Source organism: Oryctolagus cuniculus, chromosome 12 (genome assembly GCF_051225735.1).
Source record: "Oryctolagus cuniculus isolate XC-2025 breed Fujian yellow rabbit chromosome 12, ASM5122573v1, whole genome shotgun sequence".
NCBI classification, from domain to species: Eukaryota; Metazoa; Chordata; class Mammalia; order Lagomorpha; family Leporidae; genus Oryctolagus; species Oryctolagus cuniculus.
Window position 1 is genome coordinate 52419481 of NC_142878.1, and position 126782 is coordinate 52546262.

At 46.7% G+C, this 126782-nt stretch overlaps 2 protein-coding genes and 1 gene segment (V, D, J or C); 1 reads left to right on the forward strand and 2 right to left on the reverse strand.

Annotated features, from left to right (window-relative positions):
- The window catches only part of ABHD4 (abhydrolase domain containing 4, N-acyl phospholipase B), a 13218-nt gene extending 6353 nt beyond the window's left edge, over positions 1–6865 (reverse strand). The window contains exons 1-4 of one of the 2 annotated variants that reach the window (XM_002718059.6): positions 6737–6865; positions 3509–3597; positions 1473–1845; positions 1172–1326 (exon numbers count right to left, since the gene is read on the reverse strand). In XM_002718059.6, coding sequence (XP_002718105.2) covers positions 1172–1326; positions 1473–1845; positions 3509–3597; positions 6737–6798 — 679 coding nt within the window. In that variant the 5' untranslated portion in view covers positions 6799–6865. Of the gene's footprint in view, positions 1–1171; positions 1327–1472; positions 1846–3508; positions 3598–6625 lie in introns of both variants that reach the window. The other variant, XM_008269342.4, reaches the window with a different exon arrangement.
- A 9381-nt stretch (positions 6866–16246) lies between these two features.
- DAD1 (defender against cell death 1) lies at positions 16247–45174 on the forward strand. Of its 2 annotated transcripts, XM_002718058.6 has the most exons (3): positions 16247–16498; positions 32904–33078; positions 44935–45174. In XM_002718058.6, exons 1-2 carry the CDS (start codon positions 16288–16290, stop codon positions 33032–33034), a joined length of 342 nt encoding a protein of 113 aa, XP_002718104.5. In that variant the 5' UTR covers positions 16247–16287; the 3' UTR covers positions 33035–33078; positions 44935–45174. The 2 variants fall into 2 exon arrangements, with proteins under 2 accessions (XP_002718104.5, XP_089166072.1); XM_089309946.1 differs by lacking the exon at positions 32904–33078.
- Positions 45175–56157: 10983 nt separating this feature from the next.
- LOC103351170 (T cell receptor alpha chain constant-like) lies at positions 56158–115803 on the reverse strand. The segment is given in 5 exon segments: positions 56158–56702; positions 57273–57380; positions 58222–58266; positions 59700–59963; positions 115675–115803. Coding segments are annotated over 3 exon segments (348 nt in total).
- Positions 115804–126782: the final 10979 nt, after the last annotated feature.

The window sequence follows — 126782 nt, forward strand, 5'->3', positions numbered from 1 at the left end:
AAATGGTCATTTCTCCCCCTCTATCTGGAGCCATTCTGTGTTACTAGAGGGATCTAGAGAGATAACTCTTATTTAGCCATTTACTCAGAATAATAATAGACTGTAGAACATTACTATAAACACATAAGCTATCAGTGTAGGATGGGAGTCACTACTCTTCTCCAAGAAAGGATTCTGCTCTTTTAATTTACTGGAGTAAAAATTCCCCCAAGGGAAGGGTGTAGATGGTGTGAAGTCAGAAGGTCAGAAGCTACTGATAATATTTGCGATGGCTGGCTATCCCTCTCTGCCTCCTTCCTTTTTACCTACAGAATTTGCTGATGGCTAGTAAGTGCTAGGAGACCCAGAGCAGATAAGATGCGGTGCTTTCCTGGAGCAGGGCATAGTTCAGGTAGGCTTGCCTGCCACTGTGGCTCTGGTTCTGGGCCCTCCCAGTTGCAGATACTGGGTGAGTCATAGGGATGGGAACCAGTCATGGTTTCTGAGCTGGAATTACCAATAATAGACTGTCATGAAAACTCACACATGAAGCAGAGCAAGAGTCAGCTCTCAGTCTCTTCCTCTCTCTGGAGGTCCCAGGGCATGGGGATACCTGTTCTGTTCCACTCATTCCTTGCATAGGACAGCTTTTCCCATGCAGATGAAGGAGTAAAAAGAATCTTTTAGGGGCCAGCATTGTGGTGTAGCAGGTTAAGAGGCCGCCTACAGCTCCGGCATCCCATATGGCTGCAGATTCTTGGCTGCTCCACTTCTGATCCAGCTCTCTGCTGTGGCCTGAGAAAAGCAGCGGAAGATGGCCCAAGTGCTTGGGCCCCTGCCACCATGTAGGAGACCCAGATGAGGCTCCTGGCTCCTGGCTTCTGCCTGGCTCAGCCCCAGCCGTAGCTTTTGTGGCCATCTGGGGAATGAACCAACACATGGAAGATCTTTCTGTCCCTCCATTTTTCTCTGTAACTCTGCTTTTCAAATCAATAAATCTTTTCTTTTTTTAACAAAATAATTTTCTAAAACCTCAAAGAGATCTGGTCCAGAGTATTAGCTTCAATAGCGATGTGAAGCCCATTCACACTTTTTATGAATAAGTGGGGATGGTGGGAATCCAGAGGCAGTGGGGCTTGGTTGAATGGGACAGCCTTGGTTTAAACAGATCCTTCATCTGTAGGCTACTCACCCCAGGGCCCAGCTACTCGAAGAACAGCCAGTGGATTGGAACGCCCCAGAACAGAGGCCACAGCCTTGACCCAGGTTGGAGGTGTGCGGATCTCACTGGGGTTGGTTGGTCGAAGGGGAAAGCCCCACGGGTCCACCAGGATGAGGTGTTTGACTCTACATTGAAAGAGGAAAGAGGAAAAGACACATTGTATTCACCTGGAGGTAAGGCAGTCCTTCAGTTGAGTGGGAAGGAGAGAACTACCGGAAATGAATACTGGAAAGGAGGGAAGTCACAGGGGAGCAGGGTGGCCGCTGAGTACCTTTCAGGATATTTGATCGAGTAGGAGGTGGCCAGGAACCCTCCCAAACTGTGCCCCAGGAGGATCATGCTGGGGATCCCCATGGTCTCCCGCCACGTCTCTATTGAGGTCACAAATTCATCTTCGGCCCCCTCTGGGTCCCTGGGGAATGTTGGCCTCGAGCTTCTCCCAAAGCCAAGTAGATCGAAGGTGTGCAGAGTGCGCCGGGCACTCAGCGAATCCATGTTGAGGATCCAGAGGCCCACGCCGCCCCCAAAGCCATGCACCATCACCAGTGGGGTGCGGTCCTTCTGCTCAGGGCTCACAGTCACCGTCCAGATCTTGTTCTGGTTTGGGAGGGATACATATCGGGCCAGGAACTTGTTCTGGAGACCTAGGGTGGGGAGAATCCCAGGGTGAATCACAAGACTGCTTCCTGACACTGTTGCTGTTTTCTGATTTCTCTGCATTCCCAAGTCCTCACCACCTTCCTCAGCTCTTTGTCTCTACAGCCCTCTGACCGCTGGCATTAGGCAAGCTCCTCTGAGTGCCCTTCTTGTCTGGGCCTCGGTGTTGATCCCCATCCCGTCTTCAGCCTGCTCAGTCTTAGCAAGACTAAGTCAGGTTGGCAAGAATCCCCTCACCCTATATATCTAATCAAGTTCCTCTTCTCCCACCTTTGCTGTATACGTCCTTGATCTTCTTTCAGCAAGAATCTCTGTTTGGGTTGGTTAAGCAAGATCTTCCCTTGTACACAGTGTCTCCTCTTAGTAATTTTCCATCCACTGATCCCCTCAACTGATCCTTGCTTATAAATCCACACCTGTCCCCGCTGTATTTGGAACGAAGTCCGATCGCTGTCCCTTATAGTAATAGTCTTGAATAGTCCTTACTGATTCAATAAGTGTTGGAGTCACTTTTTCTCCTCCATCCCTTTTGCATCTGTGTCTTGGGGCTTGACAGATGAACAGAATTGTGGTCTAACCAGGTGGAGGAGGTAATGGGTGCAGATTGAGCCTTGGGTTTATTTATCTTAGACAGTGAGGTGGGGCAATGCTTGCTGTGGTTGACAAAAATCAAAATCACATGACAGAGCTGTCTGAATGAGGGAGCCTGGAGCCTGGACTTAGGCTTGAAAGCTGTGACTGCTCTGCAGCTGCACTTACTCAGGCCCATAGAGAGTGGGTAGCCAGGGCTGGGGCAGTGGGAGTGGGAAAGATTGTAGGGGAAGTATGGGAGGTGTTGCTGTTCAGGGTTGCACTGTCCCAGCGTAGCACTGCCCATGAGAGCTGGCCTGTGTGAACCACTGGCAATCAGATAGATGGGTGGAACACAGGAAATCTAATATGAGGAGATGCAGGATTGCTGGTCCCCAGAGAGGAAAGTGACAAATTTAAGAAGTATTTGTGTGTTTAGGAAAGGGAGAAGCAGAGGAATGTGGGAGAAGGAATGAGAAGGAAACATCATATATGTTTGTGTGTGCTATGTGTTACACACTTTGATATGTATAGCATTTGAGACAGAGCTAGCATAGGATGAGAAAGATGCCGAGGGACCACCATCACAGAATATGGTGTCCTGGGGTCAGCATTGTGGCATAGTGGGCTATGCTGCTGCCTGTGATGTGGGCATTCCATACAGGCACCAGTTCATGTCCCATCTGCTCCACTTCTGATCCAGCCCCCTGCTAATCTACCTGGGAAGGCAGCAGAGGATGACCTAGGTACTTGGGCCCCTGCCACCCACATGGGAGACCCAGAGGAAGCTCCTGGCTCCTGGCTTCAGTCTGTCCCAGCCCTGGCTGTTGCAGCCATTTGGGGGAGTGAACCAGAGGATGGAAAATTTGTCTCTTTCCCTCTCTGACTGTAACTCTGCCTTTCAAATAAATAAAATCTTAAAAAAAAAAAAAAGAATATGGTGTCCAGTTGTCCAGTGCGAATCCCCTCCTCCTACCCCAAACACTGTTAGTTGGCAGTCAGTGTACCCAACTCTGGGAAGGCCCTGCATCTTTCTTGAGCCTCCCAAAGAGGGTGGGACAAGCAGTCCCTTTTACTTACACTGGAGGATCCTGGCTTCCACATTCTTCAGCTGAGACATGGAAGTTGGGCGCCAAGTGGGCAGCCAGCTGCTCAGCCAGCCTTGAGGCCTGGGACAAGGAGACACAGAGATGCTCATTGGCGACAGTGGAAGGGCAACACTGATGCTCAGCCTCACTAGCGGTTATGAAAGCATTATCAGGATACAGGGTGTTTCCCAACCTCAGGAGTCCTGCCCACATGGCAGCTGACAATGCCCTGGCTGCCTGAGAGTCTGTTCCTCTTCTCTGGTGGATGGCTGTTACAACAACGCATCCCCGTTTCAACAGATATTCAGAACAGCATGTACAACACTTCACAGTTTACAAAGTTCTCTCACATGTACTATCTCACTGAGATCACAACTCCCCTTTATTACTGGTTCTCATAAAAGGAGATGATAAGGGGCACAGAAGCAACTTTGAATCACTGTTTGTTATCGTTAGCCGTTCCCTGGACTAGCTGTCCTTCTGGTGTGGGACAGACACAGTCTCCCACCACCTGCCCTCCTCCAAGCCTCAACTGAACTCTCGGATAACCAGTCAGTCCAGTTCTGAACATGGAGATGGGCGGACAGGGAGCAGAAAGACCTAGGTTCAAGGCCTGCTGTGGTTCACTGACAAGACACAGGCTGCCTCTGGCTTTGTGTTCCACATTGTAAAATGAGCAGAAAACCTGCCTATGTCCTTGGCTCCCATGGCACACAGTAAAACAGGTAAGACAACTGGTGCTTTCTCTTCCATACCCAGGGACTTTAAGTCATTGCATGGAAGAGGTTAAAAGCTCCAGCTTTTGGTGAAACACACACACACAGCCCTCTGTATATGAATCGCTTTACTATCACTGATAAGCAGGATGGCTCTGGCCCATTACACAACCTGTCTTTGCGTGTGTAGACACGTAAGGGACCTCATGAGGTACCTGGCACAAGTTAGATGGTTAATAAATGATAGATTTTATACAAATTCCTCTCGCATTCCATGTGGAATTTCTCTTTTCTTGACCTCTGCCTGGGACACCAAGAGCCATGGAAGGGGCATTCTGTATGGGAGCGAGAGGGACCATTACCAAGCCCCTGGCACACACTGAAAGCCCCACACATCATTTGAAGCACAGAATTTTGGATTAGGATAGTTGCTTAGGAATCATCTAGTCCAGCCTCTTTATTTTACCAATGTCCAGAGAGATCAGACAGCAAGTTAGAAAAAGAATGGGAATTAGCACCCAGATTTCAACTCCACATTTCTCAGGACCCTTATGCTGGACCTTGAAGCCTTGGCTCTTCAAAACCATTCACGTATACTCACGCTACATAACCACATTTTCATCCTTGGCTCTGTTTTCTGAAGGCAGGCTGTAATCTTAGCACTGCCACTCACCAGCAATGTGACTCTGGGCACAGTATTTGGCTTCTCTGTGTCAGAGTTTCCTTATCTTTAATGGGAAGTAATAACAGTGTACACCTTGTAAAACAGTTCCAAGGATTAAATGAGTCAATGTATCTAGAGCACATAGAATAATGCCTAGAACAAGATAAACTTCTAATAAATGTTCTTTCCCTCCTAGCTACATAATAAGCTGTCTGCATTCCCAGTGTTTTCCATGTAGCAACCCTTAATGGATGTCTGAAGTTTGAAAGAAAAAATGGGGTCACAGCTGAGCATGGTCCCTGGATGGCTTTAGCCAGAGCAGAGCTGAGGGTCTCAATGAGTCTTATTCTACAGAGACTCAGAGCTCTGTCAGTACTCTGCTGGAATTCTTTATAGGCTTATCGCAGGAGGACCTAGACCACAGAATTTTGCCAGTCTTAAAGAGAGACAAACTGTCTCCACATCATAGATTCCAATAAAAGTCAGATCCCACCTCTGGACCCCACATTGCCCTGTAGCTGCCCAAAGCAGAGCTAAGAAGAAACTCTCCCCCCTGGCTTCCTGGCTGCTCAGCACACATTCCCTGATTGTGTGTGTGTGTGTGTAGGGGGGCTTACAACTTTACCTGCCTTCTTCACCAGAAATATTAAAAATAAAGCACTGGAAACAGTACTTGGCACACTGAATCTATTCAACACTATCAGGAGGTAAAGGGTGGGGTGGGAAAGTGAGACAATGAGCAGAGAAATCACTTCCTTGAGCTTAGCCTGGCCAGGTGGTCTCTGACATCCACATGCGGGTGAAGCCAAAGGTGCTGAGAGAGAATCTAGATCCCTGTGGCCTAGGGCAAGTCTCCTAGTTTGTGTGGGACTGGCTTCTTCCCTTGTAAAGATGAGCTAAATTACTCACTGCATCTCTTCCAGTTCTCCTATTGTGCTTCCTGAAGTCATTCTAGGCATTGTCAATTCCCTCTTGGTAGAGTTATCTTGGAAAGCAGCAGTCTCCTGGGCAGCCCTTCAAGCCCAGGAAGCGATTTATTATTGCCATAGATTTCATTAGTTTTGTAGGCTGCCAGTTCCACAGGTCTGGAAAGGAGACTATTGGACCCAGGGAAGGCCGCATTCTGGTGACACCAAAGCTTGCCTGGGAGCTGAGTCATTCTCCTGGAAGCAACTTTTCCTGGCCCCGTCAGACGGTGACCTGCTAAGTCGCACCACCTACAGGTGGTAGCTATCCCAAGCCTGGTGCCCTTGAGACGGTGGTAACAAACCCCGGTAACTCCAGTTCTGAGATGCTGTTAAGAGGACCGAAAGCACTGTCAGCCAGGCTCGCCAGCAGCTCGGCGTTTGAACGGGCGAGAGCAGAGGGCACTTGCAAGCCCGTTAGTGCACATCAACCTCAGCGCCGTGGAGAGCTCTCCCTCTTCTTCCCACGCCTTCTCCTTGCCAGGCGGAGAGGCTCTGTCTACACCCACGGTTACCGAATCGGGCAAGTCTAGACCAGCGCACCAGGGCTGCTACCCCCGCACCCGCATCCCACGAGCTTGCTTTTAGGGGTGTCTCACACATTGCCACTGATGCTGCCCCCCGCCCCGCCACGCGCTAGGGGAGCCAGAGGGCCAGTTGCGAAGACGACCCGGCTGCACGCAAACTCATCCACCATCACCCGGCAGGCTCCGGGCAGAAGCAAAGCAAGCCAACGCCACCGCCAGCCCTCCCCGGAGGCCGACCTGAGAAAGACAAGGCGGGAAGGTGTCTAAAGCTGTTCCTCAGCCACAGTCCCGGGATCGTGGCCCAGAAAGAGAGAGAGAGACAGAGAGAAAGGGACGGGATTAACTCACTGCTGCTCCAGATCATCAGCCATAGTAAACAAGCCCTGCTGGGTCGAGCCGAGCCAGCCCATCCCTCCGCCTGACGCTGCACCAGCTGACCTAGGCGGGCTTGGCTCACAAAGGGGGCGTGGCCGCGCGGCGCCGGCGAGGGGCGGGGCCCCGGGGCTAGCTGGCCGATGGCTCGAAAGTAAGCCTGGTCACAGGTCTGGGGGACAGTGAGGGAGCCAGGTAGTAGTAAACACACACACACACACACACACACACACACACACACAGAGTGGCGTCCCCAGCCGGCGCTCCCTTCTTTCATAGTGACAAGGAAGATGGCCTTCAGCCTGGCGGGTGAGACCCCAAACTCCAACTTCAGAGCCACTGCCACTCCTGACTCCAGCTTACCGCTAATGCGTGCCCCGGGAGGCAGCAGGTGCTGGCTCAGGTGGCTGGGTCGCCTCCACCCTCGTGGGAGACCGGGATCGAGTTCCCAGCTCCTTGCTTCAGCCTAGCACAACCTCGGCCTGACCTGGCGGGTGCAGGAGCGGATGGGAACTCTCTCTGTCGAGTTTGTCTCTCAACAGCAACAGAGAGTGTTAGAGCTGAACTGTCCCTGCACGCTCACACACTCCCCTTTGGGCTTCCTTTGATAGCTCCCTCCCGCTGAAGCCCACCTCGGTATTCCTTCTCCTCAGATGCTGAAGCTGCTCACAGAGCCAGCACGGACGGTGGAAAGCTCCTGCAAAGGACCTGTGGGCCTGTTTCTCAAGGAAGAGTGCCAGACTGGAGAATAAAGAACAGGATGCCTACTTGCTTTTGAACTGATAAACAAGTAATGTCTTTTAGAATAGGTATGTGCTGTGCAATGTTTGGGACCTAACTAGGCTCCCCACGTTTTATCTGTGACCCTAAACTTAGGTGACATTGGAGAGAGCATTCCTTTGCTCTGGGGATGGACCTGGCCCCAGCTGACTTTCCAGGGAGAAAAGCAGCTCAATGCGCAGGGTCTCCCTCAATTCTGAGGATTCCTCACCTGAGCCAAGGAAGGGCATTTGAAGGACTAACCTATAAAGGCTTCTGCTTTAGGTGTGTGGTGTGGGGCCATGGAAGGTGAGGTGACTGGCTTAGCTCTGGTGTCCCCAGCGCCCTTTAGTCATGCTCAGGAGGGACGCCAAATCTCCAGGTTGACTGCAGAATTTACATGAATGGTAGGCACAGCCTGGTGTCCCTGGAGCTGTCAGATTTCAGAGGATCCCCTTGGTTATGTTCAAGTCAGACTCGGGGGTGGTGGTGGCTAGGGTGGGAGGATGCTGGTGCGGAGAGGTTTACCACGCCTTTTCATTAGCCTTCCTGCAGGGCTCAGCAGATTCTGAGTTTTCTTCTTGTAACACGGTTGTTAAACTGAAGTTAGCAGAACTTAAAGTTTGAGAGAACTGGCAATTATGCAATTTTGGGGCCAAGGAATTTGCAAGATGTGTGGGCCAAACTAGTACAGACAGCAAAGGATTCATCTCATTCATTGGACAAAGAACAGTGGTCCTAAACTTCAGCGTGCATTCAAATCCTCTGAAGGGCTTGGTAAATATTCAGATTCCCTTTCCCCGCCCTCTGAAATTCTAATTCAGGTGGTTTGGCTTGACACTAGAAAGCTGCATTTTTAAGGGAGCATTCAGATGCTGGTGCCTGATGAGACTTAGTTAACTAGAAGCATAGATTCTAGGATCAGAGCCTGGGTTATGGTCCACTGCATGCCATTGGGCAGGTTACTTAGTATGTTTTCATTTCCTCCTTTGGCTGCCTTCTTATTGTGAGAACTAACCAAGATAATTCAAATAAATACTTAGTATACTTGTTTATGCTATTATGTTACTTATTGTTACCATTATTCAAATCCAAGTATTATGTTAGGAACTAACAACACAATTATCAGAAAGTAAGAAATACCCTGCTCTAGTGGTGAACATAAACTTTCTACCTGCTGCTGGGTTGTTCTTGATTTTGTAGAGCTGGAAACTTTGTAGTCAGAGCTCAGCTCAAACTTCCTCTCTTCTGAGGCCTTTCTTGACCACAGGCTCTCACAGGGACTCCCATCACTCTATCACATTATCCTATTTTTAGTTTCCTCATAACACCATGATCTGAAATTCCATTGCATATTTGTTTACTCACCTATAATCAGTTTCACTCCACTATAGACTGTTCCATTGGGAAATTACTCTGGTCCTCTGTCTTGTTCCCAGCATCCAGAAGAGGGTGTGACGCAGAGGAGGGGCTCAGCACTTGTAGGATAAATGCATGGATGGAAACTCTAGTGAGGAGGCAGAAGCATGAACAATTATCTATAAAATAACATGAGCGGGATGGGAATTTGGCACAGAAATTCAGATACTGCTTGGGATACCGGCATATATTGGAGTGCATGGGTTTGAATCCTGGCTCCACTTTTGATTTCAGTTTCTTGTTAATGTGCACCCTGGGAGGCAGCAGGTGATGGCTCAAGTACATCATATATAACCTTAACTAGCTACCCACATGGTAAACTCAGATTGAGTTCCAGGCTCCTGGTTTTGGTTTGGCCCAGCCCCAGCTCTTGTAAACATTTGGGTAGAGAATTAGCAGATGTAGAGTTTCTGTCTCCTTTCAAATTAATAAAAGTAAATTTTAAAAAAAGTGCTGCATCCTAGATTGTACCATATAGGAAATTCCAGGTTGAATTGCTTTGATACAGGACCACAAAATATTATAAAATTCTGAAAGCCGAAAAGATGCAGATGTTTTTGAGGTAAGGATGGAGTTGATACTAGATCTCTCTAGACCCTATCTCAGGAGGCAGTGCAAAGAAATGTTTGCATTTTGTTTCTGTGTGTTCCAAACTGGCTGTAAAGCAGAGGTTGCAGAAAACTTGAATGTATGAAAAATGCTTTTTATTTATTTTTTTAAAAATTTAAAAATTTATTTCTTGTGGCGCCGGCACACCAGGTTCTAGTCCCGGTCGGGGCACTGGATTCTGTCCCGGTTGCCCCTCTTCCAGGCCAGCTCTCTGCTGTGGCCAGGGAGTACAGTGGAGGATGGCTCAAGTGCTTGGGCCCTGCACCCCATGGGAGACCAGGATAAGTACCTGGCTCCTGCCATCGGATCAGCGCGGTGCGCCGGCCGCAGCGCGCTGGCCGCGGCGGCCATTGGAGGGTGAACCAACGGCAAAGGAAGACCTTTCTCTCTGTCTCTCTCTCTCACTGTCCACTCTGCCTGTCAAAAATAAAAAATAAAAAAAAAATTAAAAATTTATTTGAAAAGCAGAGTGATGGGAGAGAGTGAGAATGAGATCTTCCCTTTGCTGGGCCAGTCTCCAAATGCTTGCAACAGTCAGGGTTGGGTTAGGCCAAAGCCAGGAGACAGGAACTCTCGGCAGGGTGACAGGAATCCAAGTACATCAACTGTTGCATTCCCGGCACATTAACAGTAAGCTGGATCTGAAATGGAGGCGGACTCAATCCCAGGCACTCAGATATGGGATACAGGTGTCTCAGGCAGCAGCTTACTGCACCACAACACCTGCCCCAGAAAATGCCTTTTATAACCGTAGTTAATAGATTCCTTATGGTATCCCCAGAGTTGGGACACTGCAGGATTGGGCTGGATCTGCTAATATTACACAGAGTGGAAAGGATTTTCATTGCCCACTCTAAGCGGCCTTAGAGTGAAATGTAAGGTGATTTACTGGTGGGGTAAAATGTAAGGCGCTTGCTTCTCCTCATTTTGAGGACAAGCCATAAACGCGCAAGTAGAAAGAATAAATTCCCCTTCTGCTTCCAACGCTTGTCATTTTATGTCTGATTAAAGTGGTCATGGTCTTTGTGAATGGAAGCTAATTTGACAAACCCTCTTTTCTGTGCCTTTAAGTCACCGTTAACTAATTCAAAAGTAGGTGGAGCTATAAACGGATAGCTCAGGCCTGGCAGGAACAGATGCTTGTTTGGTTTCAAACGAGTGTCACTGCCTCGAGTGGACTGTGAACAGGTGTGACTCAGACTCAACCCAGATACTGAGCAGAATAGCTCTCCAGTCTCCTGTCCACGGACAACCACGTGTGGCTACGTAGATTTAAGTGAATAAAAATCAAATAACATTTTCTTAGCCACAGTAACTGTATTGCCAGTGCTCAATAGACATATGTGGCTAGTGGCTACCATCTGGACAGGCCAGAGACATTTTTAACTGCAGAGAAAACCCCACTGGACAGAATTGATTCAGCACTGATGGTTTCAGCTCCGTCGTAGGGAGTGTTCTATTATTGGAAAGGACAACATGGGGGATTTCCTTATGTGTGCCAGGGAGGAGACAGGACTAAGGCACTCACTGGATTCTCAGAGAACTAGGAGAGAGGGAAATCGGACACAGGAGCCTGCAAAGTTGTTTCACTCCATCAGGGACTGGAAGGATGAAGGGACATTGGCTCGTTGAGGATATCTGCCTCTTTCCTAGGACTTGATCAGGAACATGATATTTTAGAAATCTGACTTTTTTCTGTTGCAATAATTTCTCTTAAAAATTTTGCTTTTGAAAATAATAATGTGGGGGCTGGTGCTGTGACACAGCGGGTTAATGCCCTGGCCTGAAGCGCTGGCATCCCATATGGGTGCCAGTTCTAGTCTGTTGCTCCTCTGCTGTGGCCTGGGAAAGCAGTGGAAGATGGCCCAAGTCCTTGGGCCCCTGCACCCATGTGGGAGACCCAGAAGAAGCTCCTGGCTCCTGGCTTTGGATCGGCACAGCTCCAGCTGTTGTGGCCATTTGGGGAGTGAACCATTGGATGGAAGACCTCTTTCTCTCTCTCTGCCTCTCTCTGTTAACTCGGACTTTCAAATAAATAAATAAATCTTCTAAAAATAAAGAAAATAACAATGTGTTTTATTTGTTCTATTAGAGAACAAGGAAAGGGGGGATGGGTCATACTGGGGCCCAAGTTAGAAAGGTGGGGCTGGCACGTGGCACAGAGGATTAAGTTTCTGCTTGCCATGCCAGCATCCCATATGGGTGCCAGTTCGAGTCCCAGCTGCTCCACTTCTGATCCAGGTCACTGCTAATACACCCAGGAAAGCAGTAGAAGACGGTCTAATGCATGGCCTACAGCGCTGTGGCATAGCAGATAAAATCTCTGCCTGCAGTGCCGGTATCCCATATGGGCACCAGTTTGAGTCCTGGCTGCTCCAGTTCTGATCCAGCTCTCTGCTCTTGCCTGGGAAAGCAGTAAAAGATGGCCCAAGTATTTGGGCCCTTGCACCCTTGTGGGAGACCTGGAAGAAGTTCCTGGCTCAGCTTTGGATTGGCTCAGGCTCTTGTGGCCATTTGGAGAGTGAACCAGTGGATGGAAGACCTCTCTATCTGCCTCTGCCTTTCAGATAAATAAATAAATCTTTTTTTTTTTTTTTAATAAGATGGTATAAGTGCTTGGGTCCCTGTAACCCACATGAGAGACCTGGTTGGAGTTCTGAGCTCCTGACTTTCGCCTGACCTGGCCCTGGCTGTTGCAAGCATTTGGGGGTAAACCAACAGATGGAAGATTCTCATTCTCCCTCTCCTTCTTTCTCTCTCTCTGTCACTCTGCTTTTCAATAAATAAATAAATAATTTTTTAAAAAGATGCTGGTTAAGACTCCTGCATCCATTATCAGAGTGCCTGAGTTCCATACCCAGCTCCAGCTCCTCACTATAGCTTCTGATTAATGCAGACCCTGGGAGACAACAGTGGTGTCTGGAGTAATTGAGTTTCTGCCACTCAGGTGGGAGACCTGGGTTGAGAGACTTGGGTAGGACCACTCCTACAGTTTTGGGCATCTGGAGAATTAAACAGCTGATGCATGTAATCTTTCTTTCTCTCTCTCATCTGTCTCTCAAATGAATTAAATTTTTAAAAAGGTGGAGCTGTTACATGTAATAGTAGTAGTAGAGTGAAGCAAAAATGGGAATTGTAAGGCAAAGGTGAAAATATAAGGGGAAGGAATTGGAAAAGAGATTCCTGTGGATATTTTCTTTAGAAGAGCTTTTCTTTGTTAAAATAAAATTTATTATTTTTATTTATTTGAAAGAATTACAGGGACACACACACACACACACAGAGATATCTTCCATTAGGGTCCTCGCCCCAAATGGCAGCAACAGCTGGGGCTGGGCTAGGCTGAAGCCAGGAGTCTGGAACTCCATCTGGGTCTCCTGTGTGGTGGCAGGGGTCCTGCTGCTTTCCCAGGTGTATTAGCAGGGAGCTGGATTGAAAGAAGAGTAGCTGGGACCCGAACCAGTACTCCAATATAGGATGCTGGCATTGTGGGCATTAACCCACTGCACTACAAAGCTGCCCCCTAGAAAAGCTTTTCTACTCAAACTTGGGAAGATTTGTGTAGAGAGACTAGATGTAAAATCATGGATTTTGGCCTTGAAGGGAGACTTCCTGCTCCCCTGCTGTCCCCCTGTTTTATGAAGTTGAGTGTTTTAGCAGTAGAACTCCTATGGCTACTCAGACTTTAGCCTCAACGTATAAATCTGATTTGCCCCCTGAGGGCCATCTGAGTTTCAATCCCTGTAGTGTCCTCTTTTGCATGCCCAAAATATCGGGCTTTGTAGTTTGGCCAATCGCTTACTTATTCAAGAAATAAGGGAAGCAGACATAGTTCATTCTTAGAATAATGATAGTTAATAAGAGCAAACATTTATTGAACTAAAAAAATAAAAGGAAAACTATGTCCCAAGCACTATACTGATTTGTTAATGTTTAACATTATCTCATTTAACCCTCACAACATACAGTGATCCAGGTATTGTTATTTCCATGTTACAGAAAAGGAAAATGAGACTGCCAGATGAAGTAACCTGTCTCAGGTTAGGCAACTGGTAAACAGTAGAATCATGCTTCAAACTTAGGTTGGTTTGACCCTAGAGCTTGCACTCTTAGCTACTGCTTTGGGTATGAGTTTTTTTGTTTTTAAAGATTTATTTATTTATTTGAAAGTTATGGAGAGGCGGGGCGGGGGGAGAGCTCTTTCATCCACTGGTTCACTCCCCAGATGGCCTCAATGGCTGGAGTTGTGCCAATCCGAAGCCAGGAGCCAAGAGCTTCTTCTGTATTTCCCATGTGGGTGTAGGGCCCCAAGGACTTGGGCCATCTTCTACTGCTTTCCCAGGCCACAGCAAAGAGCTGGATTGGAAGAGGAGCAGCTGGGATTCAAACCAGCGTCCACATGGGATGCCAGCACTGCAGGCTGCAGCTTTACCCCCACTACACCACAGTGCCGGCCCTTGGGTATGAGTTTTAAAATTTATTAATATTCAGATTTATTGTAACTGAAACACTAGTATTAGCAATTTCCTGTTGATAGATAAACTGAGTCGTCAACAAGACTTTTTTTTTTTTCTGTTTTAAGTAGTAAAAGCTTTAGCTCATTATATTGGTGACTCTGTAGGTCTCACAAAAGATGCATCCAGTAAGTGAATTTGATGTTTTTCATCTCTCTGCTTTCCTCCTGCGGGAGTTCCTGTGGAGACGTTGATGATGATAGCTGACAAGGATCAAAGCAGACAAAACATAAGGGAGAAACTGCTGGAAGGAGCCTGGCTGATGGGGTAGAAGCCCCTTGAGGAATCCACTCCTGAATGATTAAAGAGCGTCAGCCTGGCTGTAGAGTTTGAAGTTGAATACTGGCCAGGAAGCTGCCCTCCAACCTGCTGAAGAGGAAGGGAGAAGCGTTCAGTTTTTTTGGGACATCCGTACTCTCCTGCCGTTATTATGTGGAAATAGGAACCAGTCTGCTTATCCATTGGTTTCTTTCTTTCTTAGTAACATTACAGGACTTAGGCTGAATTAAAGTTCATGTGGCAGTGTAAATATCCATGGGTGTGAATATTAACTGTTCTCTTCACTTCAATTATAAAGCTTTCTGGTGGGGATGGCACTATGGTGCAGTGGGTAAAGCAGCCCCCTTCAGTGCCAGCATCCCATATGGCCGCTGGTTCGAGTCCCAGCTGCTCCATTTCTGAGCTCAGATCCAACTCCCTGCTAATGTGCCTGGGAAAGCAGCAGAAGATTGCCCAAATCCTTGGGCCCCTGTATCTAAGTGGGAGACCCCATTTCCAGCCGTTGTGACCATTTGGAGAATGGACCATCAGGTGGAAGATCTCTGTCTGCCTCTCTGTAACTCTGCCTTTCAAATAAATAAATAAATCTTAAAAAAAAAAAAAAGCTTCCTGAGGATATCGATTATCTCCCTTCTTTCTAGATCTGCAGCAAGGCTTTGATCACCACTGATAATACATTTGTTCATGCTGATAGTTTCCGATATAAACGCAGATAAAAAGTGAAAAGGAAGGTCGTTCACGTGTTGTTTTGGAATTTCCTTGCGTACCTAGCACGGTTCGGTTACTAAGAAATTGAAAATAAATACCTGGTTATGTGCGTGAAGACTTACAAACTGAAAGATGAGAGTCCCATCTAGAAGATCAGATTCATGTGAAATTAAAAGGGCAACTAAAGCCAGAAAGCAGCGCCCCTCCCCAACTAAAACGCTAAAAGTAGTTAATCGCACTCAAAATACAAAACCTCAAACCTTCTTATAAGAGTCTCTGCCAAATGAGCTGGGAAGGGTAGGCTTGAACTAGGCAAGCTGCAGCGGCCTTTCGGGACTGACACTCTGGAATATTACAGCCGGTTCGTGATGCCAGTTTAGGGAGGACAGCGCAAGATCTGATCGTGTGCTTCACGTACCATCTTCTGGTCTCCCTCCCTTCGCCAGCTCTTTTAAGGTAGTGACTGTTTCTGATTCACCTGTGGGCTGTACCACTTAGCACAACTTTGGGCACCAAAGGGACGCCCGGTAAACATCTGCTGAATGAATGAACAGCTTGGGGCTGAGTTCTACCGCAGGGTCAGACCCCGAGTTCCAGTTCAGAACCCTGTCGAGGTCAAGCTCCCTCCATACACTCCCCTCAGGCACTGCGTCTACACAGGTGCTTGAGCAGTCGTTGGCCGCGGTGGTTGTCATAGCAGAAAAACTGGCTTATTCTCATGATCTCTGTGATAGGCAAATTGTGTAACAGAATTAGAGCTGGTATCGAACCCTCGGAGCGCCAGGAATTGCGTCACTGTAGATCCAAGCAGTTAATCTGTGAGGATGCAGGAGGACCAAAGAGATCCGGAACCCTCATTTTAGCCACACTGTCCGCGGTAAAACCTTTCCCCCTCTTCCGTCCACAGACTTGTTGCTAGAGCAACTATGGGCGTTACCAATCGGACGGCGGAAATACGGCAAAAAAAAAAAAAAAAAAAAAAAGTACACGTCTCCAGCCCGTCGACGGAGCCATTGCGCACACGCAGTAACTTTTTCTGGTTGTAGTTCGCATTCTGTTGGCGCAATCTGCGCCTGCGCGGTAGTAGTTACGCCCCTTAGCCTGCCTCCACGCCTGCGCAAATCCATTCACCGGTGGGGGCGGAACTGGGCCACGGCGATGCGCATGCGCAAACAGGACATCCGTTGTGGTTGCTTCCGGGAATTGAGGAGCGCGGGCCCGAGTACCTGTGGTGTAGTCATGTCGGCGTCGGTAGTGTCGGTAATTTCGCGTTTCTTGGAAGAGTACTTGAGCTCTACGCCGCAGCGCCTGAAGTTGCTGGACGCCTATCTCCTGTACATACTTCTGACCGGGGCGCTGCAGTTCGGTTATTGTCTCCTCGTGGGGACCTTCCCCTTCAACTCTTTCCTGTCGGGCTTCATCTCTTGTGTGGGGAGCTTCATCCTGGCGGGTAATGATTCCGTTAGTAATCGTGATAGTAATGTGCAGCTTAGGTGCGCTGCTTTTGACCGCAGTACTCTGTTTTATTTCGGACCCCTATCCTAGGTGGAGGATTGGGGAGAGCCGGGATTGTCCGCTCGCTCTGAGGGGGGAAGGTGAGGCTCAGAAAGGGTGTCAGGTGTCTGGAACCAAACAGCTGGAATGAAGTATCTGAAGAAACCAGTTCACGCTGCTGGGCGTTGGGGATCCACCTCACTTTCCGTTGGTCCAGGAGACTTTAGCACAACTTTAAAGTTAGTAGAGTTTTACTTAATTATTTGAAAGGCAGAATAAGAGAGAGAGAGAGAGAGAGAGAGAGAGAGAGAGAGAGAGAGAGAGAGAGAATGAATATGAGAATCTTCCATCCACTGGTTCGCTCTCCAAATGGCTGCAATGGCCAAGGCTGGGCCAGGCTGAAGTCAGGAGTCAGGAGCCAGGTGCTTCTTCAATTGTCTCCCAAGTGCTTGGGCCATCTTCCACTGCTTTCCCAGGCACATCAGCAGGGAGCTGGATCAGAAGTGGAGCAGCCGGGTCTCCAACCAGCGCCGGCATCGGCTACGCCAGAACACTGGCCCCGAGGTAGACTTTTAAAAAGAAAAACCCAACTCTGAATCATCGCTGTCACCTTGGCCTAAACGTTAGTAACTTCGAGTGAAACATTTCAAGGAAAGTGCGTGGAATATATAGGTGCTTTGTTAAATCATAGTTTACTCAGTTTTGGCTTTTAGCTGCTTCTCCTTGTTTCTTGTGGCTAGAGATGCTATTTCACTATCCTGAACTCAAACTTTATTTATGGAATTCTACTTTAGCTTTATCTTTCCTTCTGATTCGCAACATTTGGTAACCATGTAGATGGCCACATTTAAAGGAGGCTTTCTGTGTATTTTTGCTGAAATCTCACCTTTCTTGCCCAAGAAGGTTCAGTGGATACCAACTACAGTTTGGCCTAGGGAAAGTTAGCCAGTCCAGTTTATAAGTGGCCTTCCGTGGGCCTTCCAGTCAGTGGTATTGCCATCTGCTTGACTTTGAAAACATGCCGATTTATGTTTGCAGCGTGATTATCAGTGAGTTCACCAGTTTGTTTTTTCTTTTAAGATTTTATTTTATTTATTTGAGAGATAGAGTTACAGACAGAGAGAGGGAGAGACAAAGAGAAAGGTCTTCCATCCACTGGTTTACTCCGCAAATGGCCACAACTGGGCCTGTCTGATGCCAGGAACCAGAGGCTTCTTCTGAGTCTCCCATGTGGGTGCAAGGACGCAAACACTTAGGCCATCTTCTACTGCTTTCCCAGGCCACAGCCGAGCAGCTGGGACACAAACCAATGTACATTTGGGATGCTGGTGCCACAGGTAGATTCTTAGCCTACTGTGCCTTAGCGCTGCCACATCAGTTGTATTTTGAGTTGATTACAAAGTATTATGGTAAATGTTCTGGGTAGTACATCAGGTATATGACTGTATTCCTTGTCTTCAAAGAATTTATAGTCTAGTTGTGGTACAGACAAAATATGGCATTAGAATTGCCTGGAGACTTCACTTATAGTTGGGGCCTCCTAAAAGTTATAGATCTAAAAATCTCTACATTGACATAGCCAGTTTAGATATACCAGAGGTACTTAGATTTTTCAATTTGATCATCATCATCTTTGAGTTTTGTCCTGGGTGATCAAGACCTAGTTCTCTGTGGCTGCATCCTGGCCTTCAAGATGTGTTCCATCATCTGGTAGACCAATACACTACCTTCTGTGCTCTGCGTGCCCACCCAGTATTATTCATGACTTACAATTTTATTAGCCAGCCTGGAGAGGGAACCTTGATGAGAGCCTCTGACTGGTTTTGTTTGATGCTTTTTGTCTTCAGATCTGGAAGAGTAGAAGAACATGGGATCTGACAGGTGGTTTTAAAAAAAGAAGCATTCTCTGCCCAGGTCACCTTGGCTTCAAAAAATCCTCTTGGGTTAAGAATGACTTCAGTGCTATATGGATGAGTGTGATTTGCTGAAGAGTAGGCATGGACTAGAGTTAATAGATTGTTAATGTAATGAATCCAGAGGTTTTTATTATTGTTATTATTATTACTTTATTTGAAAGAGAGAGGTAGAGACAGAGAGGTCTTCCATCCACTGGTCCACTCCCCAATTGGCCGCAACGGCCAGAGCTGCGCTGATCCGAAGCCAGAAGACTGGAGCTTCTCCCAGGTTCGTGGTGCAGGGGCCCAAGAACTAAGGCCATCATCTACTGCTTTCCCAGGCCATAGCAGAGAGTGGGATTGGAAGTGGAGCAGCTGGGACTAGGACTGGCGCCCATATGGGATGCTGGCGCTTCAGGCCAAGGTGTTAACCTACTCCGCCACAGTGCCGGCCCCAAGCCAGAGGTTATTGAGGGCTCGACATTTGCTTATGCCAAGGCCTATGTTTAGCATGTTGTGTCTAAAATTGAGTTGGCCGTCTCTTTCCTTCACTCCAGTGAGAACTGGATGGCTTAATATTGAAGAAAATACCTAGTGAGAGGGAATGTTCATGTGGGGCTGATGGAGGGGGTGGAATCTGTTAGATCTAACAGATTACAGGGCCAGAGAAACGAAAGTGGCTTCAGAAAAAAGAATTCATGTCAGTTCATTGTTGTTACCCAGGGGTATCATTTGCATTTTTTTTTAAGATTTATTTAATTTTTAATTTGAAAGGCAGAGTGACAGGGACAAAGAGAGGTCTTTTCCATCTGCTAGTTTACTTTTCAAATGGCTGCAACAGCCAGGTCTTGGCCAGGCCAAAGTGAAGAGTCAGGAACTCCATTCTGGTTTTCCTTGAGTGGCAGGGGCCTAAGTACTGGGACCATCTTCTACTGACTTCCACGGCATGTTAGCAGGGAGCTGGATCAGGAATGGAGCAGGGGCCGGCACTGTGACACAGCAGGTTAAAGCCCCAGCCTGCAGTGCCGGCATCTCATATGGGTACCGGTTTGAGTCTTGGCTGTTCCACTTCCAGTCCAGCTCTCTGCTATGGCTTGGGAAAGCAGTAGAGGATGGCCAAGTGCTTGGGCCCCTGCACCTGCATGGAAAACCTGGAAGAAGCTCCTGGCTCCTGGCTTTGGAGTAGCTCAGCTCAGCTTTGGGCATTGCGGTCATTTGGGGAGTGAACCAGCAGATGGAAGGACTCTCTGACTCTATTTCTCTCTCTAACTCTTTTTTTTTTTTTTTTTTTTTTTTTTGACAGGCAGAGTGGACAGTGAGAAAGACAGAGAGAAAGGTCTTCCTTTTGCTGTTGGTTCACCCAACGGCACTGCGGCCTGCGCACTGCGCTGATCTGAAGGCAGGAGCCAGGTGCTTCTCCTGGTCTCCCATGGGGTGCAGGGCCCAAGTTCTTGGGCCATCCTCCACTGTACTCCCGGGCCACAGCAGAGAGCTGGCCTGGAAGAGGGGCAACCGGGACAGAATCCGGCGCCCCGACCGGGACTAGAACCTGGTGTGCCGGCACCGCTAGGTGGAGGATTAGCCTATTGAGCCATGGCGCTGGCCTCTCTAACTCTTTCAAATAAATAAAATTAAAACAAAAAAAAAATGAAGCAGCTGGGAGGCTTGCTTTGTTTTGCTACAATGCTGGCTCCTAATTTGTATTTTTTTTTTTTTTTTGACATATTGACTTTACTAACTCCTACTTTCTCTGCCATTTGTTAACCCAGATAAAACTGGAGATTGGTTTTTGTGGGAAATTTGAAATTCACGTGCTTGGCCTTTTTCTGGCAAAGGAAGCTTTATACCTATTTATGGTGCTGACATTTCTGTGGTATGTTCCTGCTGGAAGAGAATGGAGGAGGCCAGTTTGGGGGAGAAAGGATACTGTAGGGCATTATGTTGGAGGATTAGGTGGTGTTTAATGTTAGAGCTTTGAGTGCCAGGTCAAGGAAGTTGGGATGTAGGTAATAGGAAGAATCTGAGTTTATTATCAATTTTGAATAAAGGAGTAACTTAAAATTGGTGTTAGCATATAGGATGGATTGGAGAAGAAAGTTCCTTTATTTCTTTTTTGGCTATGTTCTTCCACTTCCTTTGCATCTGATAATTTTTCCTATCCTCTTTGGAAATTGATCTGCATATTTTAAACCAGTTTAAAATATTGCATCCCTTGGCGCTAGCATTGTGGTGCAGTGGTTAAGCCCTGGCCTGAAGTGCCAGCATCCCATATGGGTGCCGGATCAAGACCCGGCTGCTCTGCTTCCGATCCAGCTCTCTGCTATGGCCTGGGAAAGCAGTAAAAGATGGCCCAAGTCCTTGGGTCCCTGTACCCACATGGGAAGACCTGGAGGAAGCTCCTGGCTCCTATCTTAGGATCGGCGCAGCTCTGGCTGTTGCAGCCAATTGAGGAGTGAACCTGCGGATGGAAGACCTCTCTCTCTCTCTGTCTCTCCTCTCTCTGTGTAACTCTGACTTTCAAATAAAATGAATAAATCTTTAAAAAAAATTAAAATGCAGGGCCAGTTCTGTGGCTCACTTGGCTAATCCTCCACCTGTGGCACCAGCATCCCATATGGGCGCCAGGTTCTAGTCCCGGTTGCTCCTCTTCCAGTCCAGATCTCTGCTGTGGCTCAGGAGGGCAGTGGAGGATGGCCCAAGTGATTGGGCCCTGCACCCGCATGGGAGACCAGGAGGAAGTACCTGGTTCCTGGCTTTGTATTGGTGCAGCGCTGGCCGTGGTGGTGACTTGGGGAGTGAACCAATGGAAGAAAGACCTTTCTGTCTCTCTCACTAACTCTACCTGTCAAATTAAAAAAAAAAAATGCTGCATCCCTTTTATTTATTTATTTTTTTGACAGGCAGAGTTAGACAGTGAGAGAGAGAGAGAGAAAGGTCTTCCTTCTGTTGGCTCACCCCCCAAATGGCCGCTATGGCCGGCGTGCTGCGCCGATCTGAAGCCAGGAACCAGGTGCTTCCTCCTGGTCTCCCATGCAGATGCAGGGCCCAAACACTTGGGCCATCCTCCACTGTACTCCCAGGCCACGGAAGAGAGCTGGACTGGAAGAGGAGCAACCGGGACAGAATCCGGCGCCCCGACTGGGACTAGAACCGAGTGTGCCGGCGCCACAGGTGGAGGATTAGCCAAGTGACCTGCGGCGCTGGCCAAAATGCTGCATCCCTTTAAAAAGGCTGCTCTTGGTCCTGGTGGTATGAAAATGGGAGACGTAGCCACATTTATTATGTTACCGTGACAACATTACTGAGTCTGAATGTAAAGAGTTTTTTTAGCTCACACTTCTGGAGGTTCAAGGGCATGGCACCAGCCTCTGGTGCAGGCCTTGTGGTGGACAGCATTACAGTGGTGGGAGCTAGTGTAACCTGAAGCCAGAGAGGCTAGGCAGTGGTCAGACTTGTTTGATAACAACCCTCCTATGAGAACTAACTCAGGGTCCCTCAAGAATTACTTTATCCTGGGGCTAGTACTGTGGCGTAGTGGGCTAAATCTCCACCTGCACTGCCGGCATCCCATGCAGGCACTTGGGTTTGTGTCCTGGCCCTTCCTCTTCTGATCCAGCTCTCTGCTAATGCACCTGGGAAGCAGTGGAAGATGGCCCAAATGCTTGGGCCCTTGCACCCACATGGGAGACCTTGAAGAAGCTCTTGGCTCCTGGCTTTGGATCTGCCCAGCTGTGTCCACTGTGGCCAGTTGAGGAGTGAGCCAGTAGATGGAAGACCTTTCTCTCTCTATCCCTCTGTGTAACTACCTCAAATAAAATAATAATAATAAAAAGAATTTACCCTGTTGGAGGGCATGGCCCCAGTGACCTGAGAAAATCCCATTAGGTCTCACCTCTTAAAGTTCTCACCACCTCCTGGTACCACCATCCTAGGGACCAAGCTTCCAACACCTGCACTCTTGGAGACAAACCACATCCAAAACATAATACCATGGTTTCTAGAAGGAACCAAAAGTGTAAAATTGCCATTGCGAGATCTTTGTTTTGGATTAGCAAAGTTTAGTATAGTAGGCTTTAAAAGACCTCAGAGGCAGAATAATTTTCTTCTTCCAGACAAATTTCCGATATCCTCAGCTGCTGTTTACGTTATGTTTGGCTATCCCTAGAGGAGGACATCTGTCTTTTTAGTGTAGCATTCCATTGTTGGCAGCCCTTCTGGTTTCCTTTTCTACCTAACTGAAATCTCTGCTCATTTGAAATGGGAAACAGTAATACTATTCTTAAAATAGCCTTTGGTCTTGAAACCAGTTTTTTAAGTCATTTTACAACTTCTCTTGTATCATCTATGTGAAAAAATTCTGACTTTGAAAATTTAAAAAAAATTTTTTCATTTATTTGAAAGACAAAGAGACTGACAGATACATAGATGGAGATAAATCTTATACCCACTGGTTCATTCCCCAAATGCCTACAACAGCTAGGACTGGGCCAGGCCAAAGCTGGGAGCTTGGAACTCACTCCGGATCTCATGTGGTGGCAGAGACCCAAGCACTTGGGCCATCATTTACTGCCTTCCAGGGTACATATTAGCAGGAAGCTGAATCAGGAGTGGAGTCAGAACTTAAACCCAGGCAGTTTAATCTGGGGTGCAGGCGCCTAACCTGACGTCTTAACTGCTGTGTCACATGCCTGCTTCAGTTTCTACTTTTTAAGTTTTGTTCTGTAGATTACAAATCTAACAGCAGTTTGAATTTGAAAGAGAAAAATCTGAGTAGTTTTCTAACTCACGGGAGCAATTGGGCTGTGTGGACTGGTATGCAGCATCTCCTTTGGAATTATCCATCAATTTTGTGCATCCTAAATCCTAATAGTAACTCCAGCTATGGCTTTCTAAAAGAGTAGAAGTTCGCCTGATAGTCCTGTTTCTAAATAACTTTCATATCCATTGTTACCTCTTTTTCTTTTTTTTTTTGACAGAGTGGACAGTGAGAGAGAGAGACAGAGAGAAAGGTCTTCCATTGCCGTTGGTTCACCCTCCAATGGCCACCGCGGCCGGCGCACTGCACCGGCACACTGCGCTGATCCGATGGCAGGAGCCAGGTACTTATCCTGGTCTCCCATGGGGTGCAGGGCCCAAGCACTTGGGCCATCCTCCACTGCCCTCCTGGGCCACAGCAGAGAGCTGGCCTGGAAGAGGGGCAACCGGGACAGAATCCGGCACCCCGACCGGGACTAGAACCTGGTGTGCCGGCGCCGCTAGGCGGAGGATTAGCCTAGTGAGCCGTGGCGCCGGCCTCCCATTGTTACCTCTTAATCCTCTTGGGCTTCAATATCTCTTGTCTAGACTACTGTAATCATCCTTGCTATCTCTGGTGCCTTTGCTTTTAGTTTGTCTTTCCCTGTTTGCAAATCTAATTGGGTTATTCCCCACATAAAATTTGTGGTTCCTAAAGTTAAATTCTTTTTGTGGCAAACAAGTTCTTGCATGATCTGACCTCATCTCTGTCTCCATCTACATCTCTTGCCTCTGCCTTCCCTACTTTTTTGCTCCAGTGTAATTGAGCTACTTCCTGAACACATCCCCTAAACATTGTGATGTTTGAAGCTGTTTACCTTTGCTTGGGTGACTTTAAAATTCCTTCACTTTAAAAAAAAAAAAACAACTTTTATTTATTATTTATTTAGAAGGCAGAATGACAGAGAGAGAGAGAGAGACAGAGGTGGAGGTGGATGAGCTCTCTGTCTCCTAGTTCACGCTCCTAAAGACCACCACTGCTGGGGCTAGGCCAGGCCAAAGCTGGGAACTTAGAACTCCATCCACATCTCCCACATGGCTGGCAAGGATCCAAGTACTTGGGCTGTCTCCCTGTGCTTTCCCAGGCATATTAGTTGGGAGCTAGATAAGAAGCAGAGCAGTGGGACTGGCATTGTGGTGTAGCAGGTAAAGCTGCTGCTTGTGATTCCAGCATCCCATATGGGTGCCAATTTGTGTCCCAGCGGCTCCACTTCTGATCCAGCTGCCTGGAAAAGGCAGAGGATGGTCCAAGTGCTTAGGCTCCTGTTATCTATGTGGAGACCTGGAAGAAGCTCCTGGCTTTGGCCTGGGGCAGCCCTGGCTGTTGTGGCCAGCTGGGGAGTGAACCAGTAGATAGACGGTATCTCTCTCTCTTTTCTGTCTCTCTCTCGCTCTGTCTTCCCCCACCCCCCTTTCTCTCTGACTTTCAAATAAACTAAGAAAAAAAAAAGGCGAAGCAGTGGGGCTCTAAACCAGCACTCCGGTATGGGATGTTGTCCCACACGATGACTTCATCTGCTGTGCCACAATGCAGGCCCCATTCCTTCACTCCCTAGATCTCAGCACTAGTGCTACTTTTTCGGGAACCCTTCCCTGGCTCTCCCAGCAGATTTAACTCTTTCTCCTATGCTTCTGTTTTGCCATGTGTGTGTATGTGAGAGAGAGCGAGAGAGAGAGAGAGAGTGAGCATGTGCAAGCCCAGTTTTGTACTGTATTGTATTTTCTTTCATGAGTCTCTGGTAGGTGAGCCCTTGCAGGTAAGAGCTGACTTTGACCTTTCATTTCATATGGTAAACTGGGAGCATGCATATAGTAATTTAAGGAATGCTGAGCAAAAATGTGCCACCTCCTTTGCTGAGGTGCTAGGGATTTACCTGTGAAGCACATAGACACCATCCCTGCTGTCACAGGGTTTATAATCTGGTGGGAGATACAGACAAGTAAACGTGGGTATTGTGCTAATGGAGGATTATTGGTAAGAACAGGAACAGAATGGACATCTAACGCTGCCTAGTGGTCCTGCAGTATGCTTCCCTAACAGGTTTCACTTTCCCAAAATGTTTCATAATATCGCTTTTCTGTATTTCCTTTGTTCTCAGTTGATGATTTTTATTTATATATTTATTTTTACTAAAAAATAGACAGGAACCCTTCCTCTTGCTACCAGTGAATCATAGCAACCCACCTGCTTCTGTGCTCACACTCTGACTTACCCCACCATGGTCATGCTATGTCTCTTCTGTTGAAGGCCTGTTCCTTTACTTGTGCAGGTGATCCAGTCTTGTTGGATCTCAAGGACTCAGCTTTTGTAGTGTTAGCCCTCCATTCTGCATCATTAGTTTCTCTTTACTGAATCATTTCCATCATACAAATATGTTCTAAAGATACTCAACAAAAATTCCATTTGACCCCCCAGATATATTTCCAGCTACTCTCCTGTTTCTTCTCCATCGTCACAAAAATTCTTGAAAGAATTGTTGCTGTTTCTCTTTTCTTGCGTCCGTTCTTTCCCTGACCTATTCTTTGTGGTGTTCTGTCCTGACTTCACTGACGCTGCTCTGACTGTATTTGCCATACCTGCTGGTGGTCTGCTCCACCTTGCCTGACTGCTCAGCAGCCTTCATTTTCACGCGGTTTGCTTCTCGTCAGATACTTTGATCCAAAAGCTTTTATGACACCATCCTGCGTATTCCTCTCACCTCAGTGGTTTTTCCTTCCTACATTTTGTGACACTAAACTGGCTTGAGGGCGTGGTTCAAGATCCCTTCACTTTATTTCTTTGCTTAGCTGTGTCTTCACTTCCATTTGTACTAGCATTCTCTGCAGCTCTTTGACTCCTTAGTAACTCTTTTTTTTTTTTTTTTTTTGACAGGCAGAGTGGACAGTGAGAGAGACAGAGAGAAAGGTCTTCCTTTTGCCGTTGGTTTACCCTCCAATGGCCACCGCGGCCGGTGTGCTGCGGCCGGCGCACCACACCGCGGCCGGCGCACCGCGCTAATCCGATGGCAGGAGCCAGGTGCTTCTCCTGGTTTCCCATGGGGTGCAGGGTCCAGGCACTTGGGCCATCCTCCACTGCACTCCTGGGCCACAGCAGAGAACTGGCCTGGAAGAGGGGCAACCGGGACAGAATCCAGCGCCCCGACCGGGACTAGAACCCGGTGTGCCGGCGCCGCAAGGGGGATAATTAGCCTAGTGAGCAGCGGTGCCGGCCAGTAACTCATCTTTTTCTTTAACTCTACAAACCATTCTTCATGTTGCAGTTCTAGCAGCCTTTAAAAGTGCATATTTTTACTCATCTGCTCAAACTCTTGAAATATTGTTTCATAGCACTTAGAACCAAGTGCAGACTCTTCTCTGAGTCTTACAGAGCCTTACAGAATTTGGCCTTTGTCTACTTCCCCTTGATCATTATAGGCTGAGTGGTCTGACCTTGGTCTTTCTAGAACATTTCAAGATCATTCTTACTATCTAGAACACTCTATCCCCAGATCTTTCTATAGCTGCTTCATGACATTTCAAGTATTGGTCTTAAGTAGTGTCTTTCTAAGGAGGCTTTCTGTGATCATTAAATAAAAAATAGCTTCCCAGTAACTCTTTTTTAATCCTATCTTATTTTCTTCATAGCACTCATCACTACCTGATACTTCCTTGTTTATTTGTTTATGTGTTATATTTCTCTCCAGAGGTTTGTAAGTTTCTTGGGATCCAGCCTCCTTGTCTTGTTCTGTGCCATTCTTACGGCATCTGAATGAAGCATGGTACATAGCAGATGTTCAATAAATATTTTGCTCAAGGAATGAAAATATAAGGAGATAGAGTCAGAATTGCTGAACAGACTGCTTCAGGAGGCTGTAGATTTCCATCTTTAGACATGCTCAAGAAGATCCTGAAGGACCAGTGGTGGAGAAGCTTTTTTTTTTTTTTTTTTTTTTTTGACAGGCAGAGTTAGACAGTGAGAGAGACAGAGAGAAAGGTCTTCCTTTTTCTGTTGGTTCATCCCCCAAATGGCCACTATGGCCAGCCTGTTGAGGCCAGTGCGCTGCGCCCATTCGAAGCCAGGAGCCAGGTGCTTCCTCCTGATCTCCCATGTGGGTGCAGGGCCCAGGGGCCTGAGCTGTCCTCCACTGCCTTCCTGGGCCACAGCAGAACTGGCCTGGAAGAGGAGCAACCGGGACAGAATCCGGCGCCCCAACTGGGACTAGAACCTGGTGTGCCGGCGCCGCTAGGCGGAGGATTAGATTAGTGAGCTGTGGTGCCGGCTGCTTTTTTTTTTTTTTTTTTTTAATTTATTAGAAGGTAGAGTGTCAATGAAAGAGGGAGGGAGGAGGAGGGGAAGAGAGAAATCAGAAATCACACACACACACAAAACAGAGAGAGAGATATAGAGATCTTGCCATCTGCTGATTCACTTATTCCCTAAATGCCCACAACTGGGCCTGGGCCAGGTGGAAGCCAGGAGCTAGGAACTCAGTCAGGGTCTCCCAGGTGGGTGGCAGGAACCCAAGTACTCGGGTCATCCTCTGCTGCCTCCTAGGTGTGTTATTAGGAAGCTGGATCAGAAGGATGATGTAAACAGCACTCTGATACTGGTGTGAGTATCTCAAGCAGGGCCTTAACCCTTGTGCCCACTCACCCCTAGCACGAGCTTTAGAGCAGGTGTTTACCTTTTTTGTTCCTTGGTGCATATGAGGGATAGGATACTCTTATTAGTGATGAAGACTCTGGAAGTCTTGTCGTTCTCCTGGGGATGGTGTAACCAGATTCTGTAAGTGATGACTATACTTTGGAAAATGTCCCAGGTGATTCACACATTCTCATCTTACATACCCACCGTTTGCCATCTCTTGGTCCTGTTAATCGTGTTAATCATCAAATGTTGTTGGTGTTTATAACCCTGGAGGCCTTTTCTATCTTTGTGGCCTCTGATTATTTTTTTTTTTTAATGCAAATTCTGGTACAAGAAGTCTGAGGTGGGATCTTGAACTCTGCATTTCTCTTTAACAAGATTTGTTCATTTATTTGAAAGAAAGAAAGAGAGCGACTGAGCGAGAGAGCTTCTGTCCACTGGTTTACTCCTCAAATGGCTGCAAGGACCAAGGCTGGGCCAAGACAAAGCCAGGAGCCAGGAGGTTCTTCCAGGTCTCACATGTGGAAAGTGGAGGCCCAAGCATTTGAGCCATCCTCCACTGACTTCCCAGGCACATTTGCAGGGAGCTAGATGGGAAGCAGAGCAGGCAGGACCTGAATTGGTACTTCCATATGGGTGCTAGTGTTCTAGGTAGCAGCTTAACTTACTACACCACAATACCGGCTCCAAGGTCTCTGTTTCTTAACATTGTCATACAAATAACTTGGCTTACAATGATCATAATCATGATAACAGCACTTCATTACTGTGTTCATTTTTTTTTTTTAAGATTTATTTATTTACTTGAAAAAGTTACACAGAGAGAGGAGAGGCAGAGAGAGAGAGAGGTCTTCCATCGGCTGGTTCACTCCCCAGTAGGCTCACAGAGCTGCACCAATCTGAAGCCAGGAGCCAGGAGCTTCTTCCGGGTCTTCCACGTGGGTGTAGGGGACCAAGGACTTGGACTGTGTTCTACTGGTTTTTCAGGCCATAGCAGAGAGCTGGATCAGAAATGGAGCAGCTGAGGGGCCAGTGCGTGGCTCACTTGGTTAATCCTCTGCCTGTGGCGCTGGCATCCCATATGGGCACCGGTTCTAGTTGCGGCTGCTCCTCTTCCAGTCCAGCTCTCTGCTGTAGCCTGGGAGGGCAGTGGAGGATGGCCCAAGCGCTTGGGCCCCTGCATCCGCATGGGAGACCAGGGAGAAGCACCTGGTTCCTGGCTTCATATTGGCGCAGCGCTGGCCGTGGTGGCCATTTGGGGAGTGAACCAATGGAAGGAAGACCTTTCTCTCTGTCTCTCTCTCACACTGTCTATGACTCTACCTGTCAAATTAAAAAAAAAAAAGAAAAAAAGAAGTGGAGCAGCTGGGACTCAAACTCGTGCCCATAAGCGATGTGGGCACTGTAGGCAGCGGCTCTGCCTGCTACTCCACAGTGCTGGCCCCTGTATTAACCTTTGCAGAGTTTTTCTTTTGTCCCCTCATATTACTCCCAGTGCTCTCCCATATCCTCTACCCCATAACCACTGCTAATGATTTGGTATCTTTTTCTTCAGATTTTTTTCTAGATTCTACCTTAAAAAATGACCAAATAATTAACATATTTTAAAAATATGTTACATGTAAATAACATTTTTGAAAGAAACATGGGAGGTCTTCAAAAAGTTCATGGAAAATGGAATTAAAAGCACACATTTTGCATGAGTTTTGTTTTAGTACCCTCATATGGAATGAAATAATTGTTTTGATTTTTTTTTCACTGCATATCTTGATAACTTTGCTGCCAGTGAATAGAGAATTCATCTTATTTTGAACAACTGCATGGGATTTCACTGTGGGTCTGTAGTGTAATGTAACTAATCCCCTAGATGACATTGGGCTGCTCTCATCTTTTTAACTTTATTTAACTTTACAAGCATTGCTGTTGGAATGTCTTTGTTCTGTAAGAAACATCCCTTAGTTAGAAGGTGAAAATACTTGAAATATTAATAGGTATTGCCACTTGCTCTCCCAAACGGAGGAACCAATCTGTACTTCCCGCAGCAGGATTTTAATTGGTTGCCCTTGCTTCAGTCAGTGTCCTTCAGATTTTGAAGCGTCTGAGGTGCCTGCGAAGATCAGTGGTGCTTCCATAGTGTTTACATGTTTTAAGTGAATGAAAGCTGTTGCCATGGTGATAGACTCTGGAGAACTAGTCTGATAGTTTTCTGACCTTTGGATTAGATTTCAGTTCGTTGCCTTTTCTTTGTCAGTGATGGGATGAATGCTAGCCTGAAGCAAATTTGTTTTTTTTAAAGTAGCGTAATAATTTATCACAGGCAGAAAGATATTTTGGAAGTGTATACTCCTGGAGCTTCCTTTTCATGTCACTGGTGATTTTTGCTAATGTACCGTGTTAGAATCTAAGCGTATAGAATGGGGTAGTGAGAGCTCTCTGAAGAGTTAACGGCACAGGTCTCTTGACTTTCTTGAGACAAACAAGCAGCTACTAGAACTTTGAGTTCAAAGACAGCTTATCTACAGCTATGAGGGACTCACAGATGAACATACCATATTTACAATCCTTGCCATCCATTGTTATGCACATTTCCACTAGAAAATAGAAATTCACCTTTGCAAGTTTTTAAAAGCCTATTTTATTTGGAAGGCAGAGAGACAAAAAGAGACAGAGAGGGAACAATCTTCTGTGTACAGGTTCACTCCTTAAATACCTGAAATAGCGAGGGTTGGCCTAGGCTGAAGCTAGGACTCTAGAACTTAACATGGGTCTCACATGGGTAGCCAGGGCTCACGTACTTGAGCCATCACCTGCTGTCTCCTAGGGCGCACTTTAGAGGTAGCTAATCAGAAGCAGAGCAGGGACTTGAATAGGCACTCTGATATGGGATGCAGGTGTCCCAACTGCTTACTTCAGCCACTGAGCCAAACATCTGTCCTGAAACTCACATTTTAACAACTTTTTGTTCAGCTCAGTCCTTTTGTTGCTGCTTCAACTGCATTTCCATTTAGGTATAATGAAAAAATCTTTAACTGGGGCTGGTGCTGTGGCGTAGCAGGTTAAGCCTCTGCGTGGGGCACCAGTTCGAGTCCCAGCTGTTCTTCCAATCCAGCTCTCTGCTAATGGCCTAGGAAATCAGAAGAAGATGGCCCAAGTGGTTGGGCCCCTGCACTCACATGGGGGACCCAGAAGAAGCTTCTGGCTTTGGATGGGCCCAGCTCCAGCTGTTGTGGCCATTTGAGGATTGAACTAGTGGATGGAAGAAGGCCTCTCTCTCTGTCTCTCCCTCCCTCTGTCTGTAACTCTGCCTCCTAAATAGATAAATAACTCTTCAAAACAAAACAAAGCAAAACAAAACAACAAACCCTTTAACTTGGGAGATAAGAGGATTCTGAGGGGTTTTTGGTTATATATGTTTTTTTAAATTTTTTTATTTTTTTGACAGGCAGAGTGGACAGAGAGAGAGAGACAGAGAGAAAGGTCTTCCTTTACTGTTGGTTCACCCTCCAATGGCCGGCGCACCGCACTGATCCGAAGCCAGGAGCCAGGTGCTTCTCCTGGTCTCCCATGTGGGTGTAGGACCCAAGCACTTGGGCCATCCTCCACTGCATTCCCAGGCCACTGCAGAGAGCTGGACTGGAAGAGGGGCAACCGGGACAGAATCCGGTGCCCCGACCGGGACTAGAACCCAGGGTGCTGGCGCCGCAGGCGGAGGATTAGTCTATTGAGCTGTGGTGCCGGCCAGTTATATATGTTTTAATCTGAGTGAGTGTCTGGTTTTTAGTGTAACTCTAAGTCTTTTTTTTTTTCCTTTAACAAGCAGTTAATACAAAAATGAAGTGTACAACTTCATGAATTTTTATATTCATCCATTTAACCACCACCGAGATGAAGATATAAAGCATTACTGGAGCCAGCACTGTTGCATAGTGGGTAAACCTGCAGTGCTGGCATCCCATACGGGTGCCGGTTTGAGTCCTGGCTGCTCCACTTCCAATCCAGCTGCCTGCCAATGTGCCTGGGAAAGCAGCGGAAGATGGCCTAAGCGCTTGGGCTCCTGCACCCACATGGGAGCCCTGGAAGAAGCTCCTGGCTCCTGGCTTCAGATCAGCTCATCTCTGGCCATTGTGGTCATTTGGGGAGTGAGCTAGCAGATGGGAGACTCTCTCTCTCTCTCTCTCTCTCTCTCTCTCTCTGCCTCTGCCTCTCTCTCTAACTCTGCCTTTCAAATAAATAAAGCTTTTTTTTTTTTTTTTTTTTTAAGATATAAAGCCTTATCAGCACCTGGAAAGTCTGCATGCATCTTCCCAGTCACCCCTCCCTTCATGAAAGAGAAAAAGCACTGCTGACTTGAATGACCATAGATTTGTTTTGCTTAGTTTTAAGCTTAACATATAGGGAATCATGCAGCATGCACTTTTTGTGTTTGAATTGTGTTGCCTAACCTATTTGAGATTCATACCTGTTGTGTATAGTGGAAGTTCTTTTTTATTGCTGTATAATACTATGTTTGCATATGCCATACTTTATCCATTTTACTGTTGATAGACACCTAGGTTTTTCTAGTTTGGAGTTACGGGTATTTTTCCTATACATTCATTTGCAAAAGATTTATGTATATATTATTTGAAAGGCAGATTGACAAGGAGAAGGGGAGAGAGGGAAAGATCAGTTTTCCATCTGCTGGTTCACTCTTCAAATGGCTGCCCCAGCCTTTTGGGCCAAGCCGAACCAGGAGCCTGGAATTCCATCCAGGTCTTCCAAGTGGGTGGCAGGGACCCAAGTACTTGGGCCATCATCCACTGCTTTCCAAGGTGCATTAGCTGAAGTAGCCGGGACTTGAACAGGCACTCTGATTTGGGATTCGAGGGTCACAGCAGTGGTTTAACCCATTGTGCCACAATGCCTGTCCTATACATACATTTTAATACACATGGCAGTCATTTCAGTTAGTGTGAAATTGTTGTGTCATAGGGTTGAGTGTGCTATTTGTAGTCATAATTGTGTTATACCTCTAGGTAACCACATTTGTGTTTTTCTCCATGTAGTTTGCCTGAGAATACAGATCAACCCACAGAACAAAGCGGATTTCCAAGGCATCTCCCCAGAGCGAGCCTTTGCTGATTTTCTCTTTGCCAGCACCATCCTGCACCTTGTGGTCATGAACTTTGTTGGCTGAATCATTCTCATTCAATTACCTGAGGAGTAGGAGACGGGAATTATGTAAGTGAAGATCATAATAACCATTGTCCCATTGTGTTGATTTTAGGAAGAGAAATTAAATGGGTTGGTTCTGATCTCTGTTGGCAGTGCTCCCATAGTGCTGATAAAGACATTTGCAGAATTTTCCATTGGTCTGTAAAGTATGCATTAATAGCATCGTGATTCATTAGTACTGCCGCTCTTGGTCATTGCCTTCTCACTGTTAGGCAAATCATTAAGATAATAGAAAATGAATGTTTGCCTATAGCTAATACATTAATTTCTACACCAGTAGCTCCACGAACATAGCTCATAACTGGAAGAGATTTGAATTGTAGGTTTTGCTTTTAGATTTGCTCTTAGTTTTTTCTGATTTTGATCTGTGACTTTAACTGATGGGTCCTTGTCTTCATTGTACCTGGTACTCATTTATACCTGGCCATCTGGTGTACATTAAATGAAAGACTGTGGTCATTAGTTATGTGTCCTGAAGTAGAAATATATGAGGAAATTGGATTCACTGGGGAACATACTTTAAAATGTAAGAAGGGATGCTGTTTGTTTCATTTATCCTTTCCCCTTTTTTTGGCACTGGAACTGTTCTTTTCCAAACAAACTCTTATGTGGAATTCTGGTATAAAAAGCAAAAGTAAAGCTGGAGTTGTTTTGATTGACAGAAATGGACTAGCCTTCTCTGCTTGGCCTTGCCTTCATGTGTGATGTTCTTCCCCTCCCTCCTAAGCATAATCCTAAAACTCTAATAAGTACATGGGGTTTTCTAAACTGTCAGTCAACACTGTTACGTTATATATAAGGAAACATGGGCCCTGAGCACCCCAGGGTCTTCTCTGACCATGTAGTTAAGTGGTTGTAGACTAGTGCCTTTTTCCAGGAGTGCTCTTAGCTCAGTGTTCTTTCCAGTACCCTAGTGAACTTAGTGATGAACATGTGCACTGTTTTCTTTGCCCTTGCACTACAGAAATTTAATGTTGTTGTTACTGAGTAGTAGAGAAAAGACAACCTTAGGAAATACCATCATACTTGGGAGGTGCATATTCCAGGATCAGCCTCTTCTGTCCTTACTTGGAAAGCTCTCAGTTCTGTACTAAGCTGCAGAACTCTTAACACAAGAGAGCAGTCATGTGCAGAATACGTGCAGTAATGTGGCAGCGACTTCATTTTCTGGCATACATAATTAGTTACTTATAAGGATCCATAAGTCTTTTCCTTTGTATTGCCTGAAAAACACTTCTGTTAGTTTAGGTAAGGTTTCGTTTTTGGTAGTGATACGTTGACAGATGGTTTATTTCAGTGAAAACACTTGAGAACCATTTTATTCTGTTCTGATACAACTTAATTTCTTGGAGACCTGATTAAGATGAGTTTTTCCCCATCCCTGCCTCCACGTAGCCCTCCCTCGTTCTCAGCTTGCCATTTAATGCCTTGTTTTTAGAATACAGAGAAAAGTGGCCAGTGCCGCAGCTCACTAGGCTAATCCTCCACCTTGCGGCGCCGGCACACCGGGTTCTAGTCCCGGTCGGGGCGCCGGATTCTGTCCCGGTTGCCCCTCTTCCAGGCCAGCTCTCTGCTGTGGCCAGGGAGTGCAGTGGAGGATGGCCCAAGTCCTTGGGCCCTGCACCCCATGGGAGACCAGGAAAAGCACCTGGCTCCTGGCTCCTGCCATCGGATCAGCGCGGTGCGCCGGCCGCAGTGCGCCGGCCGCGGCGGCCATTGGAGGGTGAACCAACGGCAAAGGAAGACCTTTCTCTCTGTCTCTCTCTCTCACTGTCCACTCTGCCTGTCAAAAAAAAAAAAAAAAAAAAAAAAAAAATAAATAAATAAATAAAAAGAATACAGAGAAAAGTGAAATGTGGCTCTTGCTTTCAAGAAGTGAACAGTCTAGTAGAGCAGAGGCATGGAGGGCTAAGAGTTAAAACACAATATAGTTAGAGCCTCACTAAGGATCTGTGAGAGTCCAAGAAAGTGGCGACGATGCCATCTGTAGCAGGGCCAGCAGGTGAGTTATCTGAACAGTAGACAACAGCTCTTACCAAGTGCCAGTTAACTGTTACCAGTGGATAAGCTCGTGCAGCTGGGAGACTGACCCACACTGACTTTCTTTTTTAAAGATTTATTTATGTATTTGAAAGAAGTACAGAGAGAGAGAGAGAAATCTTCCATTTTTTTGCTGGTTCATTCCCCAGATGGTCGCAGTGGCCAGGGCTGGGCCTGGCTGAAGCAAGGACCTTCTTCTGGGTCTCCCATGTGGGTGCAGGGGCCCAAGCACTTGGGCCATCTTCCACTGCTTTCCCAGGTGCATTAGCAGAGAGCTGAATTGGAAGTGGAGCAGCTGGGGCTCAAACCAGCACCCATAAGGGATGCCGGCACTGCAGACTGCAGCTTAAACTGCTATACCACAGGCCGGCCACAGCATTGACTTTCTTATTAGAATACCATGAGTGGCTCTTGGGCCCTCTGGTAGAGGGTGCTGGAGAGGTTGTAAGTCTGGTTGCCTTACCTCAGGTTCCTGAAGTTCTTTTTGTGTCACTGAGTCATGGTGTATATTTAGGAATGGGACAGAGCAAACATTTCATGGATGTTCTCTAGGCTCAGGGAGATACCAAATCATGGGAAATTATGTCCCAGAGCTGTCGTGATTGGAGGAAGACTGCTGCAGAGAGCTTACTATTTCAAAATTATGACAAAAACAGAGACAAAAAAGCAGGCTCAGCAGGAACTGTGTACTGCAGACCATATTAACAACCCAAGGCCACCTGTTCAGCTGGGAATTATGGTACAGCAAAATCTTCCAATCTCAGTTGGGGTGTTAAATCATTCTATAGAGAGTATGCTCACACAAAAGTCATCCTCTCTAGGGATTGCCCGGAGTACTTGCCACAGAGATCCTTCATCTGACGTACACTACACTGTGCCCCTGCCAGTTTGGTAAATACACATTTATTTACCCCTTTTATGTGCTTCTAACTCAGCTCTATGTGTAGTGTGCCAAAACACTTTTCAAATAGTTTCCAGGTGAGCTCACAATATTTATAACAGCTCAGAAGGTAAGATTAAACAGATTGAACAGTCTCCATATTTTCCAACTGAAAGTTGGGCATAAAAAAATAGACATCTATAGTGTAACTGGTCTTGCCTGAATTTGAGGGTGACATTTAAAACAAGCAGCTACTCTGAAAAAGGCAGATCAAAATGGCATGGAGTTAAAAAATATATTCTCAGTTATCAGACATGGAGTGCTCACTATGTGTCATGTGTTTAAGTGCTTCTTGTTCCACATCCAACTCAAAATAACCTCACGAGGATAGGTTGCTCTTCCCATTTACATACAAGGAACTGAGTTCAGAGAGCCTTGCTAGAAAACTTAGCATTAATAAGACTCTTAATCTAGCCTGATTTCCAAAAGTAATTTTGTTGTAAATATATTATTTACTTTTGTGAGAGACAGAACTCTCATCTACCAGTCACTCCTCAAATGCTGGCAAAGGCTTGTGATGGGTGGGGGAGCTGGAGCCAGGAGCTGGGGATTTAACTTGGGTCTCCCATGAGAGTGGCAGGTACCCAGTCACTTGCTATCACCTGCTGCCTCCCAAGGTCTGCATTATCAAGAAGCTGGAGTCAGGACCCAGAACTGGGGAACTGAACTCAGGTACTTTGATGTGGGAGGTTGGCATCTTAACTGCTAGGCTAAATGTTGATCTCACAACTATTTTTATACTTCATTTTTGTTCAAGTTGCTTTATCATATAGTGTTTGTCAACTGCAGAGTTAAAGAAGCAAATTTAAAAAGAACCACAGTTTTGTTATCACTGTCTTCACCTTAATACTTACTTTTTTCATGGCCCAGGTGCTTGGGCCCTGCACCCCATGGGAGACCAGGAAAAGCACCTGGCTCCTGGCTCCTGCCATCGGATCAGCGCGGTGCGCTGGCCGCAGCGGCCATTGGAGGGTGAACCAACGGCAAAGGAAGACCTTTCTCTCTGTCTCTCTCTCTCTCACTGTCCACTCTGCCTGTCAAAAAAAAAAAAAAAAAAAGTTAATACTTACTTTTTTCACTTTTTTTTTTTAAGATTTATTTATTTATTTGCAAATCAGAGTTACACAGAGAGAGGAGAGGCAGAGAGAGAGAGAGAGAGAGAAAGAGAAAGAGAGAAAGAGAAAGTCTTCCATCCAATGGTTCACTTCCCAATTGGCTGCAACGGCTGGCGCTGTGCTGATCAGAAGCCAGGAGCCAAGAGCTTCTTCCGGGTCTCCCACGTGGGTGCAGGGCCCAAAGACTTGGGCCATCTTCTGCTGTCTTCCCAGGCCACAACAGAGAGCTGGATCAGTAGTGGAGCAGCCAGGACTCGAACTGGCACCCGTATGGGATGCTGGCTCTTCAGGCCAGGGCATTAACCCACTGAGCCACAGCACTGGCCCCCCTTTCTTCACTTTTATTATGATGGTTTCTAAAAGGCAGAAAAAAATACCAGTGTAAATGTGGCAGACACCCTTGTATTCACCACCTGGAATTAGCAGATTTTGAACAGATTAAACATGATAGGTTCAGCTATGTTCCCTTTGGATACCCTCTCCAGACCTAGTTCCTTTCCTGTCCTGTAAGACTTCATGGCAGTTTTGTTTACCCAGAACTAATAAAATAGCTAGATCTGTTAATATAAGTGTGTTTTCCAAACTTGAGACTACGGTATCCTGAACACATGGTCACAGATAGCAGTTTGGGACACCGTATAGTATAGTTAGCTACCCAATCTGATGACAGTACTGGATATAGGTCCAGGTGGTTAAGAAATGCTCCTTTTTTGTATTATAAAGATATAAAAGTAAAAACTCTTCTGATGAGCCTCTGAGCCCCAAGAATCTGGGCACACCTGAAGTGATGATCAGTGTTTGGCATGTGGCGGCAACCAAGTTTTGAAAGAATGTATGGTATGGAAGCTCAGCAGATTTACTTAAAATTTTGCATACTTTCTGTTGTCATTTATGTATTTTTTTTGTGTTGCTTTGTGAAATTCTTTAAAAAAATTTTTTTTCCATATTTGTTTATTTTGAAAGTAGAGTTAAAGACAGGGAGAGAGAGATCTTGCATCTGCTGGTTCACTCTCCAGATGGCCACAGCTGCCAGCACTGGACTAGGCTGAAGCCAGGAGCCAGGCATTTCATCTGGGTCTCCCATGTGGGTGCAGGGGCCCAAATACTTAGCCATCTTCTGCCGCCTTCCCCATGCCATTAGTGGGGAGCTGGATCAGAAGTGGAACAGCTGGGACATGAACTGGTGCCCATGTTGGATGCTGGCATTACAGGTGGCAGCTTTACCTGCTACACCACAGCCTGGCCCCAGTGACATTCTTTTAAAAAAATGTCAGCCTAGGGGTGGATGTCTGGCACAGCAGTTAAGATGCTGCTTAGGATGCCTGCTTTGTGTCGGAGTGCCTGAGTTTGAGTCTTGGCTGCGCTCCTGATTCCAGCTTCCTGCTAATGCACACCTGGGAGGCAGTGGAAGGTGGCTCAAGTACTTGAGTCTGTCTTACCCAGATTGAGATCCAGGCTTCTGGCTCTTGCCTGGCCTAGCTCCAGCTATGTGGATGTTTGGGGGAGTGAATCAGTGGATGTAAGATATCTCTTCCATCTCTCTTTCTCCCTCCTTCCCTCTCTCTCTTTCTGTCTCTCTCTCTCTCTCTCTCTGCCTTTGTGGAAAAAAGAAAGCCGGTCTCAGGTAGTTCTGAAGGAAATGAGGAAAAGAGGGACAGAACTACATTGGGTTACAGTTTGGGAATTCAGGTTCTGATGACCTGAGCTCTGGATCTGAGGAAGAGATAAACTGGGACAAACCCAGGTGGGTAATATGTGCAGCTCCTGGGGAGAGTGTGCCAAAAGCCTGTGCTAAAACCTTGTTAGTGCTGCTTTGTTTTTATAGTGGAGACCATTCTCCCACAGGTCTTAAAAATTCATAGTGTTTAATCTTAGCTGGAGCAAGGGGGCTGCAGGGTAGAACATTTTTAACCCTCACAGGCAGTGCTGTTTACAAACATGCAATTGTGTTGGCTTTTCGAATTCATCAGTTAAAATATAGTAATCTGGAGAATTACCTTTGGTAGGGAATCCAAATGTTATTTTTTTAGGTTCCACTGCCACCTAGTGGGGAGTCTGTTCCTGTGCTGGAGAATGTACTACTAAGCTGAGAGAAGTGAAGTGTCAGGGAGGAAACCACTGAACTGATCTTTGCAGTAGGACTTAGTTTCTTTCCAGGCATAGGAGGGCAGCAGAGGGCCAAGTGGGTTCAGATGCAGGGTCGGGGGTTACTTTCCATTCTGGCCAGAAGTGGGTAGTGTAGAGTTAGAAACAAAAGGGCAAGGAACCTTACGGTGGCCGAAGGGTTTTGTTGTACAGGGAGGATGCTCAGATTTCCGCTTTGTTTCCTTCTTTTGCCAGTGTGAGAGCTCCCTCTTTGCTTTGTTCTAAACCTTTTATTGTTCTCAACAATGACCTTTCACTGGCAATAATTTTTAATTTTTTGTTGGTGAGAGGCCCATTTAGTTTTTATTTCATTTTCACTTTGGCATTTCTACCTTAGACTGGATTCATTCCAGCTACCAAATAGGTTCCCCAGAAAGGAACTATCTTAAATTTGTAGAAAATCTGCTCAGGTAGGCACAATGAGATGTGTTTTTTTTCCTCTTGGTTGGAAAGTAAGATTAATTCTTTACTAATTATTCTTTTTTTTTTTAATTATTTTTTGACAGGCAGAGTGGACAGTGAGAGAGAGAGACAGAGAGAAAGGTCTTCCTTTTGCCGTTGGTTCACCCTCCAATGGCCATCGTGGCCGGTGCGCTGTGGCCGGCGCACCGAGCTGATCCGATGGCAGGAGCCAGGTGCTTCTCCTGGTCTCCCATGGGGTGCAGGGCCCAAGTTCTTGGGCCATCCTCCACTGCCTTCCCGGGCCACAGCAGAGAGCTGGCCTGGAAGAGGGGCAACCGGGACAGAATCTGGCGCCCCGACCGGGACTAGAACCCAGTGTGCCGGTGCCGCTAGGTGGAGGATTAGCCTATTGAGCCGCAGCGCCGGCTCAAATAAATAAATCTTAAAAAAGTGAAAGAGAATATGAAGTAGATGTGTGCTTATGAATTTCATTGCTGCCCCAACTCCCTGCCTTATCTTCTCCATCCTTCCAGCTCAGAGGACTCCTGCCCGGAGTCGTCTTCACTCCTTATGTTATCTAGGACCCTCTTCCCTGGTCTCTCGGAGCCCACTTCTAAAATCCCATCATTACGAAACTGCTCATTCCCTTTCCTGTCTCCCCCTGGCCCCTGAACTCCCTGAGACCAGGGAGCACAGCACTAACAGTGATGATGACATGTTTGTTGAGTGAATGTATGAACGAAGAAATCAATTTCAGCTGTAAGCAAAATAGCTCTATCATTGATTACTTGGATGCTAATGCATGTAGCAAGTGCTGTGGAGGAAAGGGGAAGGAAAAGATCCCGTGAGCGGCTGTGTAGTGGTGAAGAGCACGAGAAGTCAGGAGACCTGCATCATGGCCGTTGCTCTGTTAGCCAGTTGGATGGACACATAAGCTATCTCTGAGCAGCAGTTTCCTTGTCTGCACAGTGGAAATTGGCAGGGGTGTTCATAAGAGTCTCTTGTGATAAAGCCTTTCATTGCTATAATTTATGATGGTCCCTCTTGCGTTTGTTGAGGACTGTGCTGTTTTTGTGGATGCTTAGTTGGGTTTCGCTTTTTTCAGCAGTCGTTGCATTTTATCCACATTTCAAGATTCCCACTTTCCATTCTCAGGGGGGAGAAAATTGAAGAGTGACTACTTATAACAAAATCACTTTCCCAGGCTTGTAGGATTCACATACATTCTACATGTGCTTTTACAGACATTACCTTGTGTGAGTTTTACCACCTGCCCTGTCATGGAGGTAGACAGAATAGTAGTTGCATTTCACACCTGAGGCATTTAAACTTTGAAGTTTAAGTTGACTTACCCCGGCCCTGGAGCTACAAAGAGACTTAAGGGGGAGCTTGCTAGTTGATATTTGGCTTCCAAACTTTCCCAGTGCTGCTTCCTCTCCATTCAGGGACTTTATGGTGAATATATATATCTATATATCTTCCTGTTAGAAGGTTTTCATTAAAAATGCCAAACTTTTCTTTTTTAAATAGGAAAAATTTAAATAAAATTTAAATGAGAAAGATGGTGGATAAGAAAGGATGAAGACAGACTGTCTCAAATATCTCTGCAAAGTTGGTCATCATTTTTTTTTTTTAAAGATTTATTTATCTGAAAGGCAGAGTTACAGAGAGGCAGAGGCAGAGGCAGAGAGAGAGAGAGAGAAAGAGAGTCTATCTTCCATCTGTTGGTTCACTCCCCAAATGGCCACAATAGCCAGAGCTGGGCCTATCTGAAGCCAGAAGACTGGAGCTTCTCCCAGGTCTCCCACATGGGTGCAGGGGCTCAAGAACTTGGGCCATCTTCTACTGCTCTCCCAGCAGAGAGCTGGATCCGAAGTGGAGCAGCCGGGACTCAAACTGGCTCCCATATGAGATGCTAGCAATGAAGGCTTCGGCTTTATCCGTTATGACACAGTGCTGGCCCCAAAGTTGGTCATCTTTAATATGGTCAGACATATGCAGAATGTGTGTCTCATGAGGGTGACCCTGCACCAGTGCTGCCCAATGGAACTTTTAGCAATGAGATTGCATTCTGGGTCTGCCCAATACTGGAACCATTAGCCATATGTGATTTTTTAAAAAATGAGACACTTTAAAAATTTTTAAATTTTCATTTGATTTGGAAGGCAGAGGGATAGAGATCCTCTATCCACTGATTCATCCCCCAGATACCTGCAACAGCCAGAGCTGGGCCAGGCTATAGCCAGGAGTCTCATGTGGGTGACAGGGGTCCAACTACTTGAGCCATCACTACTGCCTCCTGGGGTGTGCATCAGCAGGAAGCTGGATCGGAAGTGGAGCTGAGCCTTGAACTCAAGCACTTCGATATAGATGTGGGTGTTCCAAGAGGCCATTTAACTGCTGTGCCACATACCTGCCCCTGTCTGTGTTATTAAAAATGGGGCGGGCTGAGAGAGATGAGGAACTGAATTTTTCATTTTATTTAATTTTAATAGAGCTTAAATAGTCACCTATGGCCTGAGGCTACTATAAGGTTACAGTTGTTGCATCTTTAAATTGCAAGGGTTGAGCTAGCTGATCTTTAAAAGCTCCTTTCATTTGTAGACATATAGGATCTATACCTTCTAAAACTGTAGTGATTCAGATTGAGCTGTGAACCTAGAATTCCTAAAGTATGGTCTTTGATTCACGTTATCTTTCATTTCTTTTTTAATTGGATGACCAGCATCAGGGATGAGATGGATTGGAAGGCAAAAATCAGTGTTTGATGGTATCTGCCCAGTGCTAGTGTCTGAATAGATGTGTTGTTGGGGAAGAATACAAATTCCAGATAGAGACGTCCCTGTCTGGCATTCTCTCCTCAATGTATGCAGAGAGGAATTATTTTAAACACTTCTTTGTGCTGCTCGCTTTCTTTTAAGATGATTAGAACAGACTGATAAATGGCACCGTGTTTTATGCATGGGGAGAACAGACTGAAGAAGTCACGCTAACTCTTCTCTGTAGGTGAAGGCACATTGTGCCTGTGTCGGTATCGGGGGAGGAGATTTTTATTAGTCATTCCCCCAAAACCTTTACGCCTTGGGTAGCAGTTGAAACCGTTCTGGGCTGGTGATTGGTCCAGTTTGCTTGAGCTGACATTGCAGAGCATCTCAGGGCCTCTGCTTTTAGCATAGCATCTGGTAAACCTATCTTTGCCTTACAGGAAGGGAAAAGATGGTTTTAAATAAGGTGTTCTGAAAATCCCTAGCAAAGACACACTGTTGTGACTCTGTTTTGCCCTCCACATGAATGACCTCCGTGCCTGAAGTTTAAATGTTTCACTTAATATAGAATCTCAATCCTTGATTTTTATACCAAGCCATATTTCTTCTGTAATCCTAAGTAAGCCAAGACTTTGTTCCCTGATCTGGCCTTATGCCCCTGTCCTTTTTCACTGCTAGAGCTGATGGCTGTGTGGGCTCAGAGTCCGCTGTCAGAGAGCTTGCTTAAGAAATGTGGTGGAATGAATAGATGAGTCTTCCCAGGCCCTTGTTCTTGTTTGGCACTGGGAACACTTTTTACTCCCTCCTTTTGTTTGTTCTTTTACACATTTCTCACAGTTCTACTGATAAAAGAATGTTCCGAGTTATGAGGCATTTCTCTAACAATTGTTAGTGAAATAAAAGCATTCTGGCTAGATAGGAAATCTAAAGTCTTTTTTAATAGCTCTGATGCTAAAATCTCCAGGTCACTTGAACAAAGTAAGGTGTTTGGTGCTCTTTTACCTACGGGGGTAGGAAAAGTAGTGTTTCCCAATGTTTTTCAAGTCATGGCATGAATAGATGGTTTTTATGGTACACTGCAGGAAAATCAGAAAAATAACAGGAGATCTTGGAGCTCCTAAGACCAGGAGGTCACTTTCTGCTATCTTGGAGTCTACTAGGTGGGAAGCCCCCACCGAGGGACTAGAAAGGAAGCCTGTGTTTCTGGGAGGAGGGTCTTTATCTCACATTTTACAGATCCCGGTGCATTCTGGCTCTTGTAGCAGTGCAGCCAACTTCTGGAGTTATTCTCCACCTTCTTGCCAAAAACAATTCTACCTTTAAAAGAAAAGTAAATTAGGGACCAGCTTTGTGACTCAGCAGGTTAAGCCGCTGCTTATGATGCTGGGATCCCGTTTTGGAGCATCCTTTTGGAGTCCTGGCTGCTCTGCTTCCAGTCCACGTTCCTGCTAATGTGCCCAGGAAGATGGCCCAAATATCTGGATTCCTGCCACCTATGTGGGAGATCAGAATGGAGTTCTGGCTTCTGGCTTCAGCATGGGCCAGACCTAGCTGTTGTGGTCATTTGGGGACTGAGCCAGCAGATGGAAGATCTCTCCCTCTTTGTTTTCTTTCTGTTTCTCTGCCTTTCAAATAAGTAAATAAATAAATCTTAAAAAATTAAGTTAATACTTAACTTTGTTTTGGTACTCTGTTATATATGGGATTGGGACTTTTTCTCTACTTACTTTCTTGAATCCTTCCTTCCTCTATTCCCCCTAAGATTGGATATCAATGCTTTATAAACATTCAGGTCCAGAAAAGCTTCCAGCAAGTCTCATATCAAAAGACCTGTGGAGCAGGGAGGTTAGAGTGACTAATGTAAAATAGCAGCTAATCATGATAGAACTTCATTTAGGACCCCTGTTTCCTGTCCCTAGGCCCCTTGGTGTACAAGGAATTGAGGTTTGACTATTACATTTGCTCCATTCTGGGTTTTCTTACCTGGCTTGAATATTGTCTTTTTTTTTTTTTTTTTTTTTAAGATTTATTTATTTATTTGGAAGAGTTACACAGAGAATGAAGGAGAGGCAGAGAAGGAGAGAGAGGGAGAGAGAGGTCTTCCATCCCCTGGTTCACTCCCTGATTGGCTTCAATTGCCAGAGCTGCACTGATCCAAAGCCAGGAGCTAGGAGTTTCTTTTGGGTCTCCCATGTGGGTGCAGGGACCAAGGACCTGGGCCATCCTCTACTGCTTTCCCAGGCCATAGCAGAGAGCTGGATCGGAAATGGAGCATCCGAGACTCAAATTGGCACCCATATGGGATGCTGGCACTGCAGGTGGCGGCTTTACCCACCACGTTGCAGCACTGGCCCCTTGAATGCTGTCTTGAGCTTAGGAACCCCATAACTGTCGTGTGAGTTTAAGAGTTGAGGATTTGAGGACGCATTTTACCTTTAATATTTCTTTCTTTTAGGTTCACTTTTGGACTTCCCTGGATAAGAGTTATTGAAGAAGGCAGCCTGTTGAACATGTGGATTTTCAGAAGATTGGTGTTTACTCTCAACTCTGATTTGGTATGCAGATGGAAAACCCCAAGAAGTTCCCTAGTTCTCTGTCCAAGCAACTTTGTAATAAACAGTTATTAATATGACCTCTGCCTTCCATTAAGTGTAACCTTTTGCCTTCCAAATTAAAAAGCTCCATGCCACTCCTCCATGTGCCTCTGGCTCTGTTATTTATTTTATTTTCTGTTGTCATCAGAATCCTCTTTTCCCCTTCAATCTTGTGTGCTAAACTCTCTACGAGTTGATAACTTGCAACAGTGAACCTCCGTCCTTGTTTTCATTAAGTGAATCTGAAGTTAATGACAAAAAGCAATGGCGACAACCTGGGAAATGGCAGTCCTTTGTCTTTTCCCCGGTAGGTAATCCCTTATTAATCCTTCCCTTGTTACAGGTGCTTCTGCTCTTAGGACACAAGGCATTCCTGGAACTGCATCATTAAGCACTTTGTTAGAAATTGAACCAAGTGTGTGCTTTCACATTTACATTTGTTTCAACATGCCTTAGTGGGGAAAATGAAATATGTATCTCTTAGGCAATGTAAGCAGAGTGTAAAAAGTGACGATTGTTTGTAGATTGATTTATAGCATAGGGCAGACTCCAAAGCATCTTCATGAATATTTTCTCATTTTATTCTTGAAGTTTTCTCAATCCTTGTTAGGTAGATTGGGAAGTCAAAGCTCAGATGTGTGACTTGCTGAAGGTCAGAGTTCATGGCAAAGCTCGGATAGTGCATAGGGCTGCTGACTGAGGTCTGAGCATATTTGTATGTATCATGCTAGCAACCCCCTTTGCATCATGGGTGCTATTAGCGTTGCCATGTCTGGGACACAAAGCTGTGCCAATGCCACTGTTTGATTTGGTGGACTGCTGGGATGGTGGGTTATGCCCTGATTTTTCTTCCATAGGGCTGCACGTGAGTATCATCTGGGAAACTTAAAATAGGATGCCAAAGCCCAGGCCAGTGAAGTCTTTGAGGGTGGCATCTGTAGTTTGTAAAACTACCCAGGTGATTTCATTGTGCAGCCAAACTGGATGAGCACAGCTCTAGGGTCTTGCTATTCAAAAAGTAGTCTTTGGCAATATTGACATCATTTAGGCAGCTGCTTGAAAAGGAGACTCCCAGGTCCCAATCTGAACCTGCAGAAGCAGAATCTTCATCTTAACAAGGCCCCCAGCTGATTAACAGGCACAATAAAGTTTGAGATCTGATCTAGAGCAGTGGTTTTCAAATCTGGATATATCTCACAGTTACCTGGGAACTTGGGCCTCTGTGTTTATTAGTGTTCTGCTTGATGAAATACCCTCACCAGCTGCAGATCAGGAGGCAGCAGGCTTTTTCTTAAATGAACAGGCAAGACTGTTCCAACATGCTTACGAAAACTGGCTGTTGGTCCGTGGGTCATGGTTTACCACTAAGGTTATGAATTAGCAGTTTAACTTGCTTTAACACTTATATACAGACATCATATAGCTTTCTCAAGGCACTAATGAGTAATTTTTAATCTATATTGGATGAACAGGAATTTTGAATAAGTGAAGTATCTGAGATTGGGCATTGTGGCACAGTGGGTTAAGCTGCTGTGTGGAACACCTGTATCCCATACTGGAGTGCCTGGGATTGAGTTCGGTCTCTGCTTCCAATCCTGTTTCCTGCTAATGTATACCCTGGGAGGCAGTAGATGATAGCCCAGGTACTTGGGCTCCTGCTATCCGTGTGGGAGACCCAGAGGAAGTTCCTGGCTCCTGATTTCTGTCTGGCCTGTCCCTGACTGTTACAGGCACTTGGGAAGTGAACCAGTAGATTGAAGAAATCTGTCTTCTCTGACTCACCCTTTCAGTCACTTTGTCTTTTAAATAAATAGATAAAATTTTAAAAAGTATCTGAACTGGGGTTGGTGTTGGGCTCAGTAGTTGAAGACGCTGCTTGGGACATCCTCAAACCATTCAGAGTACCTGGGTTTTGGTCCAGACCCTGATTCTGGTTCCAGTTTACTGCTAATGTGCACTTTGGGAGGCGGCAGGTGGTGGCTGAAGTACTTGGGTCCTGCCATCCATGTGGGAGAGCCTGATCGAGTTCGAGACTCCTCATTTGGCCCTGGCCCAGCCCTGACTTGTAGAGGGAACCCCCAGTGAAAGTGGCAGATGGAAGGTCTTGTCTCTCTCTGCGTCTCTGCCTTTCCAAGAAATAATAAAAATTCAGAAACCTTCTCAGAAAGTATCTGAACTTAAAGACAAATGGACTGAAAATTGGGGATAATAATTTTTATCAAGGAAGACAGTTTTTAGATTTTAATTTTTCATTTTTAATAGATTTTAATTTTCTCATACTGATCTTGATATACATTGGACAATATTAAATCCCATTTATCAGACCAGCTGTTGTTTTAACAGGTTGTGATTTACACGTCAGTTATCACCCACAGGAAACAATCGCCTTTGGCAGGGTTTTCACTGTTTACAACAGGGCAAAAACCTGGACTTGCCTTTGAAGTCTAGGATTTAAATTTAGTTATAGGTGACTAGTTTGTTTTTAGCTTCTGTTGATTTGCTCCCTGGTTCTTAATTCCCCATGCACAGAGGAATTAGCTGTGCAGCTGTTCCTTTAAGGAAATGTGTACCCTCCTCTCCTGAGCTGAGTTTCTGAATCTTAGGTGTTTTAGCTGAAGCATGTTGATGAGTTGATTTTGAGGTCTACTGTATAGAGAGTGAGGTATATTCTAGCGTTTGCTGCTGCCTCCAGCTTAACACCTCTACAGGGTGGTTTATTTTTATTTTATGTGCTTTTGTGGGACCGGAAGCCTTCTACCATAAACACTGTACGTGGTCTCTGTTCCCTGCTATTCTTTGCAGTGGTGGGAAGCCCAGCCCTGAGCACCTCCTGCCCACACATTTCCTGTCCCCTATCACATGGAAACCATCGCTCATGTTTTCTTCTCTTAGCAGCCTATACCTTTGACCTCTTTGATCACATCCTTTCATCTTGGGCTTCAAAACCCTTTTGTGATGGTTGGAAAATACTTGGGGAGGCCGAAGAGGGCTGTTCTTTGGTGTTGGAAGCTCAGTATGTAGGTACTGGCCTGTTACTAGTGACTGGGGAGCTTGGGCATGAAGTCAATGTGACCCTACTGCTCATATGTCTTGGTGTGTTACTCCTGTGGGCTTGGGCAACCTAGACTAAATTCTGAGGCCCATATGACTTTACAGGTAATTTTTAAAAATGTTAGCAAATATATGAAATGGGTTTCTCCAGTGGGAGAAGACACTTCTTAGAAGAAGGATCTCAGGTGAGGGAGAAAATAGTGGGAGGAAGCTTATGAAGGGTCAATATAAATTGTGTTTTATTTGCTTGCCCTGACTTCATAGGTGGGTCTGAGCTCATGTTAAGAGACATCTGTCAGTGGGATAAAAAGAGTATTTTCAAACCACCATCGAGACGACCTGAGGTTTCAGAAAGTACTTTGCCTGATCTGCAAGTGTTGATTCAAGGACCTGTTCTGCCACTTTTTGTCTGTTGACCTTTTGTCTCTAAAATTTAGCAAATGATTAATCAGGCACCAGGGCTCTGTGCTAGACAGTGCATGGGATTAAGAAGATAAAACAGACCTGTGTCCAGGAGTGTCTGAGCTAACAATGAGCATCTGCCACACATCTGGCACAATGTTAGTGCCCTCTGGTTCATGCTTCCCTACACTCTGAGCAGACAGGTGGGTGTTCCTCTGCAGATGAGCTGTAGGACTGTGGTGGTCCATGGCAGGCAAGCCTTGCTCTTCCCTGGGAGAAGTGGAAAGAAAGATCTCGTTAGGAGCCCAAAGGAGGTCTGCTGTTCTAGAAGTCACAAAAACAACTTTGTTTTTAACTTTTTACTGAAATTTTCACACACACACACGTCCATAGACAGTGGAATAAACTCCTTGATACCTAACACTCAGCTTCAACAGTATCTCCTTTTCATCCCAGTCTGGTTGCCGGGTTTGAGTAAGAGCCATCTGGTAGGAGAGCTCATTCTTTGTGCTTTTCCTTCCTTCATTTAGCTAACGAGTATCTGAGTGCCTACTATGTGCAAGGTGCTAGAGACACAGAAATGGGCAGGAAGGATGAGGTGCCTCCCCGAGTCCTTAACGCCAGTGGGGAAGAGAGGCAGATCAGTGTGTAAGTGGAAGGATGCGCTTGTAAGTGGGGGAAAGGAAGTAAACTGTTGTGATAGGAAGTGGAGTGGGAGGGGGCTCGGAGCATGTGGGGCTCAGGCGGAGCGGAGTGAGGAGTGAGGACGCGCAGGAGGAGTGTGTCTAGACAGTTCTGCATTAACCCTCACTGCCATCTGGTTGAGTAGTGGAGTTTGCATGGGAGAAAATAATGACCTCAGGACACACTCACATCAACAGCTGTTTGCTGAAGGAGCGTACAGCGCTCTGTTGCCATTCTAACCTAATCCTAAGAAGGAATCAGTCACAAAGGAGGAAGGGACACCGAGACAGAACATGAGTCGCTGGTCTCCAAGGGTCCTCAGGACTCCGGGCAGTTTGTGCCCTTTGCTCTGTGGTGGCTGCACCGAGAGCCCCTGGGACTTCTGTGTCCACAGAGCTTGGCGGGAAGCTGGGGGTGGGATGGCGGGAGTCTGAGCCCAGTGCAGCTCAAGGCCTGGCTCACTGTGAGCCTACCCAGGCCACATCACCTGCTTTCTACTTTGTAAAAAGAGGAGAGGACTCTCTGCCTGCTGCTGGAGTTGTGAAGATCAAAGGAGATGTTTGCTTTGGTGTTGTGCAGACCAGGATATGGTGAATCAAGACTCCAGATAAGGATGTCTCCCCACCCGTGTCCCTTGGTAAACCACTGCAATAACTTGGGTCAGCAGGAAGGAGGGCGGAACCCCCAGATACTGATAAAAATAGGGCCTCGCAGTCTCCCCTGGAAAGGAATCCCTTTTAAGGTTCCTTAGTTTCCTCCTGTCAAGGCTGGAAGCATGAAACGAAGACCAGTCGCTCACCACTATCTACACCACATCTTTCATCTGCTTAAATTCTCTTAAGTCCTGCCAGCCTTGTCTTCTTACATTTATGTGATCTTCCTCTAATAGTTTCCTTTTTTCTCGATTGCTGAATTTTATGTGGGTGGTTCAGGGGAAGAGAAGACTGGCCCTCTCCCTTGCTCCTCAGTGGGATTTTAGGGAGCCTTTGAAAATGCACAGGGCCTCTTCCTTGGGTCCTGTTGCCTCTGGAGTAGGAGCAAGCCCACATTGCCAGGGCAAGCAGACACCGGGCTCCTCTGCCGGCTGCAGGAAGTCTGGCTCCATCTTTCAGATTTTGTGTCCTCCCTGGGGCTCTAGGGGCCTTGTTCTTCCAGAGGGTGAGGCGAGGGATAAGAATGAGATGGTCAGGGATGGCGCAATGAGGCTTTGGGGAGGCCCCTAGAGCTCTGAGTCCCGCAGTGCCTGCTTGTCCTGTAATCCTACCCCTCGCCCCCAGCAGGCTCTGCCGAAAGCCCGAAGCAGGAAGCAGGAAGCTGTGGAGGGAGCAACAAAAATGCAAGATGGTGCCACAAGAACCTCCCAGGATCATTGTGAGGGGCGATGTGACCATCCACTATGGAAAACACCGATGAGTGGGGCTCCTGGGGGCCTGAGTTAAGCAGGGACCTCTTTTGTCTCAGTGTGGTGGGCAGTCTGATGGAGCTCAGCCCATCTGACAGCTGGGGTCAGTTGGGTCATGGAGCATCAGTCTGTCTGGGCACGCTGACACACCACTGCTTCGTGCTTGCCCTGGGATTCTAGTGCACTAAGCATTTCCACACTCACAATCTCTTCTGAACCTTTCAACGTTGACAAGTAGGTGGACAGGTATTTTTATCTCCATATGAATAATGAAAAATTGAGACTCAGAAAAGCTAAAAGCCCTCAGAGAGAAGGCTGGGTTGGGGGGAGGGTGCTGGGAGACTTACAGATAAACAGCTGACTGCCCTGACTGCCGCTTGAGGACCTGCCCGATAATGGAATCGCAGAAGTCTCTATCACGCGACTGTAGCCATTGTCATCTCTGTGGATGCTCAGGTACGGGCATGCCTATGCATCTATGTCCAGGTGCTTACTGGACTATTCGCTCCTTGAAGACAGAAACTCCTCTCTCTCTAATGGGAAACAGTTCTTTACTGAGATACAAAAGGCACTTATCTGTGATGGGTGTTTGGAGCTGAAGTTGGGCTGCTGCTTGGCGACCACATCCCATACTGGTGCACTTGGGTTTGATTCCTGGCTTTGCTCCTGGATCCAGCTTCATGCTAATGCACACCCTGGGATGGCTCAAGCGCTTGGGTCCCTGCCACCCATATAGGAGACTTGGAATAGGTTCCAGGCCCTCGGCTTCAGCCTGGCTCAGTCTTGGCTATTGTGAGTATTTGGGGAATGAACCACATGTGAGACATCTCTGTCTCTGCCCATCAGTGACATAAATAAAAAATTTAAAATTCTCGCCCTACTCTTAGGTGTGTGTTTGACGTATTCTGACAGGTGTGGCCACACCCAGTCAAGACCCAGAGCATTCCTACCCCCTCCCCCATGCCGATCCCGTCACCCAGGGGCAACGAGAGCTCTGATTTCTGCCACTGGTGACCCCTTTCTCCTGTTCTTGAACTTCCTTGCTGTGCAGTCCTTCAGTTTGTACAGAGACCAAATCCCTAGGGCCTGGCGCAGCGTCTGGCACACGGCCTGTGTACTCTGTGAAAGAGGGCCCTGGTCCTTGGACTACTCTGGGAGAGCATGGGGCCTGCTGGGAAGCAGGCTGTGGGGCTGAGGCCGGGGAAGCTGAGGATCCTGGCTCAGCCCAGGCCCCCGGGGAGGCTCCCTGCGCCCCCGTCTGGGTTCTCTATGTGGAGGGAGCCCGATGGTCCCCAGCAGGCAGTGAGTGCCCCCTGCTGCCTGCTGGGCCTGACTGCAGACCCTCCTCTCCTCTGGGGATGGGACAGGATCACACAGGCCTGGAGCCCAGGGCAGTGACTGGCACAGGGTAGGGATTTGTGGAAGGAAAGTCACCTGCCCCCTTTTATTTTCTCCCTTCAGAAGAGGTTTTCCTAAGCATTGGGATCTTTTCCTCCACAGACTTAACAGACCAAGGGAGAAGAGGTGTTTTTGGTGGAGCGCTGCTGCCTCCAGGTGGACAGCCAGGGACACTGCCACAGAGCAGGTTGTCCGACCTGGCCTGTTTCAGGTCTCCGGTTCTGTGGCTCTTCTCCCGCAGAGTCCTGGGTTCCTGGTCCCTGAGGGGCAGACACCCAGCGGCACTTTGGCTGTGGTCTGGAGTGGGGGGCGAGCGAGGGTGGGGACTTCCTTAGAGAACCAACCCGGACCATGTGAAGGGGTAGATGTGGCTCCTCACATCCTTCCCTCCTGACCCTCCCTCCCAGGGATGGCTGGACTGGACGTGGCCTTGAGGGTCTGTCCCATGCTAAGCAAGAGTTCAATCAGCTGAGACCCAGGTTTGATCCGGAGGCTTGGTTTGCAGTGGGGGTGGGGGTGGGAGTGGTAGAGGCAGGGTGAGGGAGGCTCCTCAGGGGTGGGGGTAGGGGAGCAGGCAGCACCTCCCCCGCCTGCTGCTGTGCCTGCGTGCTAGGCAGCCAGCTGGCTCTGTGGCCTCCTTGTCGCACCTGTGGTTGGGTGGCGGTGTAACGGTTCAGCCTGCCTCGCCTAGACACGTGGCAGGGGCGATGCTATCTCTAAGGCAGTATTTTTACCTCTTCTTTCCAGAGGATGTGGCTTCTGTGGGAGAGCTTCAAAGAATGCTTTATGTGCCCCTCTCAGCAACACTGACGTCATGGAAATGGGAGGGGGCTGCCCCAGCCCCCAGACACCTGGAGGGAAGTGGGAGACTTTTTCCACTTCCTGTGCTACTTCTGGCTACTGACTCAGTGTCTGACCTTTTTATTAATTTCAGAATTCAGCTCTGTGTGTGACACCCAGAGAAAAACTCATGCATGTGTGTGTGTGAAACAGACCCCTCCCCCAACCCCCACCCAGGTGGGCTTGGCACAGAGGCAGGGTGATGGCAGTCCTGCACCCTCCCTGGCAATCTGCATTTATTAATGAGATGACAGCACTGGATCTCCAAACGGCTTGCTCCCCACCTTGGTCGCAAGCTCTTCTTCCCACACATTGCTTGAGGAGGTGGTTTGGAGGTGGGACTCGGGGTGGGACATGTGCAGCAGGTGAAGTGGAACTGTACAGTATCCATCGGCCCTGGGCCTTGGTGTGACCAGGCACGAGTGGAGCTCAGACCCCTGGCTGCCCTGTAGCTTGCCCTGAGTAACTGTCCTGTGGGCTTCCCGGGACAGAGAGGACCGTCTGGGCACTGCCCTGGCCAAGGGGTCCCCGTGCAGGTCTGGCTTTCTCTGCTGGTTATGGACAAGTTTCTCAGAGCTCCTGGCAGCATTGTAAGATAGTAGCTCCCCTGGCCACCTCCTCTGTGACCCCCACTTCCCCTTCTGCACGCCCCACCCCTAATCCCAGCTCCTTGCCTGCGGCCTAGCAGCACTAATCATCCATTTGTGCATCTGAAGGCACCGGGCTAGCTTCTGGGAACACACCAGTGAACAAGGCTCACTTCCCAGCCCGAGGAGCACCAGGTGAAGGGGACTTCCTGCAGGGATGTCCCCATGGTGAACCTGAAGGCCCCACATGCTGGCTTGCCCCTTTTCCTGCCTGCACTGTGACTCCAGTTGCACCAGGAGGGCAGGTCTCTGGGGGATGCTTCAGAGAATGCTCTAGAATCTTAGGCCTGTGGTCATGGGAGGGGTCATTTGGACCATTTTTCTGCCTTCAGAGAGGGCCTGCACTTAAGCCTCTCTGTACAGAGAAATCCGTGCTATACTTGGCCTTGCTGGATCATCAGCTTTCCCAGGCTGGGTCCAGACTGGTTGGGTGAGCTGTCCCTGCCCTGCTTATGGGGCCTGGCACAGTTCAGGGCTGGGATTTCCATGAGCCCAGACCAGGTATCCTCCAGGAAAAGCAGTGCCCAGCCCCTTACTGCTGCACCCTTTGCCCTGGGCCCTGCTGCACTGACCTTCCTCATGGGCACAGGAACCCTTCTCCTGGGCCTCCCCACGGGCTGCTTGAATTCTCCTGACATCCCAGCTAGGCCCTGGGGCCGGATGTGTCCCCAGAGCAGCCAGAGAGGGAGGTTCTGCCTTTACCCCCAGCTCTTGCTCACCTTCAGCCCTCTTGTTCCTGGTCCAGCTCTCTGACCTCAGTCCTTGCTGGCTTTAGGTTTACCAGCCTCAGACAGGAGGGAAGCCTTCCTCCTGGGATTGAGGAGCTCCTGGTGGTTGGAGATTTTTTTCAGGGGTGGAGGTGAGCCTGCTCCCGGGATGGCCTCCCACGCTTGCCCAGGCCTTGTCATCCTGCGCCTCGACTCTGGCCAGGCCTGGAAGGAGGAGGTCTCAGCCCCTCTGTGGGTGGGGGGTGTGGGGGGGCGTCTCCTGTCCCTGCCACACTGCTTGGTGTAATTCCTTGGGTAGTCTTGGGGGTGCAGTGACTGCTGGACTCTGCTATCCAGGGTGCTGGCTGGCATGGCTTCACAGGCTGGGCCTCTCTGAGCCTCTCGGCGGGGTCTGTCTTTGGCCCTTCTCTGCCTTCCAGGTTCCTGTCCCCTGTCCCAAGTCCCCGAATCCCCTTCAGCTTCGGGATCCCTGTGGCCAGCTCTCAGGAACAGACCGGCTGCTCACCCCCCATACCTCCCTCACCTGTGTTGGTTTTATTTGGAGCAAAGTGAGTTATCGCTGTAGGGGGTAATTTGCCCTGAGTTTTTAATGGTTGATAGAGGCTTGCTCTATTAACCCTCTCAAGGGCATTGTCACTTAATACAGGGAGGAAAATGCTTTAATTAAAAAATTCCCAGTGTGGAATCACTGGTGTGGCGTCAGACTGATGGGGAGCCAGGGTCCCGCTGCAGTTCCTTGCAGGTGGCAGATGCACATTTGGGAAGGTGTGGAGAGTGACCTTTGCTATAATGGGATCGCCCCAGAGACTTTGCCCTTTAGTGACCTTTAAAAGGCTCGTATTTAGGATGGAGACGAGGTGGCTTAGAAAGAACTGGCAATTCAGTGACGACCCTTGGTAAGGCTGACCAGGGGGTAGGACCGTGGTTCTTGTTCAACGGGGGTCACAGAGTCAGAGATACATGGAGCTGGAGGTAGCCCCCGTGCCTCCCTGACATTTCATGGGTGGTGACTCTGTCACTCTTAAGAGGGGAGAGACGTGTCTCAGGTCACCTGTCCAGGCTGGCGGCACTGTCCCTAGGAAAAGGAGCAGGCCTGCACCAGAGCGAGAAGGATTTGCATATTTCTGGCTGGTGTGGTCAAAGACACACATGGAAGTATGGAAGTATTTGGGGATGGGACCCCTCCCACCCCCGGAAATTAGGAAACCCTCGGCTTTGGGTCTTTGTGGTGGTAGCTGTTAGGTGGACAGCTGGTTGGCTGGTCTCTGAGTGTGTTTCTGTCAGCATGCACAACCTGGAGAAAAGTGCTCTGGCCCCAGGAGTTGCAGGAGGGAGAGTCACGTGCTTTGGGGTCCCAGGGAATCTTCTTCTCGTCCCCCAGGCTTTCCTTATTCTCATGTTCAGGATGGTGGGGGTATAAAGTCCTGCTGGGGTCACAGCCTCCTCCCACCCTGCTTCTGGCTGGGCATGGAGCTGGGACCTGGATAGCAGAGTGGTGGGCGGTCCCTAGCCGTGACGATGTGGGGCCATGCATGGTTTGGGCAGAAATCCAGTCTGAGAGGAAAGACGTGGACAGCATTCTTGGAGGGCAGGAGACAGTGGGTGGCATTTGGGGACACTTGCTGTGTGGTCCTTGTCAGCCAGATTTCAGCTGCCAGTCACCATGAGCCACGTGGGCCAATTTCCCGCCATGGGCGGCCCCGTGGTGTGGCATGAAAACAGAAAAGCAGGGGCCTGAGCTTTTAAGAGGGTTTTCCTGGCCCCCAGCACAGCCAACCGAGTGGAATTTTTCAGAGGTTACTCCAAGAAGAGGTTGACTTTAGCTGCTTGTTAAGTTGGCGTGATGGACAAAAGCCTTGGTTACTCTCTGCCCAGCCAGTGGGCAGCAGCAGGAGACCCCAGCCACACCCAGGTAAACAGGAGCACAACCTCTGGTCTTCTAAATCATTTTTAATATGTTACAGGCAACAGAATGACAACGTGGCTCAGATTATACAGCACGGCAGGGTCTAGATAGTAAGCCCTCCCCCCCCCCCCATCCTGGATAAAATCAATATGCTTCTTTATGAGTACTATTGAAAAAAATACAAACATTCTTCAGGAGCCAGAGTCCAAGAGAGTCCACAGGGTATGGTGGGAGTCGGGGTAGGGGAGGGGGTTGTTCCATCATCTACGGGGACAGTAGGGCCGGGCTCTGGGGGAGGGGAAGGAGTCTCTTCAAGGCATGGAGAAGCTTTGGCCACCCCAACCCTTGCTGTGAGCTTCAGGCAGTGAGAAGCAGCAGAAAGGGGACAGGGAGCGCGGGGTGGCCACGGTGTTTGTCCGCTTGTCCACAGTCTTCATCACAGATCTGGTAGGATCCAGCCAGCACATTGGTAGGTAGGGGAGGGCAGAGAAGGGGTAGGAGCCTTCCTCTCCATGGTGGTGGGGAGCACCCCTCGGCTTGCGGAGGGAGCGAGGCTCTGAGTCTTGCTGACCTGGGAGGAGGAAGAACAGAGGTCATGTTGAATGTGAGGAGTCCCCAGCAGTGTCCGAGCCGTGAGAGCAGTGGCCCCCTGCTACAGCTCTAGGGGCCATGGGGCCGGGGTTCTTTGTGATGGTGGGGGATGGGTGTATATGTCAGGGACGCTGGGCAAGGCGGGCAGTGGAGCTAGGATTAGGGTGCACTCTGGGTGTGGAGCTGGGGGAGAACACGAGGCAAGGATTGGGGGCCGCTGGGCTGCTGAGGGCTTGTGTGGAGTCTGGGTCTCTGTTCTTCCACTCAATGGCTATGCGGACTTTGATGTTACCTGGCCTCAGTTTCTTCATTTCTACAATGGGGGTGGTGACAAGTGCTCTTCACACCTCAGGGGAGAGATGGCTCAGCTGAGGAGGCTGAAGGGAATGTGTTTCGGGCTACATACTTGTTGTTGCGAATGAGCGGAACGTGTCACAGGAAGAAATGCAGAGCTTGGCAGGCCCAGGACTTCAAAGCGAGACCCCGTGGGGAGTTTTGCTCGCAGAGCTTGGGCCCCCCCCCCCCACTTGCAGCGCCGACGCCCCCTCACCTCAGCTGGACCACAGCCGCAGTGTCATGAGCAGGTTAAATCCAGCCACCTTCAGGAGGAGGAGGCGCAGCCCGATCACTGACAGGTTTTGAAAGTTTAGGTTCATGTCTGTAAAACCAAGGGGCCACAGTGGTTATGGGTGGGCACGGTGGAGGTCTGCCCAGCTCCAGGTGACACAACGTGGTTTTCCCCAAAGCAGAGCGGGGCAGTGGGGGTGGTCTTCGGCCTGTGTGCATGCCCCTTGCAAGTATTCTTTGTGTGCTGCTCCAGGGTCAACAGTAAGAGCGCTGCACGGGGCGCTTGTTTCAGTGCTGAGCCTCTCTGGGCCCCGGGGGTGGGAGTAGGTGCTCAGAAATGAACATCACGGTTCCTAGGCCCCTCAGTGAGAACCTAGTGGCTGAGCCGCAGCGGATATGACTCAGTAGGGCCAACTCAGATGGAAACCGCTATGGGCCCAGGGTAGGTGGTGAGGGGTGGAGGAGGACCCTGGAGAGACAAGACCACTGCCTACAGCAGACAGGAGGACTGCTGCTGTTCTGGGCGGAAGATAGAACCCCTGGCTAGGCAGGGACCATCCGGGGGACCTGAGTTCAGTGCTGTACATAAGGGAGTCAGGCTGTCCACAGCAGGGCCACCCTGCTGCTCTCTCTGGTTCTCCTCACCACAGGGCTATGGAAAGGGACACAGAGGCCCGGGAATGAGTCATTGGTCCAGTAAAACGAGAGACCCATCCTCAAAGCACTTAGAAGGGAAAGGAAGTTAGACAACGCTGAGAGGGATTCAAGAGAGACCTGGGTAGCTCTGGGCAGTCTCTAACTGCTGCTCCTGTTTCTCACACTTTTCCTTCCCAGATCCACTAATTCTTCCAACCTCCCCTCGCCAGTCAGGGTGACTGTGAGTCCATCACGTCCCCAGCCCTGTGCCAAGCTGGGCTGCACCCCGCTCTTACCTGTTTCAAAGCTTTTCTCTACCAACTTGGCATCACAGGACGCATCTGCAAGGAGAAACAAAGACATTTTCTTAGAGTCCAGAGCATGCTGCCTTTCCCAGCCCAGACCTCCCTGGTGTTGGCCGGTGAACATCTACAGCCTTTCCATGTTCTCTTGTGGGGAGAGCTGGAAGGAACTTAGGCTACCTGCTGTGGAGGGCTGCTGGCCTCGAGAGGCCCAGTGGTTGTGCAAAGCACATATTCCATGACCCAGGCCACAAGGACCCATCACACACACACTCTGTCTACGGGCAGGCTCCAGTCTGGCCTTCAGCAGGGGGAGTGAGCCACAGACAGTGTCAAGGGCCATAGGGTGTAGATACTTCCGTATGTTCCAAAGCATACTGATTCCTGTACCCTGGATTTGTTTCTCAGTGTATGGTGCTCTCATTGACTCAGTTGCTCTGGCATAAAATTCAGAGGCCTTGCTCCATCCCCTCTTTTCCTTCTCATTCCTGTAAGCTTCCACCTTTGAATCCCACTTTGGTGTTGGCCACACAACTTCCCCGCAACCACTCCGCCCAGGCCTCCATGACCTCTGCTGTGGTCTCCTGTCTCCTTCCCCTCCTGGCCTATGATCCACTCCTCGCAGGGCAGCAGACTGATCTTTTCAAAGTAAAGTAGGTGTCACTCCCCTGCTGCAAGCCACCAGTCGTTTCCCAGCATGCTTGGGACCCCACCTGCCCTCTCACGGCCCGTGAGGCCCTGGCAGCTGGTCCTCCCCTGCTTCTTCCCACTCACTTCCCGTGCTCTCCCCTTCTCTCATTGGGCCCCTGTCTCAGGCCTCCGTAGGGTCCATTCCCTGGCTTTGGCCTGACAACTACCTTCTTCCCTTTTGAGTCTGAGCTCAAACAGCGTGTCCTCAGAGAGCCCTGCCCTGACTTTTGTCGCTAAGGTGGCTCCTTCCTCAACCCCGACTTAAAGCTTTCTCACAGCCCAAAGTTACATGGATGTTCTCCTGCTTGTTGATGGTGTCCCCTAACTAGAATGGAGCTTCCTCTGGGCAGAGCCAAGGTTTTCCTCCTCCACTCTAGCACCTGGTATGTTGTGCTCTCACAGTCAATGGCTGTTGAATGACTGAGTGGCCGGGTGAGGTGGAGCTGGGAGAGAGCTTTCAGCAGATGACGAGATGTAAGGGGCAAACAGCCTGAGCAAAGGCGGGAGGTGGGAACTCAGAGCTGGTGAGGCTGAGGCTGGCTCAGTGCTCTCTCCTGTCACCTCCTCTTCATCTGCTTTTCACCTAGGACTTTCTGTGGAGGGTTAGGATGGGGCTCACTGGGCCCCTGTGTAAAGCAGGTGGGAGCTTTGCTGATAGCTGATGAGACCGAGACCACCAATAAGATATGAGATACCCTGGACCTGAGCTCCGGGCAGAACCAGGCATCTCCTGAAGTGAGGAGGCTCAGCTTGCTAAGACTTTGCAAAAAGGCTGTACTCACCTGAGGAGGAAAGGAATGTGTGATTACTGAAGGCATCTTGACATGAAAGTCTGCTGTTTTGGCTCCAGGCCAAGGCACCGTAGCTCTTGGAATCTAAGGACTTCATGTTCAGCACGGTGTGGCTTGTGAAGACTGTTTCGGATTCTGTACGTTGTGACACATTGGTTTGAGAATCAAAATCAGTTAATAGACACATGGAGAGTTTGCTGGATTTTGAGTCCGAGCTTCTCAGCTGGTAGACTGCGGGCTGAGGGTCTGTGATATCTGCGGGCCGAAAGAACTGCAGTTAGGCCATGCTCCTGTTTCCCTCTTTGCCCAGCCCAGGCCAGAGTCCAGGTGCCAGTGATGGACAAGAGTGGGGCTCTAGGGAGCTGGCAAGCCATATTCTCAGGCGTCACATGGGAAATATTCTAACATTTTAGAAACCGGATGCTCACAAGGACCTGGGGCCTCAGGGACAGGCCACAAGTCCTGTCCATGTCACGCAGGGAAACCAGAAATGCAGGGCTACTGATATTGCTCATTCTCCTTATAGATAATAGGGCTTCAAGCCTCCGCAAGCCTACTCAGTGCTACAGCTCTGGCAGGCCAAAGACAAAAGAGAGAAAAGGCCCAGCTAACCAAACCGGGAGGCTACAGGCGTCTCCTCCACTTCGGCAGGCACCGGGGATTTCTGATACGTGGACATTAAGTTGGAAAACCAATAGTATTACCAGGGGATGTCTCTCTCATCACTAAATGTCTTGGACTACAAGTTAGAACACCCATTCACAAGCCCTGGCCCCACCCTTTCCTAGACAGAAGGCCTTGAACAAGTCAGCTTCTTGAGTCCCCCGAGTTTCCTCTGTAAAATGGAAAAGCTGCCTCATCCAGTTTCCTAACAGAGGTTTCTCCAAGTAGAATTATATGGAGGGGCAGGCATTTGGCTTCCGTGGTTAAGACACCTGCTAGGATGCTGGCATCCCAGACAGAGTACCTGGGCTCGGTCCCTTGCCCTGACTCCTGATTGCAGCTTCCTGCTACTGTAGACCCAGGGAGGTGGTGATGATGGCTCAGGTAATTGGAACCTGGATTGAACTGCTGGCTCCTGGCCGTAGGCCCCTGCCAGGGCCATTCTGGGCATTGCGGACTGAACCAGTGGATGGGAACTCTCTCTTTTTCTGTCTCTCTGCCTCACAATAAATAAATAACTAAACAATTTTAAAAGTAAAATAATTAAGTACGCCGTGAAGCCCTGAGCTGCTGTGAGGAGCTGGAGCTGCTGGTACTGCCGGATGGCTGATCCCGAGAATCGCCGTCACAGACTGTGCCTCAGCCCAGGAAGCAGGAGCCGCTGCAGGCTTCTCCTTAGTGCGGAGACGCACTCTGCAGTGTTTCTGGCGGATTCCGTGTTTGTACCGTGAGTCTCATTGTTGATTCTTTCTGACCTCAGCCTTCAGAGGAGGAAGCAAGGTTTGCCAGGAGGATTAACACACTGGGACCACCCAGAGAGTTTCCAGTAGGGCCGGCTGGGGGTTAGAATTTCCTGCCCTGTGGTTCTCTCCCCCAGCTTCTCACTGCACACACAAGGTTTCTCAGACCCCAGCGATGATGTGTCCCGCTTCCCGGGCCAGCTGGGGTGGCCTTGGCACAGCAGACACTCGGCTGAACCCAAAACCAAAGCAGCCAGCGCTTGGCACAGCCCAGGGCTGCTGAGTCAGGGCGGCGCTGCCTGCAGTGGAGGGCCCTGCAGCAGCAGAGCAGGGAGCCCGGCACCAACACCACCGCGGGCCACGACCCTGAGGTCTAACCTCGCTAGGAGGGGAGAGACGGGAAGGCGTTCTCTCCCCTCCCACAGCCCCAGTGGATTCCTTAGTCAGCAGGGGGAGGGGTGGTCTCGGGCAGGACTGGGGAGGGCTATAAGGAAGAGCACGGAAATACAGAGAGAATGTGGCTTTGAGGAGAAGGCAGAGGATCAGGTGCCACCGAATAGTTTGGCTTCACAGGGGAAAGAGATTCCCTGTGAGGACCAGAAGTCCAACTTGGAGTCCAGCTTAAACACTAACTGAAGTCCTGGGGCCTGATGGTGTCAGATTCGAGAAGATCAAGATCTCTGTTCAGTTTTACAGCCTCCAGCTACATGTGGTTATGTAAATGAACATAAGATTAAACAGAAGATTATGTTAACCCACAAAGATTAAAACTAATTAAAAATGAAAACTTCCTCTCTCTCTCTCTCTCTCTCTCTGCAATTCTGATTTTCAAATAAATAAAATCAATCTTAAGAAAAAGGGGGATGCTAGTGTTGTGACACAGTGGGTTAATCTGCTGCCGGCATCACCGCCATCCCATATGAGCGCTGGTTCAAGTCCCGGCTTCTCTACTTCTAGCTCCCTGCTAATGTACCAGGGAAGGCAGTGGATGATGGCCCAAATGGGAGACCTGGATGGGGTTCCAGGCTCTTGGCTTCAAACAGCCGTGGCTGTTGCAGCGATTTGGGGAGCGAACCAGCAGATGCAAGATCTCTCTCTCCATCTCTCTCTCTGTAACTCTGCCTTTCAGATAAATAAAATAAACCTTTAAAAAAATAAGTAAAAAATAAAAAAAAAATTGAGAGCTCAAAAGCCACATGGAACTGGTGACTGTTTTACTGGACACTGGAGATTGACAGAACATGTCCTTCATCACAGGAAGCTCTACTGGATAGGATTGGTCTAGACAGAGCAATGGCACAGAGGATGAGATTTTGAGGAATGGCAGTGGGGCTTAGCGTGAGACTCAAAAACCATCGAGAAGTCTATGAAGGGTGACTGCTGAGAGCAGGCCAATTGCTGCTCAGCTTTGCTGACGAGAATCAAGAGGAAACAGCAATAAAATGGAGTCAGAAGTGAGGGTGAGGTGACTTTTAGCCCCTCTCCATCTTACTTCCCTACCTGCAGTTTTGCTTTTGTTCCTCTTGTCCAGCTTCTACCTCACTCAATATTTTTAGGCCAAAAGAGAAAGCTGCACTGGAGGTATTTGATATTTTTAGTCTCCTTTTACTTTCGTCCCAATTTAACTCCAGCTGCTTTTAATTAGGAGGTCGTTGGGGTCCATATGTGAGAGCCCCACGGGGAGAAACATTCTACTCCACCCAATCAAGCAAAACACATCCCACCACTGATGACATCAGAAGGTAGCCTCAGGAAGACCAGATCAATTTTTCAATGTGGAAGTTCAGTTATTTTAGCTCCTAATCTGTCATTTTAATTCAAAACCACCTGCATAGCATATGTCTGAATACTCTTGTAGTTTTTCTTTTTTAATTTAAGAGGGAGATGTGGGCGGGGGAGAGGGAGAGAGAGGCAGACCAAGAGAGAGCTGGCATCTGCTGGTTTACTCCCTAAATGTTCACATTGGTCTTGGATTGGGAGCAGAGGTTGGGGCAGAAGCTGGAGCAGGAACTCAATCCAGGTCTTCCATATAGATGGCAGGGACCCAATCACTTGAGCCAACACCCACTGCCTCTCAGGGTCTGCATTGGCTGGAAGCTGGAGTCAGGAGTTGGACTGGCTATCAAACTTAGGAACTTGAACACGGGATGTGGGCTTCTTAACAGCTCAGCTCAGTGCCTGCCCTGCTCAAGTACTTTAGATGCCCAGGGCACAGCAGAGATTGAAGACTCCCTTACCATTGAATCTGTGCTCTATAGTTACCTACCAGGAACCCGAAACAAGAATTTGTGATACAGAGTCTGGGTCACACCGAGGCTGTGATGATCATTGGGAAACAGGGAGCATGGGAGACTTACTGGGACTAATGGAAACTCTGGTGCATTTACCAAATCCAAAGTGGGAGGAACACCTCACACCACTCCCGATGTCCCCATCACAGAAACCCTTAAGTGTGTCCTCCTCTGAGAAGAGGGCAGGCCCCCTTAGAGCCCACCAAGGGAGGAGAGAGGTGCTTCCTACATCCTGTACCACCCATGATCGGCACTGTTTCTTCTCACCCTCACATCTGCTCTGCATTTTCAGGTTGGGTCCCGATCTCCCAGTGACTGGCCCCAGCTCCAGTTTCTGTGTGCTCCTGAAAGTTGTAGTATTTCTTTCCCTCAATGCCTAAAAAGACACTTTTTTGCCTGGCCTGCTTATCGTATGATTTATCGTCAGATGTGTTTGCTTAGGCCAAAAGGCATGTGCTTGGTTTATTCCTAAGTCCAACCTTTTCCTGATGTTCTTCCTGCCTGGAACTCTCCTTTTCTTTTCTCTTTTTTTTTTTTTTTTGACAGGCAGAGTTGGACAGTGAGAGAGAGAGACAGAGAGAAAGGTCTTCCTTTGCCGTTGGTTCACCCTCCAATGGCCGCCGCGGCCGGCGCGCTGCGGCCGGCGCACCGCGCTGATCCAATGGCAGGAGCCAGGAGCCAGGTGCTTCTCCTGGTCTCCCATGGGGTGCAGGGGTTAAGCACTTGGGCCATCCTCCACTGCACTCCCGGGCCACAGCAGTGGAAGAGGAGCAGCCGGGACAGAATCTGGCGCCCCAACTGGGACTAGAACCCTGGGTGCCGGCACCGCAGGCGAAGGATTAGCCTAGTGAGCTGCAACGCCAGCCCCCCTTTTCTTTTTTTTTTGCTCATCCAGATTTTAGCCATCCTTCAGGGCCCAATAAATCCTTTCTACCACGTAAAACTTCTCCATGTAGGCCGACATTCTAGACAGAACTCTATCTATACTGTACCCATTGACATCAACTGGTTATTATGAAACTAGTCTCCAGGTTGCTAAATTTACAAACTTTGACTAGTTTCTATATGATTCGGGGACAGGTCAGGCATCTATCTTAGACTTCTTCATATACTGTCTACCATTTTCTAGAGTGATGGCTACATAAAAGACATTAAAAGCATCCATTGAACAATTAAAGTCAAATTTTAATGTGTTTGACCTAGAGAGACACAGATATTGAAGATTAATAGTGATGCTTTTCCCCTTCCCAGACCTCTGTAAGACAATTACAACATGCGCAGTTATCCTCACCATAGTAATAAACGATACCCCAGACATGGGATTAGTGACAGTGGCCCATGGGGTTGCAAATGATGCCCCCTGCGATGACTCACCAGATATTATGGACACCTGGGTCCCTTTCCCAAATGTGAGTTTACCACTCATTCCTCCAATATTCACACCACAGATGACACCATTACAGAAACTCATGGGACCTACCTATGCATAAACAGGAGTAGTGCTGATCGTCCACAGGGTGGGAGAATCACACCCCTAAGAGTTAGACCTTCTGATCTTTATTTATTGGAAAGGCAAAATGTCACAGAGAGAGAGAGAGAGAGAGAGAGAGAGAGAGAGAATATGAGTGAGAGAGAGAGAGAAAAAAAAAGAGAAGGAGATTTTCTATCTACTGGGTTACTTCCCAAATGGCTGCAATGGCTAGACCAGGCCAGGCTGAACTCCACCTGGAGCCTGGAACTCTACCTGGTCTTCCACATGAGTGGCAGGGGCCCAAGGACTTGGGCCATTCTCTGCTGTTTTCCCAGGTGTATTAGTAGGGACATGGATTGGAAGCAAAGCACCTGGGACTTGAACAGGTGCTCTGATATGGGATGCCAGTGTCGCAAGCAGCCACACCACAACACCAACCCCTGTTACTGAGATTTTTTTAAAGACAATTTTTTCTTTTGGTAAAGTTCAATTTATCTTTTTCTTTTATTGTCTGTGCTTTAAATTTTTAAAAGCAAGTTAGAAGCAGAGAGACACATACACAGAAAGAGAGAGAGAGACAGAGAGACAGACAGAGAGATAGAAACAAAGAGGGCCAGTGCCGTGGCTCACTTGGCTAATCCTCCCCCTGCGGCGCCGGCACACCGGGTTCTGGTCCTGGTTGGGGCGCCGGATTCTGTCCTGGTTGCTCCTCTTCCAGTCCAGCTCTCTGCTGTGGCCTGGGAGGGCAGTGGAGGATGGCCCAGGTCCTTGGGCCCTGTACCTGCATGGGAAACCAGGAGGAAGCACCTGGCTCCTGGCTTCGGATCAGCGCAGCGCGCTGGCCGCAACACACTGGCCATAGTGGCCACTTGTGGGGTGAACCAACGGAAAAGGAAGACCTTTCTCTCTGTCTCTCTCTCTCTCACTGTCTAACTCTGCCTGTCAAAAAAAAAAAAAAAAAAAAAAAAGACAAAAAAAACCCCAAACCAAACAACAACAACAACAAACAAAGAAAGAGAACTCCCATTCCCTTATTCATTCCCCAGATGCCTGCCATTGGCCTCTGGCTTGGACTGAAGCCCACAGCCTGGAACTTAATTTAGATCTCCCACACAGGTGGCAGGGACCCACTTACTTCCATCACCACTGCTTCCCAGGGTCTGCTAACGTCAGGAGACAGAGCCGGGTATTGAACCCAGGCACTCTGATATGGGATGTGGGCATCCTAACCACTAAGCCAAATGTCTATCCCTGTGTTAAGATTCTTTGATATGTTCAATCCTTTTTTTCCTGCCCCATTCTGCTGCCATATCTTGGGCTGAGGTTGTGATTTCAAGTTATTCCAACAAACTAAGAATTCAGCAGAGCAAAAACCCCTGCTCAGGGCAACAGAATCCTGTTGGTACAAGAGTACTTGCTCACGATTCCTAAGGTCCCAGCCCAAGGACAATGGCCCCAGAGCATTGCGTGCTGGGTGGGAAATTTTCTGGGATGAGTGGAAAGAAGCACTTGGGATACTTCAGAAGAGGCTAAAACAAGGGCTTGAGTCAGCATCTTGAACAAAGAAGAAATGCTTACTTGGCTGGATGTTCAGTCTTGTCCCCGCTCCGAAGACTAGCCTGGTACCACTGCCATACCCCCCACTGCAGGCAAGGTCTTTGCGATAACCTTCCAGATGCTAATCTATTGGAACCCACTGGGGTCTTCAAGTACCATGCTGAAAGGCCCGCTGGGTCTATGATCCTTAGATCTCCCATTGCCCGAGGAAACTGTTGCCCTTCCTTTTACAATGATGTAAACTTTAACAGCAATGCCCTGATAATAACATTTCAGAAAAGCTTTGCAATTTACTGATCGCTTGCTATGTGCTAGGCATTATCTCCCATTATTATGATGCAATTATTGTCAGTTGGCTATTGAGAGAGTGCAGGCCTTATTCATATAGCTGATGAGGGTAGGTCCAGAATTTTCCTGAGAATTGCTATCCCTCTATACATTGCTGCCTCCAGGTTTTGTTATTTCATGTGGCATATTGCCATTCAGGTGGGGTGTGAGTCACTTTAACCCTTGGGAGAGGGTACAAAATTCTGCTCAAGTCTGGGGAAGACAATTGTATGAGTAGGTATGCTTATACCAGGTCCATCAGCCAGTCCAGAGAATTTAGCTACCTGCTGCCATGGAAGAGAATTTGTGTTTGCTGTTAACTAATCTCTTTCCCCCAAGGGCACTTAGCTAATTTCCTGAATGTTCAGATTATCTGGTACTGATATCATCAGCTTCGCTTGAAAGCTCCGAGTATCTGGAACTCTTTTTATGTTTCTATAAACTATTCTGCTTAGATTTTCATTTGCTCAATTGGTTCTCAGCACTCGTCTTTAATATGAGAAATGGGAACATTTTAAGTCACCAAGAGAGCTTATAGAAACAGAAAGTGGGTGCCTCCTATATCTGCATGTTTGCTATAAATAATTGCCTGTATTCTCATAGACAAATCATAGTTCTCTTTGTCCTATTCATTAGCATAGTCATACTTACATGAGTGCACAGCCAGCCTGGTCCCTGCTCCAAAGGTCAGCTTATTGTAGCTACCCAGACCATACACAATAGGAGAACGCTTTGCAAGAACTCTAACCTGAGCAGAACCAGCCTGGCCAGGGCACTGCCCTTCCTGTCCTTGTTTTCTGGACTCCTCCAGGTCAATCTTTCTTTGACAAGACAGAAAATTCTTGCATATCTCATCCCCCAGATTGCTGTGTAATAGTCCCACAGGCCTTTCCCTCAGCCTGGGGCTGGTCAAGCCTTCCTGGAGGGTGGATGCCCATTCTGGGTTCCATGACTAAAAGCAAAGAAGGGAAATTGGAAGAGAAGAGCCAGATTTCAACTGGGAAATGGATCTTGCAGGAAGCATGCACGGCACTGGCAATAGATGGAAGCCTTGGGTAGGGCTCAGTCATGAACTTTTTAAAGATCCTGTGTGTACATGGATTTTAAAATATTTTGCACCAAAATAAACTTAGCTTTTAATTTCATGTCCTATGAATCTTTTGAGGTACACTTGTATATTCCTTAAAATTGCCTTCTCTAGTTTCAAGAACTTGAAATTCAATTCTATATGTTAGCCTAATTTTATCCATTAAGTTTTCTGTGCTCTGATTTCTGTTCTATCCACTCCTGCAGACACAATTAGGGGCTTCATTGATGCTGATTATTTCTAATCATCACGAAACAGCATCACTTTATTTAGGCAATTTTTGAACACCTAGGCAACTGTGCAACAAGTGCTCCTGCCACCGTCAGCAACAGCTCCAGGACAGATCTGGATTAAATCCATACACAGGGTCTATACCACCCCAACAGTGTAGCTTTATCTGCCAGGAACAGTGGCAACTCCAAAGCCTTGCCCAAATGCATGAGTTTTTGGTTTTCCTTCCATCCACCTTCCCCCACACCTCGGAGCTGCATATTTCAAAGATGATTCTGGTCCTAATGGTGAAAAGTTTCCTTAGAACACCTACTTTCTGAGTTTCTCAAATGGAGACTTTATATAGTTATCAGCAAACCTCTTTCCTTTGTGTTGCCAAAACCCATTTGTGCTGCTTCTCTACCACAGATATTGTGATCTTTTTGCCTCTGAACTCTGGATCTTGAGAAATATGACGGGTTTCAGGCTTTCTAAGTCCAGCCTGAACCAAGCCATGGCAAGGAAGAGGCTTTGCTAAAACTCACAGAGGAGCTTTCCCCTGGAGAGATGGGCTTCCTCCTACCCCTGTGCATTTCATGGATTCTCTGATCTCCTTGTTCAGAGGCCTAAAAACTCTGTCTGTTGGGAAATACTTGCCCATTTCTAAACCACTGTGTTTTAACAAGTAATGACGCCTCCACTCAAGTCTTCCTCGGCTCTCCTAGCCAGAGGGCAGTCATTTCTTTGGTGACAGCTATGTGCCAGGCATTGTGCTGAGCTGTAGAGACAAGAGGATAAAGGAGGAGGGGTCCTGCCCTCACAGATCTTATGGCTCAGCAGAGGATGCACACAAGTCCCAAGTGCCTGGGATAGGCCTTTCTTTATACTCCCTTTGCAACTTGTATGTACCTGTACTATAGCATGAGTGACCCCTTATACTCAGATCTTGGACGGCAGAGAAGCTGCATTTTCCTCCATGCCTTTCTTCCTCTCTCTCTTTCTTTTCCCTTTATTTCCCTCATTACATCTAGGATAGTGCGTGGAATATAATAGTTGCTCAATAAATATTTATTGAATGCATAAACCCTCCAAATACTCAAATTCATTTTCCATGCAGTCCTGTTCTCTACCTTCTTTTATTAGAACTATTTCATTTCTCATTTAACTTCTGAATGGTTCTATTTCCCCAACTTGCTATTGTTTTTATAGCATTCTTTAGGCTTTAAGATCCTCCTGTATCTCTCAATTGGACATGGAGGTTTGCAAGAATGTGTCCCCAGTGTCTTGGGGAAGCTTAATTTAACATCTTTCATTGAAACTAACTGGTAGCCAAAATAAATCTTTTGACATAATCAGTCACAGTTGCTTTTCTGATAATGATCTAGAAACAGCAAAAGAGTCTGTCTCTGCAGTGATGAAAAGGCCAATTCCCATTGGCAATTACTACCATTAGAAAATAAACTACTATTAAACCAGTGACTGGGAATTCAAATTTAAAAACACTGAGCCTCATGAAGAAACATGAAAAATTAGTTCAGGAAGTCACAATTCATCATTGAAGAAAGCAGAACAACGACTTCTGTGTCTTTGGCAGAGCCACAGGCCAGGCACTTACGTGGATGTACTTGGAGTCTTGTTCCACTCCCGAGAGTGGGTGTTCTGCTGCTCTTCCCACACCCTGGTACAATGCAGTGCAAATACTGCCCTGCCTGTGCCACCTGGGATGGCTGCCCATGTCCACTTACAGCCTTCTTTCTTGGGAAACAGAGCCCTTAAACAGCATCAAACCATTGCTTTGATGAGAAATCTTCCTTTCTGATGTAACTTTATGCCCAATAAGTGGTCCCACTAAGTTTTGACTTCTCTCTCTGCCATACTATGTGCATCCTGCCAACCCAGTTCAATGACTTTACTGATCTCTTCAGAGGTGCTGAGCCACTGTCATGGTCACTGTGGTGAGAAGGCTCAGGATAGGCAAACTGAGGGCCAAATGATAGCTTTGGAGTTGTGGGGTCTTTCTTCACTGAGGGCAGGAGGGATGGTGGGGACAGCGTGGTGATATGGTCAACTATAAGGCTCCAGAATCAAATATATTTGAAGTACACACCAACTCTGTCATACTTAGCTGGGGTGAATTGCTTCTCCAAACTTCTGTTTTGCCATCTGTAAAATGGGCTACCTGTCATTAGGATGGATTTGAGCATTGAGTGAGAACTTATATGAAAGATGAAGTGTGGAGGCCTGGTGCTGTGGCATAATAGGCTAAGGCTCCACCTGCGGCACCGGATGCTGGTTTGTGTCCTGGCTGCTCCTCTTCCAATCCAGCTTTCTGCTTATGCCTGGGAAAGCAGTGGAAGATGGCCCAAGTGCTTGGGTCCTCGTATCCCTGTGGAAGACTTGGAAGAAGCTCCTGGCTTCTGGTTTTGGATCGGCTCAGTTCAAGCCATTGAGGCCATTTGGTGAGTGAACCAGTGGATGGAAGACCTTTGTCTATCTCTCGCTCTCTGTCTGTAACTCTATCTCTCAAATAAATAAATAAATAAATCTTTTTTTTTTTTTTTAAAGAAAGATGGATACGGTCACAGCTGCAGGTCAGGCATTTGGTGGAAAGTGGCTAATACAGGATGTTTCCCAGCAGTGCTTCACGGCGGGGGGAAGGGATGAGACTTCCTGCCCATTCCTGCCTACCCATCCCAGCACCTCGGCTAGGATGTCCCAGGAGGAGATAGGTCGTGGACCTGAGGGGAGGTAGTGCCAGGGCCTCGGTCACAGGGTGAGGGCGAGAAGAAACTTCTGTTTCAGAAACCTAACCGAGAGTGAAGTCTCTTTTTTTTTTTCTCAAAACACTGAGGTTTGTCCTCTGAAAACATCACGCGAAGCCCTGGTCTGGCACAGCCTCAATCATTTCATTAGAGCTGACACACTGAGGGTTACTCCCCGTCAACAAAGGACTCCTTCAAGAACAGAGATACCACACCACAGACCCTTACCGAGCGCTAGCCTTCCTTATTATAGTTTGTCTACAAAAATTCCCTCCCCCATTTCTATAATACTCACATGGGTGAACAACGAGGTCCGTCCCTCTTCCAAACATGAGTGTGTAGCTTCCCACTGACACCCAGTGAGGAAAGCCTTTGAAAAAACCCGTCTCATGTGAGCTCTGTCTACCGCCTGGCCCATAGGTGTTGGGGCAGCAACCCAGGCAGACGCTTGGCCAGTCTCCCAGAGACTGTCTCCCACGGCTGTCCTCACAGAGCCTGAATCCTGGCACCTTGAGGCAGGCATGGGACCCAGGGCTTGGGGCTTGGAGACCTCCAGAGCCCCCAGTTACCCGGAGACAAAGCTACTTTCCTGCAGTGGAGATGCAGGGCAGCAACTCCCCACCCCCACTCCCACCACCTCCCTGCTACGGGGGTAGATGCTCCGAGGGGCAGACTTGCTCTTGCTGCTTGCAAGGGGCTCCTGAAAGTGCCTGGAGGACAGGGAGCAATGGGGATTTATGTTTTGCAGAGGCCATTCTGATCTCATTTCCTCGATTCTCTCTTATTCCTGTCTTTCCTTCCCCACACTGCTCTTTGATGTTTCCCATTCCCAGACTTCCTCTGTGAGGCCCAGGGGTCTGATTCCTGCTTATCCCCGTCCTAGGCAAGACTCCAAGCAGCATTAGGCCCTTCCTGTGGTTTGTGTTTTTATTCTTCCCTCTTCATCACCTGGACGCAGGCCAAGGCACCCTAAACCCTTTGCTTCCTGTGTTTCCAGGGTCCTTGATTCAGACAGGGCCCTGCTGTTATGGAATCCTAGGACCACAGAGAACAAAGTCACAACAGTTTCCATAAAATTTTTGAGAGACGAGAGGGTACAGAGATCATGCAGCCTACTTCAGAGAGGTGAAAGCTGAGGATCACAGAAGTCATGGCCTGGCACATGGGTCTGAGCTGAGGTTGAACTGAGCTCCCAGTGGCCTGGTCTTTGTGCTGTACTGACAGAGGCGACCTCACACAGGGTCTGAAGAGCAGGCGAAAAAGGGCCATGTGATTCCCCTGAGCTTGAGTGGGAGTGATGGGCTGGGCCACAACACAGATCTTCACTCACCATCAGCCTGGTCTTGGACAGATGCATAGACTCTGTACCCCAGGTTCCTCCTGAAGGTTGAGCGAGATGTCCCCACAGTCCCTTCCAAGCCTCACTCTGAGGTCTCTTTTTTTTTTTTTCAGTTTGAAACCCAGCTTCAGGGAAGAGCAGGGACAACTTTTAGAGTTGGGAGTGTGGTCAGGAGAGATGTCAAGAGAACAGGAGGGCGGAAGAAACAGGAGGCAGGCAGAGATCTGAGACCATGAACGAGCAAGAACCTGAGCTGTGGCATTCGTGAGTGATCCACCTCTCCTCCTCCCACGGGAAGATAAAAAGTTGTCCAGCACTGTGGTAGGGAAGGGGTGGGTAGGGCAGAAGGGACCCCAGTTCACTTACTTGGCATGACCACCACTTGGGTCCCCTTCCCGAAAGTAAGCTGGTAGCCTATGTTGTCACACTCTGAGTAAGCGCATTACAAAAAGGTCCTGGTTCTGTCACCCTTGTATGTGTGTCATGGGGCACACATACAAGGGAACTTTAGAAGTTTGTAGAAAAATGGAATTAAAAGATAAACTTATTCTGGTGGAAAACAGTTAGAATCCATGCATAGTTTTTCTTAGTGTATATTTCTACAAACTCTGAACACCGTCATATTTTGATTTCATTTTTTTCACCCAAATACACTTATCTTTTAATCCCATTTTCCATGAACTTTTTAAAGTACCCTTGTCCTGTTCTCAGTAGCTCTAGAAGTTACTGAAACTAAGAAAGCCTAAAATTTTCCCTGTAGTGAATGGTGTGAGGGCTTGGACTCTTGAAAGGGTATAACTAGCAACAACTCCCCACTGCTACCCACTGGCATTCATTTTCCTCATTAAAGCTACCAACAAGCATAGCCTCTGGCAATTTCTCCCTTGGGAAAAAAGTCTTTATAAAAACTCTGTGAAGCATATGGCCTCCTACATAGGCTGGGTGGGTGTATTTCCCCTCCTTATCTGCATGCCTGAGAAGGAGGCGCCATTTTCTTGGGGACATATGAATAAATGTATTTTTCACTTGTTAGAAAGAGTAGGATCAAGAGCATTTTCAGTGCACTGTGCTGAGGCACATGCTAAAAACATGCCTGAGCCTGACTCCGAGTCACCGTGTCCGCCCTGGGGCTGAGCAAGAGGCCAGGGTGACTCCTGTCTGACTTGTTCCTGTTTCTGTCCTCACCTCACTCAAGGATACTAACTACCACTGGGCCTTTGGTCCCCAAGAGAGTCAAACGTCTCAGCAAAGTAGAGACTCAATTCTTTTGCAGAAATATATGAGGTGAAATCATGCTTGCTCTCTGCTAAAGAACGGGGACTGTCCATCGTTACCCTTGTCCTGTCTCTAGCTTGCAAAGCACGTGTGTTCGTGTGCACATACACACACACTTTGGCATACGCACACACAGACTTTTACTAGATTCTTTGTTATGACTGCTTTGTTTCTCCAATAAGACTGGAAGTTCTTGAAATCATGTGCCATATGTTTGGCTTCTTTTTCTTCTTTGTTTCTTTCTTTTTAAACTAACTCTTGTCCCTGGTTTGTTGATGAAACTCAATAACAATTTACTGAATTGAATTGACTTTTACTTGTGTATTTATTGGGACAAAGAGGCCAGTTTTGGGAGAGGTTAGTTAGGTACACCTTGGGTAAATGTGGGCTGCAAAAGCTAAATGCTTAGGCAAGGAAAAAACCAAGGAAGCATTTCTTAGAGATAATCAAGAAGCAGAATAAAAACCAAGTCAATGGGATGGGTGCTGTGGCACAGTGGGTTAAAGTCCCGGCCTGAAGTGTCCGCAGCCCATATGGGTGCTGGTTCAAGTCACGGCTACTCCACTTCTGATCCAGCTCCCTGCTAATGCATCTGGGAAAGTAGTGGAAGATGGCCTAAGTCCATTGCCCTGTACTGAAGTGGGAGACCCAGATGAAGCTACTGGCTCCTGGTCTCGGATCAGCCCAGCTCTGGCCATTGCAGCCATTTGGGGGAGTGAATCAGTGGATGGAAGACCTCTCTGTCTCTACCTCTCTCTATAACTCTTTTTTTTTTAAATTTTTTAAATTATTTTTTTATTTTTTGACAGGCAGAGTGGACAGTGAGAGAGAGAGACAGAGAGAAAGGTCTTCCTTTGCCGTTGGTTCACCCTCCAATGGCCGCCACGGCTGGCGCGCTGCAGCCGGCGCACTGCCCTGATCCAATGGCAGGAGCCAGGTGCTTCTCCTGGTCTCTCATGGGGTGCAGGGCCCAAGTACTTGGGCCATCCTCCACTGCACTCCCAGGCCACAGCAGAGAGCTGGCCTGGAAGAGGGGCAACCGGGACAGAATCCGGCACCCCGACCGGGACTAGAACCCGGTGTGCTGGCGCCGCAAGGCGGAGGATTAGCCTAGTGAGCCGTGGCGCCGGCCTCTCTATAACTCTTTCAAATAAATAAAAAAAAAAAAAAGTCAAGATGAGATTCCTATTGACCTTCAGCTGGGAGGTGAGAACTGAATGAACAAATGAGAAATTTGGTTTAATGGAAACAGTTTTCTCTTGATACTATGATGACAGTTCATAAAGGATAAAAGGAAGAATATGGCAGACAATGTGAAGTCCAAGTTAGCAGCACTGTTATGATTAGTAAAAAAAAGTTGTAATAACTTTTACAGACCAGAGTAACTGCCATAAAAATAAACACATAAACATAAGCCCAGTATTAGGGGTGGGTTATACATTTCTGGAGATCTGACTTACTTGGGTTGACTGAAAGTTGAGTGCCAGTTCCAAATATGAGTGTCTGAAAGCCTGTGTTCACACTCTGACATAACTCTATACAAAATGTGGCTGGGCCACAAGCTGGGATTCCTGAGTCACAGACAAGTTAGTTACCAAGTGTGCTCCCATGTCAGCATTCATGTACCAAAGTGGTAGGAATCACATAATTGAATTATTTAAGCTTCATTTAAAAATTGTTTTAATTTTACTTGAAAAGTAGAGAGAGTGCTCCCATCTACCGGTTCACTCTCCAAATGTCTGCAACAACCAGGGCTGGGCCAGGCCAAAGCCAGGGGCCCAGAATTCCACCCAGTTCTCCCATGTGGATGGCACAGACCCAGGTACCTGCATTATCATCTTTCGCCTCCTGGGGTGCCCATTAGGAAGAGGAGGGATCAGAAGTGGAGTAGCTGGGACCGAAACCAAGCACCACAACATGGGATGCAGGCATCCTGAGCAGTGACTTAACTGCTGAGCCAAATGCTTTCCTTCACTTCCCCAAGACCATGGGAAGATGACAAGAAGCAAGGCAGAACCCAGCAGAAGATTCTGCTTCATAATCAGTGAGTTATATTAAACAAAGTCACCAATACTCATGTTGAACAAGTCATTCGTATCTTCATGATTACAGAATTTCAGTTCCAAAGAGGACTAAGGGGAGTTTTATGCATTCACACTTACTAACTGTTCATTACATGTTACTTACAGGAATGACACTCATGGGTACAGGTATTATATAATACAACAAGATTATTGTCAACTTACAGTATTTTATAGCAGACAAAATCCTGACCAACCTCTCCTGTCCCCCCCACTCCAAAAAAAAAAAAAAATAACCAAGAAAATGAAAGGATAAAAGAAAGGAAATCAATGAAAACAGATGTCGCTCAACTGAAAAATAAATCAGGTTATTTCATGGAACTTACTTGCTTTGACAAATAGTCTTGTTCCCGTCCCAAAGAGAAGTTTGAAGCCTGCAGTTATTTCCCACAGTGATTTGCACTGTGTCAAAATCGGCCATTTCATTTGTTTTCCATTTTACAACCACAGCTGGGAAGCAGGTTCAGGGAACTCACACTAAGGAGGCAGCAACACGGAGCACCTTTTTGCAGTCCTCTGGGTAAACCCATTTTCTTTTTCTCTTGTTCATCAACATATCTTATGCCTCCTGTCTGCACAAGGTTAGTCCCAGAGTACAGCACCAGGACCAGGAGCCCAAGATCCAGTCTCAGGTCCTCATTGCACTGACTTTATGATATCATACAATTCAGGTGACCCCTCTAGGTCTTCATTTTCTTACTGGAGAAACAAAGAGGTCTGAACTAGATGATTCTGATCGCCCTGTCACAGCTAAAGTTCTATGATCCAGCAAGATGCAAAATACCCTCACACTATATTTTTCTGTAATTCACAAACAAGTGAGGCTGTTGTATACGAATTGTACTGGTGCCTGATCTGCTTGGGGGAATACCCATGAAACAGTGAGGGAAAGGGGCAGTTAGAAGAGGGCAGTGGCTGCTGCCAGCTCCCCTCCCTCCTTTTCCTATTGGGGTAAAAGTTCCAACAGCTCTATGCTGTTTATTTTGCCACTGAAGGGGAAGAGAATTCGTTAGACACTGGGGGCATCCATGTCAAGGTTTCCTGAAGCTCCATTTCTAACTCATGGCAATATCTAAGGACAGATAAGATTAAGTCCAATGTATTTCTCTATTCACTGTGATGACATTGTTCCTCATTTCTAAGAAAATCATTGCATAGGCTTTGTGGCATCATGTAGTAGAAAGAGCAGGACTTGGGTATCAGACATGTAGACCCAGGAATCAGTTTAGGTCCTTCTACTCGTTAGCTTTGGAATCTTGGACAATTGCTTTTCTGAGCCCTAGTTTCTTCTATAAAATAGGGATACCATCCCAACCTCCTAGAGCTTTTTTTGAGGATAAATGGTACTACTACATGTCATTCATCTAGCATCATACCTACACTCCAAGTGTTGAGAGGGGGATTATTCTCTCTATGTTAAAGTTAGATGATTGACTAGCAAGGCTATTTCCATAGGATCCTAAAATTTGTTGATGAAAAATATTCATACAAGTGCATCCCTTGAGTCAGGTAAACGCTATGCTGGTGTAGATCTCAGAGCTGCAAATTGTGAGTATGTTGACCTTCTCATCTCCTGGAGGAGTCTGAGGTATCCAGAGTGGCAATGGCTCATTCACTATCACACAGCCAGTGGGGGTCAGATCAAATCTAGACCTCTGGATGGAAACCGAAAGCCCTGAGCTCCTTTCTCTGCACTTCATTGACTCTTCTTGGACAACGGTTAGTGGAAAGGGACCCTTAATCTCTGGAGTGAATTGGGCATGGCTTGTTTCTGGCATTTATAAAATGACCTTGAGGACTCTCCTCTGAGTGCCCCTCTGAATCGATGGCAGTGGAAGTAGAAAGGGCCCATTAGATCAAGCTCATGCAATTTTCTGCCCTTCTGGCTTTCCCACCTCAATCGGGCTCCTTTTAGCTTAAGTTCTAATGTGAAAATGGAAATGTTGGACAGAATGTCTGTCAGCCTCTTGTCTTGGGAAAAATCTTAATGGTTTGGTAAATTCCATCCAAAGAAAATATACTCATAGAGACTCTGAAAACTTCCACTAATTCATCTGGAGGTCACAATTCTCAGTACTTCAACACTAGATTAAATCAGTTAAAAATGAGATACAATGGCACAAATGACATCCCTTTCTCCTGCTCACTGTCACCAGGACACATTTTGTAATTATCATGGAATCTCTCACTTACTCAGTTCCACTTTTAGCAGGGTTCCTGTTCCAAAGGTGAGTTTGTTTGATGCTCCCATGAGTCCCACAGTGTGTGATGCCTCACAGTAAATGTCCTTCTGCCCTTCCACCCCTTCTCCCAATTTACTCTACTGAGTGAGAAAGTACTCTAGACTTAATATAGATATTTTTCACTCTATTGAGTGAGAAAGCACTCTAGACTTAATATAGCTGTTTGGCTAATTCATATAAGCAAAAAGTCTCTTCCTGCCACCTCAAAGGAGATAAATTCACAGACCATTTTTGCTAAGTGCCTGATAGGTCACCCAGACTCAACTCCCCATGTATAGATGAGAAAATTGAGGCTTGGAGGCAAGAGACCCGCTAAGTTGTATTGCCTAATTGGTGGCAAAGACTAGTCTATGGGTCTATTTGGTTCCTATTCTGGACACCCCCCCCCCCCCCCAGCTTGAATAGACTGCGTTCTTTACTTCATTCTTCTCTTCCGTTTAGCCTGGAAATGTGATTTTTTTGGGCATGTAACTCCAATTAAACGAGCATTTATCAAACACTTGCTTTGTAAAGGGACCACATTAGACACTTGATGAGACTGGAAAGAGCACCTGCTCTCAAGGATCTTTGGGTTGTAATAGGAGGATATTCTCAGTAATAAAAGACTTAATAAAAGACTTATGTAGCAGCATGTGTACAGATTGTCTAAGATTCCACAGCTAACTTTGGGATACAGAGGGCAAGAGGAATGTGAAAGATGCCTGGGGGAGAGACCACAGTCTAGGTTTTAAACAGGAAGCTAAGCTATTTCTGGAGGAGACATTTGTCCTAATTATTGGGTGTTAAGTTTCTCCTCCATTCTCACTTAGCAAATTAGTTCTACTGTTAGAGCCAACTCTTCTGTTCACTATTTTCATTTTTAAATAAACAGCTCATGGAGGTTCAGCCTTAAATTCTTAGGTCAACAGGTAAAAATGATGTAATCTACAAGGTTAAATCACAGTAAGTATGTGCAGAAGCCTTAAAGCAGATAAGGGGAAAACAAAGGAGGTTAGCATTTACCTGGAGAGACTAGAAGCAGAGTCCCCTTTCCAAAGGTGAGTTTGTTGTATCCTGAATTCACACTATAGCAAACCCTTATACAAAAATGGCTACAGTGTTGGGCATTTCAACCTGTGATCTACTTAGGCAAAGGCAAAGAAAACCAGCATTTATGGAGACCTATTACACATCAAGTGTCAGCAATCTATATACATTACATCTCCTCATTTGGGCCACAACTGGGTCATGAACTTAGATATTATGATCCATGTCTTACAAATGAGGAGCAGAAGATCTGAGGCTAAGCAAGCTGGGCCAGCACTGCTAACAAAGACACAAATATCCTGGATCTATAAGGCATTTTGGCAGACAACAGATAAATCTTAGGAGGAGCTATGAGAGAAGAATCCTCATGCTTGTTCCTTCTAGGCTGGGATTGTGCTTTATTGGGGTTAGTTACTTTGCTAGAATCAGACATCAGAACTCTTGTAACAGAGATCCCAAGAAATTCCAGCTCATTCTCATGACGTGATCATTTCTTGAGACATGAAGAGATTTCATTCTCATTCTTTCTGCTATTTCCCTGATACCCTACTCACCAGGTCTGACCAGTAGTTTGGTCCCACTACCAAAGATCCATGTGTAGCCTTCCCACAGTGTTTCTCAGTCATACCAAAACAGCCACAAGCCCACATGCCCTTCTCATACCTGAGACCTGGAGCTACGGCTCTTTCACGCTCAAGAGGTCTACACCTTAACCTTCTTTTTACATTCCACATAGCACACAGGCCATTTGACTCAAATTGATGCAACATTTAAAATGAAGTCTACACATATCTCTGGGTCTATCACCATCAAACATGATTTTCATCTCTATTTATCCAATGGATCTATCTTGTTCTTCTTTCATTTCCATGATAGTTATCAATTTTGAGATTCATGCCAGAGTGCCTGTCCTAATTTTTGCTTCAGTCAATCTGTAACTTCATAGGATATCATTATGTGTGACAGCTCCATGCTCCCCTGAGTCAACTCTTTTGGCAAGCGCCAAGACTTAGTGATAGACTTAGTACTTACTCAGTTATGTTCTGTCCCCAAATCCAAGCATCTTTCTGATGAAAGGACACACTTTGTCTCAAATTTAATGAAACAAATAAACAAACCAAAACACTTGTCCTCCCTTTAGTCCCTGTCCTTTGCAACTGTACTGTTTTCCATTGGCCTTGGGGAATAATAGCTTACCTTTCTTTCCTATTAAGAACACAACTTGGATGGAACAATATTATTAAAATGTTGAGATAGGTGAGGGATTTTATACAATCCCCTTTTAAAAATATCCCGAAAATGACCAGAAAACAAAAGGTCTATTATATCCCATTATGTGTTCCAAATGTTAGAATCTGAGAGATGACTACACAAGGAAACTGGACTCACTTGGGATGACTTGGAGCTTTGTTCCAGTTCCAAAGGTAACTTTTAGGTAATTCCCAGAATCGACACTGCAATGCAGGCCTTTACAAAATGGCTTTCCTTCCCCTGCCATTTCCATCTGGGTAGCATTCAAGTCACTACACTTCAGTGGAAGAGACAGTGCCTTTTATCAATGCTATGGCTGCAGATTCACACAGAAACAGCCCTTGTGAAAGACCCTACAGAGTCTGTACGTGTTAAAGGAATTGTACTATCATTTCAATTCCTCCTCAGACCCCAAAGAATGACACTGTCTGACTTAGCACTTTTGGTTTTATAAACAAGTAATAATATTTCACATGCGAACTTAAGAGTTTGCATACTTGCACATACATTAGCCTATTTTGTATTTAACATAAGGTATGAGGTGATGGTAAATGTTGCCACTTTAGAGATAAAGAAACTTGGGCTCAGACGTGCTAATCAAGCCAGACGTACAAGGACTAGAAGTGTTTCTGCCTTTTCCTTTAGGATTAACTCTCTGGGCCATTTCAGTCTGTTATTTTGGGTTTATCTATGTAACTACTTTTCCTCCACAGCTAGCCTTGTCCATTCTCTGTTCCATTACTTGAACATTTCTTTCTACATTGGAATGCACTTAAGTCTGCAGAAACCATTAATTTCTTGACACTTGGGCCTTACAAATCCTGCAGTAAGTTCAGTGGGCCTCAGTAGCCACATTAAGCCTCCTACTTCAGTGACATATTTCCTACTTACTGGGTTTTACTGATAATCTTGTCCCACTTTCCAAGATGAATGTGTTATAAATCACAGTACTCTGCTACCTGACAAAAAATGCCCGAACTACCTTGATCATAGATTAATGTGATTAGTGTGCCTCTATCCTCCCTCATGGAAACTCTGGCTGGGATTCCCCCTTTTTTGATTGCTGGAATCAAGACTGAGACATGGAATTAAGCCTGTAAAAAGCCCCTTTTTGGGGTACAATAGTATGGTGCAACAGGTAGAGCAGAAAGCCTGAGAAGAGTTCAAGTAATATTTCCCAGGCCATGCTGAAACTTACTCCTCTCAAAAAGATGTGCAAGATTTTACCAAATATTCTTATTTTAGCAGCCAATGGATATCAGCTCTCATTCCCATTTTTAGCTAGGCATCAACACCTGTACACAATCATATCTACCAACAGTTAGCAAAACTGTTCATATCCCCATAGGTAATCTTTCCTTCTTCATATCACTTAAATTTATTCTAAACAATTTTATGAGCATGGAGTATTAAGGGGAGAGCATTCATCTTTTTCCATTTATTTTAATGGTATTCCTTATTAAACGTCAGCACTCTTGATTTCAAGAATACGGAGACATTTATTCACTAGTGTGGTATAAGACGACAGGATAAGTACAAGCATTATGATCAGCAATTACCAGGTACTTACTGGAACTCACTGATAAGGTGGTTCCTTTCCCAAAGGTCAGCATACCTGCTCGCTGGTAGGCACAGTGAGGTAAGGCCCTACAAATACCTTGTGTGCTTGCTCACTCAAAACCATGTTGTGCAAGGACGTAACTAGAAACAAAGGAAACTCATATTGTGCCCTTGGTCTCAGGGTTTTCAGCATTTGGGTCTGCAATAACAGAACTCTGTAATTACAAGAGGAGGGGCAGCTACTTGATATTCCTTTAAGTATTCACTGAACCCTCTGATGTGTGGGGCAGCACACTAGACACTAGGGAGATAGCAAGAGCCACTTAGACACTATCCCTCATAAGCAATAAACAAACACATGAACAATATGATGCCAAGAGGTGCAAGTGTGTGAATTAAAATCAGGCTGGGTAATAGGATAGAGAGCAACCAGGTAGCAGCTAAATTTGATGCCTTCTTAGATTGGCTGGAGTGGAAAGGTCTCTGGGAGGAGGTGATCTCTGAAGTGAAGTCCAAACATGAAGTCACCAATCATCCCCATTTACAGATAAACAAACTGAGAACAGAGAGACCGAAGCCTGGCTCCAAATCACATGGCACATTAAGAATGAACACCTAGATCAGGCCTTTTCCTGCTGACAGACCAGAGGTAAATCCAACCAGGTAAAATCCTGCTTAGAAAAAATACGGACACATTTTCCCAAAGTGACCTTGGGATATTATCTGAAAGCTGTGCCACTGGCCACTGAGGGCATTGCGGTTGTGAGAGGATCCCAAGAGGAAGGTGTTTGCATCACAGAGTGGATTACTCTGAGCTAAGGAGACATTTTCCATTTTGGTTCCCTATTAAGTTCACAAACAATGCAAACTGTTACCTGGCAGCATGAGCTCTCCAAGTTAGGATGGGGACAATATGGAGACACTCTGTTCCCCATGAATTCTGGAAAAATTGAGGACATTTGGAATTTGCTAAGATTTCCAAAAAAGTTTGCTATTTGTCTCAATAAAAAATGCAATTCAGAAATCATGGCAATACTCACTAAGAGTCACCTTCAACACAGTTCCTCTTCCAAAATCCAGCTTCTGGGCACCAGAAAACCCCACAGTGATGTCTTTCACCACAAAAACCAGAGTGTGCTTCACTTTCAAGCACAGGTTTCTCTTGCTTGGTTGAAAACCTAATCTAACACTAAGCATATATTTAGGTAAACTATAGACAAATCAATTCATCACTCACTGGGATGATATGAAAGCTCAGGAACCATTGACTGTAGGCCTCCAACCTCACATTAAGTGATCTTAGGTTTTTGAAGGTCTCAAGGGACGGTCTCACATCCTTTTTTTCCCATAGAGGCTCACTTTGTGTTCAATCCACCCCTTTCTGTTTCATAGCCAAATCCCCTTAAACTTGCTCATCTTTGAGTTTACCCTGAGATGGAATTTTTCATAGCATCTAACTTTGAGAAATTATGAATCATCTGATCATCCACACTTTTATAAGAGATCTTATATATGATCTCATTTGAATTTCATAATCTCTTAAGGTAGGAAGGGCTAGATTCCTAATCCCCATATTATAATATGGGGATAATCAGATGAACTGAGGCTTAGCAAGTTCCAGGGATCTTTCAGGGACACTTGGTGAGTAGCGGGGTTGGGGTGGGGTGGGGGTCCACACAGTCTTTCAGCCCCTTGTTGAACGCCTTAGTGATTTATTTTGCTCATGTCCATGCATTGACCACATCATCCTGCATTTCTGCTTTTTTATTACCTCCCCCAGTGAAAGAGACAGTATCACCAACAAAACAATATTTCCTCCATCCAAAAGACACAAACCCCTCCAACTCAACTCCTTTTCAGAGCAGTATCTTTTTAATCCTCACTTCTTGTGAGCTGGGAGATAAGAGTTACCAGTATTTCAGTTATATTAATTGGAAAAAAGAGGCACAGAGCAGATAAATCAGAATGATGGTTATAGAGGCTGCAGCCTGGTAGAGACAGCGATAGACTGAATCTTAGAAAACATGGTCCTTGCTTTGCTATTGTGACCATGTTCAAATCACTTAACTACTCTGAATACAGAGAATCACCCCTTTCCTTTGCCTCTTGGAACAATCAGATAAGAGATGTGAAGAAATAAGGAAAGTGCCTTTCCTTCTCTTAAGAAAAAACATGTCCTAGAAACCATCAAAGACAGCAACATCATTTATCCATATAGAATTCATACATACACCTGTGCTTCTGCATATGTGTAATATTAAATATTTTTGAAGGCAGGATTGAGACAGATTAATCTGGGCCAACATAGTCACCCCATTTAAAATTGGTGTCTAGGCTCCCATTTCAGTGTTGGAAACAGAATTGTGACTCAAGCCCCAGTACTCACTTGATTTAACTAGCACCCTGGTTCCTCTTCCAAAAATTAGCTTGTTTCCTGTAATGGTGGCCACAGTGATTTGAGGCCCAGCAAAAACCTTAGGAACCAGGGGAATAATACTCAGTAGTTATACAATAAAAGACATTCTCTGTGGCCTTGGAAAAGTGGAGGGGTTGCAATGTTCAGGGTAATCCTATGACCTAGCGCTGTGTCAATTTTACAGAACTGGGATGCTTGCATCCCAGGTACATATGTGGTTCTAACTTATTCACATATTTGTTCATTTCTCTGCTTTGGCTGTTTGGACCTGGTTTTGTGAATATGGGTAACAGTTTTTACCCATACCCTCCATCAGGGGTCCATTTGACCATTTTTAACCCACAAAGGAACCTGAAAATAGGGAGCCCTATCTGGGAACCTTTCGGGTCAGCTCATTCAGACATTCAGAATGGAAATGTTGAATGAACACATTCATTTTCACACGTGTCTTAATAACTAGGTCTCTTCATTCTACTGAGTGCTCAGGGACTGACTGACCTAAAGATAGGACCCATACACTTTAGTCCTGGGTCTACACAGGCCTTCTTAGCTTTTGTAACTGCTGTGCCCTGTGGATCCATTTTAATTTGTTCAGTCACAGTTTCAGACTGAGCCTCCCTCCAGATACTCTTAAGTCCAGGTATCGGTGAGATAAGCTAACAAAAGGGTGAGTTGATAGAGTCCTATAGAGAGGTCATTTTCAACAAGAAAGAAGTGGCATGGTCAGTGGAGCCTCTGACATGGACATGGCCAAGAATCACAGCATACAAGCAAAGCAAATCTTGTAAACCTGCCCTCTAGTTTGGCTTGCCTGTTCTGGGTTGAGGGCCATAGCCTTCCCTAATGTTGGATATGGACCCAAACAGGTGTTGTGGGATGTCTCACACTGTCTAGAGGGATTATCCATCTCCTTTGTTTTTGGTGGGGATCACCACAGTCTCCTCTCAGGTTCTTGGTTCTTAAAAGACCGTAGGTTATCTTGATCTTGGCCTTTCCTCTGCTTCTCCATCCCAGTCTCACTAGGGCTGGGGACTCCTCTAGGAGGGGATTAGACTTATTCTCTAAATTTCAAGATTAAAGGAGTCCCTTCATCTCCCTTTTCAATATCTGCACATTAATGCTTCCCACTCACCAGGCCAGACAGTCAGCCGAGTTCCTTTTCCAAAGTACAGCCTCCCCAGGCTCGTGCCTCTGTCGACACAGTGCTGGCCCCCTTTACATGAACCTGGCCTTCACATTCCCCACCCCCTGTCTCCGTCTCCTCAGAGTAAAAGGTTGAAAATTCACCTCCACCCTCCTTAAGTGGCATTAGCTTTTGGCTTGTGCAGCGGCAGCCTAAGCTGGACAGTCAGTCCTCAGAGGCTGTATCTCAAGGGACAAATGATCTGTGGTAACAATAGTCTTTCTACCTTCTGAGTCCTCTCCCATCAGAAAGCAATTACACATCCTTTGAGAGTGTTTAAATTGGAAGGAACTTCGCTTCCCGGCCCTATTTCCCAGTATAAAAGGCCACTCACTTGGCTTGACATTATGTTTGGATCCCTTTCCAAAGCTGCACTTGTGAAAACTTTGATAGGCCAGGTCTGTCCTCTGCCAAATCACCCCGTTTCCCCCATTCAACCTCTGGCCCTCCCTCCAGGCATTCCCTTTAGCTCTTCTTTCTTTCTTTCTTTCTTCCCTGATAACTCCTTTTATTTTCCCATTGACTGCACTGGGAAATCAAACCCCACCATCTTCTAGGTGTAAAAATCTCTGTAGGCTTTAGCTCACGAATAATTTGATGACCTATTTTTTTGGCTATCAAAATAATAAGAAGAAACAGCTCTGAGCTCACCTGCTCATCCTCTAGGCTTGAGTCGCAGGATGTTAGCACTTAGAGTTGAAAGGAAGCCCAGAGGTGATTCAGTCCAATTCCTAAAACGGCATAGAAACCCCTTCCGCAACATCCAGACAGCCTTAAGGATCTAGTGAGCAGATCTCCAAGGAGGAAGAACCCCATGCTTCACAAAGCAGCATTTCTACTGCAGGGCAAAGGGGTCTTATAGGAGGCTGGGACACATCTCTTTATTTGTGTATTTTGATTTTTGCCTTTTGTACTAACTCCTTCCCTCATCTACATAGCAGTTCTTCAAATATTTGAAAAGAGTTATCTGTCTTAATATGGCCCAGTGATATCCTCTCTCACTTTTAAAAAGAGACCTGAGATAATTTGAGATAGCTCAGTTTTTAAAATCATGTCATTTATTTATTAGAGGGGGGAGAGACAGGGAAGGGAAGAGAGAGGAGAGAGGGTGGGAGAGAGAGAGAGAGGGAGAAAGGGAGAGAGAGATTCCATCTACTGGCTCACTCCTTAAGTACACCCTCCTCCTCCTGGGGCTGGGAACTCAATCTAGGTCTCCCAAGTGAGTGGCAGAAACCCAGTTATTTGAGCCATCATTACTCCTTCCTAGGGTCTGCATTAGCAGGAAGCCTGAGGTGGGCGTCAAACCCACATTCTCTGATATGGGATGTGGGCATATTAACTGCTGTGCCAAATGCCCGCCCCAATAATTTCAGTTTTCATCTGGCCTGGAATACCGAGCCCTCAGCAAATGACTCTCTGTGAAGGTATACCTGAGGAGGAAAGCCATCTAGGATTGGAAGAGGAGGCGAGGGAAACAAGTGAGGGAGCAAGGTTACAGTTCTAATGCAAATTGGAAAACTTTTTAGCATTCAGTTACTGATCATTGCTTATCCCAGGTGAAACTGCTCATAAGTGAGCCTACTATTTTGCTTCCAATTATTCTGCACTTTCTGTTCTTACTTACTTGGTCTTACAGTTACTGTGGTGCCTGCTCCGAAGCTGAGCTTGTAGTTATTAGAACCACAGTGCTAGAGCTTCCTACAAAAACTTTGTCAAGAGCCTGTTTAGAAGATGAGCCAGGGGAGTGGTGGGGTTTGGGAGGTGGGCAGCAGACACAGCTGTTAAGATGCCACCTGGGATGCCTACACGCCTATCAGAGTACCCAGGTGGAGTCCTGGCTCTTCCCCTTCCAATCCAGCTTCCTGCTAACATGGAACCTAGAAGGCAGCAGGTGATGGTTCAAGTACCTGGGTCCCCACCACCCACAGGGGAGAAACCTGGAGTTGTATGCACTTTGCTTTGGCCTGACCCAGCCCCTGGCTATTGTGGGCATATGAGGAGTTTAACAGCAGATGGTAAATCTTTCTGTCTCTGTTTCTCTCTCTGTTACTCTGCCTTTCAAATAAATGGAAAAAAACCCCTGACTTGTAAAAAATTAAATTACAATGATTTTCATTTGACATAGCTCCTTTCTGAAATCCTGGACATATATAGGCACTTTAAATTATAGCAAAATACTCTTTGTTAAGTAGTAAAGGTAGCAATAGTTAAAATTTGGAAATTTTCTTTTTATAGATAGTATCTTGAGAGCATGACTGGCAGTTTCAGAATCTTTATGGCATCACAGGATTTGTTTATTGTATTTTATCTCTGTTCAAGAGTCATAGGAGCAAGGATCATTATGAGGCAAAGACCCAAAACATAAACTAGAAGAACTTAGAACAAATGTGGGCTGATAAGAGGAATTTAGTGTAATGTGCTGGCAAATTTTCTTGTAGACGATTATAACTTACTTGGTTTTACAATGAGTTTGGTCCCAGATCCAAAGTAAAATATGTTAAAGTTCTGCACCGTGCTTATTGTCAATACAAAAAGTCCCCTGGGACTTCCTGAAAGGGAGCTGTTTTACCCAGCCATGAGTAACCAAGTTAGGCCAAAACCAACCCAACCCTCCCAATTCTTTGCTATTCCCTGGAAAATTGGAGAACCACGGTGAAGAATGAGCTGAGAAGACACATTCATTATTAGAGACAGGCAAGATAAGGGCAGCTGATTTTCTTCAGTGGTTTTATCGATTTCTTTTCTTTAGTTTTCTGCTCGGGTTCTTTCTTGTGTCCTCTGTGCTACAAGCACACAATATTTGAAACAAGGATGCTGCAAGTAAATGCTCTTTACCTTTTTCTTTCCCTAATTATAAATGAAAATGCCCCTTCGATGGACTATATTCTTCTTTTAGTTCTAGGGCTATCTGGAAGCTTCTTTTCTGAACCCTCTACCTGGATCTGGTTGTGCTTGACAACTAGACCCAAGCTCCCTTAAGGGCATCCTGAGCCATGCCAGCCGATCTGCTGTATTCCCTGTGTCTGACCTAATACTTCATCCTATCTGTCAAAGAACCTACGTTATACAATCAAATGTACTTTAACAACCACATTGCCAACAAAACTACAAAACTGTGCATTCTGGCGTTTTTCATAGTTCCTTCAAGGAAAAAAAAATGAAAAACAGTAATAAGATAAAATGAAAAAAAGGCTGCAGTTTTGGCTGTCATTTGCAAGTCTAGATGAAACATTATTTATGGGCAAAATATTTTGCTGACAATTTCAAGAGAAAGGAAACCTCAGTGCCAACAGTGAGACACCCACACAGTTTGGATTTAAACAGATCTCAACAAATGAACATAGTTAGGAGAAATAAAATAGAGGTGACTTCAGTCTAAGGCAAGCAATTATAATACTTATGCAGTTTTGGAGGGCAAGGGGGCTCTCACTTGTTCTGACTTGAAGAAGTGATAAGCAGTTGTGCTACAGGAATTCTTTGCTGGAAGGACACCAGAGAGCTATGGAAATAGAGCCTCATGCAAATTATCTTAAGCAGACACCTTTACTTTTAAAGACTTATGTAGAAATAAGCTAGAATAGGCCAGAAATATGGCTGACCAACTACGCTTGGTTTAAATGGTTCTTTGTAAAACCATCCTCTAGCATGTGGTCTGGTCGTGACATAAGAAACGGGCTGCCATCATAGAATCTGTTCCCGCTACTCAGCAACTCTTCTAGGTTAGGATGCCTTCATCTCTACTCTGTTCACTGAACTCTTATTCAGACTTAACAGGAAGGCTTCTCTTTCTCTGTTTGGTCTTTGATAGGTAATTCTTTTCTCACTGTACCCTTTTGCCTTGTTGGTGTCTGTCCCTCAACCCTCAACCTCAGACTCATAAAGTTACATATACGCACAGCATACATTTATAGGTTAATCAATCAGTGTAAATAGTATTTAGTTGTGCCGGCCTACCAGGTACAACAGACAGTTGGGTTCCAGATCCAAAGGTCAGTTGCCAGCCTGAACCAGAAGAAACACTGTGATATGCCCGACAACAAAAACCAGATCAATGAGGCCAGGTGGGCTGAGCAGAGGAGGGAGTTGGCAGTTACTTTATGAACTAGGCCTGTATCATTGTCACTCTAGGTTTGATCTGGAGTGACCAAATTGCCTACAAATCCTTAAATATCCTTCTTTGTCTTATAATCCCATTTTCTTTTAGGGGATCTTTGTATTCCACTTTCTACCACAGAGTTGTAAGTATAAACCTTATGCTTTAACTATGCATGTGGACTAAGGACCCTCTGATTTTAGATGTCAAGCCAGTATTCGGATCTTTTCATCTCAGCAGTCTTACAAAGTACAAAACAGAGACTATTTCTCCTCCACTGTGCATACCCCGGGGTCGCACCGTGATGCAACTGCTTAAATCCTCCAGTCTTCCTTAGGCTGGGTCTAGAGAATCTAAATGACGTAGTTGAGGACTATCCAGTTGATTTGGTAACTAGTTGCACTTTGATCAAATTATTTACAATGATCAAATTATCTGGGAAATTTCTGGTTTTCCACTTCACTTTTGGGTTACATCCGTGACTAAAGTGGTATCTGTGTAGGCTAATGTGCTAAAGGACATTAAAACTGCAACAAAAATCCATCTGAACATTTCCTAAGGTGGTGAGGGTGTATAAAAGGGCCATGACCAAAGAGGGAACAAGGTGTGCATTGTCCCATCTGGGAGGAGCAATGGGAGTCACTGCCAGGAGCATGTCACCTCTCCTTCCTGTGGGAGCCTTGGTCTGAACACTGAACCTGGAGCATGGCAGGCGCGTTCTTATTTGTTGGATGAATCTCATTTGAAGTTTGAATTCTTATAATCGAGACCAGAGACAAATTGGAAAACCTGGGAGACTCAAGGTCTAGTGCAGGCTTAGCCACATGTCAGTTGTGGAGTCGTGATCAGTCTCTTCCCTCATACACAGAGATAGGACAACTTTAAAGGTTCTCTCTGCTCCATGAGGCTGTGCTCTATGAACTTTTGGCCAAGTCTGGGACACAGGAAGTGCCTCTCAGTGCTCTGAATAAGTTAATTTTTAAGAAGTGATTCTTAGACTTTGAGAGAGACAAAATAATTGCACTTGTTTTGATCAATGATTAGTATTTACAAGGTTCCTTCTCTAAGTTGACATAATTATAGCCAGAGAATAGTGCCTTAGAGGGCTTGTTAAGAAATTAGAAATGTTGTCACTGATGACTGCACAAATGTAGGTGGCATTCCCAGCCAGTACTCCAAGTAATCAGTCACACCTCTTCAGTCCCAAACACACATCTTCTGGGAACATTTCTCAGGGACACCCCTACGCAGCCTCTTTGGCACTAAGGTGCCAGATCCTAGCCAGCTAGACTTTTGGCCCCTTATTTGATGCTCGTTCTACTGCTCTAAACATTCTTTATATAGTCTATAATTGTGTCTGAATCAGCCCTTAATCCACAGACATTGCTTAATCCAGGGATACAATTTTATACTTACTGGGCTCCACTGATAACTTGGTTCCCTGTCCGAAGATAAGCTTTTCTCCCTGGTTATAACTCACACTGTGCTTCGTATCCTGTCAAAAACACATCCAATCTCCCCGAACACATTTCTAATCCTCCAGCCCCAAATCCGCAGGAGATCTCTCCCACACCACAGCGTGAATCAGTTCTATACTTCTCCTTGTAACTCTTCTCCTTATAAGGGAATGAGAAAGAATAGTGAGAATTCCCATTTATCCTAAATCACTTCTCTTTAACACCAAACTGATCTCTCACTTTGTGCTTAATGGCTCCGGGTATTACCATTCAGGAAATGTTTTCCTTTCCAAGGCATTGCTCATAGTCTCAACCAGATACACTGGGTATACACAGGTTACGATTAAAGGCGCGCAGGCTCCAGGGAGCCAGGCTTACCTGGAGTGACCACAACCTGGGTCCCTGCTCCAAAATGCATTTTCGCCCAGCCATCAGTTGTCACACTTTGACAAACACCTCTACAAAATGGCTTCCCCAGAGAAGACAGCTGCTAAATGAAGACAAACTGCTCATGGGGAAACAATCTTGCTACAGAATGAGGTAACTGCATGATAAGAGATATAAGCTTGTCCCCCTTCTCCTCTAATCTCTCTCCCTTCCAGACCCTGAGGATGATGGGTGCCAAGAGCTGCACTCCCTGGGCGCAGGACAGAGTGCGATGAAGCCTGGGCGCTGGCTTGAGACTCTGCAGGGATGGAAGCCCACCCATCTGGGCATTTCCCTGGTCTTAAACCCACTCCTCAGACCACTGGAGCTCCAACCAGGGCTGCTTACAACCGTTACCTTCTCCTTGAAATAACCTGGAGTTTGGGACTCACAAATCTAGTGGAAAAACCATTTCAAGATCCTCATGGTCTGTTTTGATTGACACAGTATTCACCATTAGCTTCAATTTGCCTCAGTTTTAAAATCTGTAAAATGGGGATAACTGTTGGTCGTTTCTTCTGGGGAAAACTTTACTATTGGATGGTTTTCCTTATTGGAAGTCTGATAAAGGGGACAGATCCCAAAGCTGGGTTATCAGTGGGGCCCTAGTGGGGAGCAGGTACCAGGTAGTGAGCTCCAATCTGCTCAACCCTTTCAATGTCCTGATCTAAGGGGGCCTGTATGGAGAAGAGCAGTTTCTTCTCACGGATAATCATATTCAGCCCACAGTTCAAAGTCTATGCCACTTACTCGGTTTGACAAGCAGCCTTGTCCCCTTCCCAAAGATAGAGGAGAAGGCTTGTCCTTTGCACAGTGATCATCTCAGCATCAAAAACCTGGCAGCCCAGCTTCCCCACAAAGGCCCCCAGTGCAGCGAGCTCTGGTGCACCTCCTGGTATGATGCTCTCGGGCCTATGATTTTCCTTCCGGAATAAGCAATGCTCCAGAATAACAAACTCCTCATTTTTCTGTCCTTCTCTCCTTTTCTACGTTCCTCTTCATCACCGCTCCTGGGGTCACAGTGGGCTCCCAGCTTCATGCTCCCATCCTCGGCCCCCCACCCCAGTGCATTCCCAAGCTGACAGCCGGACTCATTTCCCCACCCCACTCAGCTGTACTTACAGGGCAGCACAGACAAGGTGGTTCCGGGACCGAAGACCAGATTCTGGGCATATATTCCCACAGTGATTCTGGGCTCAGCAAAAACCCCCAGAGCTTCCTCCCCACATGCCAGGGCATCTCAACACTCAGGACCCCAGAACCTGTGTTTTTAGCTTTTGTGTGAAAAAGCCAGCCCATGGGTCCCATGAAGTCCCGAGAACAAAGGGAATTTGGGAACCAGGCAAGCAAAACTTCCAGAACTCAACTCGGCAACCCCTTGTGTCCCGAAGGCAGCAGCTCTGCATTAATGAGCGCGTGTCTGTTCACGGAGAGAGGCTGGCGGGCTGGGACGAGGCTTACAGAGGCTCTCTCATTTCTCTTCCCGCCTCGAGGCAGGGCTGCTCTTCACTCAGTCCTGATAGGAGGGTGTCTATCTCCTTTCAAAAACCCCCTGGAGAAAGTGCGTGCTGGCAACGACTCCTGACAGCTCATTTTCACTGTTCAAAAACCTATTAGGAAGGTTTTACCACGAACCCGACTCCCTTCCTCTGGCAGTGCTAACCTCATCCTGGGGGCCGCATCCTGGTGGAGAACCTAGCTTCTGTGGAAGGCTTCCTCCCCCAGACTCAGAAATGTGATTCAGTTCCCACCTCACCCTCAGCCTCTTTTCTGTGAAATAAACTGCCCCGCTTTGCCTCCGTAGCCCTCACGGATTCTCATCTCCAGGTCTGAGAGTTTCATTGACTGCCTGTTTCCAAGAGCCAATCTCTCCTGAACTTGACTTCCCAGAGGAGTGGAAGGACAATTTTGGGACAGCTTTCCCTTCCCTATCCTCTCTACCACCGCCCCGCCAAGGGGAGAGGGGGCCGCCGTCTCTGGGCAGGGGCTCAGCACACTTAGGAGGAAGTCATGCTGGGGCTGGCTTGAGGGGGGAGTCCTGTGAGCTGCTTCCTTGCTCCAAGGGTTCGTGTGTAGCGCCCGGAGCCCCAGCCAGGCAGCTGTCTGCCAAAACCTCTCCCCTGCCTTTGACACTTGGATGGTTTTGTATTTAAATGAGGATTCTAAATCCCAGGTGAAGAATCTCATAAAACAGACTGGCATTCTGCACCCGCCCCTCATTCCGGCCCTGCTCCTGACAGAAGAGCAGGAGGAACAAAAGCTGTGCTGTGCACGGGAGATGCTGTTGATCAGCATCTCTAATAGCTGGGGTTGAATGAGCTACTTCTATGCTCTGAGCCCCACACTAAGTACTTTCGCTATATCATTTCATTTCGTGCTTACAGTAACTCAACAAGCTAGGTGTATTTTTGCCTTCATTTTATGGATGGGGAAATTGAGATTCAGTGAGGGTAGGAAACTGGCCCAACATCACACAGCTACTTCAGTCCTTGGAGCAAGGACAGGAATTCAGGGTTTTCTGTCTTCCAAGCTCATGCTATAGTGTCCAATCCATAATGATGTCGGCTCCAAATGTCTAGAGGGGATCCATGCATCTCAGAGTGACTGCAGCCGAGGCATCAGTTTTGAGTGTCCCATTTTATAGGGGCTGTTTTATTCCCAATCTAGATACCAAGGGATCTAGGGGTTCTTTTCAAATTGAGATGGAAATTGCAGCAGAGGCATCAAGGTTAGATGTGAGAAAGCACTCCTGGCAGCAGGGCTACTTACTTTTGGAATTGAGAGAAACTGAGGAGTTTCCCACCCTAGATCACCAGATGCAGAGCACAGCCCATCTGGACAGACAGCCTGCTGGGAACACTGTGAGGGCTGGGTCCTCTGGAGGCCCGTCCTGAGATCCTCACCAGCCCAACTATTGTTTGAATTTCCCCTTCTTTCCTGTGGGCCGCTCCTGGAGAGCTACAGCAAGCGTGTGTGCGTGCACGTGTGCGTATCCATGCACTCACGTCTCAGGTTAAAGCCGGAAGAGAACTAGCTCTCTTTGGCCTGGAGAAAGAACATTAATAAAGAGCCCAAGCAGATGCGCAGGATTAAAGTATTTTTCAAGCTAATGATTTGATTGATTATCCCTGAAGGCCCAGGCAAAGAAGCACACAACTTACTTGGCTTCACGGTGAGTGTGGTCCCATCCCCAAAGGTTAATTTGCCTGTGTTGGTGTTACACAGTGCTCAGTGCTATTGCAATAACCTTGACAGGGGCCTCTAGGAAGACAGGTGGAGGTGGCAGCAGAGGGCTGGGGGCTGAGGGTCAGCAGGAAAACAAAACCTGAAATGACTGCCCATGGCCAAAACAATCTCCTTGTAATTAGGTTAGAACGTGGGAGGAATGCTAATAACTAGCAACTTCCCATCCCAATTCTATTTACCGTAATTTTCCTTGAAAGAATAGGCTTTGGCAGGAGCGCCTCCTGGGAAATTCACTGCAAGTGGCTACTGCTTTGTCTCCTGGGATCCCGTCTTGTTTGTTGTTCCTGCAGGCCCTTTGTCTATTTTCATCCAGTTCCTGCCTTTCCCAGCTCCACTCCCTGTGCCTTCCTCCTTGTAGGGCTCACGTATTTTTTCAGGGAGAAACTCCATAGATATGAAAAGCTCAAGTACAACGCCCCAGGGACTACGTGCATTAATAACCTTGTTTTCCGACTGGTATCACGAACCACCCAACACAAACTAAGCAAAGAAAACACCACCTGTGTTTTGACAGCTTCTGCATGATGGAAGATGGGCTTCTTGGGAAGAATAATTAGCCAGAAAAGAACTTACTTGGTGTGACCGAGAGTTTGGTGCCCTTTCCAAAAGTGAGCTGGTTACCCGCAACCCCAGAGTACACACAGTTTCCTTTCTTTGCAAAAACCCTGAGAAAGTCAAACCAATCACAGCACAGGAGCGACTCTGCTGAAAGCTCAGACTGAAACAACAGACAACAGGCAAAAGAGAAAGGTATTTTGGGGCTCGCCATGGAATGCACCATCCCTTACAGACCTGCAGAGACCTGGCTGGACTTGCATCTGGTTCAACCTCCTGCCTTCAGCCAAGGGCTATTCTGACCAAAGATCTGCCAAGGTTTCAAGAGCTCTCCTTTGCCTCCAGCACTATTCCTTATTTCTCAATGAAACCCCACAGACAGTAGTCTGAACTCTGTATCTCTTGAGTTTCCTTCCTTGAAGATGGGATTTCATGTCAACTTATCCTCAGAGAAACTCATCACAATACACCAAACCAGGCTCATTAGTCCCTTTGGGGGAGGAAATCGATATTGAAGGGAGGGGTCAAGGTGACTACTGACTTTGTCTGTAACTGGAATAGTTTGCAATGAGAAATGTTTATAGAACCCCACAATATATGAGTATTTAAAAATGACTCTCCACTCTCAGACAAGACTTTCTGTGCCCCCACCCACCCCCTCCTCAGCTAAAGAGTCTCAGGTTCTTTGTGCTAGGGCTTTGGTCTCCTGAGGTCAAAGGGTGGAATTGGGCCAAGATGTGTGTTCAGAATAAGCTGGAGGTGCTGAGGCCAGGGTGCCGTGCAGGGCCCAGCTCTGTGCTTGCCTGTGATTGTCTGGTAGACCTTTTAAAACTGTAACAGAATACTCTGCGTATCTCCCTGTTCAACACTAACAACCCAGCCCATACCTTTCCTGGGGGGAAAAGCATTCCTGGGTATAATGCAAAATCATTTAAGGGAAGCAGACACTGGTGATCAGAACTAGGGAACACTTACTTGCAATCACAGAAAGTCTCGTGCCCATTCCAAAAACAAGCTGCCTGCCTCCTGTGTCCCCACAGTGATTACTTCCATGACAAAAACCCTGAGTGCCTGGCCTTGGTGTTTCTTCTGGGTGTTTGTTCTTGCTCATGCTCTTTCCAGGCAGAATCACACAGAAATCTTCCTCCTGCTTAACCATAGTTTTGCTTTTCCTTTAGCACAACTTGCTCCTCTACGAAGTGTAGCATAATCAAAACGCTGCTGGCTTTGCTTCTCCGCCATACTGATAAGAGCTTCCACACATAGAACTGAGCCCATGAATGCATGTCAGAATGGCCTGCCAGCTTCTAGCTCATTGTTGCAAAGAAAACCCTTACTACTGGTCTCACGCTGAACTCCTTGCTGTACTCTAAGTAAAAAGGACTGGTGACTTCTCCTAAATGAAGGGAAATATTTAGAAAAGGGCACAGAGTGAGAAGATACAACACAAGATGTTTTTCTTGGCCAGCATGCTACCTTTGTTGTCTCTGACATTTAAGTAGCTCTTAAAAAAGTTATCTCCTGCCCAACCCTGGAACAAGGGAAATGAGAAAGCATGGGGCTTTAGAGCCAGGACCCTCAGCAGAGGTGAAACAGAGGAAAGCACCTTCCATGAAGTGTGGGAGGAGAGGGATCATAGGTACACTGGGGTCATTTCCAAAACCAATTTAGTTGGAGCCAGAAATCACACTGGGTTAAACAATGTGCCCAAACAAAGTCCACCGAGGCTAGGCTATGGGGGGAAGACTTGAAAACGAATTCTGGACTAAGTTTCACAATTTTACAGTTCTAAATATTTGATAAACAAGGAAAAAAAGATAATTGATATTTACATAGCAGAAGACTGGCAGCAATTTTCCCAGCACTAGAACGGGAGAATTTGGTGTTTGTCTAACCTGTAGAAAGGCTGAGAACAGGGCCTCTACAAGAAAAAGGCCAGAGCCTTGTGGCCACCTACACGTCTTAGACCTTAAGGAACTTTCTCACCCAACACCCCAAGCACATTTAACTCAATGGAAGTCAACACCAGAAAAATCACCTGAACAGACGCACAGGGGAGAACATGAAGTTGCATCCCTTTTCCAAAGATGATTTTGTTAAGAATCACTTCACACTTTTATTGGGACCATAACAAAAATTCCTAGTGAATTTTTTTGGGGGGGGAAGCCACATATCCCTTCATGAATACTTCACCTCCATGGGACTTAATAGATTCTCTTCTCCTGTAATAAACAGGCCTCATTATCTGTTCAGCCATCTTTCTCTGTGTCTCCTGGTTGTTTTGCTTGAATTTTATGCTGCTTATTGCAAATGTGCAGAGAGGAAATTGAATGACCTCATTTGACACTGAGAGTAAATTATAAAAGCAACGATTCAACAAACTCTTTTCTGATATCAAACACAATTCTGTTTCTGCAGGCAAAAAAAAAAAAAAAAAAAAAAAAAAAATTGGCAGGCAGCCACTGAACTAGAAATCAACTCTTCAGAGCCCAAACAAGGAATGGTGGCAGGAACAGTCCCCTTCAAATACACATCTGGATTTCTACCTGAGACAGAACTGGGGTTACAGAGACTTCATCCTATCCTCAGCTCTGAGCCTCAAATTCTAGAGTTAACCATATCACCAAACTCTGAGAATCCTTCGCCTCAGGCCAAGCCAATGTTTGCTATCCTCATGGTAACCCTGCTGTAGCTAGGGGTAGGGAGTATCACTCACTTTGGCACAGAAGGATCCTGATCTTTTGGGAATTGTTCTCATTCCACAATCCATGGATGTGGTCTCTCACCACCTTCTGCCATTGCTATAAACCCTGACTGGATCCTTGTTTGACACTTAGAGAACCAAGCCCCACTATCTTCCCCTCCCTGCCTACCTCACCCCAAAGGTACTTTTCATGACAGTCATTGAAAAAGATGAATATGGGAAGATTATGAAGCATTTACGTCTCATGGTTTATGAGACATAAACCAAACTTACAGAGACTTTTAGCCCATTTCTTTGTCTTCTGGAACTTCCCACAATGAAACCATTCAGAATCTCGAAGTGCTTCAAGTTGGTCATTCCATAGTCTTTTTTTTTTTGGACAGGCAGAGTGGACAGTGAGAGAGAGAGACAGAGAGAAAGGTCTTCCTTTTTGCAGTTGGTTCACCCTCCAATGGCCACCGCGGCCGGCGTGCTGCGGCCGGTGCACCGCGCTGCCAATGGCAGGAGCCAGGTGCCTATCCTGGTCTCCATGGGGTGCAGGGCCCAAGTACTTGGGCCATCCTCCACTGCACTCCCGGGCCACAGCAGAGAGCTGGCCTGGAAGAGGGGCAACCAGGACAGAATCCGGCGCCCTGACCGGGACTAGAACCCGGTGTGCCGGTGCCACAAGGCAGAGGATTAGCCTAGTGAGCTGTGGCGCTGGCCCATTCCATAGTCTTAATTATAATCAATCATTGACCTTAATGACCCAGCCAGTCAACTTGGAGAGGCCTCTCTTAACCTCATCTTTTTTATCTGACATTTGGATGGGTCTTGTTGTCTCCCAAATGGGAATGGGGAGGAAGTGACAGCTCAGGAACACCCCCTGGAAAGCCTTATTTCACACCTCTCCAGTGAGATGCATTTAAAAGGCTTTTACTCCCTATGGAGGACTTGATCATTAAACAAAAATCTTGTCATCATGCCTGCCCTTTTATTTCATTTTGAATTTCCTTCCACGTGTTTGTAAAGCCATCTGGGATTGTCAATTCATCTCAGAATTGTTATTTTCTCCCATTTTGTTTGAATAGTAGAGCTGTGTTTTTAGTGAAATTTGACATGTATGGGACTAGATGAGGACATTTGTCAAAATGGGACAACATTTGGGTTTCTTAGATCTTTTAGAATAAATACATATATATATATATATATATATAAGCATGAGAGAAAAAGAAGATACCTTATAAATATTAGTAGCATTTAAAATGAGATAGATTCTCATTTTAAATAGAAGATAAGTTCTCTGGGCAAAATCGCAGTAAACACACAAATCATTGCAGAAGATAGTTTAAGAGCTGCTGTAGCTGTAAATAACTGTGGCCCCAATATTTCTCTGGAAGGAGAGCTGAGTTACCATATTAAAGGTGATTTGGTATCCTATCATTTTGCATCTATTTATCATTATTGCTCTATTCTCAACAAACATGAATGTTTCATGTATTTGCAAAAGTCATTTTTCAAAAGGTACATTTGCTTACATATTAAATTAAATCTCCACTAACTTCACAAGATTTATTTGTTTGGTCAAATATAAGTAGAAACAAACACTTACTGGGCCTCACTGCCAGCCGGGTCCCATTTCCAAAGACGACTCTGGTGTTGCTGTTGCCACAGTATTTCCTGCCTTTACTGAAACTCCTCATAAAACCCATATGAACACACGGCACCGTGGTGAGAGGGCAGCTGGACTCACCCGGTACTGCTTATTTTTCTGTGTCTCTGCAAATTGGCCTTTTAGGATAGAAAGAAAAAATTGGTTCTGCAACATAAAGCAAACCATTTCTCCTTAAAAAAACAAAACAAAACAAAACATCCAAACCTATGAGCTTTTAAAATCCTTTTGCATTTCTAGGCTTAAATCTGCCAATACCGAATCAATTTGTGAACAACTCTGTCTCTCCCATGTGAGCACTCAGCCTTTGACACACAGCTCCAAAGCAGTGGTGCATTTCCACCTCCACGAGGATGTTTTCCAGCTACTGAGCCATCTGAGCTGACCTCTAGTTGCTACCTAAACTCTGTGGTCCTGTTCCTTGCTCCCTGGTCAAGTTGTTTTGAAGCCTCCTCAGTGTGTAATGGAGCCCACGTGATAACCTAAGAATATATTTTAGGAAGGAAGAATAACAACAGTTGAATAGCCCTATCTTTTTCCCAAGAAGACCCACCATGGACTCATATGCTGTTTTAGCCAGAAACGATGAGGAGTAATAAACACACCATCTCCCACAGCCTTAAGAAGCCCAAGTTCGAAGCACATGGAAGAAGTGAACATTTTGTGTTAGAAAAAGGACTGAATACTAAAGTTAAGCATAATGGCACCCAAGAGCTCTTTTATCTTGAAGCTGAGCACTGGCTGGGCTTGAATACACACCGAGTAGCTGTGGATGAGAGAGCAGAGTGAACATTCCCAGACAGTGACACCAGGTCAATGACTTGTGGGGTGAAAAGTTGGGCTCAAGTGACAGAATTGTGAATTTGGAGAGAGGAGACTTGTGGTCGCCCCTGACCTCACTGGGACTTGTTGATTCTTCGGCTTTGAAGAGGAAGAGAGTTCAAAACTGACTTCTGTCCTCAGCTTGGCAACGTGTGGCCAGATGACACAAAAAGGACTCACTCTGAGCAAATGAAAGGGAAGCAAATTCAAGAAGTAGAGGGAAAGTGCTACAAGGCTCACGGTTCTCATGGAGAACTAACCCAGCTTAAGCCTCCTCTTACCCTCTTCCTACCCTCAGCCATCTCCCCAGCATGTCTCTGGGATCTCTTTTTGTAAGAAAAATAAGACTTGAGGAAGAAGGTGCTTGGAGCAGCTGACACAGAATTGCGTACACAGGTTTAGCCGAGGTTGTATCTGCACAGATAAATGTGTGATCAGAGCTGATAAATGGATTCACAGGAGCAAAAGCATGCAGCACTTAGAGGAGAACAATTTTCCCACAGCTGTATTCTCCCCTGGGATTTCTCTTACAATTAGCACTGTTTCCCCTTCCCTGACTGCTGTGCCATCCAGGACAATGGGAGATGTCCAGAGCCTGCCCTATTGTGGCAGATAAGTGATGACAGCCGGGAACAAAGTCAACCTCAGCCTTCCTGTCACCAAAGGGCGGCTGTTATGTCCCACTTGCCATGGACACGGATACACCTGACAAATCCCACTACTCACGTACTTGGCTTGACAGACAGCAGAGTGCCAGTCCCAAAGGTGAGCCTGTTTACCCCACCTCCAAAATCCACACAGCCCTTCAGGGCCTTACAAGAACCCACAGGTAGGGCCGTGGAAGGGTGGGTGAGGAACATACCAGTCCCACTGCTACAGAAGCCAGTTTCTGCCTTTGCCAAGTACCCTCTAGCCTTCATACTCCCCTGATATGCCCTGACACTGCCTTTTGAATCATGGACTGATGGCATTTGTGCCAAAGCCCAGAACCTCGGGTGATTCACCAGCAAGTGGTGAGCTTCACAGGCATCTGCTCTCCGTGTGGGGCAGCAGCCCAAGGCCAGGCTGTCGGGAAAGGTGCAGACACGTTACTTTTCACCTACAAGGCTATGGCTGGAGCCCTTTCCCTTCTCTTTGAATTTGTTATTCCCATGGAAAGAGGCTGGTTCCAACCATGTCACAGGGAATCAGGCACGCCCCAACAAGCCAGCTCTGCTCGCTTAGAGGGCTAGTTAATCATTATTCTTTCTGGAAGCAGTGAGACCAAACAAGAGAGTTGGTGGCTGACATTGCCTCTCGCTGAGAGTGATGACCCCATTTAGGTCAAGTGCATTGCAACAGGCTGCATTGCTCTTAAAAATACAATTTACATGTGACACTTTGTGCATTATTCAACCAGTGTCCTCTGTCCCTTACAGTCACATCCTGAGACTTACCTGGCTTTATAATTAGCTTGGTCCCAGAGCCCCAGATGAACTGATAGTTGTTATCCACACAGACACAAAAACCTTAACAAAAACCTTCCCTGTCCTTCTGGGGATCCTATTAGAGATAAAGCCAGATAAAAACTCCAGAGCAGAGCACATAAAACAATGTAGGAATATTGACTATTGAAGATTATTTGTTCATTTAATTACATTTGATTCCCTTGCCCATTATAGATTCCAGACACAGATGATGAAATCAAATGACTAACCATCCAAAGCCAATCTAGGTCTCTCTGCCTATAAGGAAAATGTAATTCATAAACAGTTTTCAAATTGAAGTTGAACTTGCAGCACCTTTCCCAATATTTTAAATAAAAATGTAAAAGAGAGAAATAGATCATTTGCTTGGAGTCATAACGCATCTGATTCTCTAGTGTCTTGTTTCCACTGCTGCTAAGACTGTAGGCAGCAGCAGAGTGTTTGCACAGAGATTTAATGGATTTGGTTCTGTGAAGAATGGCATCCTGGGGGACCGGCAGCCCAGCAGCTAGAGGTACAAAGCGCCATACTGGGAGGGGTGGCCATAGTACCGGAAGAATGTACCAAAATGGCTTGGTTCTTTCTAGAAACTGCTTTTTCAAAATTGCCCCTTAGTGTTTAGTACTTACTTGGGGAGACTTGTAATGTGGTCCCAGTCCCAAAGATGAGCTTGTTTGTGTTGGAGTACACAGTGATACCCAGCTCTACGAAAACCTCCTGAGCCCTTAGACTCATTTTTCCATCTCTGGCACCAAATGCCTACCAGCGGCAAAGAAGACTTGGGCTACACTCAAAATGCCAGTGCCATCAAATAGCCAGCATTCGTTTCTGTTCACTTTCAGCTCCTGAAAATCCTACAGCCTGTACTGATTATGTTTCCATTCACCAAGTGACAGCTCAAAGTAATTCCCTAGTAGCAAACGGCATCCCCAGCTCTAATCCCATCTCTGACTTTGTGTGTGTGTGTGTGTGTGTGTGTGTGTGTGAGACAGAGAGAGACAGAGAGAGAGGAAGAGAGAGATTTGGCTTAAATGACTTCTCTGGGTTTCAGCTTTTGTGTCTTTGAAATATGTTTGGTGATGTGTGACCCTGCTCACCTTATTGGAGAATGTTACGAAGATAAAAGGGCTGCCGCTGGTGCTGTGGGTTACGGCATTGAAATGCATTTTGGATAACGTGGGGGAAATATGATTGTTCAAGACATTATTAACACGAATAGCAGAGAACCTGTTAGCTGAAGTTTATTGTTAAAACAGCTAACAGAAAAAGATTTCATTGTGAAAATTGCCAGTGAATATATCTGTCTTGAGTGTTTTTCCCCCCAGAAAGTTAGCAGACATAACCACTTAATCTGCCAGAAGAACTCCGCGTGGAAAAGGTCAGCTGAATTCCAAGGCACGTGGCCAGGGAAGAAGACATGACTGTCCTCCCCCGCTGGTGACTGAGTAGCGATTAGGTTCCCAGGAGGTGCCAATTTCCATTTGCTATTGGCAGCACTAAATGAATTTGAACATTGTAATGGTCAAACTGGCTGTGTGGGTAGACTCAGAGATTGAACTGCATGAGTGACTAGCTGGGGAAATTGTGTGTGTGTGTGTGTGTGTGTGTATGTGTGTGAACTCCTCTGTGGGATTCACAGACATGTTAGCCCCAGAAATGAGAAAAAATACACTTACATGGTTTCACAATCACTTGTGTGCCAGATCCAAAATGCAGCACATTCCCATAACCCATCTGTCCACAGTGGCTGACTCTACTACAAAAACCCTGCCACCTCTTCACGGCCACTCAGCTTGGGGCACAAGGTAGAAGCTCCAGTTTCTCAGGCATGGGAGAAGAGTCAGACAGAGGTATCACGAAAGCCATGCTATTCTCATTGCATGTGAGGTCTTCTTTCCCACGGCTCTTCCCGGTCCGGGGCCCAGCTCCAGCCCTCACACAGGTGTTCAGTAGCCCACGGTGGCCACCTCTGCCTCTGTGGAAGCTCTGCTGGGGCCACCCTCAGAGAGGATTCCCCAGGTCCCTGAGCCATTGGAGGATCATGCAGGGAGCCAAGAAGCTTCTCAGAAATACAGCTGGCTGGCAAATAGGCAGACAGCAGTTTGTGGCAGAGGTACAGGCATTGGTACTAGGGGTAGGCATGGTGGTAAAGAATTTAAAGGAGAGAGAAAGTTGGATACAGGAGTCAGAGATGGAAGGAGTAGGACTTGGAGTGCAAAGGTCTAAAAACAGAAATAAGCAGAGTAGACTCACACTAACCGCTGATATCAACGTTTGTCATCCTATGCTTTGCGAGTACACGTGAGTTCCAGGGGAAAGAAATTTTTCTGGCTCTGTCAGTTGCCCTGACCTATTTAAGTGTCATTCTGCCTCCTGTGACAGCCTCTCCCAAGCAGCTGAGAAAGTCCCTGCACTACAAACACCTAATTTCTGTCTTGCAAAGCCATCTGACCAAATGTTCTATATGAGTGGGTAGGAACAGCAGCCATGAAAAGATACACAGAATCTGTTTCTCCCTTCCTAATTAGGCTGTCAATCTGTTTAGCTAATAAGTCGTATAAAGTGTCTTAATCTCTTCCAGGGAAAGGAGTCATATAAATGCAAAACAGCAGCAGCCATAAGTCAAATGGCTTGCTGGGTATCTTCTCTTTGTGTGCGGAGATGCTGTTTCATAGAAGGAAAACTTTCTGTGTGCAGAGGAGACAGACTGGGGAAAAATACAAAGGCATTTGTTTTTATTAGGCTGAATCTATACGGCACAAAGTAAAACAGATTTGGTAATTATTCAGGTAATGTGACAGTCAATTCAAGCAATTTGGAGCACAAAGAAGTTTTCTCAAGGAAGTACCTACATATCTAGATCAGCTACTGATATTAATCAAATTAACTGGACAATTGTGCAGTATAGATACAAACTAATCAATATACCCTAAGATGGTTCTTCTGGACAGTTTACGTTTTATAAACCTCACTCCAAAACTGGCCCAATATTTACACCCCCTCTTGATTTTGGCACTGCAACCAACGTTTCCCAATTTTCCTTACAACACACACTGCATTTCGAGCTGCAAAGGTAACAGTGACCTTCTCCCCAGAGAGTCTTATCAGGTTAGCACACGGAAGCTCATTCAGAAATTCATTAGGCGCCTGCAACGTGAAAGCTGGTCATTATAGATTAAGGGCTTTTTCTCAAGTGGGAGAGGACTTACAGGGAATAACGGTCAGCTTTGTTCCAGTCCCAAAGATGACATCTTTTATCCCAGAAACTGGCACAGTGTTTCTGCCCAGTACAAAAACACTTTTGCTTGATTCTGCTCGATTTTCTTCCTCTGCAAAGCTCTCAGGTGTATGCTACACACATTTTGACTCCTACTTGGTGACAAACTCTTAAAACCCATCCTATGAAAAGTATTGTCTTCAGGTTTCCTAACAAAATCATCTGAACAGCTAACAGTCTTCTTTCCTCGCCACATTTTTCCCCCCAAACAAAAACTTGCCATTTCTACATGACCTATTTTTTCCCATGAAAAACAATGCAAGCAGAATTCTGGTGGTCTCCGGGATGTCTTCCACCTTAGTACACGGCATAGACTATGTAAGATCACCTTTCTTTTTCTTTCTTTCTTTTTTTTTTTTTTTTGCAAACTACCCATATTTGATGTTTTTATTTCTCCTAAGTCAGCCAAGCTAACATTTGCTCAAGCTTCACCAGAAACTCCACACCCGACCACCTTGAATCTTCCTTCTTTTTGCCACTTGCCAAATAGGTGAGAAGGCAGAGTATTGTCCAAGACTCTATGCACATGCTCCTTATCTTTATAAAAGGAAAATAAACTTAAAAGCAAGCATCTTTGATTAGAAGTTGAAAAGGCGAAGTGGATTAACAAATAATGAACACAGTGGACAACTGTGGTTCATTTGGGAACATTAAGACCTACCTGGTTTTACTTTTAAAGTTGTCCCTTGCCCAAATATTAGCTTTCCTATGTTGCTAGAACCACACTGTAATGCTCTACTTTACAAAAACTATCAATGGGGGATCATTCCTAATTTTTCTTTCTTCTCCCCAGCAACCTGACCTAGTAATAATAAATACATCCTTACTGAAGACTTACTATGTGTTTGCAAAGACCTCTTGAGTGACGAACTCTTTTAATCTCTTAACATCTCAGTGACCCAGGTACTATTACTGTCTCCATTTTACAGATGAGAACAATGAGGCATAAGAGACTAGGTAACCTGCATAAGGTCACATGTCTAGTAAGCAGCAGAAGTAGGGTCTGCCCAAACTGTCTGACTCCAAAATTCATACTCATACCTACTTATACCATGCCTTTCATTTGCTTTTTTCAATTTTGGATTCTTCTTTGAACTGTGCTTATCAATGGCACTAGCAAAATGGTTAGCTCATTGACCCTAATAAATATGCTCAGAGATGGTTCTTCTGCAAGGCTTACACTTTATAAACTTAACACTAACACTAGTCCAGTGTTTATACCCACCCTCTTCATGTTGGCACTGCAATTGACATTTCTTTTCTTGTCTTTTTTTTTAACTACACATTTTACATTTAGAGCTGCAAAGGTAAGGGTGACCTTCTCCCTGGAGAGTCTTATCACAACCACACATAGAAGCTCATTTAGAAATTCATTAAATTCATTAATGCCTATATCAAAGCTGCCTTTCTTGAAGCCCTTTGGTTCCATTGTACAATTGCCTTTCCTCTCCCTGATCTTTGTCAAGCCTGGAGCTCCAGAAGTGAGCCAGATCCTAGCCCAAGCAAAAGCCATAGCAAACACTTCTGGGAACACAATTTGGTTATAGGAAGCAACCTCCTGAACAGGACGGGTAGTTGCTAAGATGTCTCTGAAGATTCTTGGAGAGAAGAATTTTACAGGAAAGACCAGAATCGGGATGGAGCCAACATTTCTCCTGTTACCTCTTGCAAATCCACAATCAGGCTCAAAGCCAGGGAGCATAGAATGATGCAGGAAATGTATGGCCAGGCTATATGTTCTCTAGCCTGGTCACTGGATGGCCCTACATTGGGGGGGGGGGTGCCCAGCAGCACTTGACTTTTCTTTGATTGGAAAGAAACAGTGTTTACCCATGGCCCACAGCAAGGTTGGCACAGTATGGACTAAGGAAGCCATAACTCATGATGCATATTCTCACCTTCTCCAGTTTTCAGGCTCTCTGAATGACTTTCTTGGAATGAGCTAGTCTGTTTTACTCTGTAAGAAAGTGGTCTAATACTCCGGCTGCCTTTCCATCATGCACTTCGGGATCCCTCTACTTAGCTATTTTGATTGAGAAGTAGGCAAGGGCTTAGCTTTTGTGGACAGGACAGAAGCCACTTGCCACAGCTGGACGTTTCAAGCATGAGGGCTGAAAAAGTAGAAGGTAGTTTCTCAGATATCTCAAACTACATAGACAGGGTTGAGAGAGTTAACATGAAGACTCACTTGGATTTACTTCCAGACGCGTCCCCAGTCCCCAAATCAGCTTTTGGTTGTTGCCAATATTACACAGTCATAGAAAGCTTTACAGAAACCGACCAGCCAGTGTGTACCAGGAAATCCCTTTCAATCCCCAAATCCGGCAGACGTGCTCCTCCAGCTGGGAGCCTGGCCAAAGAGGCAGCGGGGAAGACTGTTTATTATGGCGGTCAATTCACAACATGGTCAGGGTGAAAAGGTTCTCTGGAGGTTCGATGTCATCCCCTCCCCACTCAGACCAGGCCAGCAAGGAGTGACATGATTCCGACCCTGCCAGAGCTGCCAGAGGAGGACTCTCCCACTCCAGTGCTCACCCATCTCCATGTTCAGTGCATGGAACCAAAAGGTTAAGACAAAATGGACTAGAAGTACATTTGTTCCAATGCATTTCTTTCCACGCCATACCATTATTTAGATGCCCATTTTTACAGGTATGTATGCCATCTACTCACTAGAATTCATACAAAAAATAAAATTGAGTGGAGGAAACAGACGACTGAGCTCAATGCTACAGCTTCCTTTTGAAATTAGAGCATTCATTATGGATTCAGCAGAGATACTCACGGGGTTTGACCATTAACCTTGTTCCCCCTCCAAATGTGATCACGTTGCCTGCATTATTATTCACACAGTGATCTACGGCTCAGCAGAAACCTCCTAGAAACTGAAGTAAGTTTTCCCTAAAGATCTTCTGGAAGGAGCGATACTGTGAGCGCAGAGAATATTAAGTAATCGTCACAGTAATAAGCTGATGTAGAAGCCTAGCACCAGCTGGATTTCAGGGTAATTTCCACATTGGATACATGAAGGATATTCTTTTGGAATATTCTCAAGAAAGAGTTGTCTGCACAGGCACCCAGAAACTGACCGCCAAAGTCTTAATATATCCTTCAGTGTTTTGGATGATGGTTCTCCAGGGTTCTGAAAATCACATTCCTCAACTGGACAAAGTAAGGATAGTTTATGTCCCTGGCACCAAAGCAGAGCAATCAGACCATCAGCACAGGGAAGCGACTGAGGGGAGCTGTCTCTGTGCAACCTGGAAGAGGGGTCAGTGTGTGGACCCACAGCTTCAGGGTGCTGGAGCCAGTCAGCTCAGACCAGCTCCTGGATTGTCCGAGGGGATGGCCAACCTTTTCCTTGCACAGAATTAGGGACAGTCACATACAGTGGTCTACTCTGGAGTTCTAACTCCAAATCTTTTCATCCTGTGCTTAGATGGTCACCAAGAAAAGGACTTTTTACCACGTCCCATCCTTATCCCAGGGGAGACTTTTCCAGTCTCACCGACCATTTCCTGGGAGATAGCACAGCTCAAGGACTGACCTGAAATCGCTCTGTTGGGATCAGCATAGCTTCTCCCATCCATTCCTGGCAATCCTTTTGGGACTCTCTCAGTTTTGAGACAATGTGAAGAAGAACTCTAGTCAGAAGCTCCATGGGCACCTGCACTGAGTGTCCAGTGTGGCCTCCTCCCCCTTCCCCGTCATTGGCCACCTTGAGGACTGGGGCTTAACTGGCAGTTAGGAATGGATCATGCTGGGGGAAAGCAAGAAACACACAGGAAATAGGAGCTGCACATTCCCAGGGGAATTTAGGTCGCTATTTCTCTTCCAGGGAATCTTCTCCCATGGGCAGATTCATCCTTCTCACATCTGTTACGGAAACCATCTCCTTCCCTACTTTGCTATTCGTTTGCTAGATCTCTTATTCTGGCCTCCCTATTTTTTTTTTTTTTTTTTTTTGTAATGACATGATTTCTCAAAATCTGGTGACAACTGTGCTGGGTGTCTAGGCTGAGACAGTGAAACTCGGTTTGTTTCAGCTGTGTAAGTCTGATTTTGGTGATGGGTCCAGGTTGCGTGATGCATGGACATGGGGTACAGGTATGGGCATGTGTAAGCATTTAGGGGAAGCGGGTATCCAGTTTGCCTGGAGCAGAGCACTTGTGAAAGGGAACAACTGGAAAAAAATGCAGAGAACAGAAAATGGCTCAGATTTTAAGGAGCCTTGAGTGGCAGGCTAAGACGTGGACACGATTTTCCCTTGAGATGGTTTCACAAATGCTGTTCTCCAGCCAGATATAGCACTGAGCTGGACAGGGGAGAGCAGCATAACCAGGGGTAGGAGAAGTGACTGCAAAATGTGAAATGAGAAGACAGTGTTAAAGAAGAGAATAAAGAGCACAGAATTGCTGTTGTATACAGAGGACTTTCTTGTAGTCTTCACCCATCAACATTTCTCTAATGATTAATGCAGGTCTCATAAGATTGGTGGGAAGACCATCACGGCAAGCCTCAGAGCCGTCCCTTGCCCTTTCTGTGTAGGGGGACCCAGAACTGCCATTTTAGGTAGCCGTAATTTTGGCTTCCACAGTTTATAATGGGGGTGCTTTTTCTATCTTACTTTCCCTTGCCCCTTAAGCATGAACCTCAACAGCTTTTAAAGTCTGTCTTGCCTGTAATACTCACTTGTTAAAACCTTCAGAATGGTGCCGGTGCCAAAGGTGTATTTGTAGCTTCCTGAGGAAGTCACAATGTTACACGGCTCTACATAAACTGATATGGGGTTACCATTTCTTGAAGCAACTTTACTGAACAACTGTAAGATATCATATATTACTTTCTCTATTGGAAGGTCTTGACTAAGTTTTTCTCAAAGTCATTTACTTGGGATTATATCTCAGTCCATACAGAAAGTCCTCATTTGTTCTGTTGGTTCTTAATCTCTTTAGCTTTATCTAGCTTTATTTTAGCTAGCTTTATCTTGAGTGTGTTTATTAAGAGGCTGATTTAGCAAATGTCCTAGGACTTAAACATCTAAATGGGTGCTGGACGCTTCAAAGTATTCCCTTTAGGAGTCCCTGTGAGGGTCAGCTTATGAGCCACATAAACAAACCAATAACATTAATTTATAGTGACATCTTGTTTTGGATCTAAAATAACACCACTAACTAGCTTGAGTCCCTCTTTATTTATTAAGACTTGGTCCAGAAAGGCTTTTGATTACTGAGAAAAGTGAAATCCACCTTCAAAAGGGAAATCCATCATGGGTGCTACAAAAAGCGAGTGCTGTGGTCTTTGAGGGCAGTTGCCAAAAAGGGAGCTGAGCAATGGGCTGTGTGTTAGAACCAAGTGTGTCCCGCCCCAAGCTGACTGCTTTGACGACACTGCTTCCTTAAACGTATCAACTCTATTTGTTAACAAATCAACCCTATTACCTTATTGTCACACCTGATTCAGGCACAGAGGATTGTTCATGAACGACTACTCAGAGGTAGCACACATTTCTGCAAACACAGAAGACTCCCATTTCTGTAATCCTAACAGACAAAAAGCAAAACAAACAACCGAAACAAACCAAAACAAACAAAGCACTGAATTCTGCAAGGGTGGAGATAGTCTGGGAATGTTTGATATAGCTTTCTATCAGCCATCTCTACTACCCTCTCTCTGACAGCTTCACAACTCAGATAAACAGTCTGCTTTATCACAGATAATGCGGGTGGTGGGGAAGCCTTCTATGCTATGCTTGGGCGAGGGAGATCCTTTGCTTCTCCCTGACTCAGCCGGCCTAGGTCAATGGGTGAAGTCCATTTGGGGGACTATTTTATCCCTGGAGTGAAGAGGGGCACTGTCCATAGAGAAGCAAGCCCATGACATCACCCACAAAGGCTGTTCTCTTGCCTGAATGCTTTCTTGGCCTGCTTTTCTCTCAGCGGGTGAGGCTTGTAACCCCGGCTGCCCTCACCTCACCTGGGCCCTCCGCCTCTTGCCTTACTTTTCAGTGCTACCAGATGACACAACGGGACCTCATCACATATCCGTGAAGGACACCCTTCTTTGGTTATATGCTGCTGTGTTGGTAGCCCCCCTTTTCATCGGGTTCACTTCGTCTCTATCACAAAGCTTGTCTCCTTATCTCAGCCTCCTTTTCAAAGCCACGATGTGCTTCGTGGACCTTTGAGAAAAACTGACTGCCGTGTTAGTACAATTTATCACTGCCCATAGACCTGATAGCCAGCTCCAGCCTCCAGGGAAACATGTATTCATATCTTGCTCACATATACTGCGCAGTTAACAACTGCACACTAAACGAAGCAATTAAATTCAGCTGTGTTTCAACAGGTCCCATTGGACTTCTTTCAGGAAAGGATAATTAGTTAACCACGAGAACTTACTGGGTATGACCAACAGCGAGGTGCCTTTGCCAAAGTTGGAGGAGACGGTATTTGAGCTCCACAGTGCATTCTGTCTAGACAAATAACCCCTTGCAGAAGCCACCCTGTGTCTCTTCCTCCTACAATCCCCCCATGAGAGCTAATGTCTAACAAGCAATCGCACAGCAGCCACACAGATGATGGCTCATCGGGTCCTTGATGCTGTAAATAAAGCTCCTCTCTTCCATGAGACGTGCCTGAAAAGGTCACCGCTGCCCACAGTGAGATAGGCAATCACTCCTGGGAGGTGCCCTGCCACATGTCAGGGAGCCCAGAGTTTTCCTGCGTCCAGCAGAGGCGAGTGCTGGGCTGGAGTGAGGGCAGCACAGGGCCTGGACCAGAACAATTCTGGGGGGTTTGTGGATGAAGAGGGGAAACCCACACAGAGGAAGGGGTCGTAAGTTCCTCCTCACTCACTCTGGGTTGTACTTGAGTTGTGCTCAGAGGCACAGCCTTTGGAATCCCCAACACTTACTTGGTTTCACGAAGAGTTTAGTGCCTTTTCCAAAGATGAGCTTTCCTTGGCCTCCTCCATATTTCACACAGTCGTAAGGGGCCTTACAATAATCAGGTACAAAGGCTTGAGCAGGAGATGGAGCCAGTGAGATCAGTTTCCCCCTAGGGGGAGTCTCGCCACCTGGCAGCCTCACTCGAAGCACCTTCACAAGGTTAGAGATTTCTCTAAAAATAACAGCTGGCTGTGCAGATACATCTGGGCTTGAACTTAACCACCAGTTTTGTTCCCAGAACACTGGGTTTTGATGGTCTGCTCATGCCCAAGACACATGGGGACAAAAGCAAGGTCAAGCAGAGACATGCCACCTAGCCCAGGTGGCCAATAATAATTGGAATAGAGTGGATAGTTTAGGAACTAGGAGCACAACACAGTTCTACAACTCTCACAGCTATAGTTCTTACAAACAGAAACCAAAAAAACCTCAACAAACAAAAACAGCAAACAGGATGATTGCATTCCTCTCAGAGTGGAGGGCTCTTAATTGAGGAAAACCCGATTTCTGAGTTGTTAGGTGTTTTGATTTTGTCTTATAACAAAATATGGATCTCACACATTGTCCTCAGTTTTTCTATATATAACAGAGCTAATGAAAAACAACAGTGAATGTTGCTACTTCTTTCTGACCTAATTCTCAAGATTGCCAGGATTTATCAGCCAACAGACTTCTAGCCAGCTCAGGTTCTCAGGCACAAAGAAATCAGGTGCATTGATCCACTTGAGAGTGGCTGTGCCTAATGCCACCAAAACTGCACAGAACAGCCCTGCCTTTTACTCAGGCTGGCGTCTAAGATCGACCCATTCCCCCTACTTACTTGGTTTTATTGTCAGTCTGGTCCCTGCTCCAAAGCGTGGGGCATTGTTGTTATTGCCACAGTAATATATGCTTTAACAAAAACCTCCAGGGGAACCCTGCAGCCAGCCCCCAGCATGGCAAGGACAAGGGGCAGAGGCACTGATAGACATTGCACAACACAGCAGTCCCAATCTCCTTTTCCTACAGGAATGGGGCCATTCCTCCCAGCTTCAAGGCTGTGAATGTGAACACTTCTCAGTGCACCGAGCAGAGCTAATCTACACCCCATATTGGTACTCTGAGACATGTAATCAGCTTCCGAACAGGTCCCTGAGCAGTGTATAAACCAAAGCTGCAAAGAAATCATGCCTGGGCACACAGTTCGTCTTCGGGGACCTCTGTATATGAGGAGCTGCCGGTGGACGCGCTGGCACTTCTGCAGTTTGCATCTTATTCATAGACTGAAAGTACGCAAGCTCCTCATCTATATAATTTTACGTCCATTATCTTACAGTCATTTCATAATTGGTCAATAATGAAACATGGCAGTGCTTTGTGGGAGAAGGGTTGGCACTTGATTGTATTTTCAGAGGGTCAAGGTTTTGCTTTACTTCACCAAAGGTCTAGCAAAATAATTCCTCTCAGAAGTTGAGTGAGTAGGTCACTGGGCAAACTTCATTAAAGACTCTCCAAAACAGTCATTAAAAGGTCATTCTCACCCACTTCTTCCCACTTAGACAGATCAGCCCTGGAAAGTTATCAGAGTGAGTGAGATTCTCTCTTCTCTCTTTGAGGGTTCTTTTTATTCTATTGCCAGTGCCAAAGCTCTGACAATAAATTAATTCCCAAACCCACTGATCCAAAGGAAACACATGGAGTAATGAAGACTAAAGAAGCTTGGAGCAGAGAGAGGTCTGTTTTCGCAGGTGGAGAGGAAAGCCTCAGTGACAGAATCCAAACAGCACAAGCACTGACTGAGTGCAGGTATCCTCAGTGAGGTCACCTCCCACAGGCAGGAAGGGAAGGCTCCCTCCAGCCAGGATATCCCCTCTGTAAGATTCCCTGTTTTAAAGGAGCAGGCAGTTGGATTACCTACCAAGGGTGACCTGAAGTCTTGTCCCTGATCCAAAGCTGAGTTTCCTGGCACTGCTGGTTTACACCGTGAGATACTGCATAGCAGAAACCCGCTGTAGACTTCCTATCTGATCTGCACCAGTGTCCCAGGGCTTTCCACTTGGGCAGCCTAAGTGAGCCCCCAGGTGTACATATCCATTTCCCAAACTCTGCTGTTTTAGCTCCTATGAGGGTAGTATGGATCTGGCCAGAAACTTGCTTGACTAACAGCAGCCATTGGTTGACCTCTTTGATGTTGATTGACCATGGACACTGGCTAGTTGATTAAGGCTGAGGAGTTGTCAGGTTCAACTGGGAAAACATTGAGACTTGAACTCTTTGTCCTTTCTATTTCTGAATTTTGTTAATGGATCCTTCTTGTCACATTTGATGAGTGATGGGGCTGAGAAATAAAATGATTAATAACTGTTCTAGTTTAAGGTCCTTAAGTCAGGCAGTGAAGAGGGCATGAAGACAAAAAAGGGGAGACTTCTGTCTGTGCCATTTCTCCAATGCCCATGAAAGTAATTTTTGTTAGAGAGGTGCTGCCGGTGAAGTGGCCTACATATGTCTGTGCCCCAACCCGAAGCTCAGACTCTTTGTCTGCTGGAACCCAGAACTTCCAATAATGGACTCATGGACAAACATAATTGCAAAAGGGATCTCGGGAGTCCTCCAAAGCACAGGCTGCATCACCTCCTTGGTCTACAGGGCTCAAACCCTCCCATGTGCTTAGGATGGTGCCAAACAAGGGCAGTGGTGTCTGAGACGCATGAGCAGGGGCTGGGGATGTTCCTACGGGAACAGCGTTTAGTCACCGCCACCCCCATCCCCACCGTTCGGAGAAGCACTCACAGGGTCGGACCATCAGCTGGGTTCCTCTCCCAAAGGTGAGTCGTTGCCCGCCTCCTCCTGTATTCACACCCTGGGGCAGGCCTTTACAGAAACCTCTCTCCCAGAATCTCATGCCCTGAGCCTCCCACAACCTCCATAGCTGCTCTGCAGTCCACAGACACCAGGGACAGTTTTCGGCTGTGACCCGTGCCACTGGTCATTTCTTTCTCTTTCTTGTTGCTGGCATGAAAGCTCAAAATGCTCACAACGAGGAAAAGGGCCCAGAGATAAGGACTGGGTGGGGGGGGGAGGGGAGGAGTGCCGTGACATGGCTGCCAATGGCATCACTGTCGACTTGCTCATGAGAGTGGACTTGACCACACTGTTTTCTTCTGTCCCACAAGAGAGGGTAAGACAGAGGCCTTCCTCCCACACATAGACAAGGCGCAAAAAGACACTGCGGTTTGTGGATTTGGAATCTACAGGAGGATGCTCACATGTGCATGAAGCTCTCACTCGCTGCTCAGACTTACTGGGCCCAGCTGCTGAACAGTCTCAGGCCCAGAGGTCAGCTTGTCTCTGCCGTCCTGTGCTCCCTGTTGGCAGCAGCTTTGCAGAAAGAAGATGGGCACCTGTCACGAGCGTCCCTCACCAGGCTGTCGGCCTGCTCTCTCCTGACAGTGATCCCAGCAATGCCCTACCAGCCAGGCAGCATGCAGCTTTTCTGACACTGCTCTAAGTCAGGGCTCAGGATAAATCTCCGAGCTCAGAACTGCAGACTGAGGTTGCCACGTTGTGAGTGTAGACACCCACCCACACAGCAAGCAGCACAGCCCCCAGAGACGCTGACTTCTTTTCTTTCTTCTAAAAATTTAAGCTCAGTTTGAACGCTGTGGACCACACCAGCGAATTGGTGTGATTAAGGCAACAGCACATGGAAATGCTTAAGTGAATGCCACTAATGAAAGGCTGTGCTGCACCTGGAATTTCTGTCTTTCGGAGCAAATATTTCCAAGTCAGAAAACAGTCTGCTCAATAGATAATACAATGCAGGTTGGGGTTGGGGTGGGCCAAAATGTTTCGTACTCACAAGGCTTGACTCTCACAGTGGTTCCTGAGCCAAACACCAGCTTGTTCCCGTAGTTCACACAATGTCAGACGCCTCTACAAAAACAGCACCTGGGCGTGTGCGGGTGTGGGGTGTGGGGGTGAGCGACTTGGTGCTGGAAACAGGAGTGTTGTTCCACTTTGGATTTAGGACCTGCTGATATTTGGCCAAGAAGCCAAAGACATTGTAATAATGGCAGGAACTTGTAATCGTGAAAAGGTCGAGTGTGTGTTGGGATTTGGCTGTGTGTGCTCTTGGCTGCCTGGAGTATGATAAATGCTACAGCTTCCCCAAGGTGTCCTGCATCTTCCCTTTCAGGATGCTTCTACCCTCGAGCCAGAATTTCCTTTCATCTCATTAATCCTAATCACACCCTCCTGTTCCAGATAATTCCACTGTGCTATGATGTTCTCCAATTTCCAAAACCCATAGCAACTACCAGCTACTAACGATTTCTGGAAGCACTGCTTGGAAAAGGAGCTCATTCTAGCTGGCTTCCACATCGAGTTTTCAAATATTTGGGGCTCTGAGTAGGCCTAGAGTCCCTCTGACTGTCCCCCTCTGGGTCAAACCTTCTTGTACCAAGTTGTTCTTAGCACGCAGGAGAACGTGGCGGCCTCTTCCCTGGGTGTGTCAGGTCCTCATCTGGACCCAGATCCCTGAACACTTCTGGCCAACTTGGAGCCATTACTGGGTCCTCAGGTCCCACAGCTCAGCCCTGCACTGTCATCTTGGAACTTTGGGACTCACTCTGAGGTCCCTGTCCCTAGACATGGAATGAGGAGAGACCATTTTCCTATCTTATCCAGAGAAATGGAAGATTTTGATATCTACAAGTGCTGTGTCCATCCTAGCTAGGCGGCATTGTATCATGTGATTTTCACTAAAGAGTCTGAGCCGTCCAAATCCTCAATCCTCATACCTTAATTTTTAAGGCAGAAAAGAGAAAAAGACAAAAGGTGGTAGCTGAGTGCTTAAGACAGTCGGGAAATCCAGACTTGGAAAGGTTCCATCTCGCCAGTCCTTGCCCTTTAAATGTGCCTTTCTTTCCATTTTGTGAGGCTGTCTTTTGTTACAAAATGGACACATTCAAGCTTTCCCCAGCTTTTAAATGCAGTTGTGAGAAATCCATTTGTGTCTTGTTGTGCACTCTCTCATGTAGGATATGGTGGTTTTTGATAGTTAATTTGGTGTCTGGCCCAAATTATAATTAAATGTAGATGTACTGCCACAATGTTAAACTCCACTGGGAAACAAAAACAAAAACAAATCCTAGAGTTTCTCAAGTTTAAACTTTCCCGTTGGGATCAGGGCGTGGTCTCACTATTTAAAGTAACCCTGCCCCACTCAGAGCACCAGCTCTTAGGACCTTTCCACATATCTTTGGCATCTGCAGCAAGAGACAGGGTCCAGGGTTAGTTTTGTACAATTCTACTGCCTGATGTCCCATCTGCCTGCGCCTCTGGGCATCCTGGTTTGCTCATGTCTTTGATAGCCTATGTTTCCACCGTTTCTTTCAAACATATACAGTACTCAAAGGTAAAGTTATCATACAAGATGAAAGTGAAGATACCATCATTCTGTCTGAATTCTCTTTGTATGTCATGTTGGCACAGGGCAGCAGCAGCAAAAACAGAATTATGAATCATATTTCAAGTTTGGATTAAATATTCAGACTGGAGTTTCCCCCAGAAAACTTAGATATTTGGCTGCCACCCATCTCTAGCAGTTATGAGAAAGGACAGATGGAGACCCTGTGTCTAAGCCTGCATGGTGTGCTATGGTCCCCAGAGTCTGATACAGGCTGATGTCCTGATCAGGAATGCAGTACTTACTGGGTGTGACGGTGAGTCTTGTTCCAGTCCCGAAGGTTAACTTATCATTTCCATAGTTGGACACACAGCATTCTGAGTCTTTACAAAAACCTTTGCTCCAAATTCTCCTGCAAGCCCCACCTGCATTTCTGGTGAGCTCCCTCCCTGCAAAGCTTCCACAACATCAAAGCCATCCCTGACTCTTTCCTACCATGTCCTCCCGGAGCAAGTGAGAGGAACTGGGATGAAAGGCTGTCATTGGGAGAGGCTTGACAGGTGCAATCGGTTTTGATTTTTCTGCCAAATTTGTCTTCAGAGAGAAGAACAGAAATCCTCTTTCTCTCTGCAGGTGGCATCAGAGTATCTCTTGGGTCTAAAGGCAGGGGTCCTTCTCATCCTCCTCATCCTTTGACACCATCCCAGACTGTGGTTTTCGTGAAATAACCTCATTCCCCTCTCCCAGCCTTCTGGTCCCCTTTCTCTCAGTTGAGAGCTGTCCCTCCACTCTGCCCCTGAGGTCTGTGCCACAAAGGGCCCAGGTTCTCTGGCCAGTGCAGATGTGTGGGGTGAGCTCCTGGGGGTGACCATCACTGCAGACCATCTTGTCTGTCCCAGTCCCCCTGGGAGTCGTCAGGCAGAGCAATAAAGACCTGTCCTGGCGTAGCTCATTCTCAGGGTAGAGGGGAGGGGCTCTCTGCTATGTTCCAGATAAAATTAAACCTGGAAGCGGAGAAACACAACAGCAGACTTTAGATGGCTCTTTGTGAACTTTAAAGGCTCTGCTCTACAAAAGCATGATGGAAAAATGTCTTTGACTTACTTGGAATGACTGTCAAACTGGTGCCTGTCCCAAAATAGAGCTTCTGGTTACCAGTGCCCCACTGTGATAGGAAGCTCAACAAAAAGCCAGGCCGAAGAGAGAGCCAGAGCTTACACCTGGGGCCCACCCGACTCGGGGCAGCCAGGCAGGCAGGCGGGCAGGAGGGCTATCTCTTTCCTCTGTGCAGGCGCGGGAGTAAGGGCATTAGTGAAAAGGAGCGCCAGGGCTTAGAGCAGCTGCGACCACGCACAGCTGGAGGGGCTGGTTCCTCCTGAGAGGGATTCAAAGGAAAGCTTCTGTGCATCTTGTGCGGCTCGCCGTCTAATTAAAGGCATAGGCCCATTTCTTTTATGTTTGGGCATTTAAAAAATTCCTCTTCTTTCAACATTTAATTTCTCTCTTGATGGTCATATGATTCTGAAGTGCATTTTAATCAGGACTCCTTATTCCACCTTTCGACTCTGGAAAGGATTTTATTTCCTCGTGAAACTTCTGGAACAATTCATTGTCTTTGGATCGACCCAGTAACATCCTCTGATCACCTTGCTGCTTTCTCCTACACCCACACCAGGCGGTGTCCACTGCTGACTCCAGCCACCCAGCTTGTCCCCTGGGTGTAGTAAGAATGTGCTAGTAGACCACAGGTTGCTTTTCAAATCACCATTTTCTAGTCTCATGCTCTCTATGCTATCCTTCAGGGACTAAACCTACACTTGCCATTCTTTGGCTTTTTTGTTTTCTCACCAGTTAGTTTATCTTGATTTCCGTAGCATCCGTCCTCAACTACCAGGCCATTGCAGTCCCATGTGCATAACCCTCAGTCCCACCCCACACCACAGGCAACACCATGGGGAGACTTACTTGGAATGACTGATAAGCTTGTCCCTTGCCCAAACGTCCAGGTGTTGGAGGAGGTCACACAGCCACCCAACCCTTTACAATAACCGACAAGCGCCTATTCAAGATCTTAGACCCCAGTCTTTCTTGATACCACTTCAAAAGACATGGCGGGTACTCTTCAGGATCACAATTGGGAGCTATGGATTGGAGGCAGGGTTAAGCCAGAGTCTGTTGGGAATCCTAGGAAACTTGCTGGGAATGTGTGCCTCTCACCTTGGAGTCCTTTGGGTTTCTGACATGTGGCAGGTTTTAAAAAACATCCCTGGGCTTCCTCGTCTCCCCCTCCCTTCTCCGTTATTCCCCATCCACACAGCATCCCCATCTGCATCTCATTTCCATCTCCAAGCCCTCGCTTGGTGACACCAGGTCCTCGGGCACCATTGATCTGCCTTCTCGGAGACAGCATGTGTTCACCAGCGCGCCGTGATTAAAGGGCTGGGAATGCCAGCCTCTCAGAGGCTGAGATTTGGGCTCCTCACTCCTTATCTCTGGTCAATATGTTGTTCTCATTTGTCTGGCTAATGAAGAGCTGACCTTTCTAAGTGGATGTATTTTGCTGAAATGACAACTGCCAGGGAGCTAACTACAAAGGCCGAGTGGGGAAGGCAGTGTTGGCCTTTCAGACCCCTTTGGCAGATTTCAGTCAATAGGATCCTGAGCTCAAATGTCAACCGCTCAGCATTGGCTCCTGTGTTCCTGGGCTGGAAGAGTTTCTTGCAGCAAAAATGGGCAAGTCTAACCTGCATTCTGCTCATTAGAACCAGACTTCACTGGGCGGCATCTCACACATTCAGGATGATTATAACAACCCAATATTCAGCCGTAGAGTGGCACCAACACGTTCTAGCTCTACACCCACCTGGTGTGAATTCACGCTGCTACGCAGAGGAACAGATGAAGATAGCATTGTCAGACGGCCTCCTCCGCACACATGAAACCGGGACTGTGCTATCTGCCTCGTCAACTCTGCCTGTGCAAGAGTAGCTACTCCAAAAATACAAGGGCTAGACCTGTCCCTTTGCATGGGGCAACACTGCCCTCCACAGAGATCCACGGAAAGCAAAGCATGCCCCACAGCCCCATCACAGCCCTGTCAAGCTGCCGTGAAAGACGTATTCCTACTTTATAACGTCCCCTTCCTGTGTCTCATTCATTCCATTTATCATTTCCAAGCATCCACGTTCTCCAAGCTCCACACTCTCCTTAACCCATCACCACATGACTCCCTTAAGGTCCCTACAAGAAACAGCCAAAAGGCCTGTGTTTGGGGAAAGGAGCAAGAATGCAAGGGGACACTGAGTTGGGTCTTGCCAGCTTGCCTGGCTTCACGGTTTGTTGCATCCGCTTCCCAAACACCAGCTTCTCATGGCTGTCACACATCTCCCTGTAGCAGGGAATTTTACAACGACTGACAGAAGGAGCTTTATGAATCTTAAAAAACAGTTGACTCTCTCTCTTCCCAGTGGGGTGCAGCAGCAAACACACCAAAGCCAAATCTTTCTGTCTGCTCTAATTATCAGCAAGGATACAAGTCACCACGAGGAGAAAGGTATTAAGCCTTTATCTGAAACTCTTGGAATTAATTGCAATGCCTTGCCTGGTGGTTTCGGCGATAGGCATGGACACAGTGGCTGCTTATTTCTGCCCATCCTTTCTCTCCCTCTGTTTTTGTAGTTTTGCGTCTACAGAGGCAGTAGGAGACAGGTGGGCAACATAGAGGGATTTGAAATAAGACCTCTGATTCCCATTCAGTTTTCATTTTTTCTCCCTGTCCACTTTCATTTAAAACCCATTCTGCACTGAATACCACATACCTATTCAAACTCTGCTCTCAATCATCCCTCTCTACTGTGGATGATACCAGTGGAAATGGCCTCTGACGCACTGAGAAGAATTTCAGATGGATAGAAGGAAGGACTTGTTCAGAGTAAATAAACACCAGAATGGGTTACTCAGGGGAGTCCTTTGGAAAGGGTGGCCCCTCCAGAAAAGTTAGGGCATCACCTTCAGAGAAGCCTTGGAAAGCAGAAAAGATTTTTCTTTCAGTCTTTCCAGGTTCAAGGTCAGCTTTACTCACAGCAAGGTGACAGACCCAATGGCTCAGGGTCCAAAAGGGAATCTGTGCATATTGAGATTAAAGGAAGAGAAAGGGCCGTGGAGGACACTAGGTAAAGCAAGATCTGGTTCCCTGGTGACATACATTGGTCTCAAGCCTGACACAGCCCGGGGTGGATTCCAGAGCTCCCAGGGTCCTATTACACTTACTTGGAAGGACAGACAAGATGGTCCCTTGTCCAAATGTCAGCTTGCCTTGGCCAGCCCCAGAAGTAGTGGCACTGTGACAGAGGCCTTTACAAGAAGCTCAGGGGACCCTCTGAGGCTCAGACAGCTTCCTCTTTGAATTCTGGGGGAGAATAAACCCACCTAGAGGGGTCCTGGACCTGTGAGACCGAGTTTCTTCCCACTGAAGGTCAGGGACCATGTTCACATCTGGTCCTTGGACTTGGACCTGCACCTGCTGTACCCTCTCCCCCAGCCAGAGGCGGGCTTCACATCTCTCTGCATTTTCTCCTGTTTCGGTCCTCAGGCTTACTGATTTCCCATGTTCAGCATCTCTCTTTCTAAAGGTCTCATTTCCATTTTACAGCATCATTTTCAGGACAATTTCTCTGATCAGTTTTCAAGACATGTCCTCCCCTCCCCTCGAGGTGTCACACATTTCTGATGACAATGAATTGATTACAAGGAGACAGGATGAGAGTGTTCGGCTCTTGGGAGGCTGACTAGAATTAGATGAGGTTGAGGCTGCAGATGAAGCACTAGCTGCCGGGCATCCCTTCACACCCTGGTGCAGGAGGTGAAAATGATGGGCATGATGAACTGAGCCTGCACACAACATGGTTTTTTTCTGTCAACCTTGAACCTGGTGAAATGTAAGTACCAGCTCATGGAGTTTACACCTGCACCTTGCTCTGGTGATTAACTATCCTAGGGACTGCTGTGGATTTAGCAAACAAAGACCCTCCTCCATCCTGGGAAACCCTGGACATCTGGTCACCTAGCGTTCTGAACTTCCAGGGCAGCCCAGTGCCACAATAGTGGAGATTAGGGAGGTCTCTGCTGGAGGCAGGTTCTCGCATATTTACTTGAGATTGCTGCAAATTTCCTCCCTTGACCAAACAAAGATCCATGGTAGACAGTCACAAACTAAAGAACTCCTGTGCATCTTCTTGGCTGTATGTCTGGGGTGGGGGACAGGAAGAAGACACCAACAAATCTAGAGCAAAATTCAGGCAATCTCATTGTGTGCTATGACAGTGACCAAGTTCTGTCTCCACAGAATATGAAAAATTTAATGGAGTCCAACTTTTAAACTCTTAAACTCTTGCGGCTAAGTTTATATTCGTTTCTATAGTGATGTCTTCAACCAGCCACTTATTCACAAAGGGCTAAGCCTTTCATTGGTTTCTAACAGTGAAGAAAGTAAGAGTTATTAGTTAGCTAATCAGAAGTATCCATCCCCTTTAAGGATAGCAGCCAGAGATTCAAGCTCCCCTTCCCATCTCTTCATGAGTTCACAGCATTCCCTGTCCAAAGAGGCTCCCACCTTCCCACTTCAGGCTCCCTGGGACATAGCAGAAACAGATGCCTGCCCTCAGCTGAAGCCCTCAAACAGACGGCACCAAAGTGTTGCTGTAGCAATAATCTCTGTGTTCCGCTGGCTGAAGGCAAACAGAATTTAATCAAGGGGCTCCAGACTTGCCTTGTAGCACCTGCATATAAAGAGTCCACTGAACGGAAAACCTGGCATGCACTCACTGTCCAGGGCTTTGGAAGGATGCTTGCCTTGTGCAGATATTTTCCTTGCATGGTTAGGCTGTCAAACTCCCTGGCCTCTCCAACGTTTTAGGGCGTAGGAGTTGTTACTGCTCTCAGACCCCTTGGAGGCCAACTGAGTGCTCTGGGGGGCTCCCAGCTCCTCTCTGCTTTCTGGAAAACCCACCCCAGGTCCCCGCCTTAGAGTATTTCCAGCAAGACATCCTGTCTGGTCCCTCTCACCTGCCCCCCTCTGAGAAGCAGCCTAGTCCTTGAGTCTCCTGGGATGTTTCTATGAATCCCCTTGAAGCTTGAATTTGATAAGACCTCAGGGACTGCTGAATACATTGGCTTCAACAGCTTTATGTATTATTCATGGTTTCTGTTGTCACAGAAGTGCTGATTTTGCCCCTGCTGAGCGAGGCGTTTCTGCGCATGAGAACTTCCTGGCTAAGCTCAGGACACCTTCTTTAGGCAGGACCTGTCCCACAGCACTCCCAGCCTTACTTCCTTGAAGTCTGCCTGCCCCATGTCCCGGAACCATCTACTCACTCAGTCTCCAGTTAGTCTGATCAAGATCTTTGCCTGGACTGTGTTTCCCAGTGTGCCTCTCCTAGAGTGGCATCTTCTCATAATTAGAGAAAACAGATTTGAATAAATGAAACTGGGTGCCTGGTCTCTATGTAGCACCCAGGGCATTTGGCTTATGTCAAAAGGAGATTTGAAGCCCTTTGACGAGTTTGTCTTATTTTTACATGGCCTGAATATTTTAGCAAGTCAGTCTTCCCCAGCATTCTCAGAGGCCCACTAGCAACAAAGATTTTCAAGAAGTACCAAAAGCAACCGCAGTTGCTCACTTTTAGATGGAAGTTCTAAACTTCTTCAGGGACTCACACATTATCACGTTAGTTAGGGTGGGGTGTAGCTGAAGGGTCGAGCGCACTGCTCTGTTCTCACGACTCGGTGGATAGATGGAGGTCCCCCCTCTTCTCAGGTGAACCAAGTAAAGTGGAGGCTGAATCAATCACTTTGGTAACCAAGGAAAGAAAAGGATTAAGCGCTCTGCCTGAGTTAACCAAACAATTCCATTCACGGAGACCTCAGCTACTGGACTGGGGGCTGAGAACAGTTTCTTTAAGAGAGAGAAAGTGCAGGTAAAAGAAGAAAAGAAAACTGCCGGTAGATTTTCAAGCAATAGCTAATGAAATTGTAAGGTCCTGTTATTTCGAGAGATAAATTTAGGGGAATTTGAGTATCTACATCAGGAAGATTTATATTTGTTCTACAGAATTTGCATAGTCACAATATGCCAATTTCCTCTCTATCTTTTTGGCAAACACTTCCTAGCCTTAATGGAATCCCTCAGGATCCTATGTTCAGTTTTTCTCCCTGAACCAATAATCTCTTTTAAGATGGATGATGGGAGTGTTTTGGTTGAAGGTGGTTAATCACTGCATGATGGTGGGGACCAGATCCTCCCAATAAAAACATGCGACCTGGAAGCTAAGCTGGGTCGTTTTGGAAGGTTAAGTAATTTGAATTCGAAGTGTTAGACTCTCTTCCTCTCTCCCACCCCCAAACTTACTTGGATTCACGGTTAAGAGCGTTCCTTTGCCAAATGTCAGTTTGTTGCTGCTTCCAACATTCTCACAGCCAGGGGGTGCTTTACAAAAACAAGACTAGGAGCTACTCTTTGCAGAAGGGGCAGGGAAGTCAACATTGCCTTGATCTGCCAACCTATTCTGAACTGCAGGCTTACAGATTATTTGTGGGTCATCTCAGGAGGCTGCTGCTGCAGGCAGGATCCTGGATGCTGATATATGAATATATATGTGTATGTGTGCACCAATTAAGCATTTACAACTGAATCTTAAATTTTTTATTGTTCTTCTTATGAACAAGCTGCTGTCTTTGTTTCAGTGATGCATTTCCGTTTCTTTTTCTGCTTTCCTAATTGTCTCTGACTATTGCTCACATTATTTCTACTTTACTGTACTTGGAGGGTCACTGTTTCTCTGATATTTGTTGAAACCGCCCCCACCAAGTCACTGCGTTCTGGGTTACTGGAAACTGATGGCAGAAGGGGAGGAGAGTGACGAGTTTTACAGGGATGTGTTTAAAGGTGAAGATGGGACAGCTCTCCCTCCCATCTTTTCTGGCTTGCTTGTCTGAGATGGACTGAGCAAAACAAAGTACATGCCCTAGCCAGCGCCGCGGCTCACTAGGCTAATCCTCCGCCTTGCGGCACCGGCACACCGGGTTCTAGTCCCGGTCAGGGCGCCGGATTCTGTCCCGGTTGCCCCTCTTCCAGGCCAGCTCTCTGCTGTGGCCAGGGAGTGCAGTGGAGGATGGCCCAAGTGCTTGGGCCCTGCACCCGCATGGGAGACCAGGAGAAGCACCTGGCTCCTGCCATCGGATCAGCATGGTGTGCTGGCTGCAGCGGCCATTGGAGGGTGAACCAACGGCAAAGGAAGACCTTTCTCTCTGTCTCTCTCTCTCTCTCACTGTCCACTCTGCCTGTCAAAAAAAAAAAAAAAAAAAGTACATGCCCCACAAGCAGATCACGCAGGACAGGGCCACGAAGGGAGAAGACTGCCCGAGCTTTCCCTACTTACGTGCGTTGACGATGAGCCTGCTCCCTTGCCCAAATGTCAGCCTGTTTCCTGAACTCCCTGAGTCACACCCCGGCACACAGCTTTACACAAACTTCAGACGGGGCTGCCCGTCTCTCCCCCCTTGAGGAAGGCCCCTCTGATCTGCTCTCCTGGCTCCCAGACCTGCCTCAGAGAGTGGCCCGAGTGCCACTAATGAACCGACAGCAGAGTCTCCTTGGGGCTGCTACGTTGCCTTTCACAAGGTCTCCTTTACCAGACTTCTCCGTGTCTCTACCAGTCAGTTGCTTAACATCTTGGCTTCACAGAATCCTCACTCACGCCCCCCACCTTTCTTTCAGCTTTTGCAGAGCTCCCCCTAAAAACAGTTGGATTAAAAGAATCTTCAAAGTCAGACTAGGCCAGGCCTCCTGAGTGAAGTTAAGCTGGCTTCCTCCTTAAAACTTCTGTTTGAATCCTAGGGTCTGCTCTGAGGCTGAATCCATCCGATGAAGACAGGAAGGGTGAAAAGGCAGCCCAGACAAAATCCAGGGGAAATCCTGCTCTGGGAGACCTCCTTAGTCCTACACAGTGAAGTAGGATTTACTTTTGTGTTGGTTCCCGTCCCCTACAATGGAGACATCACCAGAACTTGTCCCTGACAGGGGGCCAGCCTCAAAATCAGTCCCAGGGGCCACCTGCCCAAGAGCCCCATCATCTGAAACAGCCCTGATTTCCGCCTCTGCCCAGGGGACTTTGACTGAGAAACAATTTCCAATTCTGCAAAGCGATGAGGATTGGAGGAGAATCTGTTTGCCTCCGTCCTGTTTCCTCCCGGCTCCTCTTCAATAGTTTTAAACTATTTATAGAAACATCTCCTTTAGGGTTAGAGAAATGTGGCGAGTCTCTAATCTCTTCATCTTTCTTCTTGCTATCTATTTACTGCAGTCATATATTTACAATCTAAATTTACATTTCATTTCCACTTGCAGGAGCACTTCTCTATTACTTCCAGAACACTGTGTATAATGATAAATTCCATGGAAATAAACAAAATCACAAGGAGTTTTTTAGGGCTGGAGGCTGACATCTCTCTTTGCTCAAGACAGGTCTGGGATGAACAAGTTATTATTACTCTTCCAGGCGAGA

What these genes read in the sequence shown, in the direction of transcription:
- DAD1 (XM_002718058.6), top strand. Translation starts at nt 16,288, where the DNA reads ATGTCGGCGTCGGTAGTGTCGGTAATTTCGCGTTTCTTGGAAGAGTAC. An exon ending in GGGGAGCTTCATCCTGGCGG is followed by an intron (nt 16,499 to 32,903) that starts GTAATGATTCCG and finishes TTCTCCATGTAG; the next exon opens with TTTGCCTGAGAATACAGATC.